Source organism: Corythoichthys intestinalis, chromosome 5 (genome assembly GCF_030265065.1).
Source record: "Corythoichthys intestinalis isolate RoL2023-P3 chromosome 5, ASM3026506v1, whole genome shotgun sequence".
Taxonomy (NCBI): Eukaryota; Metazoa; Chordata; class Actinopteri; order Syngnathiformes; family Syngnathidae; genus Corythoichthys; species Corythoichthys intestinalis.
The window spans coordinates 57,606,879-57,751,057 of record NC_080399.1 but is presented as its reverse complement, the minus strand read 5'-3'; the positions used below and the strand labels follow the sequence as shown (position 1 = coordinate 57,751,057).

Sequence of the window (144,179 nt, the reverse complement as noted above, 5' to 3'; positions counted from 1 at the left end):
TTGTGCGTTATTGTTGACAGGCCTAATATATATCTCCCCACTGTAAAAAAAAAAAAAATATATATATATATATATATATACAGGGGTGCACATAAGTGGTCCGCATGCGCGCATGCGTACCGGACGTAGACAAACGCGCTGGCCCTCAACGACTTCCATACGCTTTTGCGTACCGATGGCTGACCACCGTATTTGCGGCGGACACAAGAAAATAACTTCTCAAAATGTCAAAGAGGCAGGCCACACTGAGTAATTACTTCCGTGTTCACCCACCCCCGTCAAAAGACAGATAGACGACAGAGACGTCACTGGAGCTACCGAAAAAAAGGACTTTTGCTGAAAAGTGGCTACAGGATGTACCATGGCTAGAAGCAAATGATGCTCGCACGGAAATACGGTACAAAATGTGCCGTGAGAATCCCAATGTCACCGACAAAAGCAGCGCATTTTATGTAGGGTCAAAGAATTTAAGCCATCCAAACTTTGAAAAGCACGAAAAAAACAGAGAGCATGTGGCAATTAAGCAAACTATCGATGTCAAACAGGAGCCCGCTCGCCCTATGGACAAGTGGCGGAATAAAGGTAATGAACAGCGACATGCACTGACAAACGTGTTTTTGCTCGGATTTTACAAAGCTAAACATGCACGTTCAATGAGGTCTTATGAGGAGGACATCCCACTTTTAAAAAGGCTTGGAGTTAATGTGGGAGCCGCATAATGCCCTTTATTTTGAATTGGTGCTTTTTCTTTCTTTACATTTCACTTCAAAGTAATGGCAATTTTGTTGTGCCAGTTGATGTTAATCAAGCATTAATTGTTAATAGGCATGTGCCGGTATGAGATTTTGACGGTACGATAACCGTGAGCAAAAATACCGCGGTTTCACGGTATCACGGTATCACGGTATTGCAATTATAGCTACAAAATGTGTTATTTTGAGATGTATGGGTTAAAAAAAATAACTTTTTTCCATTGAACAGGATTTTTTTTTGTTTTTCAGAACATAGTTGCAAATTGGAACATGAATATATTGTTAAAATAAATACATTATCAATTAAAAAAAAAACATTTTAAATAAAAATTAAAATATAACTAATAGACTATACCCACAGCCACAGCTCAAGTTGCTTAAGATTAGTGCAAGAACAAAATAATTTCTGTAAAAAAGTAAAAACACTTTTGAATAAAATTTTTAAAAATGTATACTGCATGACTTTTTTTTTTTTTTTTTTTTTTTTTTTTTTTGAGGGTGGAAAAGCTCAAGTGAAGTTTTGCCATTTTCAGCCACTGTGTCAAATCTGGTCATGCCTTTGTGTTAAAAAGAACATAAAGAATTCATAAGTTAATAAGTTAGTTAAAAATGTACAAGTTAGTATAAGTTAGTTAACAATGTAAAAGTTAGTTAAAATGTAAATATTGTTGTGGAAAGGTTTCATCTAAAAAAAAAAAAAAAAACATTGGGAGTGAGACCTCTTCTTGAGCTAACAAACGTGGATTTGTGCTTAGGGCAAGATCATCTTTCGTCAATTAACGATCTTTGATGCTATGCCTTTCCCCCCCCCCTTCATTCAAGCAAATCAAGCTTGTTTTCTCACTCTGCGGCTGTAACACTCGACGAAGTTGCTCTTCCAGCTAAGCCTAGGCTAACATTCATCTTTGTAAGCTTTTAGTTAGTGCGTATATCGAATTTGAAAGGAAAATGTGTGTTTTGTTTTTAGCGAACTTTTCCATGGTGCTAATCTGTTGAAGCTACTCACGTCTCACACATGGAAAAATACAATTGTACAACGTTTTAAATGTATTTATTTTGTATATTACACTTACCACGATTTGAGAGCTCAATAAATTGAAGAAAAGAACGACTTATGATTGGAGTATTTGTTTTTGGGTTTGCTTGCTGTTTAGCGTCACTTTCACACAGAAACAAACGGGAGGGGGTGAGCGCTGCCGTGCCACGACACTTCTGGCTGCATTTTTGACACATGAAAAATGGCGAATACCGTACTACGGTCTGACGGAAAATTTTAGTGGTTTTGAAACCGCAACGTTTTCACACCGCGGTAAACCGTGAAACCGGTAACCGGCACATGCCTAATTGTTAATATAATTAATTAAAGTTAATTGGCTCTAAGTAAAACTTGTCATAAATTTATTGCATCAGGCGGGTCGGCTCTCAAGCTCAATGAGGACCAAGTCACATCTCCAGGAAAGAAAAGTGGAAATAGAATTTAAAAGTTGTAACCACAAACCCAAACTTTTTGGGAAACGAGTTTTTTTACAAAACAAACTTGGACCTACCACTTAGAACTAGGGAACAAAATATGTTATACATGGGGTCATCTTTAATATATTACCACAGGTAGGTGAATCAAGGAAATCTAGACATTCTCTGGAAAAACAGTATTCTAGTTGTGATAAAGAAAAACCTAAATCATCTTGCATTTCAATGTAAAAGTCGGTTTCCAGTGCTCATGCTAACGGAAGCATGATACGTTCACTCCATAACATGAAAAAGTTCCCTTCTGCGTTAGTTTGCAGTTTTCAGTTGTCGCCTGACCACTCCAAATGTAAAACTAGCACTTACATATATGTTAATATGCAATGACATTATCTAAGCCTGTCGCAATATGCAATAATTCCATTTATCGCGCGATATATAAAAAAGAAGGCGGTAATTTTTCCGCTGCGATTTATCGCCTCACGTGCACGTGCATGCGCGCGTGCGGCAGACGTGCTGTTAAAAGTTCGGATTCCTCGTTACCAACTACGCAAAATGCATCTTCGTTCCAGGTCCGGCAAAAACTAGCGCCGGAGCCAATCGTTCCCATTATATCCTATTGTTCAACGTATACCGGCCACGTCAGTGCTCCGGAGTGACTGAGGACCATCTACGGCGCGCCGGTGTTGTTGACGTGTGGCCGCTCCCGTCAGGAGTGACATTTCACGCGGGGCGGCTATTTTTCAGCACAACGCCGGATATTTACAACAAAGTCCGCCAAAACATTGTTACCGACTTGGCTGCGACGAACAACATCGCTTTGACAACGAACAGCTGAATGAAATTAAGAGCGCTGTGCTTCAAACGCGTCCTGTTTATGAAAGTCGATTGTCAAATGCTGGTTTTGTGTAGTAATGAGCAGAGGTGACTTCAGCGGCGCTTGCTAACTTTTTCAATGCGCCCACACTAGATATCATGAAATGGCAAACTAGATGTGCTACGTCCCATGCCATTGGCTACGTGAGCCCAGAGTGATTATGGGACACGTAGTCCATATACTACATCGATGAATTCTAAACTGTCATGACTGAATGGAAGTTAAGAAGGCCAAATCAATCCATACCATTGACTATAGATAATGTTGCAAATATTGTTAATTCAGTACGTGACACAGATGGATTCGGACCACAAATAGGATGTCTTGCTCATGTAGTAAACCTAGCTGCTAAGAGAGCTGTAGCAATCAACAGTGTGCCCTGCCTCACTTTACAAACAGTAAAGATTGTTCTCAGCACTTTTAGATAAAATTTTTTCATATCAGTAAGAAGCACAGTAATATTATGCACTAAAATGCATGTTTATATGATGGCAATTTAATTTTTGCTCGTTAGCAAAAAAAAAAAAAAAAAAAAAAAAAAAAAAAAAAAAAAAAAAAAAAAAAACGAAACAAAAAATATAATTGTTATTTTTTTACAGACCATTAAATGTATTGAATCGGATCCAAAATCGTGTCCCCCGTATCAAAAATCATACCGAACCTTGACTTAACTGTATCGTTGCATCCCTATGGAACACCATTGCAGAAGCTATGACGGGAAAAGTTTTCATTTGCCTAAATGCTTAAGTTATTAAGTGCAATTTTTTTTTTTTTTTAAAACACATTTTATTTATTCTGTGTTTCTGTGTGGTATCAATATTGTTGATTTTTACTTAAGAGGGATGGTCTATTGTTTTAGTTGTGATTTCTTTAAGAGTATTTTTGAATTTGAGAGTAAATATTTATCGCATTTAAATTGGTGTACTTAATCTATTAATATATACTGTATTCTCACTGTGTTATTGTAAATTGGTTAAAAAAAATATTGGGGGGGGCGCAATAATATCGCATATCGCAATAATTTATGAGAATAATTATCGCACACTAAAATTTGTTATCGCGACAGGCCTAACATTATCAAGCAAGTACTTAGATACGTGATTTTATCCATTTTTCCATAAATGTCACAATTACCGCTGTCAGTTCCATTGCAAACCACGACAGTGCTGCTTGTGCTTGGAACTACTCACGCACTACATGAACTACGTGACCACCTACGGCGAGAACAAAGAGTGTTGCGACTCTCTTTATATGGCTCTGGTAGCAAGTAGCTCTACCGACTTCACCAATGAGACGTCGCAACAATAATCACATGACTCCATTATACCAATCAGACACAAGCTTGCTTTCTATCTTCGTGCCAGCCTGTTCAATCATGTGGTGTGTTTCAATCACCGTAAAAAATGAAGTATTCGATATAGAGCGCTGCCCTCAACATGACTCGAAAGTGCGGGTTTTAACCTCTCTCCCAGTTTTCATTTGGCACCAATTGACCACGAAAAACCGGAGATATGATCCTTTAAATTTCAAATTAGTATTTATGAAGGAACTCTTCATTATTCAAACTGTGAAGTATTTTCTCCACCAGAGGGCACTCATGCTCTTTGGGCTAATAATGCGAGGTTCTGGAGATTTCATTTTACCCAGATTTCGAACAACTCGCAAACGTTTTTGTGTGTCTGTATGTGGAGTGAAACTCGAACAATTTAGACAAACATTTCCAGCTCTGTCAAAATATCCCCAAAAATAAATTGTTGTATAAAGATATGGTCTGGTCACAATACAATGACATTTACTGACAATTTTTGTTGCTGTTCTTGTAGAATTGATGTGTATATAATCATTAGTTTTGTTGTTTTCGTCTGTTTTCTTGTTCTGTTTTTTGTTGTTTTTTCTTTTTTCTCTCTCTTTATCTTCTGAACTTAAAGTCGAAGGACACTGCTGGACGATGAGATCAGGGCTGGGATTAAACAGGTTTTTCTTCTTTTCACTCCCTTTCGAGCGCAAATAATTATTGTGAGTTATACTGTATTTCTGTTCTTGTGCATGCTTGAAATAAAAAGCTTTATTCATTAATTCATTCATCGATATAATGTTTTTTCTCTTCAGAATTCAGTTTTGTATTTCTTTGGCTTAATGTGGTTATTGTGGATTATTGTACAGTATCGTTATAACAGCAGTTCATATAAATAACTTTGTGCTAAAAAAAAAATACCATTGTTTAAAAAAAATCCAACGAAAATATTGGCAGTTACTCACAATGTTACTCATTACTTGAGTATTCTTTTCAACAAATATTTTTTTACTTTTACTTGAGTACATTTTTTGGACGACTACTTTTACTTAACTAATATTATTTTGAAGTAATGCTGCTCTTACTTGAGTACAATTTTTGGCTACTCTACACACTTCCGTTAAGACATTATAAATTTGCAGTGTATTCATACTGTATCAATTTAACTCATTCACTCCCTGCCATTTTCACCGGTGCAACCCCCTTCGCTCCCGGCCGTTTTACTGGATTTTGACTGATTGTGCAAGGCCCATTCAATTCTGTTCTATTGCTATATAAACATGGAACCCACCAAAAAAAGAGACTAGACTCTCTTCTTTCAGCAGGAAAAAAAGTTAGTTTATATCTTTTTCCATTCTTTAGAAATCTGCATTAGAAAATAGCTTAGTTTGAGCAATTTCCCCATTTCTGATGAAAAAACAGAAATTGAGCTTGTTGTGAAAGCATAAATTTCAAACATATCTTTGACTTTAACACAGCTATTTTTTGCTTTAGTTACATCCCAAACATCTGAATAATGTTTTCCTTTTACAAAATACCACGAACAGCCAGACAAATAGAGCTTTGGATAGCAAAGTAACAATTTATATGACTACTGAGAGATGACGCTTTGTCGCCAAGATGACGCCGTTGTCGCCACGTCAGCCGTGTAAACTTTTCCCCCACCGTTGAGGTTCCACCTGCGCCCCGGCCGTGCGGCACGGTCGTTCGTTCCGTTGAATTGGGTTGCGGGTCTTACCAAATGCGCTACTGCCCTGCAGTGGCCAATTTTATTGCTTTAAAATGGATTTTCAGCATTGTACTTTGGAGCTAAGGTGAATCACAACCCAGAGATGTCTCTTGTGAAAAAAATTATAAATAGAACGTATTTATACGTTTTTGGGAGCAAATGAGTTAATGGCACTTTAAATGGTGTCAGGTGTAAGCAGACAGACTGACTCATTTATTTAAATATGATTTTGATTTCTTGATTGATTTTATTGTAAACACAGTTTTTTATATCATCTAATATTCCAATTCACCCTTCCGTGATGCACTACAGGGAAAATAAACATTATATCATGAAGGCTCATTATATATTTTTAGCCGACTTAGTCATTTTGATGGTAGGCTAATATATATTATCAGATACATACAGCATGAGTTGCCTTCATTTTTAGGCTTATTTAAGGCTTTTAATTTTTTGCGGCTCCAGACATTTTTCAACATTTTGGGTTGTCGACCCATGATCTAGGGGATTGTGGTTTGAACGGAGAAGGATATCGTAGTACCCTGACAAAAGCCTTACCAACATGGGGGATAACGTGCAAAGTTCTGAGTTGAGACTCAAACTGTGGCCTGTGGATCAGACATTCTTACTGTTAGTCCAATGTTTACTGTCTGTCAGAAAATGTTCCTTCTACTTTGCTTTTATCTGAAAATAATCTCTAAACAAATGTTTCAGAGTAACGCTTCAAAAAGCAGAAATGTGCACTGTTTCTTTAATACTCCGAATAAAAAGCAAAAAAAAAAAAAAAAAAAAAAAAAAAAAAAAAAAGCTAAAAAGAAGAGAAGTGCACGTTTTCTGCTTCCTGTGACTGTTTGCTTTCACTTTTTGTTCCTCCACACAGTGTGGTTATTGTATGTGGCTCTGTCGCACACGAGCAGGTAGGATTGTACTCTGTTGGATTTATTTTAGTGCTTGTTTTCATTTCTAACGAAGAGTGGGGGGAAAAAACGTGAAATAGCAGCACTGGCATATTTGCAGTGATATTCTCTATTTTCAAATGGGGCACATGAGGACAAGAACACTGCAAAAACACACCTCCTTAAAACTAGTTAAATCCCCTTGTTTTCAGTGTAAATTTACTAGAAATAAGTGAAATTACGTATCTCCCACTGCTGCAAGTAAATTTTATTCACTTAGATTTCTTGAAAAAAGAAAAATAGCTCTCTGAAAATAAGCTCAACAGACTTATTTTAAGCAATAAATTAGTATAAATAATCTTTGAAAAAAGCTTTGAAGTGTCAGAAATGTTCTTAATACGAGAATAGACATTGTTCAAAACATTATTTGAAAGCAAATTTTTCTTGATATAGGTGAAAGACGACCAACTTTTAGAAGTATGGGCTTAATAAGAAAAAATATTGGAGTTACTATATTCACTTAAAGTAAGTGGAATCATCTGACACATTAATCTGTTTACTAGTCTTTAACACTCAAAACAAGATAGAGAAAATTATTTCACTAGATGTCAGAAAAAAAAATCATCTAGGACCGTATAAATTTGTAGTGTATTACTTGAGCGTTCCATCCATTAAAATGCACATTTCTTTTGTAAGACAAAGAATCACAAATAGGGATGGCTACTTGTATCACCTTCAATCCCCTGAAAATATCACAACGACTGCCCTAATATTTGGGATTTTATGGGCCATTGTTCTGAGCACTTTGGTGCCACTCGCTTGAACTGAGTGCTGCCTTAAAGGGGTATATAGTGTAAATTCCATCACTCATTAAACACAATTGTAATAAAATAATATAAAAAAGTGTATATATCTTTGGAAAACCTAATAAAACACAAGCTACTATTCATGTAATACTATACTTTATTAACCCCCCTTCGTTGTGTCAAGTTACCAAAATAAGTATTGCATATAGAAACAGTAAAAACATAAATGTTACTTTTTACTTCTGTAGTTCCAGGGCTTTGCTGTTTCGAGCCCCACTTCACAAACAAAACATAAAGCTAGAGATTTGCCAAGCAACAAAAACAAAAAGATAAAGCAGTTGGGGTACTCATAAGTCATAGTACAACTGTATCCACTATTTCATCATCTTACGTACATGCACTAATGAAAATTGAACTTGTACTGTTGTGCATTATATCTGTGATCTCGCCATAGAAGATGGATGAGAAGAGCTCTGATGCAGGCAGTGTTGCTGTGCATCCCGCCAATGTTCCTCCGCCTTTGAGGCCAGGCGAGACTTTCCACGTCTTCATCAGCTACAGCAGCACCGACTACCAGTGGACGCATGCTCTCATAGAGCAGCTGGAAGCTCACGGCCTTCACATCTGCTACCATGAGCGTGACTTCACGGCGGGCCGAACAGTGCTGGAGAACATATCCGAGGGCATCCAGGAGAGCCAGAAAGTCTTGCTGGTCCTCAGCTCGGATTTCGTGAGGAGCCGCTGGTGTCTCCTGGAGGCCAACATGTCTCTGTTCAGAGACTGCCTGGAGAGAAAGCCTCTTGTCCCTGTGCTTTTGGAGCCAGGGGTCACCGTCCCGCTCCATCTGTGCCACCTCACCTACTTGGAGGCTCGCGACCCGGAGTTTGTGGCCAAGTTGCTGAAGGTGCTCTGCACCCCTAACCGGCAGCTCCAAGGCTCCAAGTTGGTTCCCAACCAACCTCCGTCCATCTACAACGGGATGGCACTGCAGCCTTTAACTGCTGCTAACGTGGAAAGTCTTGACAAGTGGGATGCGGGGCAATTCAGTAACATGGACCTACCGGACCAACTGCGCTTGATCATTGTGAACCAAGAGAAGTACAGGGAGGCCATTGACATCATCAACAGTGTGTCTTTAGATAAAGTATGGCTGCGTCCACTCTGGATTAGAGCTATTCTCGATATTTATGGTTTATTAGCAATGATTTTACTTATTGCAATTTCTGTGTTAATATATGGAAAAGTAGAAAACTCAATTTTACCCGATACACCTGAAGGCAGTCCCATACTTATTGTAATCTTGCTATGTTTGCTCTCCGTTCCATTTGGCTTTGTCATTCAACTTGGTCTTTGGAGGAAGGACGACGAAAAGTATGTCGTGAGGGAGATGCAAAAAGCTGCGGGTCAGGCCAATAGAATTCTCTGTGACGAAAAGCTTGTGATGGGCTTTCGGTGCAATTCCATTATGTATCTGGTTTATGTTTCTCTGGAAGGTTGCAAAGGGGAGTTTGCGGTGACATTCAAGCATTCAGCCAGCACGGAGGCGCTCTTTAAAAAAGCTCTATTTTGGTTCTCGTCGGAGTACGCTTGCTGCCTTGCGAAAAAGCACTTCCCCTTTGCTCAGTCGTGCCCCCACCCAGGTCACCTGGAGGGAGGCGTGTGTTTTTGCCAGTATGTCTGCCAGCAACTGAGCAAAGGGGAGTGGAAGTGAGAAGACTGCACACTTTGAAGCATCATTTTCATTGCTTCTTCTGAACTCGTTCGCTGCTATTGACAGTGATAGACATCACATCAAAAAATAGAAATGGATGTAGATTATGGCGCAAGTACAGCTGTAAAGCCAGAGTTATGCTTCTGCGTTGCGGTGACGGCGAAGCTACTACGGCATCAATGAACATTCGATAGTTCTGCGTGTAACACCTTAGAAGTGATTACTGTCAAATTAATTATGGACTAGTGCTAAATTCGGTTACTGAAACAGTAATTTGCATAAACGAAATAAATGACTCAGACAAATAATGGTTTTGAACTGCCGACCTATTTTATATACAGAGTGACCCAAAAAAAAGTTTACACTGCCATAATACAACTTAAATGCCATGTTTATTCATCTTAGAATTAGAATTTAATCACAAATTATACATTATTGTAAAGAACATGTACAGTACACTCTATTTTTCAATGTGTCCTCCCTTAAGTGTCACAACAGCCTCCAGGCGCCTGCAGAACGCTTGACAGGTCTTCTTTATTTAGGATGCTGTCATCTTTTCCCAAGATCTAATAATGGACCTCTCCAAGGCTGCCACAGAAGTTTGTGGCTTCTCACAGGCACTGTCCTCCACAGTTGCCCATATGCTATAATCCAGGGGATTGAGATCTGGACTCCGGGGTGGCCACATATCACCTTGTCAATCAACTTTTTGGTCCGCACAGATCGGCACTTCCAGACCCAGGTTTTCGTGAGGCTGTTCCAGTATCTTTCAGCTTCTTTTTAACGTTGCAGACTGCACATCTGGATATTCTCAGATTTGCTGCAATCTCAGTAGGTGTCAGACCGGCACGCAGCAATTCAGGTACAGCTAAAGTTTTCTTCATTTTCAGCAGAAGCACAGGAATTGTAGAGACGAGAGATTACCAGCTGCATTGAGTGACCTTAATGAATCACTTAAGCATGACAACCTATTTAGATATGTTTCAATGGCTTTTAAACAAGCAGTCAACTGAGTGTAAACTTTTTTTTTGGGTCACCCTGTATGGCGGAACACACAGACAAGACTGAAAAAGCAGTTTCTGCTCTTGCACACCTCTTTAAAAGAAACTGCTGTATTTTAAGCCAAAACAACTGTTGTGTTCGATAGAACAATATGTCTATATGCTGCCATAGCAGATTAATGGCGCATTAAGCCCCCAAACTATATTTAATATGTCCGTTATACCCTGAAAACCCCTGTTTACAGACATCGCGCAACAGCTTTTGTTTCAACCCAGCCATAAAACGAAGGTAATTAATCATATTTATTATTCAAAATGTCTGTAATTTTTTGCTTAGAATCATTAACTGATGTCTAATATTTCGTGTTTTTTTTCAGATTTCTAATTTTTCAGATTTCTAATTTTCTTTTTCATCAATTGATTTCTTCAACTTCCTCAGTTTTATAGACGTTTAGTTTCTATTTTGAGTTTCAATATTCAAATTTCCCCATCAAATGTTTTGCTTTTGTTGATCAACAAAATTTCTATGTCAATAACACTTAAAGAGCATATGACACCAGAAAAAAGTCTTAAATGGCATTATTATGTGAATTAGAATCATATTTTGAGACGATTCGACTATATACAACAATTTAGCAAAGCGCAGATGACGAGAAATTAGTCTTTTAATCTGCCGGTTAGCCACGCCTACCATTATAGGGCTTTAGCGTCCCCAACAGGTGGATGACGTCAGCGGTAGACTAGGCTCATCGGTTTTACTATTCAGCCCATTGAGGGGGAATTGTTCAGAACGAGGAAAACGCGACGAAGAGAGCTGCAAAATGTCATTGTTTCAGTCTCTCTACTCCCAATATTTTTACAGGATATTCTTTTTATCCAAGTATTTTTCCCCAATAGCTATATAAATGGCTTGAGAAGGACCAGTCAGCCCGTCGAGGGGGAACTATTCACAATGAGGAAAACGCGACGAAGAGAGCGGCAAAATGTCATTGTTTCTGTCTCTTTACTTCAATATTTTTACAGGATATTCTTTTTACCCAAGTACTTTCCCCAAATGCTAAATAAATGGCATGGTCATGACAAATAACAATCTTGTGCTAAATGGAATATAAAATAATAAAAATCCATTTATTCAAGACGAAATGGCAAAATTACTCCATAATGGTCAAAACAGTCGACTTCACCTTTACTGTTACACCTCCCGAACGATATTTTATGACACCTAAATCGGACATATGTAATTTCCCTTCCCCGGCTTCGGAGAATGTAAACAGACCAGAAGGAGTGACAGCTAGCCGACATGCTAACCCGAACCGAGGGATGTTTCAAAGTCTTCGAAGTGGAAAATCACACATAACTAGCCTGGATTATTTGACATGACGACCCGGTTGTCGAGTTTCTTTGCGGATCGGCAAACCGCCCGGCGGAGAGCAATTTACAGTTCGTTCCCTGGAGGAGGGTGGCTGGAGTTGTTGTGTAGCTAACGCGCTAACAGCTAACTGCTAATGAGCATGAGGATAGCTTTTTACATGCCTATCAATGATCAAACGTAAGTAGTCCTTTAATTAAAGGAATTTTATAGTGTTTACTTTGTAATCACTGTATTCGTATTTGACATAATACAAAACAAGATGTTTACTCACTTCCTTGTAAGTCCAATGGTCCCACAGTAAATATCCACGGTGAATGGGAACCTTTTGAAACTCCAAAAAGGCGCATACGCCTCTCCCGCATACAGAATGATTTTTCTGCAGCCGTTTGGCTGGCGTGATGCAAAAAATAAAAGTATTAATCCGCAAAATCAGCTGAATCCTTCGTCCTCATACACAACAGTACACTGTATAGTGAAGAGAACGTCTTCTACCGTACACGTCACAGCGCCCTCCTCCTCAATGCAAGACCGAAGCCGGAAGTCACTCATTTTCATGGCGCGGGATTCAAAAAACTAAATAAATATAGCGATCGCTTCCACACACATCCAAGCGGTCCATATCATTCAGGGGCATAAAATACCGCGTGTATTATGAAATAAACATGCTTTTTCGTGTCACAGGCACTTTAAAGTTTTTAAGACAGATTCATAAAAAATAAAATTGACAAAAAATAGTAAACTCAAAACAATTCAGCATAAGGCTGAACGGCACCAGTAGAAAGGAGTCTATTTGGTCGCTGTCTTTCTGGCTGTATACAGTAATTTCTGGCTGTTTTCTATTGATCCAGAGAGGGGAAAAAATCCTCCGCTGGGCAACATAAAAATATGGTGAATCCTACCAGGTTAAAGGATGTAAAACTAACGTCGTGCGTGCGTTTCGCTCCTGCGTGAGGCACAGTTCAATGGATCGGCTTTGGTTAGCTCGCCATCTTGTCTCTCGGTTGGAATCTTTCTCTCCAACAATTGTTCAGTCACTTCTGAATCAAGCTTTAATAGCCAATCAAATTTACAAAAATACATAAATAAATAAAGTAATTCGCACGCGAAAGATCTCTAAGTACGGTTAAAATTAAAGTTATCGTCGAGTGAAGTCAAAAATAGTGCATTGACGCACGTTAAAAACCAAAAGCGCAGGTGGCTAGGCTAGACAAAAAGGCGACGTCATACATTCAATTAAACACCAATTCTCGGTTTATCGTGCGACATTTATATCATGAATCAAACACTTTTAACATACACTGACTAGTATAATATGAACTAAATATTCACCAAATATAATAAAGTAAAATTTCGAACTCACCAAGTCCCTTTCAGCAAGCAGTTTTGTCACGAAGATGAACATTGCTTGTGAATAACCCAAAAATACACCTTTCACAGTTAAAAGTAACGTTTTAGTGTCCTAATTTCTATCAGATTTTAAAACTTTACAGCAGTAACACTAAATAGACTCACCGCTTTCCTTCCTCAGTCAAGAATGAGCAACAGCGATGAAGTGCACATTCTACGAGTTAGTGCATTTCGCCAATTGAGATTTTCAAAATGGAAAATTTTAACTTTTTATTTCTTTTCAACTAAATAATTCATTGCATGCTGATTATATAATGTTTTAAATCTTTTGTTGTTGTTGTTTTAACCAAAGAATTATTTTTACATTTTTTATTTTAATGTTTAAACAATGTAATCTTTTAATGGTTGTCTTTCACTTGCTCTTATTTGGTGAGACAATGTTAACCTGGGTTACATGCGACAAGGAAATGCGTTGATCTGTAATTCACCGCCAAGCCACTAGAGGGGTGTGGCGTTGTGTTTGTACCGTTTGGGGGGACTCTTGTCGACTTCTTCTAGTTTTGGTCCAGTTACACAATAATGCCAACTTTAATGGAACGCTTGAATGTGGATCCTCAGCTCATCAACATTGAACAACAAATGTTGATCATACTGTAATGTCTGTAACTATGCGGGGGTCCTTAAAGAGGCGATCAGACAGGGGAGCGGTGACGTGGCGGGAAGTGAAAAGAACGGGAGGAAGTGAAAGTTAGCGGTCGCATGTTGCGGCAGAGCGCTATTATTTTGTTATTTATTTTATTGTTACCACAATAAAGTGGGGAAAGCCATCAGTCTCCTCTCCTTCTTCCCCCCATCTGTTAGGCACTCTCAATCAGCGATGATGTATCAAGTGTGTGAACTGTTGTTGAAAATTAAACATCAAAACAACTCTTTTGACACCAAACCTGTGCTTTATTCTTCATTGACTTGAAGTGTGAAATGTAAATAAGTCACAGACTCACAGCAAACATATGTACACAATAAATGATGAAAAGCACCAACCAAAAATACGACAAAGTGATAAAAAGCTGGCAGTGTTTGGCCGACTTCAGGTGGCCATTCGCTTCCGAACACACATACTTGTCTCGGTGGTTCTTCTTTTTATGCAACCCTTTGGTTTGGTTTGTGACTTTGCCCTTTGGCAATCTTTATAATGTCTTGACGAGACATTGTAGAAGTTGTCGTACTTACTCTTCGATGATACTCTCATCGGCTTGGTCCATTTTTGCGTGTAGCAAAACAATGTTTGAAAATGACGGGGATTTCGCGCTGAACCGTAAACAACAGTCTGAGCGGTCCAATCACAGTCCATTTGCGCCACGTCACCAAGCGTTGACACGTCGACCAGTCAGAAAATTGTGGAGATGCACGTCAGGCTACGACGAAGGGTTGTAAATTGGGTCTGCCTTAGCAGTGTAGGTCTGCCGCAGAAACATAAGTCAGCCTTAACTAGAGTCACTTGGGTCAAATTTTAGTGCACCAGGGAAACAAAAATCCAAAATCTGGACCATGTTGGGGTTTTTTACAAGACAGACAACTCAATTGTGCATAGTAGCTATTGATTTTATCATACTGCTTCCAAAAGTAATCAATTTACAATCGAACCAATATGATTTCAAGATATCACCTTTGTATCAAATTGCAATCCTTCAATCTAGAAAGATTCGCAAACCTAACTACAGTACAATACAGTGATTCCTTTCGGGTTGAAGGATTGTTACTACTATTCGTATAGTAAACAGGTCATTAGTCCTAATTCCTGACTGCACAAGGACTGCTTGAACCCTCACTGTGCCCTGTCAAACTCATTATGTCCTGTTTTGCCTTTTATTATACTGTCATGATGTGAATTTGTTTATTTTTTATTACAATGTTCAAAGATGCACAGCCTCTCTAAATATTAAAATAGGACATGCAAATTGTTGTTGTTCTTTTATGGCTCAGCATGATGGATTTAACACACCTGTTGCAACAGCTGAAATTTACACAGCAAAAACACCTTTCTAAAAACTAGTTAAATTCCCTTGTTTTCAGTGTAAATCTGCTAGAAATAAGTTAACTTATCTGTCAGAGCTTCAAGTAAATTTTACTCAGTTTTCTTAGAAAATCAAACAATGTGATTTTCTGGGGGGTTTTCCACATTCTGTCTCTCATGGTTGAAGTTTACCCATGTTGACAATTACAATTTTCATGTGGGAGAACTTGCACAATTAGTGGTTGACTAAATACTTATTTGCCCCACTGTATGCCTATATAGATATATAGGGTTTGTTAACTTAAGCATTTATAATTTCTTAGTTAAGGGACACATGTGCTACTCTTTACAATAAGGGTCCTAAAAGCATTTGATGTCCGGAGACAGATGGAGTAGCTGCACGGCGCGTGCTCGCCGGTTAATTTTTCGTTTTATCAACAACATCGCCCAACTTAAATCACTCGTCTATTTGGTTGATAACGCTCTAAAGGTAAAACCAATTCTCCTAATGGCTTCTAAAGGCAGTAAGTCGAGCAAGAAAGAAGAAGCTAACACTAGCTTAACACTTGATGCGATCTCGACGCTACTCGAAAACCACCGCGAGGACATCGCGGCTGAGTTCAAAAGTTCTTTCAGTCAACTGGACTCAAAGCTGGACACGCTGAGACAGACTGTGGATGACCACGACCAGCGGGTGTCCTCATTGGAACTCGCCGCGGACGACCTGAGCCAGCGATTTAGCGACCTGGAGGAAAGGTGCGCCGCGCTGACCATCGACAACGCCAAGTTAAAAGCCAAAGTGACTGACTTAGAGGGATGAAGCCGCAGGCAAAACATCCGTATTCTGGGGATCCCTGAGTCTACCGGCCGACCCTCCGAGTTCTTCGCGGACCTGCTGATGGAGGTTTTCGGCTCCGAAACGCTGCCTTCCAAGCCGGACATCGACAGAGCCCACCGAACCCTGGCGGCTAAACCGGCTCCCGGACAGCGGCCGCGACCGGTAATTGTACGCCTCCACCGCTACCAGACCAAGGACCTACTCATCAGGGAGTCGCGTCGGAGAGGGATGCTCAACTATCGCGGCCACACGATCCGAGTGGTGGAGGATTACAGTCCCGAGGTGGCCAGCAAGCACGTGGAATACCGAGACATCATGGCGGAGCTGTACAAGCGGGGTCTGAAACCCCCGCTGCTATACCCAGCCCGGCTGCGGCTCACGCTGGCCAGGGGAGTCAAGAAATGGATCAGCTCAGTTGAAGAGGCACAGAAGTACATCGACACCCTTCCCACATCACGTTCATAACTTCATAACACACTTTCAACCTGACTGGATGAGAGGTAACTCTGCCGTAGTTCCAGATGGCCACGGAGTACCGACATGCTGGTTCGTTTACAAATTTACTGTAATTAGCTACTTTATTACAGCAGCGCGACTGAGCCATGCAGAACACGCTAGGAACGCGCTTATCGCAGTACTTCTCAAATGGTGGGGCGCGCCCCCCCAGGGGGGCGCAGAGCGATGCCAGGGGGGGCGCGAGTGACCTCGGGGAACATGCTTTTTTTTTTTTTTTTTTTTTTTGCCGTACTAGAATAAAGTGTACTTGCACATCCACTCCGTGGGTGGCAGTGGCGCTCTCATTTTCAAAGTGCGTGCAGTATTTTTGAAGTAAGCAAGAGCACACGGAAGAGACTCATGCAGAGCTGGACTCACGCAGCGACCCACTGTCTTAGTGTCTTCTTCGGTTCTCACGTGTCCGGCCGAGAAGTGCCGTTTTCGGCTTGGGATCGTCACGACCACCGCCCTCACCTACGGTTCTCCCTCGGCCGCCGAGAATGCGCTTTTTTCGGGCCGTTTGTCTTTGACTTTCAATATAGTGGAAAATGAGGAAAGACCACTGTTTACTGAGTCTAAAAATGATTATAGCGGAGAAGCCAAATCAGTTAAGACGCCACTTAAAGACATTAGACCTCAATCTCATTGATAAGCCGCTTGACTATTTTTCAGCGAAAATGTGCCGAATACTGCCAATTTTCACAATCGTCCCGCTTTGTCAGTGTTATATCAGTAAACCAGTGAGCACTGTGGTGAATCAGCGAAAATAAAAACTTTCCTTCTGTCCAAAGACACCCCCCCCCCTTCTATTCAGTTTTGTTTTTTTTTCGGTCAAAGTTTTTGGCATGTTGTCCTGAAGAGTAAATGTTTCTAATCAATTTGAATTTGTCATTATTTACTGATTTTATTACATTTTATTTTTCAGTATCAAATGGTCAAAAATGTACCTTGAGTGTATTTTTACAGTTTGGATGTGACTTTTTTTTTTTTTTTTTTTTTAACTTCAGGCAAATTGATGCGCGTTAAGTCTTTTCTGTTACAAGCAACACAATGTTAAAAAAGTTATACTTTATTATAAGTTGATCTATGTTACTTTTTTTTTTTTTAATAGAAAAAAAAGGACACAATGTTAGGCTGAGGCGTACTTATAATAGTAATATAGACGAATTATACTATTTACAGTGGCGGCAGAGAGTTGGGGGGGGCGCGAAACATTTACGTCTTCCTTGGGGGGGCGTAACAGAAAATAATTGAGAAGCACTGGCTTATCGTAACCAGTGTTGTTAATCTTTCTGAAAAAAAGTAATTCATTATAGTTACAAATTACTTCTCCCAAAAAGTAATTGCGTTAGTAACTCAATTACCTGAATGTAAGAGTAATTAGTTACTTGGCAAAGTAATTGGTGATAATTACTTTTTTTTTTTTTTTTCCCCTCAAAAAAAAAAAAAAAAAAAAACATTGGCCACACTATGTGAAGTTTTTTGTGAAGGTTTTTGGTACAATTGGCCCGAGCCCAATTCTTTACCCTAATTTACCCTTTACCCTGGATCAACTGTTAAAAGTTGTTAAAATTGCTCCCATTATTGCATTTTGGAAGGTTCTCTACAACAGAGCAGTCCTAAAAAGTCTACTGCTTTAAGATGGCGGCTGTCTACTAACGCATTTAGTGCCATGCAGTGTTGTTAATTTTACTTTAAAAAAGTAATTAATTACAGTTACAAATTACTTCTCCCAAAAAGTAAGTGCGTTAGTAACTCAGTTACCTGAATGTAAGAGTAATTAGTTACTTGGCAAAGTAACTAGTGATATTTTTTTTTTCCTCAAAAAAAAAAAAAAAAAAAAAAAAAAAAAAAAAAAACCACACAGGTCACACAATGTGAAGCTTAAAGTGTTTGGGGGACAATTGGCCCTAGCCCAATTCTTTACCCTCCACTTAACTAGACACAAGGGTATTGCGATAACTAGCTAGTAACCTTTGCTATGTGTGGAAGTCATTTAAAGTTGTGAATCAATCGTTGAAGTTGTTAAAATTTCTCCCGTTATTGCATTAGTTGCCTTCTGTCTACTTTAAACATGTGTAAGTTTTAAAACTGTTTCATCATTTAAAGATAGATTTAAGTTAAGATTTTGCCGATTTAGGAGCATTTCAGATTTTAAAAAATTACTTAGGTTCGCTAGGAAGGATCTCTACATCAGGGCCTTCCTGAGAGGTCTACTGCTTTAAGATGGCGGCTGTTTACAAACGCATGTAGTCCTTAAAACATGTTGGCAGTGCAGCAGTGTCTGTCATTTGCATCTAGTTCTATAATATGATATCTACCGTGTCATGTGGGCGTAGTTTGTCGGCTATGGCTGCAGTCAGGTATTATTGGAGCCACCTAGCATCGCGGTTGGAACGGCGTCTTCCCCACTCCTGCTCTGCTCTCGTCCCCGTGAGTCCGTTTCTCTCAGACTTTTTTTTATTCAACCAACTTAGTAACGCATAGTAACGCACGCCTTTCCCGCCTCAGTAACGGTAACGGCGTTGCCAAGATGAGAAAAGTAATTAATTAGATTACTCATTACTGAAAAAAATAACGCCGTTAGTAACGCCGTTATTAACAACACTGATCGTAACTGCTCTATTAAAATAAATAAATAAATTATTTAAAGGGAAAGAAAGAGAAGAGGAAAAAAAAATAAAATAATCTAATCTGTGTGTGTGCGTACGTGCGCCATACATATGGTTTTTTCCTTTGTATGTTTGTAGTCTGAGTGACAGTTATAGTGGAGCCAGCACATTTGAAACTTTAAGACTACTGACATGTCAGTATGCACTGCTTTATACTCAACCCTTTTTTTTTTTTACTGGTCCCGAATTCAGTTCAACTCGATTGAATCTAATTTAAATAGAATCTGACAAGTCTTTCAGGACTGATCTTTGTTTCAATGTTGTCTATGGGGATGTTTGACTTTTACTATTATAATGCTCGATACCGGAGGAGCAGCTTAGTTGAGACAGGAAGATTTAGTTAGATGTTTGGGTTTAAGAGCTTGCTGCTTTCTTTTCTTGGGAGGGGTGGGGGGGTGGTCACTGCCAACAGCTGGGGAATCAAATGTACACGTATATATCTATTTTTCTTTGACCGGCCATTTAGTTAATTTCACACTCTTCACTTTCTCTAAATGCTTGTGGATAGTTGTGTGAATTTTGTCAGTTGGAATGTCAGGGTCTTGAACCACCCAGTGAAGAGGAGAAAGATTTTTTCACATTTAAGACAGCTCAAAGCAGATATTGCTTTTCTGCAAGAAACACACATTCGCACCTCAGACAGCGGGCGTCTCCTGACGGGTCGGGGGGGAGGGGCGTTCCACTCCTCCTTTCAGGCCAAGGCCAGAGGAGTTTTGATCTTAATCTCTCCAAATATTACCTTTGAGCCTCATAATGTGACCTCTGATAAATTTGGCCAATATGTTATTGTGACTGGGAAATTACACAACACAATGGTGGTCCTCGTTAATGTTTATGCCCCCAATGTGGATGAACCAAGCTTTTTTGAGCGCCTATTTTCATTACTCCCAGACCTTAATACATACTCTCTTGTCTTGGGAGGTGATTTGAATTGCTGGCTGGATCCACTCTTAGACCGGTCTTCCATCAACCCCGGCACGCCGAGTAAATCAGCCGTTCTCATTCAGGCCTTCCTCATGCAATATGGTGTTTGCGATGTGTGGCGCTCTTTACATCCCCAGGAAAAAGAATACTCCTTCTTTTCCTATGTCCACCATACATATTCACGCATAGACTATTTTTTACTAGACCATGGTCTCCTGCCCCTTATCCGCTCCTGTGATTACCATAGTATTGTCATTTCAGACCACGCGCCTGTTTCCATGGCCATCTCCCTCCCAAATCTCCCCCGGAGGAGCAGACAGTGGCGCTTCAACTCCACTCTTCTGTCAGATGACAAATTTGTGGAGTTCATAAAAAATGAAATAACCTTTTTCTTATCGACTAACATATCCCCCGAGGTCTCTAGTTTGATTGTATGGGATGCCCTTAAGGCCTACCTTAGGGGACAAATTATATCTTACACAGCTCAAATGAAAAGTAAAGGTAACAAAGAGCGTTCGGATCTGGCTCATCAAATTGGGGAAATTGACAAACAGTATGCGCAAACTAAAAATCAAAATCTTTATAAAGAACGATTAGAGCTCCAAACTAAATTTGACCTACTTACTACCCATTCAGTCGAACATTTGCTCCTCAAAAATAAAGCCACATTCTATGCCCACGGAGACAAGGCCGACAAACTGCTTACAAACCAGCTGAGGGGTTCTTCTGCGAAACAAAACATAACTAAAATTCATACACAAAATGGTGAAATTACCACGGACCACACTCAAATTAATGATGCTTTCAGGGATTTTTATTCAAACCTCTACTCCTCAGAATCTCCACCCGATCCTAATGACATTTGCAACTTTCTAAGCAGTCTCAATGTTTCCAAACTCCAACCAGACCATGGTAAGAGACTGGATGAGCCTATAACACAGGATGAAATAGCCTCAGCTATTTTTTCAATGCAGTCAGGCAGCAGTCCAGGCCCCGATGGTTTTCCAGCTGAGTTCTTTAAAAAGTTCTCTTTACTTTTGACTCCACAACTTTATTCTGTGCTCTGCGAATCATTTAGGCAAGGTTCCCTTCCTAAATCATTTTCTGAAGCCTATATTACCCTTATCCCCAAAACAGGCAAAGATCACACGCATTGCGCCTCGTATAGGCCCATCTCTCTTATTAACACCGATGCAAAAATTCTACCTAAAGTTCTCGCTCGCAGACTAGAAACCATCCTTCCAGCTATCATATCTGAGGACCAAACCGGTTTTATAAAAGGTAGGCACTCGTTCTTTAATGTACGCCGACTATTAAACATTATCTATTCTACTCCTGATGACATCCCTGAGTGTATAGTTTCCATTGATGCTGGAAAAGCATTCGATCGCGTGGAGTGGGTCTACCTGTGGGCAGTGCTGGAGAAATTTGGTTTTGGGCCAAATTTCATTGCGTGGATTAAATTGCTTTACTCTCATCCTACAGCCTCTATCCGAACCAACTCCCAGCTGTCTAATCCTTTCAGACTGCATCGTGGTACTCGCCAGGGGTGTCCTCTCAGCCCCATGCTATTCGACCTGGTTATCGAACCTCTTGCAATCGCCATCCGTAGCCGGGATGACATCACGGGTATATGGAGAGGCGGCATTGAACATAAGGCCTCGATTTATGCGGACGACCTTATGCTCCTTGTCTCAAACCCGATTACTTCTCTCCATTCGGCTCTATCACTACTTAATAACTTCAGTCAACTATCTGGGTATAAAATTAACTTTGAAAAAAGTGAGCTGTTTCCAATTGGCAATATTATGTCTGCTTTAGACTTTACCAACTTTCAACACCATTTACCATTTAAAATTGAAACTGACAAAGTTTCTTATTTAGGCATCACGATGACCCGGAAGCACAAAGACCTTTTTAAAGAGAACTTTTTAAACCTAGTAACTCAAACCAAACAAACACTCACACAATGGTCACCACTCTCCATGTCTCTCATTGGGCGATTAAATTCCATTAAAATGACAATTTTACCAAAATTCTTGTACTTATTTCAGGCGCTACCAATTTTTATTCCCAAAACCTTTTTCGACCATCTTGACTCGATTATCTCATCTTATATTTGGAAAGGAAAAAGGACTTGTCTTAATAAAACCCACTTACAAAAGACGAGGGCTGCCGGTGGCTTGGCTTTGCCTAATTTCCGTTTTTATTATTGGGCGGCCAACCTGCGGTGTCTTACATTCTGGTCTCACTTTCATTGTCGTCCAGATCCTCCTGACTGGGTGGCAATGGAGTTGAGATCAGAGGATGATGTATCCTTGGCTGCATTGATTGGCTCCTCTCTTCCACTCTCAACCAGATCTTTAAAGAACCCAGTGGTTAAACACTCAGTGAGGATCTGGTCTCAGTTCCGAAAACTTTTCATTTTACATGACTTCTCACCATCAAGCCCAATACTACATAATCATTTTTTCAAACCTTCACTCAATGACCCCGCCTTCAAAGAGTGGAGTCAGAGGGGAATAGAACACTTCAGAGATTTATTTATTGATGATAATTTGGCATCATTTCAACAATTACGTAACAAGTTTGCACTTCCACAGTCAAATTTCTTCCGTTATCTGCAAATTCGACATTTTATACTTTGTAATCTGCCCGCCACGCTAAACTCCGACAGGACTATTGTTGACATGGTTCTTTCCTCAAAACCAAACCAGAAGAGGCCTATCTCTGTGTTTTACACGATGTTGGCTCTGAAGTCTGCATCTATGGATAGAGTCAGGGCGGAATGGGAGGAGGACCTTGGTACCCCCTTCTCTGAGGAAATATGGTTATCTATCATAAAACAAGTCAATTCCTCATCTCTGTGCGCTCGCCATAATCTAATCCAATTCAAAGTGGTCCACAGAGTTCACATCTCCAAAACCAAACTGGCCACTTTTTACCCTGACATCAGCCCACTCTGTTCCAAATGCAACATCTCAGATGGCTCACTCTTTCATATGTTTTGGACTTGTACTAAACTCAGCAAATTCTGGACAGAGGTTTTTCATTCCCTCTCACAGATCTTAACAGTGAGGGTGGAACCGAACCCTCTTATTGGTTTATTCGGAGTTACAGAGGACTCTCGACTGTCTTCTGATCAGCGCCGCACTCTAGCCTTTGCCTCCCTCCTGGCCCGTAGGTCTGTCCTCCTCAGGTGGGTGGACCCCCTCCCTCCCACACACACCAAATGGCTGACGGCCTTAATGACATGTTTGAAAATTGAAAAGATCAGATACTCTATTATTCTAATGGGAGATTCCTACGTGCCTGGGGACCTTTTTTAAACATGTGTTAGTCCTCTTAAACCCTTGGCATTCCATAATCTGACATATCTTTATTGTATTGATACTTACGATCCAAAACAATTACTAAAACTCAATGTGCAATGGTCATGAAACTCACTGGCAGTGAAAGGGATTAATTTCGTGGTTTATTTTTGGTTTATTTCGGTTATTATTATTTTTTTTTTTCTTCCTATTTTTATTATCATTACTTCTCTATTGTATGTGTGTTGGATGTCAGTCCCATTTCTCATCCCACTTTGTTTTTTTTTCTAACTGGAAACCAACGCACTACTATTGTGAAAAATAAGAGATTTTGATTTAAAAAAAAAAAAAAAAAAAAAGCATTTGATAATGGTTAATAAATGTTGGGGGGGGGACTCAAGCATTTATTAGAGATGTCCCGATCATCGATCGGGTCTGATCACGTCATTTTCAAAGTATCGGAATCGGCAAAAAAATATCGGACATGCCTTTTTTTAACATGCCTATATTTTTTAATTAAATCGTTTTCTAATTGTATTTAACGTCACAGACATAATATGTTACACTCATCCAGAGTCTTTAGTTTTGGTTTAAGGTCGGGTTATCAAATTTATCCCGATAATGGCGGTAATTATTTTTTTAAAAAATGTATTACGTTAAAATATTTAACGCAATTAATGCATGCGCTGCACGACCCACTCACGCATTGTTGCGCTCCATTTGTAATGGCGCCGTTTTACCTATATAGAGAGCTAAAAGGCAGCTTATAATGAGTAGAGTGAATTTTGGAAGCCTTCAGAGCCTTCTTTTAATAGGCTAAAGCCTTACAATTCCTCTCCCTACGATTAGAAATATCGTGGGAAGCAATGTGGGGAAGCACAGTCATGGTTCCACTTCCCATCATGCATTTGGGCATGGCTACAGTATCATTTACTGAAAGCTCAACAAATACACTAGATGGCAATATTTAGTCACAATATACAAAGTCACATTTGTCCTTTAAGAATTACAAGTCTTTCTATCCGTGGATCCCTCTCACAGAAAGAATGTTAATAATGTAAATGCCATCTTGAGGATTTATTGTCATAATAAACAAATACAGTACTTATGTACTGTATGTTGAATGTATATATTCGTCCGAGTTTTATTCATTTTTTTCTTGACGCATTGCCAAAATGTATATGATCGGGAAAAATTATCGGGAATGATTGGAATTGAATCTGGAGCAAAAAAAAGCAATCGGATCGGGAAATGTCGGGATCGGTAGATACTCAAACTAGAACGATCGGGATTGGATCGGGAGCAAAAAAAACATGATCGGAACAACCCTAGCATTTATATTTTTTTAGTTAAGGGACACGTGCTACGCTTTAAAATTAGGATCCAAAAAACATTCAGTAGGTGTTAATTAAGGTTAAGTAATACTTATGAGGTACGTTCACGTGATATAATACCATACTTAAGGTTAGGTTAGCAGCACCCAAGGACTCGCAGAGCAATGTTTTTCATTTTAAAGTAACAATCACTTACTAGTACCGGCATACATTAATAACTATTTATTAATGCACTAATGTATATGTGAATTAAGGTTAAGTATTATATATATTTTTTTAATTTTACCAAACTATTAGTTACTGTCTGGTTATGCATTAACTAATGCATTAACTAATGTTAATTAATATATTACTAAATGAAATAAGGGATTATATGAATTATTGTAATGTTACTTAAACATTAGTTATTGTCTTAAAATACAGTAACTAATGCATTAACTTAATGCCTTAACTCATGTTAATTAATATATTAATAAATGTTGGATAAGGGATGAAATGAATTATTGTCATGTTACTTAAACATTAGTGATTGTCTAAAAGTGCCTTAACTAATGTTAATTAAGGGACCCTTATTGTAAAGTGTTACCCAATTTGCCTGCAACTATTGCTGATCACTTCTCAGAATTAGCAAAAGAAATGTTCCCTGACTCAAAGATTGCATCGGTAAGTTCATTTTATCAATTGACCTTTTTAATTTATAATTGGACACACTAGCGAACTACCTTCAAGTCAAACCGAATTGCGAGCTGAAGTGCCATGAAGTGCAGCCATCAAAAGACATAATAGAAACTGCCAAAAGTGCTACATAAAATTCTAACAAAAGTCACTGTTAAATTTTAGTAATCATGATGTAGCTGAAGATATTGATTGTTCTTTAATTGCACCAGGTTATATGTGACAATATTACCAATAAATTTATATTATTTTAAATATTTTTGTTTCATATTGCACGTTATATAAAACGTTGTAAGGTTAGTCACCAATCTGTAAGGGCATTAATCACTATTTGTAAGATTGCCAGCGGTTGACAGGGATGTAAACATGAGGCAGCATCGTACAGCAGAGTCGTCACATGGTGCGTCATTCTCTATAGGATGCACTGCAGGGAAAATAAACATTTAATCGTGAAGGCTCATTATGTATTTGTAGCGAACTTAGTCATTTTGATAGTAGGCTAAAATAGCTAATATAGAGACATACAGCATGTGTTGCCTTCATTATAAGGCCTATATAAGGCTTTTAATATTTTGCGGCTCCAGACATACCAGTATTAGTTTTTTTGGTCTAATATGGCTCTTTCAACATTTTGAGTTGCCGACTCCTGATCTAGGTGAATTTGGTTTGCATGCAGGAAGTTATCGTAGTACCCTGACATAGCTGTACTAACATGGGGGATAACGTGCAAAGTTCTGAGTTGAGACTCAAAATTCTGGCCTGTGGATCAGACATGCTTACTGCTAGTCCAATATTTACTGTGTGCCAGAAAATGTTTACTGTACTTCTTTTGAATCTGAAAATAATCTCTAAAGAAATGTTTCAGAGCAACACCTCAAAAAGAGGAAACGTGCACTGTTTCTTTAATACTCTCAAAAAAAAAAGAAGACGGAAAAAAAGCTAAAAAAAAAAGAAAAGTGTGCATGGTTTCCGCTTCCTGTGACTGTTTGTTTTCACTTTTTGCTTCTCCACACAGTGTGATTACTGTGTGTGGCTCTGTTGCGCATGAGCAGGTAGGAATGTACTATGTCGGATTTATTTTAGTGCTTGTTTTCATTTCTGAGTAACTGAGAGTGAGAAAAAAAAAACTTTAAATCGCAGCACTGGCATATTTGCAGTGATACTCCCTAATTTAAAACACAGCACATGAGGACAAGTACACTGCAAAAACACACTTCCTTAAAACTAGTTAAATTCCCTTGTTTTCAGTGAGAACTTACAAAAAATAAGTGAAATTATCTGCCAGTGCTTCAAGTTAATTTTACTCACTTAGATTTCTTTAAAAATAAGAAAAATGGCTAGCTGAAAATAAGCTTAACAGACTTATTTTAAGCAATAAATTAGTATAATTAATCTTTGAAAAAAAACTTTGAAATGTCAGAAATGTTACAATACAAGAATAGACATTGTTCAAAACAATATTTGAAAGCAAATTCTTCTTGATTTTGGTGAAAAATGACCAACTTTTAGAAATACGGGCTTATTAAGAACAAATACTGTATTCACTTAAAGAAAGTGGAAGAATCTGACATAATCTGTTTACTGTCTTTAACACTAAAAATAAGATGGAAATTTTTTTGGACTAGATTTAAGAAAAATCATCGGAGTAAGATGTTATTAATTTGCAGTGTATTACTTGAGTTCCCCTTTTTTGAAGTCATCCATTCATCAATTTTAGCATTCAAATTGTACATAATCATAATATACTCTTACCTTCAAAAACTAACCCTAATGTAAACACAGGTGTAGCAAAAAGTTCAGTCAATATATTCGTTTATCCTCTCCTCATTAAGATGAATGTAATGATCAACCGTAATGTCATCCATTAAAATGCACATTTCTTTTGTAAGACAAATTATCACAAATAGGGGAGGCATACGTACAGTGGTATCAAAAAGTATCTAAGCCAGGGGTGTTTGCAAAGGGGGCCAGATTTGGTGTGGTAAAAATGTGGGGGGCTGACCTTGGCTGACGTCCTTTACGTAGAACAATATATTTAAGCAAATGTTAGCAAGCCATTCTGTGTGTGACATTTGCTTTTTTATAGGGCTGTCAAACGATTAAATTTTTAATTGAGTTAATTACAGCTTTAAAATTAATTAATCGCAATTCAAACCATCTATAAAATATGCCATATTTTTCTGCAAATTATTGTTAGAATGGAAAGATGAGACAAGACGGATACAGTGCCTTGCAAAAGTATTCGGCCCCCTTGAATCTTGCAACCTTTCGCCACATTTCAGGCTTTAAACATAAAGATATGAAATTTATTTTTTTTGTCAAGAATCAACAACAAGTGGGACACAATCGTGAAGTGGAACAACATTTATTGGATAATTTAAACTTTTTTAACAAATAAAAAACTGAAAAGTGGGGCGTGCAATATTATTCGGCCCCTTTACTTTCAGTGCAGCAAACTCACTCCAGAAGTTCAGTGAGGATCTCTGAATGATCCAATGTTGTCCTAAATGACCGATGATGATAAATAGAATCCACCTGTGTGTAATCAAGTCTCCGTATAAATGCACCTGCTCTGTGATAGTCTCAGGGTTCTGTTTAAAGTGCAGAGAGCATTATGAAAACCAAGGAACACACCAGGCAGGTCCGAGATACTGTTGTGGAGAAGTTTAAGCCGGATTTGGATACAGAAAGATTTCCCAAGCTTTAAACATCTCAAGGAGCACTGTGCAAGTCATCATATTGAAATGGAAGGAGCATCAGACCACTGCAAATCTACCAAGACCCGGCCGTCCTTCCAAACTTTCTTCTCAAACAAGGAGAAAACTGATCAGAGATGCAGCCAAGAGGCCCATGATCACTCTGGATGAACTGCAGAGATCTACAGCTTAGGTGGGAGAGTCTGTCCATAGGACAACAATCAGTCGTACACTGCACAAATCTGGCCTTTATGAAAGAGTGGAAAGAAGAAAGCCATTTCTCAAAGATATCCATAAAAAGTCTCGTTTAAAGTTTGCCACAAGCCACCTGGGAGACACACCAAACATGTGGAAGAAGGTGCTCTGGTCAGATGAAACCAAAATTGAACTTTTTGGCCACAATGCAAAACGATATGTTTGGCGTAAAAGCAACACAGCTCATCACCCTGAACACACCATCCCCACTGTCAAACATGGTGGTGGCAGCATCATGGTTTGGGCCCGCTTTTCTTCAGCAGAGACAGGGAAGATGGTTAAAATTGACGGGAAGATGGATGCAGCCAAATACAGGAACATTCTGGAAGAAAACCTGTTGGTATCTGCACAAGACCTGAAACTGGGACGGAGATTTATCTTCCAACAGGACAATGATCCAAAACATAAAGCCAAATCTACAATGGAATGGTTAAAAAATGAACGTATCCAGGTGTTAGAATGGCCAAGTCGAAGTCCAGACCTGAATCCAATCGAGAATCTGTGGAAAGAGCTGAAGACTGCTGTTCACAAACACTCTCCATCCAACCTCACTGAGCTCGAGCTGTTTTGCAAGGAAGAATGGGCAAGAATGTCAGTCTCTCGATGTGCAAAACTGATAGAAACATACCCCAAGCGACTTGCAGCTGTAATTGGAGCAAAAGGTGGCGCTACAAAGTATAAACGCAAGGGGGCCGAATAATATTGCACGCCCCACTTTTCAGTTTTTTATTTGTTAAAAAAGTTTAAATTATCCAATAAATTTTGTTCCACTTCACGATTGTGTCCCACTTGTTGTTGATTCTTGACAAAAAATTAAAATTTTATATCTTTATGTTTGAAGCCTGAAATGTGGCGAAAGGTTGCAAGGTTCAAGGGGGCTGAATACTTTTGCAAGGCACTGTATATACATTCAACATACGGTACATAAGTACTGTATTTGTTTATTACAACAATCAATCAACAAGATGGCATTAACATTATTAACATTCTCTTAAAGCGATCCATGGATAGATAGCCTTGTAGTTCTTAAAAGATAACTGTTAGTACAAGTTATAGAAATTTTATATTAAAACCCCTCTTAATGTTCTTGTTTTATTAAAATTTGTAAAATTTTCAATCCAAAAATAAACTAGTAGCTCGCAACTGTTGATGTCAGTAATTACACCATGCTCACTCATGGTACTAACCCATAAAATCAGTTGGACCCAAGCGCCAGCATAGGACGCCAAACACCAAAAATCAAGTAACAAGTGGACATTACACTGTACTGTCATTTTAATCTGTTTGAGCGGGGCATGTGCGTTAATTGCGTCAAATATTTAAATGTGATTAATTTAAAAAATTTATTACCGCCCGTCAACGCGATATCTTTGACAGCCCTACTTTATTATTTTTTAAAATGAATAATTTCAACAATCTCGTTGCCTTTGTGGCGTACACTTTCGAATCTCAGGCTCTTGCGAAATACTGCTGCTGTGAAATTAAACTAGCCTCAAGTTGTTTCAATTTATCGCTACATATATTCCCTGTAATCTTGTCGTTCATGTCAGCGTGTCTTGTTTGGTAATATCGCCTCACATTGAACTCTTTAAAAGCAGCAACTGTCTCTTTGCAAATGAGGCAGACACAGTTGTTGCTTATTTTAGTGAAGAAATAGTCCAATTTCCACCTTTCCTTGAAGCGTCGGCCATCGCAGTCAATGTTCTTTTTTTTTTTTTTTTTTTTTTTTTTTTTTGTCGATTGTCGCCATTTTAGAAAATTGGGAGTAAAGGGTCAAGCACGGGGTAATGTTGCTTAGAGTGCTGCTGCCTTTTAGTGGGTAAATGAGGAGCAACATTTAGTGTGTAAGCTACTTAATATGCTGATAGCAGTACTGTTGACCAATTTATTAAGTCTGTGTGTGGGCCACGCGTTATTGATTTTATGACAGAGGCTGGGGGCGGGATGAAATTTGTCCGCGGGCTGCATTTGGTCCCCGAGCCGGACTTTGGATATGTCTGATCTAAACCTTTTGGAATTTCTCACATTTCTGCATAAAATCACCATCAAATGTGATCTGATCTTTGTCAAAATCACACAAATGTAAAAACAGTGTCTGCTTTAACTAAAACCACCCAAACATTCATAGGTTTTCATATTTTAATGAGGTTAGCATGCAAACAATGACAAAAGGGAAAAAAATAAGTGAGTAAACCCTCTGCTTAAGGAAACTTAAAGAACAATTGGAACCAATTTTTACCAAACATTTTAAGTCAGGTGTGTGCCCAATCACTGATGAGTGGTTTAAAACTGCCCTGCCCGCTATAAAACACACACCTGGTAAGAAATGTCTTGATGAGAAGCATTGTCTGATGTGCATCATCGGTCAAAAGAGCTGTCTGAAGACCTGCGATCAAGGATTGTTGATTTGTACAAAACTGAGAAAGGATACAAAACCATCTCTAAAAGTCTGGATGTTCATCGATCGACAGTCAGAGAAGTCGTCGACAAATGGAGAGTTTGTCACTGTTGCTTCTCTCCCAAGGAGTGGCCGTCCACCAAAGATAGCGCCGAGTTCAGCGCAGAATACTCAGAGAGGTAAAAACGAACCCCAGAGCAGGGGTGTCAAACCAATTCCACAAAGGGCCAAGAGGGTCCTGGATTTCATTTCAACCAAGACTGCGCAAACAGATTAACCAATTAATTTTCTGATGAAACAAGCAGCACCTTAATGCAATCAACTGATTACACTTGTAGGCAATCAGATTGGTGAAAAGATGACCTCTTCATTGGTTGGAACGAAGTCCAGGACCCTCTTGGCCCTTTGTGATATTGGTTTGACGCCCCTGCCATATAGTGTCTGCTAAAGTCTGACAGAAATCACTGGCACAGTCCAATATATCTCTGTGCGCACATCAACTATATGTAAAACTTTGGGCCGTAATGGTGTTCATGGGAGGACTCCACAGAGGAAGCCACTGCTGTCTAAAAAAAACATTGTTGCTCGTTTAATGTTCGCAAAAAGGCACTTGGACATTCCACAGAAGTTTTGGCAAAATATTTTGTGGACTGATGAAACCAAAGTTGAATTGACGGATGCCAAGGCAGATCATCAACAAACTGAAAGCATTGAAAAAAACATATCTCTCCGTAAAGGACAACAATAAACGGAGTGGAATGGGTCGTCGTGACTGGCCATTTTACGAGCTGTGCAACAGCATTTACGGCACTTGTGCTTTGGCTAACCCCGTGAAGCTATCTGGCTCCATGGCCGCGTCCGGTGCACCTGCACCGTCTGCCCCACCGTCCCCGTCCCTATCCAGCTCGTCCACCGCTTTGTCAAGCACTGTAGGACCACAACGTGGCGAGGGAAAACAGAGAGGACAGAGACTGCACCGCAAGCCAAGCTGAAGCTAGGACCGAGGAAGAGGAAAAAAGACCCAAGGACTCCAGCCAGCCCGAAAGAGGTGAGTGGTGATTTTTTGTTTCTCGATATGGATTTATTTCTGCATTAGATAACTGTTCCACCGATCATCAGGTTTTTTTTTTGCGTATGTGCGTGTTTGTCCCTGTGTGGCCTGCCACCTCATGTTGTAATTCCCCGAAATTTTGTTCCCAGGCAGCAACCGTCCTCCGAGAAAGAAAAGGACAAGACTTGACCAGACATCCACCATCTTAGCTGCTACGCTGAAGGAACTCAAGAGAAATGGACAGAGAGGCAGAGGTACGGGAGGATGCTCGGTTTCAATTATTTTTGGAGCAGGACAGAAAGTTATTAGAGAGCCTGAAAAGACAACACAAGGAGGCTAGGGCAGATCAGAGGATGCTGTTTGAAATGCTGCTTTCTAGGACTGCACCAGCACCACAGATTCAACCACGGCAGCCATTTTGAGGGCAGTAAAAAGCATGAAAACGGAAAGGCGGGTTCCATGTTGTTCTGCATTGTTTACTTCCTTGAACTGAATGAATTCGGTCGCACTTGTCAAGGCGCATCTTAGCGTGGTGACATCACGTAACCTTACGCACGGCTGAGGAGGGGTGGGGATTAGACGGGAATGGGAAAGGTGCCAAATAACAATTGCTAATGGGTTGCATCGGCTAACGTGCATTTACCCAATAGTTTCAGTGGAAAGGGGCAAAAGAGGATGGATGCTGCAACAAGACTATGATCCAAAACACAGACATAAATTCACTTCAGAATGGTTTCAGAAGAACAAATTACACATTCTGGAGTGGCCAAGTCACCGTCCAGACTTGAACCCCCTTGAAATGCTATAGCATGACCTAAAGACAGCGATTCATGACGGACGTCCCAGGAATCTGACTGAACTAACAGCAGTTTTGTAGAGAAGAATGGGCCAAGATTAGTCCTGATCGATGTGCCAGACTGATTTGCAGCTACATGAAGCATCTGGTTGAAGTTATTGCTGCCAGAGGGGGCGCTACAAAATATTAAATGTGATGGTTCACGTACTTATTTTTCCCCCTTCTGTCGTTGTTTGCATACTATCCTCATTAGAATATGGAAAACCAATAAATGCTTGGGTGATATTAGTTAAAGCAGACACTGTTTTTTCATCTGTATGATTTTGACAAAGATCAGATCACATTTGATGGTGACTTTATGTAGAAATGTGGGAAATTCCAAAAGGTTCCTATACTTTTTCATACCAACGTATGTGTGTTCATATTTGCTGTCATAATGTAAGAGCTTGATGTTCAAAATGATAATCAATTAGGGGTGTAACGGTACACAAAAATCTCGGTTCGGTACGTACCTCGGTTTTGAGGTCACGGTTCGGTTCATTTTCGGTAAGAGTAAGAAAAAAACATGCAAAATATAAATGTGCTAGTTGTTTATTACACACTTTTGTGCTTCCGACAATAGGAACATTAGCCTATACAAAGCTAGAATTCTGCTCAAAAAGTAACGGATATTTAAAGATAATAATGCAACAACAATTTGCCTTTCAGACCCCGCGTATTGGTCAGCTTTCTTTCTGAAAGAAAGAAGAAAAAAAAAGTTCTGTGCTAAACAGAAAAGCAATCCCAATGGCAAAGATTTTCACATGTATTTTACAAATGAAATGCCTCAATGAATCTTTTTTTTTCTTCTTATGAATGGTTTTCAAAAGCTTTACTGGTGGCTTTTCTCAAATTTAAGCGCCAAACAGAAATTAATAATTTAATTATGTAAGCAGGATCTGTGTATTATTCTTATTATTTAATTTGTGGTGTTTTAGCTCATTTCGATTTACTTTATTTAGATGGGCTATTATTTATTTTATTGTGTTAATATTTTCAAATGTGATGTAGTGTTCATTTATATTGTATTTTTTATGTTGTATAACTTTAGTTCCTATGTGAATATTAGTTCCTACTTGTTTTGTTGTGGTAGGAGGATTTTGTATTGAACACGGGGCCGTGTTGGTTATTATTATAGCAGAGAAGGCAGCAGTTAATCAACAAAGACAAGTCAACTGTGCCCCGATCTACCACTCAAGAGATCTGATGGACTCAAAAAGTGGGTTTCGATTGCATATTAGTTTGAAAATCGACCGGATCCACTGTATTTTTATACGAGTGACTTCCGGTCTGCCCGATCCTAGCTAGTAGTATTGACGCAGGAGGGCCGCGTCTCGCGTCAAATAATAAACTCTGCCGTTCTTTTCGCGTACGTCGCATTGCGCCGCTTCTGGGACGTGTCTAACACGCGGCCACACAGCGATTGGTGTGCATTGGCTGATTGACTTTAATGGTCGCGTTTCACTGCGTTCTCGCGGCAGCCACGTTGTCGTGCCGTTGACGTTTCTGGGTTATATACTGTCCTACTGTGTTGGTCTTCGTTATCGTAGAGAAGACGGAGTTAATATAATCTACATAAAGAAACTGTAACCCGATCGACTCACAGCCTCAAAAAGTAAGGGTTACATTACGTCACAAACTCGTTCGGTACGTCTCCATTCCGAACCAAGCACCCCGTACCGAAACGGTTCAATACAAATACATGTCCCGTTACACCAGAGGTGGGCAAACCGGTCCTCGAGGGCCGCAGTGGGTCCTGGTCTTTGTTCCAACTGACCCAGCACAGATAGTTTAACCAATGCGGTTTCAGCAGAAATGCGAAGCACCTGACAGCAATCGACTGATTGCACTTGAAAAACAGCAGATTGGTGAAAAGGTGTCCTCTTAATGGGTTGCAACCAAAACCTGCACCCACTGCGGCCCTTTGTGGAATAGTTTGCCCACCCCTGCGTTACAACCTTATAATCAATCGTCACAAAAATGTATATGGATATATGTAAGATGTATCAACCTGAACCCCCTGAAGATATCATAACGACTGTCCCAATATTTGGGATTTTATGATGCAATCTTCTAAGCACTTTGGTGCCACTCGCTTGAACTGAGTTCTTCCTTAAAGGGGTATGTAGTGTAAATTGCATCACTCATGAAACGCAATTGTAAAATAAATAAATAAAAAGTTTTTAAATCTTTGGAAAACCTAATTAAACACAAGGTACTATGCATGTAATGCTGTAGCCCCCCCCCCCCCCCCCCCCCCGCATTGTGTTAAGTTACCAAAATGAGTATTGTATATAGAGACGGTATAAATTATTACTTTTTACTTCTGTAGTTCAAGGACTTTGCCGTTTTGACCTCCACTTCACTAACAAAACAGAAAGCTAGAGATTTAAAAAGAAAAAAAACAAAAAAAAAAAACAATCATAAGTCATGGTAAAACTACTGTATATCCAATATTTAATCATCATACATGCACTGATGAAAATTGAACTTGTTACGTTGTGTGTTATACTCTGTGATCTCGCCATAGAAGATGGATGAGATGAGCTCTGATGCAGGCAGTGTTGCGGTGCCTCCCGCTGATGTTCCTCCGCCTTTGATGCAAGGCGAGACTTTCCACGTCTTCATCAGCTACAGCAGCACCGACTACCAGTGGACGCATGCTCTCATAGAGCAGCTGGAAGCCCACGGCCTTCACGTCTGCTACCACGAGCGTGACTTCACGGCGGGCCGAACCGTGTTGGAGAACATGTCCGAGTGCATCCAGGAGAGCCAGAAAGTCTTGCTGGTCCTCAGCTCAGAGTTCGTGAGGAGCCGCTGGTGTCTCCTGGAGGCCAACATGTCTCTGTTCAGAGACTGCCTGGAAAGAAAGCCCCTTGTCCCTGTGCTTTTGGAGCCAGGGGTCTGCGTCCCGCTCCATCTGTGCCACCTCACCTACTTGGAGGCTCGCGACCCAGAGTTTGTGGCCAAGTTGCTGAAGGTGCTCTGTACCCCTAACCGGCAGCTCCAAGGCTCCACGGTGGTTCCCTACCAGCCTCCGTCCATCTACAACGGGAAGGCCCTTCAGCCTTTAACTGCTGCTAACGTGGAAAGTCTTTACGCCTGGGATGCGGGACAATTTAGTGACATGGACCTACCAGACCAACTGCGCTTGATCATTGTGGATCAAGAGAAGTACAGGGAGGCCATCGGCATCATCAACAGTGTGTCTAAAAATCAAGTGTGGCTGCCTTCACTCTGTAACAGGGTTATTGTTTATTTTTATGGGGTGATATTTTTTCTCGCATTAACTGGATCTTTCATCTACCTCTCTGCTACTTTAGTAGTTGATCATTTACCTGTGGGTATCAACAACAGTCCCGCCGGTGAATGGTTTATCTGCTTCCTATGTTTTTTCTCCGTTCCAATTGGCTTACTCATTCAACTTTGTCTTTGGAAGAACGACGACGAAAAGTATGTCGTGAGGGAGATGCAAAAAGCAGCTGGTCAGGCCAATATGATTCTCTGTGACGAAAAGCTGCTGATGGGCTTTCGGTCCAATTCCATTATGTATCTTGTGTATGTTTCTCTGGAAGGTTGCAAAGGGGAGTTCGCAGCAACTATTGAGCATCTCGCCAGCACAAAGGAGCTTTTTAAATTAGCTCTACTCTGGTTTTCGTCAGAGTACGCCTGCTGCCTTGCGAAAAGGCACTTCCCTTTTCCTCAGACGTGCCCCCCGCCAGGTCACCTGGAGGGAGGAGTGTGTTTTTGCCAGTATGTCTCCCAGCAGCTAAGCCGAGGGGAGTGGAAGTAAGACTACTGCGCAATCCGAGGCATCGTTTTCATGATCTCTTCATCTTAACTCAGGGGCAGTTTACATGGCGACTCTTCGACAATAAGACGCAATGACTGTGTTGCAGAATACCATTGTTTTTATACGGTGTCGGCGAAAACGGAAGGCAAAGACGCAAACCTTTGAATACGTGGTCCAAAGTGGAAGGATTCGATTGAGGGAGCTCGAGGGGGCTTGCTCCGCATCCATACCAATGGAAAGCTTCAGCGCCGATAACGTCAGCACTCGCAACCGTCACATTGGGTGTGCGTGGCAGTGTTACTAAACATTAAAAACAGCAAATATGGCGAAACATCGGCTTTAATTTACTGTTTTTGTAAACTTTTTAATTTAAATATGTTGAATGTTTCCATTTTTGTGCCTTTTGGAGCAAAAGAAAAATGCCATTGCATGTTGTCTTCCGAGCTGAGGAGGTTGTTGGTGTCAAAGTTTATCATTGGCTGTTGCCTTGTAAATCTGTACTGCCCCCTAGGGCCTGGCATGAATACTACATCGTTTTCACGCGGAATTGTGATATTGTTTGAATGGAGACGTAACTATATACTGTAAATGCAAATTTGAAATTTGTCGTATTCTCTGACCGTCACCATTTAAACTGCCCCTCATTCACTGCTATACACAGTGATATCTATCAAACCCATTTGAACTGGGAATTTTCGCCAGTCACAAGAGATTGAACGTCTCTTACCATCAATGCTAGCCAATTAGTTAATGAAGGTACCTATCTGGAATCGAACGATCGCTGCTAGCCCTCCCATCAATGGCAGCCAACGAGTTCATGAAGGAAACAAATGCTGATTACATTTCCTGTAAAGTTTAAGTATTTATACACAAACAAATACTGATAGTATTATATAAGCTTTTATATTGTAGTACAGCTTTCTCTATATGTTTTAAGTCTAAATCTTTATCATAATTTCAATTTGTCTTAACTTTTACCAGAGGTGGGTTGCCAATTTTTTTTACTGAAGAGTACCATTACTTCAAGCTAATATTACAAAAGCAAAAGGAGTATATACTCAAGTACAAGTAAAAAAGTATCCAGTGAAAAGAATACTCAAGTAATAAGTCACATTGAGAATATCTGCTTATTTTTGAATGATTTTTTTGTAAACAAAGGTATTGTACTCTCTCAGCACACGCATATCTATATGACCTGTTGTCATAATGATACTGTACAATAACCCATTACATAACCACATTAAGTTAAAGTTAAAAAAAACAAAAAAACAAATTCATTGAATTCCGTCAAGAGGAACAAAAGAAAGAAAGAAATGAAGCATTGTTTGTGATTAGTGTTGCGACTTATCATTAGTGAAATTAATAGACCTGCTTTTGGCGTCACTGGCAAAAAAATAATAAATCTAATATGTAGAATAAGGATGAAAAATGTAACGACTCTTGTGTTGCCCAATGTAGCGGAGTAAGAGTAGCATTTTTGATTCACAAATCTACTCATGTAAAAGTAAAAAAGTACAGCTTAGTAAAACTACTCCTAGAAGTAAATTTTTCTCCAAAAATTACTCAAGTAAATATAATGGAGTACATGCAAAGCGTCTGTACCCACCTCTGAATTTTACGAACATTATATTATTTCATTAAAAAAATTGTGACCAGACTCTTCTTGACTTCAAGTTATAAAAAGTAGAGTTGTCAGTCAAAAGCATTTTAAAATGATATCGGATAATATCGACATCGGTTGTGGGCCAATATGCATATGGCAGTGCTATCATATCCACTTATTGCCTGCCTTTGTTTCTGGTGTTTTGTCTGCCCCTGCTGGCGCTGAGGTGTAATTATTTTTGATAAGTTCTCTCTGCTGACATGTCATACTATGTCAACGTGCAGTGTTGCCAACTTGGCGACTTTATCGCTAAATGTGGCGACTTTCCAAAGCCTCTTGGCGACTTTTTTGTCAAGAACGACTAGTAACAAATCTGGCAACTTTTTGCCGGTGTTTTTTTAATCACTTTTTGCTTCTTCTATGACATTATCCCTCTCTCCTACAGCGTCCATTAGAATGACATTTAGTCCCCAGGTTACGAACGAGATCCGTTTCCACGCTGGCGACGTGATCCAAATTTAAAATTTGTAAAGCGGAATTAACCTTTTAAATACCTCTAAATACCCCCAAATCTCAAATTAACTATCCAAAAACATGTATCATACATCATTGTACTGTCCTCGCCAAGACGTTGGAGCTAAGTCCAAGCTAAACTGCGAGTTAACCTCTGAAATGACAGACGTCCGTTTGGTTTGCCAACTATTTTGAGCTGCTCATGACATCAACACTTGCAGAATGAAACTAAAATAAAAATTAAATCAGTTTCATCTGCGTCAGAATTCAAATTTGAGTTCATAACCGATACACCGATAGCAAACCAAACAAATGATTTGCATGTATAAGTTAGTGTCCGCACATCATCAAAAACAATCACATAAACTGGCCCCAAGAATTTGACCACAATTGAAAACGCACCATAAACAGTACAAAAGGTGTTATTTACAGGTGTTGCCTCTGTGGATGCTTCACAAGCAACAAAGGCTTGCAGCTTTGATCTTTCCCCTCTCACACTCGGCTGCGCAACTTCTTCGTGGAAGCAAATGCGCTCTTCCTCCTGTGTGCGCGTGCTCTTCTTCGCGTGTGTAAACAGGTTTTTTCTCGTGTTTTCAAGCGCTCTTACTCGAGTGTGGAAGTGCTACTTGCTCTATGCTTCCTGTGCCAAAATACTGCATGTATCACAAAACAAAGCAACTACAAAACGAGTCAACATTATTTACAAAAAAAAAAAGAACGACTGGTGCCAAAATGGCGGACGAGACTCCAGTGTCATAAAGTCAAAATCACGTAAGACGTGTACGTTGTAACACGGTGACTCCCTGTACATGCAAATGGATAATTATGCAAATTAGATGATGATGTCATCTAGCGACATCTAGCTTTAGTATTTTATAAGACAGCCAATAGTTACTTTCCTTACTGGGGAGTTGGCAACACCGTCGACGCGAGCTCATTGTGAATAGAGAGAGCTAAATGGACGACCTAACATCTGCAGCCAATGTACCATAGCAGTTCTTGCCATCTCACCACGTTTTCTGTGCCTTACACAAGCATTGCTTGTAAGTTATGTTCTTCCTTTGTTTTATATTCACGAGCGTTTACTGAAGATGTGTATATTTCATTTTGTTTGCATTTGTGGTAAAATGTGGTTACATTTCAGTACTTGTAAGCTGTACTACCAGTTCCTATTCAAAATGACACACAGTGTATACTTTGCTTTACTTTGATATTTTATTTCACACTAATGACACAATCTTTTGTTTTTTGCAGTTTTACAAAATAATAACAGTGCTCTTGTCAAGAGACAGATGACCACAGTGAAGCCAATTAGACTTTAGTCCAGCGTCTGATGTCTCTTTAAAACCTGATTTGTTCCCTATTTGTCGATTTGTGTACCAACACACATTAAGGACAGAATAAGTCACTTTGCACTTGTACTTGCACTTGATTAAAAAAACTGATGTTTGCAGTATTTTGATTTTAACATTAAATATAGTGGTGCAATATAGGCACTTTTTTTCCAAAACTTCACTTGAAGTCGTTCTATTTCACAGAATTTTTATTTGGAAAACCTTGAAGTTGTTACATTTATCATTATTAAACCATCCAGTGGGGTATTACAATACTATTAGCCATAATATGTTAAGTCCATGACCTCATATATCAGTATCGGTTTGATGTTGGTATTGAATTTTTGGAGTTGAACAATATCGTGTTATCGGTTAAAAAGTAATGGACATCTCTGACAAAAAATGTTTTCCATCTATTTGTTGTGTATATACGATGGGTGACTTAAGATGTTTAAAATTTTCGGTGTACCTACTGGCATCTTGTACTGTACACTGCAAATTTATAATGTCTTAATAAGAATATTTCTTTTAAATCTAGTCAAATAATTTTGCCATTGTGTTTTGAGTGTTAAAGACTAGTTAACAGATTAATGTGTCCGATTATTCCACCAATCCATTTAAAATTGGCGTGGTGACGGAATGAACATTTTTTCATTGCTAACCCTCCCATTTCAAATGGATTTGATGTCTAGCATCGTCAATGGCAGCCAGCGAGTTAATTGCTAATTACTTTGAAACGTTTCTGGGAAACCAATGTTTCTCAGACAAAACGGGATACAACAAACATTGCAAACACATTAAAAACACCCAATCCTAGTGAATTCTGAATTCCAAAGTCCATGTTTTACTTTAAAGGGGAAATGTGAACTAAGGTTGGCCAACCATGTTTTTGAATAATATCAATGGCTAAACAATTATAAGCATATTTTCATTATTTTTTTTAACGCAACCCTTCCAGATTCTTTAACCCATAGCAACGCCCTTGACAACGAAAATGCTTTTCTTCGGCAATCTTCGGAAATTACGTCACACCGGGAAGAAGTCCGCCATAGAACAGTATTGTTTGTTGCTTTGCTTCTCGGTAAGATGCCACGGCGGTGTGTGGCGATGTTTTGTTCTCACTCAAACGAAAAGTTGTATGAGTGGCCAAAGGATAGCAGGGCATGTAAATGGACATCTTTCGTTCGCACGAAGCGAATGAATTTCACGCCATCATCGAGTAGTCTTCTCTGCTGCAAACACTTCGAAGATGCCTGCTTCCTTAACCGGTCTGCTTATGATCAAGTATTTGCCAAAAAGTAAGTGTGATTTTTGGATAGATGACTGATGACTTTGTCAAAGCAGACCTGCCAACTGTTGTGGAATGTACAGTAGAAGCTAGCGACGTTAGCCAAAAGCCAACACGTGGCAATAGTCGTGGCACAGTTGTTGTTGTGTTGATGTCTTACGTCCCAAGGACGGCTCGCGAAGGGCGTAACATAAAATGAGCCTCACAATTTCACAAGTGGCACAAATTTATTTACACAACAATCAAACTCACAATGAATATGTACAAAATGTGGATGAAGCGCGGCTTCAGGGTAAGTCCAGGCCAAAACAACAAAAAAAAGGAATCTACACTTGAATCCCACCCGCTAACTAAACCCTGACAATGCATGATCCGTTTAAGAGTCGCTGGGACTGGAAGTAGTAGTAGCTGGTAGTACGAGGCGAGGCGGAGATGAGCGAAAAGCAAAACATCGCGGTCGAACGTGGCGGCAGTCCGCTATTATTTTGTGTTCTTATTGTTGCCACAATAAAGTGGAGAAAGCCATCAACGACTCATCTCCTTCTCCCCCCCCAACGTTTTTATATTATTATTTTATATGCATGAGCACTACCGGATCTGCCAAAATGAACATGCAGTCTGATTATTATTTTTTTAAACAATGTCATCAGATAGACAAAAACATAAAATTATGTGCAAATGCCGGCATCTTCAAATCATGAAAATAATAACAGCCTGTATCTTACCAACCTTGTAATCTCGATGGGTCTTGTCTCATTCCATGTCAAGTAGTCTGTGCACATTGTTTGCATCCTGATTAGCTTCTTGCTAATATCCCATGTACGGTCCAACATAAAATTCCAACCTCCTCCTCTTCCTCCAACTCTTCAAAAACTTGGATCTCCTCCCTTGCGCTCGATCTATCGCTTATATCGCTTTTTGAATCATTGTTTGAAGGGCTTTGTATGCCGGCCGTATGGAGCGCCGCCATCGCAGTTCTCGGTGTGACGTATCACTTCCGGGTTCGTCCCCTTTCAGGCTCGAACTTCGGAAACGCGATTATTTTGTCAACTATACAACATATAAATTATTTTTTCATGCTTTATTTGTTGGACAATGTTTAATTACTTTAATTGTGACCCTATTTGGCATGTTATTAAATTACTTCACATTACAGCCTTAAGACTCTATATGTGTCTAAAAAAAAAGGTTTCAACGTCTTGGCAGAAGTGTTGGTAAGTGGGAACGGTGAGTCTGTCTAGTGATGGGTCCAGTGATACTAATGCGCCGGCGCGCGCGCCGAGCTCATGGAGCAACCCCTGCATCGGTGCGCGTATCGCTACAAGAAAATCACGTGACCGATGCATGAACTCATTGAACTGTGTCGACACAGTCATGACGCGGCAAACTGCTTCAAAAGGAAGCGCGTCTGTCAACGCGATGGAGCTGCTGAAACAATCCACATCTCACGGTTACTTCCTCGTTGTCTACATGCTGTGGAAATGGACGTAAGACTAGGAAAATGCAGTTGTCATCTTCCATTCAAAATAAAATTAATTTTAATGTAAATCTGAGTTTATTAGTGTGACAGGTACACGCGGGTCCGTCATTTGTGGAGCCTTGCCTACACCTTTACATGCATTTGACATGTTAGCTTAGTGGTCAGAGCGAACGCCACTCGTCCCCGACGCGTAGTGCCCGCGGGTTCGAGTCCTGATCAGAACGTATCGCAGCGCAAGACCAAAATTTTCGGTTTTACTATTAAAGTTATTTTTTTTTTGCAGGTGAAATGTTGCATTTGTACTTTGTATATGACTAACCTGCCATATACAAACAGTTGCCACCTCCTCAATGCTGAAGCATTACTGGCCCAAGCATGAGAATGAAGTTTCTGATAATCCCAAAATAAACACAGGTATAGAGCCATTCCTTTACTTTCCCACAGTCACTTTTTTGGTAATTTATTAGAAATCTGTAATTAAGCTATAATTTATTTTTTGTCCACTTCAGTTTCTTTCTGGTGGGTTATGGTAGCACTTAGATCACGAAGTGGGGAGTCAAGAAGGCAATGCAACTGTAGATGAAATTGCAAAAGTGCAACGATGCATGGCTGAGCCGAACATGAACCGAAGCCAAACTGAGCCAATGGACATCTTATCCAAACCTCTTTCAACTGGAAATTCTTGTGCATGCTGGCATCATTGGTTCCATGCGAGTGTGTTGTCCACAGCAGGCTTGTTTGATTTTAAAAAGGTAACCAACTAAATTTTAAACATTAAAAAAAAAAAACTATGTTTTTGAATAAAATTTTATCAGAACAAAAAGTCCACAGGCATTCCTCACTCACCCATTCATTATTATTTACATTTTCACATTATAATATATGTTCACATAATTTAAAGATATGGAATAATGCAATATGAATGCAAAGACTTAAATTATTTGATTTTACATGCTATGTCATCAATTCAGTGTCAGTCTGTCAAGTGGGTTGCCTGTAGGGATTTTTTATGTCCAGCAGGTGTCAGTATTCAATGACACAGTATCCACACTGTGTCAACACAGTGTGTCACTGTGTCGACACGCTTCATGAGGTCTCACGGACCCATCACTAAGTCTGTCAAGAACTGCGTGGAAGTGGTGTCATGCCGGCTGGTGGAAATGCTGCTCACCCTGTAGTGAACATCAGAATTTCTAGGAAAACGGCTGCAACTTTCTCTGAAATAAGAATGGGAATAATGCAGCAGATCGTTTGACTGGCATGCATTGCAAATTGCTTTCATTCCCTAATAAGAACTGTAGAATTAGGACTCGGCATGTGCTGGTATGAAATTTTGACGGTATGATAACCTTAAACAAAATACCGCTGTTTCACGGTATCGCGATTATAGCCCTAAAATGTGTTATTTTGAGATGTATGGGTAATTTTTTGTTGTTGTTGTTGAACCGGATTTTTAAATTTTTCTCAACATATTTCCAAAAAGGATCAACATGAATATAATGTTAAAATACAGTGCCTTGCAAAAGTATTCGGCCCCCTTGAACCTTGCAACCTTTCGCCACATTTCAGGCTTCAAACATAAAGATATAAAATTTTAATTTTTTGTCAAGAATCAACAACAAGTGGGACACAATCGTGAAGTGGAACAAAATTTATTGGATAATTTAAACTTTTTTAACAAATAAAAAACTGAAAAGTGGGGCGTGCAATATTATTCGGCCCCCTTGCGTTAATACTTTGTAGCGCCACCTTTTGCTCCAATTACAGCTGCAAGTCGCTTGGGGTATGTTTCTATCAGTTTTGCACATCGAGAGACTGACATTCTTGCCCATTCTTCCTTGCAAAACAGCTCGAGCTCAGTGAGGTTGGATGGAGAGTGTTTGTGAACAGCAGTCTTCAGCTCTTTCCACAGATTCTCGATTGGATTCAGGTCTGGACTTTGACTTGGCCATTCTAACACCTGGATACGTTTATTTTTGAACCATTTCATTGTAGATTTGGCTTTATGTTTTGGATCATTGTCCTGTTGGAAGATAAATCTCCGTCCCAGTCTCAGGTCTTGTGCAGATACCAACAGGTTTTCTTCCAGAATGTTCCTGTATTTGGCTGCATCCATCTTCCCGTCAATTTTAACCATCTTCCCTGTCCCTGCTGAAGAAAAGCAGGCCCAAACCATGATGCTGCCACCACCATGTTTGACAGTGGGGATGGTGTGTTCAGGGTGATGAGCTGTGTTGCTTTTACGCCAAACATATCGTTTTGCATTGTGGCCAAAAAGTTCAATTTTGGTTTCATCTGACCAGAGCACCTTCTTCCACATGTTTGGTGTGTCTCCCAGGTGGCTTGTGGCAAACTTTAAACGAGACTTTTTATGGATATCTTTGAGAAATGGCTTTCTTCTTGCCACTCTTCCATAAAGGCCAGATTTGTGCAGTGTACGACTGATTGTTGTCCTATGGACAGACTCTCCCACCTCAGCTGTAGATCTCTGCAGTTCATCCAGAGTGATCATGGGCCTCTTGGCTGCATCTCTGATCAGTTTTCTCCTTGTTTGAGAAGAAAGTTTGGAAGGAAGGCCGGGTCTTGGTAGATTGGCAGTGGTCTGATGCTCCTTCCATTTCAATATGATGGCTTGCACAGTGCTCCTTGAGATGTTTAAAGCTTGGGAAATCTTTTTGTATCCAAATCCAGCTTTAAACTTCTCCACAACAGTATCTCGGACCTGCCTGGTGTGTTCCTTGGTTTTCATAATGCTCTCTGCACTTTAAACAGAACCCTGAGACTATCACAGAGCAGGTACATTTATACGGAGACTTGATTACACACAGGTGGATTCTATTTATCATCATCGGTCATTTAGGACAACATTGGATCATTCAGAGATCCTCACTGAACTTCTGGAGTGAGTTTGCTGCACTGAAAGTAAAGGGGCCGAATAATATTGCACGCCGCACTTTTCAGTTTATTATTTGTTAAAAAAGTTTAAATTATCCAATAAATATTGTTCCACTTCACGATTGTGTCCCACTTGTTGTTGATTCTTGACAAAAAAATTAAATTTCATATCTTTATGTTTGAAGCCTGAAATGTGGCGAAAGGTTGCAAGATTCAAGGGGGCCGAATACTTTTGCAAGGCACTGTAAATAAAATAACAAAAAAATAAATAACAAATATTTTAAATAAAATTCAAATAAAAAGAACTTATAGACTAAACCCACAGCCACAGGTCAAGTTGCTCAACATTAGAACAAGAACAAAAGAAAAGGAACTGGACGGAAACAATATATGATCGAATTGATTTTTATGTAAAACAAATGCCTCTACTATTAATATTAATTAGTTGAATATTAATGGTCAGTGAGAGCAAGAGACAGCGCATGTGTGTATGACTCGTATCATGATTTACACATTATACACACACGCACACCCCCACCAATGCACACAGCCTTGTTTTTCTGTCATTGTAGGGACACCCGACAAGACCGTGCATTATGGGTACCACCCTTTCTGAATGTCGTAGAGCAATGAAAAAAATCAGGGAGCATCCCCGAAAATTGCACAATGCAAAAATCACTTTAAATTTCCATTTAGACAAAGTATAGAGGCATCGACCTGACTACAGACCGACTTGTGGGGACATTTTTTCGTTTTCGTCAATTATGGGGTCAATAACTATACACAATACCTGATTTTTATCCCTTCCTGGGTACCGCATACACAAACCTCAGATCATACCTACTTCTGGGGTCAGTAACTTTACACACTGACCGTTTTTTCCAGTCTTCTTGGTACCACTGACACAAACGTCAGATCATACCTTCTTCTGGGGTCAGTAACTATGCACACTATCTGTTTTTCTCCCTTCCTGGGTACCAGTTAGAAAAACGTCAGATCATACCTACTTCTGGGGACAGTAATAATGCCCACCACCCACACAAATGTCAGATCATTGCGACTTTGTGGAACCACTCTATGTCACCCGAAGAACATGCCGTAAAACTACTAATTGACCAAGTAGTATTTGGTTTAAGTTTCTTTTATATGTGCATTTTCTTCAGTGACCATTGATGTGTCAGAACTGACACATAATAATATTTTAATGGAATGTGCCTTAAAACATATTTTTTTCCTTTTGGCATTAAGTTATTCTTTGTCTTGGACTTCTGATATTCAATTTTTGTAGTAACTTTGCACAGGTTGTTCTAGTATTGCTCAAATAAATCACTGCATAGCCATATAAGAACTACAGTGATCCCTCGCTACATCGCGCTCTCAGTCCATCACTGATATTTTTTTTCAATTTGGAAAAAAAATAAAAAATGTAGGATTATATACAGATGTGCCATCCGATCATGCACAGCCTCTCACACTCCCTCCTGAAGCTTTTTCTCACCAGGCAGCTGCAGCTTGTTAAAATTAACGATGAGTGACATGGGAGCTGCTTTGAAGTGCCCAGACAACTACCTTTCAAAGGCCGCCGCCTCGTTTAAATTTTTTAAACACTGGCTGTAGTCGCTATGGCAACTCATTGTGTTGTGTGCGGTTCTAAACAGCAAGTTGATTTGAGAGGACTCAGTCAATGAAGAATTTAAAGAATTATACTGTTATAGTTAATTATACTCTTTCCAATGCTAAATCTGAGAAATCATTGAACACACACAAAAAAAAATATATGTATTTTTTTGTATGTAAATAAGCTACACATCTACTTTGCGGATTTCGATTATCGGGGGGGGGGGCTCCCCATGGGGGGGGCTCCCCATTAACCACGAAAAACGAGGGATCATTGGATATCACTGCATTAATTACGATACATTTACAGTTTAAATTCTACCTTATGTTGGATAAAAATTTACTGGAATTTCAGACTGTACACTACGGTTCAGAAGTTTGGGGTTCAAACTATTGTAGTGTAAACCTCACCTAACTAAGATTCAATCACCAAATTTTACAAGTAATTGGTTGTTTACATAGGCCGCACTCGACTGTTAGCCGCAGGAGTGCACTTTAGGTTGTAACACTTGACCGTAAACCGCAAGTCGAGGGGGGGGGGGTTATAGTTCGAAAAGTTTTAGTCAGTAACAGTGAAGTGCAACATGCACAAGGTAAGTCATCGTCTTTATTCTCTCTTAACTGCTGTATCGCTTCAAAACAAGTGCAAACAGTTATAAACAAAATTATCAATGGCATATCTACCATGGCCGAGAGGTGTGAGGCAAAATCCAAAAGTCCAAACACTTTGCAATTGGGGTTCGTGCTTTTTTTGTATTTGCAAACGCTTTGCAAAAGAAAAGAAGCACGAATGCAACCTGCCACAACACGATCCCCAATTTCTAAAGCGCAATTGCAAACTGGTAAAAGCACGAACCCCAATTGCCACAGCACAACTTCAAAAGGATGACACAGAAGTTAAAAAATTAAAAAAAAAAAAAAAAAAAAAAAAGGACGACACTTCGTATATTGCTATATGTGCTTTGTGACCATCTCTACAGACCTCCGTGAAGCCGCCCCCATCAGTCGCAAATTTATATGAAAATGTCAATCATTTGAGCTGTAAATTTTTATATATATTTAGATATTAATTTCCAGTGAGAATGTCATAACTCCCATGGCTCACGGAGCGTATCAAGTCTCTCAATAACGGGGGTGTCAATAACGAGCAGAAACGAATTCGGGTCCATTTTGTAGTGAATGGGGGGGGCTTGAGATTTGAATTTCAAGTGATGACGTCACTCTCACCTCCTCATTTACCGCAAAATGGACCAGAAGTGCCATTCGTTCCTGATACGTTCGTGCTAGTTGTTTCGACAGCCCTCTGTTATTGAGAGAGTTGCTGAGCTCCGTCAGCCATGGGAGTTATGACGTCCTCACTCGAAATTAATATCTCAATATCTATAAAACGATTGCAGCACAAACGACAATTTTTTACAGCACAAACAATTGACACAATTTTTTAAATCAAAATGGGAGGTTGATTGACCTCAAACCTATAATAGAGTTATAAATATCGCAACAATAGCAGGACAAAAAAAAAAACGTAGCACAAACTATTGCCATCATTCTTATATAAATTTTCGTCTGGTGGGGGGGGTAACTTCACGGAGGTCTGTAGAGATGGTCACAAAGCACATATAGCAATATAAAAAGGGTCACCGTATATATCCCCGACATCCCCCTAAACTCTCCTTTTGAGAGCTGTGATCCTGTTTTTAATGTAAAATTTTACTGCTGACCAATTCCTGTTTTTGAGTGCTACTTTTTCCTTTTTAAGGCAGTCCTCGCAGTCGCTCTTCCGTGGAACACGGCAGGTAGTGATGAATGACATCATATGCTTCTCAACAGCCAGGACCTCCTCTTTCTTCCATGGCTTCTTTTTAACCGGTTGTCGACCTTACAAAAACAAACATTCATCATTAAATTTGTTTCAAATTAGTCAAGTCATTTAGTCCATGATACCCTGTTCTAAATATGGCGGTTGCGTAGTGCACTAGTGTTGTATCGGTCGCGAACGATTCGTTCTTTTTGAACGAATTGTTTTGGTGAACGAGACCGAACTAATCATCATCTGCACTGATTCGTTCTATGAAGGTGGTGCTTGTTCGCTGCGTGGGAGGGCGTTGAGCAAGCGGCAGCGTCTTCTGACATCGCACACAACCAATCAGACGCCAGCCTCATCGCGGGCAGGGGAGGGAGCGGAAACAGAATCAGGGCGTTTGTCACTCACGTCCACGTGTGGCCAATAAGCAGCCAGCGTGCAGGCAGGGGGGCAAGACTGAGTTTTGTCACTTCCCGTTCAGTGACTCGGTCCTCCGGTTCCTGACCTAGCTTGCTGCTAACTTGATTTTCCAGTAATGACTATGCGGTGAACGAATCAGAAAATGAAAGGAAATGACTTTGTCACATATTTGTTAACGTGGAGCCTATCAAATGCTGCTCAAACAGACAAAAACACCACACAAATCTAGCGAGCATTGTTTAGAGTAGTACTTTTCTCAACAAACTCGTGACTGCCTATGACGACATACTATCAAATTTACAGTAATTTAAAACACGGGTAGCTACGAGGCAAGCAAAAGCTGAGCTGCGGTTGCGTGACGGCAGTGAAGCGGGCAGAGAACTGTCACTATATGGAGGCTTCATGGCAGCGATATTTACCTCATATGTGCACAGAAAAAAAATAATATTTAGTATGATCACCATGATACTGATTTGCAATGAAACTCTATATACATGTCAATTTTCTCCCGAGTGTTTTATTTTTTTTTCGTGTCAGCGTGTCGGGTGTTGGTTGGTTTGACAAATTATGTCAATCCGTCCATGTGACGGCCCTGGCCGTTTGATGGTTAATTTTCTGAGGTTCTTCCAGTCAGCTGATCGTCGCCTCCACCAGCTGGCTGCTTCCCCTCCCACTGTGACGACAGCTGATCGATGCAGGACGGACCGAGGACGTCACCGCTGCTGATTGGCCAGGGAAAAAGGCGCCAAGCTTCATAAACCTGCCGCTGTCAACGTTCTAGGAGGTCGCAATTTGGCAGTATTCTGTCGCGTTCCTCCTCGCTAGCTGTTTGCTCGCCATTCACGCTCGTGTGCACTTTGATCGCTAGTTTGATACACTCCCGCTTTTTCGGTGAGATCTTTTGTGTTTATTCGTTATTGGATCGTTTTTGTTCACCACTGTAAATGAGAGCACTGAAGCAAGTAAGGGTAAGTCGCCATTTCTGTTCAACCCGTTTTCTCCTGTTTTGTATAGAGTAGGCAGTTAGGTTAGACGCTGTCTTTTCTTTGTTCCTTTTACATGACCAGGGTTTAGTTAGCGGGTGGGGTTTAAGTGTAGTTCCTTCTGTTTGTTGTTTTGGCCTGGGCTTACCCTGAAGTCACGCTTCCTCGGCATTTTGTACATATTCATTGCAAGTTTGATTATTGTGTAAATAAATTTGTGTCCACTTGTACAGTTGTGTGGCTTGTTTTATGTTACGCCTTTCGCGAGCCATCTTTGGCACGTAACAGTCCATCATGTGCTACTCAAGCGCCCAAAACAACGCACGCAGACACTAGAGATGTCGCAATATGTCTACATTTTTCTTAACAGACTAATGAGAGTAGAAAGGCAACATCGTAAAGAGCTAACAATTATTTCTCGTCAGCATTTGACGATCTGAGATGCGGGGACGACAGGGGAGCTGACCGGATTATTTTATTTATTAATACCAGTGCAAAAAAACAATATGATCACCATAATACTGATTTGCAATGAAACTGTATATACATGTAATTTTTTTCCGAGTGTTTTTTTTTTTTTTCGTGTCAGGTGTTGGTTGGTTTAACAAATTATGTCAATCCGTCTATCATGTGCTACTCAAGCGCCCAAGAACAAAGCACGCGGACACGGGAGATGTCGCAATATGTCTACATTTTTCTTAACAGACTTATGAGAGTAGAAAGGCGACATCGTAAAGAGCAAACAATTATTTCTCGTCAGCATTTGACGATCTGAGATGCGGGGACGACAGGGGAGCTGACCGGATTATTTTATTTATTAATACCAGTGCAAAAATTCAACACGATCATCTTAATACTAAAAAACAAAAATACAACAGAGCGAGATGTAAATATGATGTGTTGGTCGTTCCATATTCAGAAATTAAACTTTCGATGTATTTTTATTTTCGTGACAGCAAACATGCTGTATATGTGATTGTATGTGTGATCAAGAACCTGCTAAAGAAAGTCCGTGCGCCCCCGCCCCCTACTCCCCTCACAAAAGGAAAATGTTTAACCGTGTCCTAAATCGAAATGCAAGCACGAGCCATGACTTTGAGCCCATAGAACTAGGACAGACGATGCGGAAGTTCTCCCTCGCTTTTGCAGCAGCAGGAGGGAGACGAGGCTGTCTGTGAAAGCAGAATGATACCGCCTGTCACTCATTTCTGAAACTACGACGAGTGGTCAATGTGGAAGAGAGGGAGGGACCAAGCAATGTCACTTCCCGTTCAGTTATACTGCGAAGCGGTCTTTGGTGATTCGTTCGGCAACGTCACTTCCCGTTCAATAACTGAACGACTCGTTTGGGCGGGGAGGGAGATGAGGGGGGCGAACGATTCGTTGAACGATTTGTTTGAACGAATCTTTTTACTGAACGAACTGGAATGGATTCGTTTACTCAAGTGAACGACAAATCTCGTCACTATAGTGCACAGTCAACTAGCACATCACAATATCATTTCCAAAATGAATTTTTAAAAAATATATATATATAACTGAAAAGTTAGAGAAATAAACATTAAAATCAACATTTTAAAAAAATCTCATGAAACTTGCTTACCTTTTCCTTTTTTGGGTGACTTTTGTTTCCGTTTGGTGGACTGAGGTTTGGGTATCTGCTGAGGAGATGGTCCATCAACGTGCAATTCTGATGGTTCATCTCTTTCATTAGGGGTCACGTTACTCTCTACAACATAAAAGATATTATATTATATGTAAAACAAAGCAACACACAACCTACTGCTAGTGTTTGATAAGCTGAACGAGTTGGCACTTTGAAGGCAGCGCTCCCAAGCTTCTTTGGCAAGATCAAAGACACAACGCCTTCCAAACATCCTTAACTTTAACAAGCAAACGCCAGCTGCACTGTCTGACCAAGAAATGTAGCAGGAGGGAGATTGAGAGGCTGTACGCGCATGAAGCAGAAAAAGCGGATCCTGTTCACCTGATTCTTTTTTTTTTTTTTTTTTTTTTTTTTTTAAAACCTGTCCTGTTCAGCTGTTTGACACAGAGAATGGAAGTCTAAGTGCCCGGATTCTGAACAGTTTTAATGTTTCACATTGAGAGTCTGACATACTCCCATTGTGATGATTCAAAATACCTTTTTATTATGACAAAGCAGCGAACAGGAAGGGATTATGGGGGGACAGAAGAAAAGAAATACAAGAGAAGAAAGAAAAGAAACACATACACAAACAACAACAAGAAATACATTGAACATCTAAACTAGTTACTAATATGCTGGTGCTATCGTCAGCGAGATGTATTTCCGGTTTACACCATGTGGGGGCCTATTGGCCAGTGAAAGAGGAGAATGGGGGTGGGGGTGTCTATAAGACTATAAACTAAGTGATTGAAAGGGGTAGAGTGTACACAAATCAGTTCTGTGATCTAGAACCCAGTAATCGTGTGAATCTCTTATGAGTGAAAGCCCGTTGGCGACCAACCCTACGCCGCCGCATCGCCAATCCCGGCACCGGAACCCCCAACCCGAGCATGCCCTACCACATCCAGCAGCACGCAAGCCCCACCGGGCGCGCGACAGCCACGCAGACGGGCGGAGAGACCGCGCGGGCACCAACCCAGGGCCACGGCCCACACCCAGCCAGCCCGGGGAGGGAGGGCGGGCGGGGGGGCGGGGGGATCCACGCGCAGCCCATCCCTCCTCCAACCGCCCAGCAAAGGAGCCACCGTCACCCCCCCCCGGGACCCAGGGTGGTCCCCCGGGCCACCCGCGCGCCCATCAACCGGCCTTCAGGGATGGCAGGAGGGGACGCATCACCAACCCCACGCCTACACCCACCCCCGCCCGCCCACCCGGACCACGAGCCACAGCCACAGCCCCCCAACCGGCACGGCACGCCACGGGGCCCCCAGCGGCCCACCAAGCCCCAGGCAAGGCAGGGTCCCCCGCCGGTGCAGGCGACACCCAGCTGATACACCGGCGCCCAGCCAGCGACCCGCGACGGAGCGCAGGGCGGACGCCCAGCCAGAGAAGAGAGGGGAAGGCGGAGGCAGGAGAACGCCCAGGGACACCTGATTCTGATCCTCTGAAAATGGCGCGATCGGATTGGGACATCCCTAGTTTCAAATTGATTTGTTTGATATCGACCGGTCGGATTTAAAAAAGGCAGATACCGATATACGTCAAATTTTCAAATATCAGCGCCGATAATTGGTAGGGAGATGGATAGCTGTTCTGTGGATTTATTATAAATTTGTACAGCATACATTGAGTTTTATAACAATACCAAACATGCTCCGACTGATGTAGACAGGTATTCATATCATGTAGTGCCACTAATTCAGGTTTTAGCTGAATGCAAACATCCTCAAATATCAAGATGTCTTATGTCAAATCCTACCTTCAGTCGTTGACCTGCACGCTTCGTCAGGTTCGCTTTCAGGGTCACTGTTAGAATCACTATCAGTGTGCACATTCTCTGTATGGGAATGAACGAGAATGTCCATTGCTTTTAGATTTTAAATGGTGCAGAAATGCTCGAAAATAATGAAACAGTGCATTCTCTTTCAACAGTAGACGATAGATGAAAAAATAATTTTTTATAAATATATATTACCCTCAGGATCAATGCTTATGTCATCCAAGGACTTGCCCTTGAAATCCTTCAGACGTCCTTTTTCCAGGGCCAGAAGTACTTTGCTTATTTTAGCAAGCTGGAGAGTACCCTCAGGAAGCCTGTAAAACTGCCGATGTACTCTTATATCGTGACCAAGGAAACCAGCTAGCTAAGGTTCAGAACTTGTGAGAGAGTTCCTGTTTGTTTGCGAAGCTTTGTTGAGGCGAGACTTTCGGAACTTTTTGCGCCACAGGCCTGGGCATAATATCTTAGAGAGTCAGAACCTCTGTAGCATGTCAAAGCAAATGGTCTTGCAAACAGGTATCCATTTTCCTGAGGAACCCCACATTCTTGCCGTTTGCTGGTAAGTGAGTCCAAGGTGTGCTGCATTGCTGGGGTTAGAAGCACAGGAACCTTTCTTCCTCTTTTCCCCCTGATCTCGATCCGTCTGAAATGTTGGCATAGTTTCTTTTCAAGAGATGTCAGGGCTTCCAAAATGTCATCCTGAAGGTCTGTAGTATTGTTAGACAAGTATGCAGTCATTGGCATCTTAGACACCTCTCCAGCTCTTCGTCGGTTAAAAAGAATGACCTGCGTCAATGTGACCTTGGCCAGCTGTGACCACGACTGAGCGGAGATCTCGGTTGATAGTTTAGCGCTGAAATGCTTCTGTTTCTCATCCAAATAACAGTGGAGGGTTTGGACATCCTTGGTGAAAGGAAGTAGTTGAGGCTGGTTCCACCTGGATTCGTGCAGTGTCCTCAGCGATGCAGCTGAAATATTTTCGTTCCAGCGTGTTTCATACACTTTGCGAAATGTGCGAGCTTCTTTGGCAGCACTGTAGTCTTTTTGTAAATTGGCACGACTTTCAACAAGCATTGATATCTTCGTAAGGCTGTATCCAATTTTGAGAGCAAGACTTGGACGCTTGTAAGCACCGGTTCTGCCATCATAGCCTGCCAGCTCTTTTACAGCCTGGACAACATTCATGAAATTGGATGGTTGAATGTGTTCTTGTATTGTCTTCATTGAAGTCGTTTTTCTAGAACAAAGCAGAAGTCGTCCAAGTTCTCTTAATTTCTGCCTAATATATTCATGTTTGTCTGGATCATGCCCCAGTCGGTTGTAAAGATGGTCACCGTACTCCAAGATACAGATGTCTTTTTTAACTGCTGATGAAACATCATCTTGGACCATGTTGCTTAACAGTTTCCATAAGTCCTGCTTGACATCAGGTGGAGCAAGCGTACTAAATGCACACAGGGCCTGGACACGGGTTTTACCTGGCCTGTGAGGTTCACAGGGCCTCAGCTTGCAAATTGCCATGTGTTTCCAAAGGAGTTTTCTGGCGAAAAATCCTTGACAATAGGCACAATGTAAGAAATCCTGTGCATTTGAATCATGTCTTGGCTGCTTGCGAGGAACAAGGTTACCCACCCCAGAATTTAGGACATCAACATTGTGGGCAAAGTTACCCCTGTTTCTCAGCTGTTCCAGATGGAGCCGCCTTTCTTTGGAGCCTTTATTGAAAGCAAAAGCCTGTGCAACCTCTGACTCATCTGAATGTGCCCGCTTTAGATGCCTCGCAAATTTTACAACTCCCAGCTTGCAGTACAAACAGTACTGTTTCTTATTGTAACATCTTGACCCGTTGTTTTTTTTGCTTGCAGCAAGTACGCAAAGTCGACCACCAGAATTTGTATTTGTAAGAAGAGAAGAGGAACTATCAGGAGAAATTTGGTCCTGGTCAAAACCCATCGTTGAATTCTTTAAAGGAGAAGCAACATCACCTACTCCACTCTGGTTTATTGAGTCAGCCTGACTGGATGGTGGGGAGTGATGATGCACACTTTTCAAACATTTCCTTTCACGCATCGAACCAGAGCTACTCCTCCTAACAGGTGGACGCCCTCTTTTAACAGATGGCATCGAGGAGGCTTTTGATGTATTTGTAAGGTGAGACAAATCTTTGATTATATCCTTCTTAAAGAGAGAGTCGACACATTGCAAACCTTCACTCGCATCTGATTCCTCACTTGTGTCTGGAATATATTTATCTCCACTGTCCTCTGAGGTGGAGTAAAGAAGCTCTCCATTACCATCAACTTCATTTTCCACCTAGAAAAAAAAATGTATTAATGAAAGAAGGCAGACGACCAATGAAAAGACAACACAATTCCTAATACATACCTGATATCGGCTAAGTGTGCTGTTGACCTGCATACATTTAGTTCTCCTGAGCTTTGGGATAGTACTTTGGTAAAGATTTATGGATAGCTCTTGGGATTCATCAGAATCGGAATCTGTGTAGTTAACCAAACCCATATTATGCAGGGTTTTTTTGTCCATGGGAAAAGAATGGTTTGAATCCAAGTTCTAAAGAACAAAGAAACCGTGATTTGCTGAATACTGTCACAGAGGTAAGCGGTCTACACACAAATATCAAAAACGGTATATATCAAACACTGAAAAACGACAATAGTACCTTCATTTCTGACTTCGCAGGTCCTAGAGAGGAATGCTCAGTGGTGCTTGAGATCTAAAATTCAGGAGATTCACTTAAATTCAACTGTACGTCCTGTCAACAAGTTGAGATTTAGGTTGACAATATTTACAGTGAGGAGCAGAAGTATTTGCACCCCTTGTGATTTTGCAAGTTCATCCACTTACAAAATAGGTAGAGGTCTGATATTTCAATCATAGATGCATTTCCACTTATACAGACAATCTAAAAAAATCCGGAACTCACTTTGTATCATTTTTAAATTTATTTGTAATTTATTGGGGTTCATAAGTATTTGTACCCCTGAGAATCATCAACATTTCTGACTAGAGCAGTCCCGACTAGTCGACGTTGTCAACGTCATCGATGACGTAAATGCGTCGACGGGCAAAACACACCGTCGACGGGTAATGACGGGTTAAAAAAAATTACATACGAATAAAGTTTAGAATGGCGGGCGCTCGCGATGCAAGCGGTTGTTACTGGCACCTCCAAGGGGGCCGCTGTTATTTCAATGTGACCGGCATTGTCAGATTGAGCAAATAGGAAGAAAGTGGGCGAGCGAAAGAGAGGGAGCGCGATCTGTGAGTTGGAAAAGTTCGCGGGTAGCGCAGAGTTGAGTGGCTGCATCCCCCACGTTTTTTTTTTTTTTGGTCAATAAAAGTATCTATAAAGAGCCATCCGACGCCTCTCAGTGTTTTTATGCACGCCGCCGCCTTCCTGAGGAGTAAATCGGACGAACCGACGGCAACGAGCCAAGTGAATCGCTGGTTCACTCGTCATTGCTGCGAGGAGTTAAAAACACCGCCAATTACCAAAAAGGGCAGAATTGGTAACACGTGAAAGCGGCATAAAGCCAAATAAGCGGACCAGAATAGCCAGAGCCTGAAACTATTTCAAGGAAAATATGGAGGGTGATACCGTGTGTACTCTTTGCTAAGCTGAGCTTGCATACCACGGTAGCACGTCGGCTATGAACGAACACTTGAAGCGCCGTCACCCAAGTGTAATTTTAAGAAACTACAAGCTAGCAGATTGTAAGTCCATACAATTTAACAATTTTTTTAATGGAAGTTGCCTTTATGTGCGTTCTATCAACGTGCATTTTATTTAATAAAATAATATATGCGTATATAATGTATAATATTTTTTTAAATTATTATTAAATTTATTAGGATCATGGAAGCTCCCATTTGGGAAAATATATACATATATCCTGTATATACATAATATAATAAAAATATATATGGAAACAGCACTGGCCTGCTTACTGTAATCCATGACTGCACTAATGTTAGTTACTTTATATTATAAAGTATTATTGTGTATATACATACAGTATAGTAGTATACTATAAAATTAATACTATACATTTAATTTTTGTTACTGTGAGTATGTGTGCCTTTCATTCAAAATAATTGTGGTAATATTTCAGTGTGCCCTCTACTTTATTGATTTTCAGGTTAAAACCAAGTTGACCAGTTTTTCCCCTCCCTTAAAAATGCAGAATGCACACCAGAAAAAGCGTCTGAACTCACACAATGTATTCTGAAAATGGTTGTCCGGGACATTGCAATTCATTTTAACATTTAGAACACTATAGACAATGGCATACCACAAAAAGAGTAAGAATTGTTTTGACTCCTGTTAAAGAGGTGAAATCACAGTGTTTCTGTTTGCTTTTTTTTTTTTTTTTTTGCACTAGACTCCTGTTAAAGAGGTGAAATCACAGTGTTTCTGTTTGCATTTTTTTTGCACTAGTTAATTCTAGCAGCATTTGACCTCATTGTTTGTGATTTATTATTGATATTTATGTTATGTATTTATACGTTAATAAAGAATTTAGGTGTTCCAAAATGTTTTTTGTGGATTAATAAGCTTCTACAAAAAATTCATTAATAAAGTAGTAAAATATATATATATATATTGTAGTGAAGTTGGGGTTAATAAGCCTATGGTAACCTTCTGTTATTGTTTTGATTTTTACGAGCCGCTTATGGTCATTGAACGCAGCCTCGGTATATAACTGGCTGGCATCGCGAGACTCGTCGTTCGTTTTTTCTGTTGTTGCACGGTTTTCACGGCTCGCTGCCCGGATACGCTAAAACGCTGTCCGTGCCTGAGCTAGAAGCCAGCACAACTCATACGAGAACCATCAGTGACGTTGTACGTGACTAACCTGTGCTGAAGAGGAATAAAAGTCGCAAGTGAGATCCCTTTGTTGTGCGAATCTGTTCACCCACGCCGCGCACATCCGCCATCACGGAAGGCGGCAGCACGACTGTCATTACCCGATCGTGACGGGTGCATCGATTGTGACGGTTTGCTACTGCGCACGCGCAGATCAACGCCATTTTCTCCCGAGGGATGACGGGAGATATAGATTTATGCGTTAGGCTCGGACATTGAGGGTTTTTTATGCGTGTGTGTACGCCGCTATCTTCGAGTAGCATGAAATGCTTGAAAATGTCTTAATAGATACTTCGAGTGATCCGAGAAGATGAATGTGGATACCTAGCATCTTCCAAGGTACCTGGTCGACGGAACGCTTCCAACTACTCAAGTGGGCGCCGTAAGATTCGACGAATGGTGCGTGATTTCATTGTTAAAGGTAAGTAAAACTGATGTTATACTGGCAATTTGTGTTATAGGTCTGAAAAGAGGGTCATGAATATATGAGCCTCTACGTTTTTTTAATCCTTTATAGGCCAAGTAACTATTTTTTATGCCATTTAAAAAACGCAGCTCCATAAACTATTTATAAAGATATTGAAATCATTGAAAAAAAGAGGCACTTTTTCTATTTTTGTTTTTTAAGTAGAAAATGAGAAAGATATGAGATGTTATAATAAAAATAAGTGAAACTGTTGTGAATGTCAGGTGGGAGAAGGTCCAGAGCTGAGTTTTATTTATTTATTATTATTGATCTCTGTCAGGTGGTGGTCATTTTAATCTACTGAATTTTAAGAATCTCTTTGCTTTTTTAATTTTCGTCCAACAGATAAAAGACCCCCCCAATGAAATATATGCGCCTGGTCATCAAGTCAAAGGGGAAGCAGACTATCCTCATGGAGTGTCAAAATAACTCTGGGAACTAGAGCGGCGTCGAGGCCATTTCTAGCTTCTATTGGCCAACAATGATTCAGGACATCAATGAATGGGTAAATGCCTTAATTGAGCAACTAAGTTAAATCAGAAGCGTTACATGAAATTTATTTCATCTAAAGTAATGATTTATATTGAAGCACAAATGGATTGTTTTCACTTCTCAACAGACATTACGATATTAGACCATCCTCCTTTTCAGAATTGTAGAAATATTGTAAATAATTTTTTTTTTTTTTTTTAATTTCTGAAAAATTATCAAATATTGTCACATTTTTAAAGCCTTTTTGGTGGTCTGTTTTTCATTTTGTGACACTTATGTCAAAGAACATTGGGAGGTATTGGGCATGGATTTATTTGCATTTCTTTTTAAAGGCATGGGCACAGATTTGCCTTCTGGACAGAGAAAGCGTCCCCTCTTCTTCAGGGATCTCTACAGCCTGTCTTCAGGGTTCCAAAGGCAACCCCCTCTATATCTTACTAAACTTCAATCAGACAGGTAAAAGAAAACTACAAGATAATCAATCAATGTTGATAAGGGGAATGGTCATCACTGCAATTGATTGCTTACCTGGTCATAACGTTCACCTGCATGTCATGTGTAAATTATGTCTTCTTTGAAAGGTTGAGGATGACACTGACAGCTGCCTAATCCTGGACATAATTTCCTTTGATCTAAATTGAGGACATAACTGCTATACTAGTAATTATAATTAGAGACAGGGCCCAATGAGGCAGTATTGCGCAGGGAGTTTAGTAATTGTCATGAGAAGCCAATTACATTTTAAACGTTTGTTTTTTAATAAATTTGATACTTTTTCATTGTCGGCTCACCTATATTACAGTTGCCAGAAGTATTGACTGCCAACATACATGAAAAAGTTGTCCTTCGGGAAGGTGACCGTGCTATATGCACATTGGCGCTTGTGTGGTCCAGAATCAGAGACCTTGGTTCTCCAGACTCCTTCAGAAGACGGCCACATTTTAAATGGCTTAACAGTAAGTACTTCAGTAAAATGCAATGACATGTACTTTTTTTGTGCTGTTGTCACATTTGTCTACAAGCTATATATGTAAATGTGATTTTTTTTTTATCCCACAGGTGTCTGGACATGGAGCAGGTTCTGTGCAGAATTCAGGAGAGAGTATTACAACATGTACACCATTGAGATCTGCCATGGGTATGGGGAGCAGTTCAAACAATCCCCACGAGGTGAGTTGCACTGTGTAAGCTTATCTTGGTGTCATTAGAGACACTTAATATCTCAACAAAGCATAGACATGGTGGAAAAGCCACAGTGCTTGGAAACGGTATTTCTCAGTGTTTTTATGTTCTTTTATAGGATTTGTTGGAGAGGAGAAAAGGGGTAAAGTAACGGCGTTTTACTGCGAGGAGGAAACACCTACAGGATACTGCAGTTGTTCCTGCTGTCCAATGCATTAAACTGTAATGTTTTTGTTTGAGTTTGTTCTACACATGCACATTAAAACTGTTTCAGCTTAAGGCATTTTGTTTTCTTCAATCTACGGCATAATCATTGGATGCTTTCCTATGAAACTTTTTTTTTCCCCCTAAATTTAATACAGCAATAAATGTCACCTTACAGCTTTTATTTGTTTATTCACCTTCTCTACTGTTTATCCTCAAGAGTATTTCTAATTATATTTATGCATTTGTAGGTTTGTATTATGTATTTTGGACTAAAGAATGACTGCCACATAGTTTTCAGTGTTGTCATAAATTTTCTGTTGTTCTTCCCTAAAGCTGTCAGACTGTTGAACTCTTGCCATGCTCCGTAGACCCCCAATATTACTGGACTACTATGATCATGTCTATATACCTCACGCACATCTTAGCCCCTAACAAGCTCAAGTCAGCCAACTGCTAAATTGTTTTAGTAGTTACATATTTTTATACTTCTATCCAGCGTTTTTGTCTTTCTTGCTTGTTATTTTTGTATGCACCTTACAATTTTGCTCTTTTATACTCACTCTGCATTTATATTTGCTTTTAAAACGGGACCTGAGTTCTAATTTCTCACCATTAACATGTAAATGTGAACTGATGAGACAATAAAAATCCTTGAATCCTTATAAAATGGTCGAAATATTACAACAATAAATTTGACAGTGATAATGTTTTGTTTTTTATAATCACAGCAAATTACATGAAACTACGAATATACCAAAATATATACAAAACAAAAACATTTTATTGTTGGATTTAGCTGCAGAATTAAATCAAAGCATGGGCTTTAACAAAATTTTGTATATATACTAAATATAAAAAAGTCAAAATAGAGGCTCTTTTTAATTGTTACTGTTAAGGACTAAACTATACTCACCATATAAATCTAGGACTCTGAAGCCTTCGTACATTATTACAATAACAATTTCTATTTGTAATACCATTGAGAAACGTATGTTATAACAAAGTCCGTAAGGTTTAAAGTTTTTCTTTTAAATTTAACCAGCGTGAATGGTCTCTGAAGGGGTTACTGTGGGTGAGGGGAGGGGAGGGGAAGACATTTAAGTATGTAAGGGAAGCACTTTTTCAATTCTTTTAAAGAATTATTATTACTATATTGATACACAGATAAGGGTGGAGGCAAACTGTAGATGATGTACATTTTTATACAGTAGATGGCAGTATGCACTAAAATTCGCGATTAATAAAAAAAAAAAAAAAACGAAGAACTTTAACGCGCATGCGCAGATAGCTACCCGATCGCGACCGTCTCTCACGTGACTGCATCACGTCACTTCCTTCAAAGGCTTTACGCTTATAAACGCAAGAGATTCAGACATAAAAATTCACTATTCTTCGATGTCTTTAGGTTGATTAATATTTTTTTATGTCAGAATCTACCACATAAATCACTCTTGCGGCATCGTGACTCAAGTGGGGGCGGTGCTCTACGCGCATGCGCAGAACCAATCGCGGCTTGCCTAAGATTTATTCATGATTAAATAAAGTCTTAAGGTTTTCTTTTTGTGTACACATGAATTGCTTGGATCAGGGTGTACCTCAGATGCCCTACCGATTAAAAAAAATACATTTTAAATGTATTTCGATCATTGAGTCTCTCACATATATGTCTATATCTCCCGTCATCGCTCGGGAGAAAATGGCGTCGATCTGGGCGTGCGCAGTAGCAACCGTCACAATCGATGCACCCGTCACGATCGGGTAATGACAACAACAACTGGTGTCAGAAGTGGGATAAACAGCAAACTTCAGTGAGTAAATCCGGCCAAGGGAAAATTAATCTGGCGAATCCTGACCCAATCAAAAGCATCGGAAAAAAAAAAAAAAAAAAAAAAAAAGAAGCTATAACTCGTCTGTGGCATTGGCGGAGCTAACGCTAATACGCTAACGTCAAGTGATCGCCGCACACACTAGTGCAACTTCCGGTCCGCTCCTTCAAAATAAGAGCGAAACCGGAAGTACATCACAAAATAGACATTTGAAAGTGAAATCAATAAAAAACGAAGAAAGATCGTCATAAAAATGACTGAGGAATTTGGAGGTGCTACAGCAAGCAATCCAGAGGCAGATACAGCTCCAAAATGGTTACAAGCTTTGTTGGAGAATCAAAATCAACAAACAAGGGATTTTCAAATGATGTTGGCCCCCGTCCTGTCTCACATAGCCAACACATCATCTGCTCAACAACCTGCAGCAGAACTCAGGAGTGCTAGTGGGGAGGAGAGCAACGCCTTAATGACCTCTACTAGGGAGAGACGCCCACCTGAACCGAGCACATCTTCTGGCCAAACGACTCGACCAAAACATCGTGCTCCCTTTGCAGCCGAATTGGAGGTGATTGATCAAAGAGCCCGGAGTTCAGGCCCCTCCAGACGGAATGCAGCTCTTGAAACTGATAGCGGGCGCAGAGAAAATAGAGAGACTGAGCGTGAAACTCAACACACGCTAGGCTATCGTGATGAAAGCAGACAAAATAATTATGGAGTTCATGCTAACACCTTGCCAGAAGTGCAACGGGCAAAATTAGCCACATTTGATGGAAATGAGGACTGGGAGTCGTTTCTGATGCCATTCGAACGTCAAGCCAGGAAATATGGATGGAGTGCCATGGAACGAGTGGACAGATTACATGAGTGTTTGAGAGGAGCTGCAGTGCGCTATGTTTGCTCACTACCAGAGCGTACGAGGGAAGATTATGTACTTCTGGTCGAGCAACTCACTCAACGCTTTGGGAAAATAGATCCTCCGACAACAATAAGGAGGAAGCTTGGAGAGCTCCGACAAGGCAGAGAGACGTCAGCTGAATTTGCTGAAGAGGTGCGACGGCTCATCACACTCGCCTACCCAGGGGTCGATCTGCAGCTGCAGGACCAGTTGGCCACTGATGTTTTCCTCAAGGGCTTACGCAACCAAAAAGTTGCTTATGAAGTAATGAATCGTGATCCGGGTTCCCTTGTGGAAGCCCAGAAATTTGTGGAGGCCCACGAACATAACTTCAAAGCTACTGTGGGCCGCGACCCCGAAATAAAGAACCGAGCAAGACGCGTTTCATGGGTCGATGAAGAAGATACATGTGAAGATGTATCAACAATGTCCCGCCGAATTCAAACCCCGCAGTATGTTACCGTTGACCAGTTCACTGCTCTAATGGACCAAATGAAAGCCCTTGTTAACAAAGTGGATCATCTCCAGCTTCAAGTGGAAAATCTCTCATCTACAACTACAGGGCTTCAACAACCAAAAGCATCCCAACAACCCATATCTGGAATAAAACCGAACTACCAACTGCTGCAATCCAATAGAGGACGCTCTCAAACACCAAGCCCAAATCGTGGATCAGCAGGCCCATGTTTCAGGTGTGGGGAAGCTGGACATTTCAGAAAAGACTGTGTTAGGCCATCCAGCCCAGCCCGTAACCACGGTGACAAACACCAAGACTTCCAGGTGCAGTCAGGTGACAGCTCAGTTGTGGACGACGATTTCCAGCTACAAGGCCGGCAGATTGGATGCACCAAGAGGAGAGGTGAGAGTTTACAAATTCCTCTAACCGTGAATGGCATTCCAACGCAAGCTGTGGCAGACACTGGTGCACAAACAACTGTGATATCAGAGGAGTTGTACCAAAGAATACTGGAAAACAACACAACACCTGTCGATCTACCTCAGACATACCTACTGAGCGCAGGAGTCGGGGATGGAATGGAAGCTAAGCACGGACTCACAGTAACCTTTAAAATTGGGTCCAAGTCTATTGCCTGGGAGGTGCATGTTGCTTCAATAAGAGACTGCGTACTCCTTGGGTTGGATCTGATGAAAGCACATGACGTTGTCATCTATACCCGTGGCAAAGTTTTCATTGGTGGTGAACTTGTACCTTCAAAAATTGTGCGTGATGATGGTACAGACTATTGTATGACCAGAGTGATGCTTGGAAAAGCCACAACCATTCCAGCGGCATCTGAATGCATTGTGTGGGGTGAAGTGGAAGACCCGAAATCAGGAATTACAGCTGTGTTAGAACCTTTCCACATCACAGATAACTTAACTTCTGGGAGTGTTCTGGTCACCATGGCAGAAAAAGTTCCAGTTAGAGTGTGCAATTTCTCCACTGAAAAAACAGCACTATCAAGAGGAGTTTGCCTGGGGGTTCTCATAGAAGCTTGTCCTGAAATCCACCATAGGCCAAAACAGGATGCCGGAGAGGACGCACCATCACTGGTGGTCGGAAGAGTGGCAACCATCCCTGAAATTCCAAGACATCTTCAGAACCTAGTTGCTGCTACAAGTGAAGCTCTCAGTGAAGATCAGCAACAACGCTTCACCCAATTGCTGCTCACTTACCAATCCATCTTTGCCAAAAATGATTCCGAACTTGGCTACCTGTCTGCCGTCACACACAAGATAGACACCGGATTAGCCAGACCTGTACGCCAGCCAGTGAGGAGAACCCCTCTTGGATTTCAAGGTGAGGAGGAAAAACATCTGAAGGCCATGCTGGAAGCAGGTGTGATCACGGCATCAGCTTCTGAATGGGCCTCCCCAGTAGTCTTGGTGCGTAAAAAAGATGGAGGGGTGAGGTGGTGTGTGGACTACCGTGCCTTGAACAATCTGACAGTCAAGGACGCTTATCCACTTCCCCAGATTGAGGAATGTCTCGATGTCGTCGGTGGAGCTACTATGTTCTCAACCCTTGACCTTCAGTCTGGCTACTGGCAGATCTCGGTGGATAGCAAAGACCGTGAAAAGACTGCATTCATAACCAAATGGGGTCTCTATGAATATACTCGTATGCCATTCGGATTGTGTAATGCGCCAAGTACATTTCAGAGGGCAATGGAATATGTCCTTAGAGGCCTTCAGTGGGAAACTCTTCTCATTTATCTGGATGATGTCATTATTATTGGAAATGGTGTTGAACAAAGTTTAGACCGGCTCGAGCAGGTTTTTCAGAGGTTCCAAAGCCATGGGCTGAAACTGAAGCCATCAAAATGCCATCTGCTTCAAGAAGAAGTTCTCTTCTTGGGTCACGTCGTGAGTGGAGGAGGAGTCCGACCAAACCCAGCTCTCATCAAAGATGTTCAACAATGGAACCCTCCCAACAACGTTAAAGAGTTGCAAGTTTTTCTCGGACTATGCAACTACTATCGCAAGTTTGTTCCAAATTTTGCAGAACTGGCAAGCCCCCTCCATAACCTTCTCAAAAAAGAGACTGTGTTCCTATGGACGGATAAGCATCAGTTTGCTTTCACACTGCTCAAACAAAGACTCACAACTGCACCCGTGTTAGGGTATCCTCATCCTGACGGCAAGTTTATTCTTGATACTGATGCATCCAGCAACAGTGTAGGAGCAGTCTTGTCTCAAATCCAATCGGGGGAGGAGCGAGTTTTGACTTACGCTAGTAGCCACCTTTCTCCAGCTCAACAACGGTACTGTGTTACTCGCCGCGAGTTACTTGCAGTTGTTCGTTTCACTCGTCAATTTCGCCACTATCTACTTGGAAGAAAATTCCTACTTAGGACCGATCATGGTAGTCTCACTTGGCTTTTCCGTTTCAAATGCCCGGAAGGACAACTGGCCCGTTGGCTTGAAGAGTTGAGCCAATATGACTTCCACATTGAACACCGAGCTGGTAAACGCCATGCTAATGCAGACGCCATGTTAAGGTTGCCAAGAGAAGAGGTGGACAATTGTGACTGCTACCAGGCTGGAACAAACCTATCAGATCTGCCATGCAAAGGATGTGTATACTGCCAAAGAATTCACAAACAATGGGCCAAATTTGAAGAAGACGTTGATTATGTTGTTCCACTAGCTGTCAGGTGCATTGAACCACAAAGTGACACAATCAGCCAGGAGGCATCAATAGAAGACCAACTATCTGAAACAAGCCCAGTGGCCAACTGGCTCGAGTCGTTTACTCCGGAGCAACTCGCAGCACTTCAGAAAGCAGACCCTGTGCTTAACATCCTTTACAATTGGAAGCAAACTGGGACACTGCCTTCTAAAGACGAGGTAATGCTTGAGTGTCCTGCGGTGAGAAAGTTTTGGCTTTGTTGGCCCCAGGTCACACTGAGACAAGGAGTCCTTCACTATTCCTGGGAGAGGATTGGAGAACAGCAACCAGCCTATCTACTCTTGGTTCCCGCATCCATGCAGAAAGAAATCCTGCAGTTCTGCCACAATCCTCCATATTCCGGTCACCTAGGAGAAGCCAAAACTCTTGAGCGTGTGCGTCAAAATTATCACTGGTATGGCTTGAGTGGGGATGTTCATCTGTTTGTCAAGAGGTGTCTCCATTGCAGTGCATGCAAGAATGCCGGACCAGCAAACAGAGCAAAGATTCAAAGTTACCAATGTGGAGCACCCCTAGATCGGTTGCACCTTGACATTCTCGGGCCATTCCCTGTGTCAAACTCTGGTAACAGATACATTCTTGTCATTATCGATCAGTTTACCAGATGGGTCGAAGCCTTCCCTGTCCCTGACCAAGGTGCTGAAACGACAGCCAAGAAGCTTGTCTACGAGTTTATTGCAAGGTTTGGAGCTCCACTTGAGCTACACACAGATCAAGGTCGTAACTTCGAAAGTGCGCTGTTTCAAAATGTGTGTAGACTTCTCCAGATTACCAAAACCAGGAGCACACCGTATCACCCATCTTCTAACGGGCAAGTAGAACGCTTCAATAGGACCTTGCTACAAATGCTTCGGTGTTATGTGAACCAGAGCCAGAAAAACTGGGATGAGCATTTGCCACTTCTCGCTGCAGCATACCGCAGTTCCCGACACTCAGTGACTGGATACACTCCCAATAGACTAATGCTTGGCAGGGAAACCCACCAACCCCAAGATATCCAATCTGGTACTGCGAAGCTGAACACCGGTCCCATGGAAGTGTCAGATTTCCTGTACAATCTGGAAGAAGGTTTGAATGAAGTGCACAGCTTGGCGAGAGAGCACCTCCGCACTGCACAAGCACGGCAGAAAAAGATGCATGATCTTAGAGCAAGAGAGCATTCATACAATGTTGGAGACCTGGTATTCCTTAAGGATGACACCAAGAAGAAAAGAATGAGCCCAAAACTTCAACCAATTTGGAAAGGTCCCCTTATTGTTGCTGCACGGCGAGGTCCTGTCCTGTATGAGATTCAAGGTCCCAAGCGGAGCATCATAATACACCATGACAGACTCAAGCCTTACAACAGTGACGTGATACCAGTCTGGGTGTCGCGCCAAAGAAGCTTACTGCTGCAACGTCAAGATACAGACAACCAGACGAGTGAAGAGGACGTTCCCCTGGTGCCGGAAATACTGATGCAAGACAACTCAAACAAAGCGGCTGAGGACTCGAGTGAGCTGTCCAAAGGTTCGTGTGACGCATCTACTCCCAGCGACCCAGCATGCCAGATGACAAGACGAGGTGATATAGACTCATTAGAAAAGACTGTTAGAACATCCAGTGGTCGCGTTGTTAATAGACCAAAAAGATTCAAGTATTAGCAATGCATAGCACTACGCTAATGGTTCTATTTGTTTCAGTTAATGTTATTCCACTGTTGATAATGTTGCAATTTCATAGTCCTTAGTTATTCCTCTATACACTGCCTGCGATACTGAAGGGACTCAGTATTCCTAGAGGGGGGGGTAGTGTAGTGAAGTTGGGGTTAATAAGCCTATGGTAACCTTCTGTTATTGTTTTGATTTTTACGAGCCGCTTATGGTCATTGAACGCAGCCTCGGTATATAACTGGCTGGCATCGCGAGACTCGTCGTTCGTTTTTTCTGTTGTTGCACGGTTTTCACGGCTCGCTGCCCGGATACGCTAAAACGCTGTCCGTGCCTGAGCTAGAAGCCAGCACAACTCATACGAGAACCATCAGTGACGTTGTACGTGACTAACCTGTGCTGAAGAGGAATAAAAGTCGCAAGTGAGATCCCTTTGTTGTGCGAATCTGTTCACCCACGCCGCGCACATCCGCCATCACGGAAGGCGGCAGCACGACAATATATTATTAGATTAGTCGACTAATCGTAAAAATAGTCGGCTGACTAATCAAGAGGAAATTAGTCATTTGGGACAGCCCTAGTTATGACACTTAAAGAGTTGTCAGTCTACCTTAAAAAAAAAAAAAGTCCACATTAACCCCATGAGAAACCACCCACGCACCACCTGATCTTCCAACATGACAATGATCCAAAACCCACAGCCAAGCTGACCGAGGAATGGCTGGGTAAAGAGCATATCAAGGTTCTGGAGTGGCCTAGCCAGTCTCCATATCTCAACCTAATAGAAAATCTTTGGATGGAGCTGAAACTTAAAACCTATCAGATCTAGAGAAGATTTGTGTGGAGGAATGGGCCAAAATCCATGTTTCCATATGTGAAAGCATCTAGCCTCTGTAATTGCTTCTGCACTATACATTAGCACTGATTTTCTCAGGGGTACAAATACTTAACCCCAGTAAATTACAATTGAATTATTGAAAAATCATACAATGTCAGTTGCGTTTTTTAAATTTATTTATTTTTTAAATTATATCTCCATAAGTGGAAATGCATCTATGATTGACATTTCAATCCTCTACCTATTTTCTTAAGGGGTGAACTTGCAAAATCACAAGGAGTGCAAATACTTCTGCACCTCACTGTATTTGCTACAGATTTTCTACCAATTTTTAAGCATTAGCAATCCATGAGAACATTTTTTTTAATCAGTTTGACTGTCTCAGTATAGCTGATGCCAAGTCACTTTATCTTGAAGTATTTTATCCGTTTTGTTTGCAAACAACATAGTGTGCAACAGACCCCAGGAGAGCCAGGAAGTACTAAAAGTCCCCCAAATAAACAGCTGCAGCGGCTGGTAATGTTCTAGATTATTTTGAAATAAGGCTATATACAGTTTCTGTTAGTATTTCAATAAACTCATGATGAAAAAGGTTATTAAATAGTCATTTCAAACACAAAATAAATACCTTTACGGGGTCCCCACAAATATTGTAAAACCTGACACACACACACTAAGCTGGGCTTGGGTGTACTGTATTTCAAGACTCGAACAATTGGCTGAAGTCAGACAAACTGCAGCTTTAAAGCACTAGTAATGCATACCTCCATTGCAGCATCTGTAGATTTCGGAGACTGTTGCTCTCTGGTACTGGAGATCCCAACCTCAGTCACAGTGGAATGGCTTCCTCCAACCTGTTCAACAAGTTCAGAATATAATTCATGAACAAACATCAAATGTATATCTCTACACATTTCAAGATTCAGCCATTTACAACAACAAAAATCCATAACTCAGTTGAATCCACTCACTATGGCCGATTCAAAAGCACTTTTACCGTGATGCATTTGATCTTTTTTTGACTACTATTTCATTCATTTCAGGTTTAATGAAAACAAAAATGTGTTAGGGACCACATCAATGCCCGACATGTCCCAAACGTCTCCCAAATTAAAAGTTGCAGCGGCTGGTATCATTGTAGATTATTTCAAACTAAGAGTTAATACAACTTCTCTTTGTATTTCAATAAACACATGATGAAAAAGGTTATTAAATAGTATTTTCAACCACATAATAAATAACTTTACGTGGTCCCCACAAATATTGTAAAACCTGACACACACCCACTAAGCTGGGCTTGGGTGTACTATAATTCAAGACTCGAACAATTGGCTGAAGTCAGACAAACTGCTGCTTTAAAGCACAAGCGATGCATACCTCCATTGCAGCGTTTGTAGATTTCGGAGACTTTTGCTCTCTGGTTCTGGAGATCCCAACCTCAGAATATTCAGTCACAGTGGAATGGCTTGCCCCATCCTGATCAACAAGTTGAGAATATAATTCATTAACATCAAATGCATATCTTTATGCATTTTAGTATTTAGCCACATAGAACAAAGAAAATCCATAACTCCACTCACTATGGCCGATTCAAAAGCACTTTTACCGTGATACATTTGTTCTTTTTTTTGACTAGCATTTTATTCATTTGAGGTTTAATGAAAACAATAATGTGTTAGGGACCCCATTAGTGCCCGACATGTCCTAAACGTCTCCCAAATTAACAGCTGCAGCGGCTGGTAATGTTGTAGATTATTTCAGACTAAGGGTATATACAACTTCTGTTAGTATTTCAATAAAGACATGATGAAAAAGGTTATTAAATAGTCATTTCAAACACAAAATAAATGCCTTTACGTGGTCCCCACAAATATTGTAAAACCTGACACACACCCACTAAGCTGGGCTTGGGTGTACTATATTTCAAGACTCAAACAATTGGCTGAAGTCAGACAAACTGCTGCTTTAAAGCACAAGCGATGCATACCTCCATTGCAGCGTTTGTAGATTTCGGAGACTTTTGCTCTCTGGTTCTGGAGATCCCAACCTCAGAATATTCAGTCACAGTGGAATGGCTTGCCCCATCCTGATCAACAAGTTGAGAATATAATTCATTAACATCAAATGCATATCTTTATGCATTTTAGTATTTAGCCACATAGAACAAAGAAAATCCATAACTCCACTCACTATGGCCGATTCAAAAGCACTTTTACCGTGATACATTTGTTCTTTTTTTTGACTAGCATTTTATTCATTTGAGGTTTAATGAAAACAATAATGTGTTAGGGACCCCATTAGTGCCCGACATGTCCTAAACGTCTCCCAAATTAACAGCTGCAGCGGCTGGTAATGTTGTAGATTATTTCAGACTAAGGGTATATACAACTTCTGTTAGTATTTCAATAAAGACATGAAGAAAAAGGTTATTAAATAGTATTTTTAAAAACAAAATAAATAACTTTACAGGGTCCCCACAAATATTGTAAAACCTGACACACACCCACTAAGCTGGGCTTGGGTGTACTATATTTCAAGACTCGAAAAATTGGCTGAAGTCAGACAAACTGCAGCTTTAAAGCACAAGCGATGCATACCTCCATTGCAGCATCTGTAGATTTCGGAGACTGTTGCTCTCTGGTTCTGGAGATCCCAACCTCAGAATATTCAGTCACAGAGGAATGGCTTGCTCCATCCTGATCAACAAGTTGAGAATATAATTCATTAACCAACATCAAATGCATATCTCTCTGCATTTTAGGATTTAGCCACATAGAAAAACATAAATCCATAACTCAGTTGAATCCACTCACGATGGCCGATTCAAAAGCACTTTTACCGTGATGCATTTGTTCTTTTTTTGACTAGCATTTTATTCATTTGAGGTTTAATGAAAACAATAATGTGTTAGGGACCACATCAGTGCCCGACATGTCCTAAACGTCTCCCATATTAACAGCTGCAGCGGCTGGTAATGTTGTAGATTATTCCAGACGAAGGGTATATACAACTTCTGTTAGTATTTCAATAAACTCATGATGAAAAAGGTTATTAAATAGTATTTTTAAAAACAAAATAAATAACTTTTACGGGGTCCCCACAAATATTGTAAAACCTGACACACGCCCACTAAGCTGGGCTGGGCTGTACTGTATAATTGCCTGAAGTCTGATAAACTGCACCTTTAAAGCACAAGCGATGCATACCTCCATTGCAGCGTCTGTAGATTTCGGAGACTGTTGCTCTCTGGTTCTGGAGATCCCAACCTCAGAATATTCAGTCACAGTGGAATGGCTTACGCCATCCTGATCAACAAGTTGAGAATATAATTCATTAACAAACATCGAATGTATATCTCTATGCATTTTAAGATTTAGCCACATACAACAACAAAAATCCATAACTCAGTTGAATCCACTCACTATGGCCGATTCAAAATCACATATCGTGATGCATTTGTTCTTTTTTTGATTTGTATTTCATTCATTTGAGGTTTAATGAAAACAAAAATGTGTTAGGGACCACATCAGTGCCCGACACGTCCTAAACGTCTCCCAAATCAACAGCTGCAGTGCCTGGTAATGTTGTAGATTATTTCAGACTAAGGGTATATACAACTTCTGTTAGTATTTCAATAAACTCATGATGAAAAAGGTTATTAAATAGTCATTTCAAACACAAAATAAATAACTTTACGGGGTCCCCACAAATATTGTAAAACCTGACACACACCCACTAAGCTGGGCTGGGCTGTACTGTATTTCAAGACTCGAAAAATTGGCTGAAGTCAGACAAACTGCTGCTTTAAAGCACAAGCGATGCATACCTCCATTGCAGCGTCTGTAGATTTCGGAGACTGTTGCTCTCTGGTTCTGGAGATCCCAACCTCAGAATATTCAGTCACAGTGGAATGGCTTGCTCCATCCTGATCAACAAGTTGAGAATATAATTCATTAACAAACATCAAATGTATATCTCTATGCATTTTAAGATTTAGCCACATACAACAACAAAAATCCATAACTCAGTTGAATCCACTCACTATGGCCGATTCAAAATCACTTATCGTGATGCGTTTGTTCTTTTTTTGATTACTTTTTCATTCATTTGAGGTTTAATGAAAACAAAAATGCGTTAGGGACCACATCAGTGCCCGACACGTCCTAAACGTCTCCCAAATCAACAGCTGCAGCGCCTGGTAATGTTGTAGATTATTTCAGACTAAGGGTATATACAACTTCTGTTAGTATTTCAATAAACTCATGATGAAAAGGTTGTTAAATAGTCATTTCAAACACAAAATAAATAACTTTACGGGGTCCCCACAAATATTGTAAAACCTGACACACACCCACTAAGCTGGGCTTGGGTGTACTATATTTCAAGACTCAAACAATTGGCTGAAGTCAGACAAACTGCTGCTTTAAAGCACAAGCGATGCATACCTCCATTGCAGCATCTGTAGATTTCGGAGACTGTTGCTCTCTGGTTCTGGAGTTCCCAACCTCAGAATATTCAGTCACGGTGGAATGGCTTCCTCCATCCTGATCAACAAGTGGAGAAGTAATATAAACCATTAACCAATATGAGACGAACTGCAGCTTTAAAGCACATGCGATGCATACCTCCATATCAGAGTCTTTAGATCTTGGAGGCTGCTCTCTGGTCCTGGAGATTTCACGCTCAGCAGTTTTCGTCACAGTTGATTGTCCTTTGTCCTGATCCGCAAATGGAGACATACAACTTCTATTGATGTGATCATGCGATAAGAAGGAAAACAACTTTTAAATTAGTTTGTGGTTAGCCTACAGTCAACCTGTTTACCATAAAATGAAATCAAACTGGAAACCCCAACATTTGAAGCTCTGTTGCAAGTTATTTTTATGTCTGATACTTATTTGACAAACCTTTTTCCTCCAAGGCCAGTCCGCTGGTCCATAGTCATAAGTTATCTCTTCACCAACATCAAGGTCTCTTAGTGCAAATAAACACAGGTGAGGCTTGCCCTCTGTCACAATCATCTTCATTTTACAATTTGGGTGCTTGTGGTCATCATTGACCAGTCTTCCGAGACTGTCATCTTCTTTGGCAGCATCAACGCTTAAAAGACAATATGAAATAAAAAAATATATAAAATATATAGAATATACAGTATATACACATTTAAAAGGGGGAAGGAAATGCACAATTGGGTCATATTAAAACATATATAATAACATATATCCTCAGAGATCTCAAGTGATTTTTCTCAAGACAATTTATGTCTTATGGCATTGATTTTCACCTGAAAAGTTAAAACACTGAATGCATGACAAAATAAAAATCTGTAAATTGCAATCTTAGCCTCACCACCAAGTTTTTTCTTGCCAGCGGAAATCAAAGACAAAGACTCTTCCTGTTCCATAATCCATCTTTCTCTTTTGGGATTCATCCCAATCTATCAATTCTCCTCTGTACTCCACAACAAAATCTTTTTTCCTGAAAGGGGCTTTGGTAAATACTCCTCGACCTTGTATGAACAAAAACAAAGGTTTGTAGCTTTATCTTCATAATTTTGACACAATTACAATGAAAAAAGAGTAGCAAGATCATCATTTGTACCACCATTTACTCGGAATGTCCTGATCACATTTTTGCACCTAAATCGGAGTCACCCCGTTTTTAGGATTTGCAGATTCCTGGTCACGATACAATAACAGGGCAATGTATTAAGATTAAGCCTGAACGATAAATATTTTAAACATCTCCATCGCGAAGTGCATATGCGCGATAGTCCCATCGCAAGGACGTGCGAGTTTTATTTTTTTTTAATCCACAAATTTATGTTGCTTCATGCTTTCTCTATCCCGAGCTGATCGCTTTAGTGTCACTCGCGCTCCCTCCCTCCCTCTCCCAGCTCTATGTTCCTCTGCACACTTGCTTATTAAAGTTAACGATGGTTGTGTTTGATCTTGCCACTGAAGTGGACTTCAAATGCACCGCATGTTTCAATCATCGTTGAACTTGTTAAGCACTTGTTGCATGAAGGAAGCGTGCGCTGGAATGAATGTGTGTGTGTGGAAACGTTCGAGGTAGCCGGTGTTCTGACTAAGGGGTTTTCTTTGTACATCTGTTGTGTCTTGGAAATAAACGCCATTAGTGATTCTGCAGCCAAGGTAGATAAACAGAAGCATTTAATAAAGCAAAGCATTTGCCTACTACAGTACTTTATTCGTGTTTAAAAATGATTCGGTGGGACAGTTATGTTTAAAACTGATCATCATTATTACATTTGAAATGCTTAAAACCCATTTTTTAATATATATATATATATATATATATATATAGATAGATATATACATTTTTTTAAAGCATACTCTTGGGGGAAAAAAGTGAAAAAAACCTGTGTAATATGCATCTCTTTCCAATGCTAAAATATGTATAAATATGTATTTTTAATATCGCAATGTAATATTGCAATATATTGCAATCCCCCCCAAAAAAAATCGCAGCAATTTTTTCCAAAATCTTTCAGGCCTTATTAAGATTTAAAAAATAGAACTAGTTAATGTAAAATATTTTCATATTCCAGATATCACTCTTGTATGATGATCTTATCAACGTCCTGCAACAGCTAGCAGAACGTTCTATTTGTGGTACATATGCTTCTGCTGTTTCTGGATTTGTTGAAATATATACTTTTGTTTTTGTAATATCTGTGTAAAACTGGATTGGTTTGGTATCAAGTTGTTAAGAGCAAAGTGTTGGTTGGAAAATTAGTGAAAAAATAATTTGTGTACCTGTATAGCCTGGTGTTTGAAAAAAAATAGAATTAAGATAGAACATCTGACGATACATCGCAGTATAGGAGATAAATGTGGACAAAATTGTTACTACCCTTTATATAACATTTTTTTTAAAAAACACATATATTCAGACATGGGCTGATAACTAGTTTCAAAGGATACCAAGGTTTTAAAATGTCTAATTATCCGATTGTTAGATGAGCTATTTCAATATTATTGGCTGCTTTTAAACCCTAACAAACGTTCTCGCTGAGCTTATGGTGTTGACAGTCCGCAGGAATCAAATCAGCTTCTAAAAGCCGAAGGACATGCTGTTTTGTTAATACGAATCTTAGGCACACAACACAGTTGTTCAATGTAATTGCGTATAGAGCCGTACCAAGTAGTCGATGACATCGATGACGTACTGTAAATGGGTCGGTTAGCACAACATACTGTTGAATGTTGATAATGTGAATACATCGACACGAGCATACAGTCAATTGTTAACAAATATGCACTGCTAAAATGGCATAAGCTTGGGATCCCAGTGTTTCGGGCAGGGAATAAGAGTTACGTTTGTTATAGTGGTTTTTAGTTTTTATGTTTGTAGAACAGCGGTAACCAATATGGTGCCCGTTGTCATCAGGTGCCCTGCCCCCCAAAAAACAAATAAGTAGTCGACAGTTTTAAAAATAGCTCACCAGTGATGCAATATTGTTAGTTCTCGATTCAACAATTTAAACTTGGTATGAGCATTTTTTTCAGTACAAAATATTCTACATATTGTTTGAGAAAACATGAATAATGTAAACAAATTATCAAAATAATGCATTTTAGATTTCTATTTTGATACCGTAATATTTGTACTCAAGGTTATCATACGGTAAGAAACTGATTTTGGCCCATGCCTGTACCCAATGGTCATTTAAAGTTAACCATATACGGATTTCCAATTTTTGGCACTGTTACATGCATAGGGTTAGCCAGCAATACCGTCAGCCACAATGAGAATTTGGCTGTTTTCAGGAGCATGAAGTTACTACATAAAGTTGCTTGAAAAGGTCAATTTTAAGCAATTTCCACAAAAATTGCCTTGCGCACCTCATAAAATGACATAAGGCAGGGGTTGGCAACCCAAAATGTTGACTCATGAAGACTCATATTGAACCAAAAAAAAAAAAAAACGTCTGGAGCCGCAAAAAATTACATATTAGCCTTATAATGAAGGCAACACATGCTGTACGAATCTATATTAGATATGTTAGCCAATGACCAAAATGACTAAGTTGGCTACAAATAGATCATGAGCCTTCATCATGAAATGTTTATTTTTCCTGCAGTGCATCCTATTGAGAATGACGCACCACGTGACTACTCTGTTGTACGATGCTACCTCAACTTTTAACTTCATCACAATATTAATGAATTGAATAAATGTTTGTGTCATGATTGTCCTACTACAGAAACCATATTAAAACAAAAAATATATTTAACTCCCCCGTCTTTTTCAGACATTTTTCAAGAAGCTCCACGGAGCCACTAGGACAGTGCTAAAGAACCGCATGCAGCTCTAGAGCCGCGGGTTGCCGACCGCTGACATAAGGCGATTAAAAAATATATATATCACCGAAAAAAATAATGCAAGGCCACATTTAAATAATTTGAAAAAAATCTAAATAAATACTCTTTGAGATTTAGACACGTCTGACTTGAACTAAAACGCTAAGAAGTCAACTCGGATACAGTAAAACAAAAACAACAATAACTTACAGTATATCTCAGTGAACATTTTAATACCATACAGTACCTTTAAAAGAACTGATGTACTTCTTCTCCAACTCGAGAGTCTTATCCAGACCCATTAAAGCATGTTCAATGGCATCCTGTTTTGGTGATTTCCTGCTTCTCAGGGAAGGCATTGCCAATTCTAAAAAATAAAATATAATGATTTTACACATTATTGGTATTATAGGCTAAATTTCTGCCTGCTGCCACACCAATTTGTAATTTTCTTTAAACAATGTAGCTGCATTACATAGCTTTCTTAGCGCTTTTATAAAAGATGTACACTATAATGCAAAACTATCTTGTTAAATTTGTCCATGCAAGAGGGTATACGTTAATGTCCTACATAGCATATTGCTAGTTTGCATAGAGGTGCTTCAATAAAAACGTTTTGGCTACTATGCTAAGTTAGCTCACTAAAGTAAGTCCTTGCAGGCCATACATACTGGCACTGAATTTCTGCACTAACTGCATAGCATAGTTGTCTTACATGCTTATATAAATCGTTATCGCTACAATGCTAAATTAGTTGGTTAAATTACGTGCGCCTCAGAGCAAGGCCAATTATGTGCTAAATGCTACCATCACAACGAAGCTGCTTATTTTAAACGTTTTATTTTTAACTATACCATCAGTCCAATCAAGGAGAGTGTATATTGGGTCAAAATAACACCTCTGCGTTAAAACAGGTAGTATATGTACTTTAATCAGGGTGACTTTCCAAAAGTTGCACTTCCTCCTCTCATTCAATTGTTCTCATCTGCAATGCATTGGGCGGTGCTTAATCAGTCTTCCCGCGCCAGCTGTGAATGTCAATATGTTTTAACCCCTTCAGACTTGCTGCGGGAGGACATGATGCGTGCGCATCTCTAAACCAATAAATACAGTGAATTCAGTTGCAATTGTCACTTCTGGGAGATGATTGTATGAAACTTTACCCATTGAAATCAAATCATGAGTAGTGAGAAGCCCTCTTTGCTATTTTTGGCTCTTTCAAAACGAATAACGTAAAGTGCCCGTTTGTCATCAAAAACACATTAACATAAAAAATGACCAATAAAAACTTTAAATAACCAAACCAAAAAATTGCACTTTGTTGTGGTGTTTGAGTAAAAATCAGGGCAGATTGTATTTTTTTTTTCCCATCAGTAAAACTGCGGGTCTGAAGGGGTCTCACTGTAACTTTAATTAATGTGTGGTTGTTAATAATTATATTTGAGTGACCTTTTTCAGGAAACACAATTTACATAAGAAAAGTTCATTTCCAAAAGCACGTCTTAAAATACACACACATATATATTATATATATATATATATATGTATATATAAATTCAAAAAATTGTTTGCTTTTACTCAAATTTCTGGTAAAACCTGTAATAACACTGAATAAAAAAGGGTATGTTGGGTAAAGCACAAAAATCAAGGTTATCACTCATAGCAGTCGCATGCAAGGAGTTAATTGCAATAAGTCGTGACAGACAGACAGACAGACAGACAGACAGTGTGGTGACCCTTTGTTGTTTGACATAATTCACCCATCGTACTGGTGTGTCCATTTGGCCGAGCGCGTTACCGGCTACGTCACAGTCACGTGACAGATACTTTAGAGCTGCGCGCGTTCTGGCTGAGTTCAGAGTTCACAGAAAGCAGCAGAGTTCCTAGCGAGTTACAAGAGACACATGAGCCGCCGAGCACGGCAAATAAGACTCCATCCAACGTCTTACCACTTACCCTGGTGACCCCGACGAGCCTCGCTGAAGTCTCAGAGGCATTTTTGAACACTTTAAGCAATGGCGGACGCTAGCTTTTTCGAGCTGGCGACGTTTAATGAGTCTGCTGCGGCCGCGTTGTTCGCGTTCGCGGAGGAGCAGTTCGTCCTCCGTGGTATTTCCAACGACACCATCCGCTTCTACCACGTGGTAGCCGCGCTCGGGTACTCGACGGCGGTCAGAGAACAGCGCTTCATAGTCTTTCCGCCGAGACGTCGCACGTCTCGAACTCTTCCTCGACCGCAGCTGAGCAACGCGTGCCGCCTCTCTTGGCGTCCGCTTCTCCGGCCTCGCCTGGGCGGAGCTGCGCGACGCGCTCCTCGTCCTGGACAGGCGCCCGATCGTCCTGCTCGGTCGTCCACCGCCTTGCATCCTGGTCGTCGCTTTCGGTCGCCCGCCGCCTGGCATCCTGGGCGTCCTCCAGACTGTTCTGCTCAGACTTCCCGCATCTGGCGTCCTGGACGGCCGCCTGACCGTCCGTTCGGTCGTTTTCCACTGACGCCCCGGCAGCGCAACTCATGCGTTCCGTTCTTTTGATTCGGGTTGCGCCTGGCGTCCTGTGTGGGTGAATTCTGGGGGGACCTGTGGGGTGACCCTTTGTTGTTTGACATAATTCACCCATCGTACTTGTGTGTCCATTTGGCCAAGCGCGTTACCGGCTACGTCACAGTCACGTGACAGACACTTCAGAGCCGCGCGCGTTCCGGCTGAGTTCAGAGTTCACAGAGAGCAGCAGAGTTCCTAGCGAGTTACAAGAAACACATGAGCCGCCGAGCACGGGAAATAAGACTCCATCCAACGTCTTACCGCTACGATAGATAGATAGATAGATAGATAGATAGATAGATAGATAGATAGATAGATAGATAGATAGATAGATAGATAGATAGATAGATAGATAGATAGATAGATAGATAGATAGATAGATAGATAGATAGATAGATAGATAGATAGATAGATAGATAGATAGATAGATAGATAGATAGATAGATAGATAGAGATGTGTTTTTTCCCGTCAACATAGTATACATACATAACATACTGCCCGATTAAGATTACTTTAAGATTTTTTTTCAAAAGCAGTTCTATTCTTTCTCCACATGGTTATTCTGGTTGACTTGGCAAGGTAGGCAGACTTTTGTGGAGGGTATGAAAACCATATAGTGTTTATCTGAATGTTGTGGGGGAAAACAGCCACTTTCCCATTCATCTTCACTGTAGTTCAAATAAATACAACAACTCATTTGGCAATTAGCCCCAGAAATTGGACTGAACTCTGTGGCTGCCATTGATAAGAAAAATAAATTATTATTTTTAACTGTAAGGGTGAGAAGCAAACGATCATGTTTCTGTGCCATTAACAGCAGCAGATGTCCAATCAGTTTTGACAGGCAGGGCAATCATTGGCTGCTAACTCACTCAATCAAATATATATGTATATATATAACACCATTATAACACCATGGTGTTAAATACAAATCATATTAGCCATCCATCGGTCTTCTTTGAGGTCGGGTCACAGGGACAGCAGCTTCAGCATCCCATACCATACTGTTTCCTCTGCTAGTTTGTCGGTCATCCCAAGGCCAGCTACAGTAGATCCACCTGCAATTCACACCCACATCTTTTGTTTTCTCACTAGTAAAGGAGACCTAGTTTTAGACTGGCGGTCCAATCGGGCTGGAAGGGCTGTGGCGGGCCCTGCCACCGGAGCCTCGGGGAGTGGGGTTTGCACCCCCACCCTATTAAATTCTCGCCGCAAAGCCTTTCGGACCCCCGCCGGCTGATGAGGGGGCCAGTAACCAGGTTGGTGAGGGCACGCCTCGCGTCGCAGTGGCGCTGAGGAGTCATCCACTGGACCTGGACGCTCTCGGCTGATTCTGAGGCGTTCGGTACGGGTGGATGCTGGATGGACGCCTGGAACAAGCTCTCACTCCAAGATGATGCCAGCGTGTCTGCCTTGTCTTTTGAGCTTGCCAGGTTGGGCATCGCTGTAGTCGCCTTCATCGACCAGGCAGTGGCCAGATCAAGGTAGGTGGTTACACCTATGACTGGTCGGGTCGAGCCGAAGGTCGGCGCACCGAGGGTTTGGCCATTGTGGTGGCCAACGGGGGGCTTCGCAGGTCAGGGAGGTCATGCTGGTCTCAGAGCGTACCATGAGGGTGCGACCCGCTCACTCGGTGGGCGTTATGTCGTTTGTTGCAGTGTACGCTCCAACCAGGGAAAGTGAGCTTCCAAAGAAGGGAGCCTTCTACACTGAGCTTGAATCGGCGATGGATGCTGTTCCAAAGAGAGACACAAGGATCGTGCTTGGCGACTTCAACACTGTCACTCGTACGTCATGGGACGGCTAGGAGTCATGTCTCGGTCCTCACAGCTCTGGAACGTGTCCCCAAGGGAATCTGTGACGACAACTCCGAGAGGCTGCTCGACTTTGCAGTAAGTCGCGGTCTTCGGGTTGGAGGGTCGTGGTTCACGAGGCCGAATTTATGGACCTGGTATTCTAATACTGGCCGAACTGCGAAGGAGCTCGATCATGTACTCGTGGACGGAACTGTCGTGTCTTCCAGAGTGGCCAGTTCTTCAGCACTGACCATCAGTTGCTGGTAGCGACACTGAAGCTACAGCTAGGGGCATGCCGCATTGTGCGACGGCCAGCCAAATTCGGCTGGATGTCGGAAGCCTGCGGGACCCCAGGGTGGCAGACGCGCACTCCAAAAACCTGACAGAATGGCTTGGGCGACTGGGCGTTGTGGGGGAGGCGCAGGATATGTGGACTGGCTTCAGGGACTGTGTCCGGGCGACAGCTAGTGACAGCATCCCAAAGTTGCCCGGGGCCATCGGAGTGGGCTTTCGGAAGCGACGTTAAACATCATCAACGAGAGCCGCATGGCAAGACTTGACCGCAATTCCGAGCCCTACAGGCAGCTGAGGAGAAAGCCCATCTGCACAGTTCATGGGGAGCAGGAGGACACACATTCCGGCGACGCTCGTCTGGTTTTCTAAGTCATCCGCGAGCTGCGTTCCTCTGCCTCCCGTCCAAGCTGCACGGTGGTTCTAGCTGCTGATGGCACAGTCCTGTCAGAAGAGGACGCCCCGTGGCGCTGGGTTTAGTACTTTGAGGAGCTGCGTGGGGCCGAGCCTCCCAGCTGAGAGCTCCCCGCCAAGGGCATTGCATGCCTGACGCCTGACCCACTGGTCAACATTGTTGTGCCAACCCTTGAGGATGTCCGAAAGGCTGTTGGCCAGTTGGGGGATGGGAGTGCACCAGGCAACTGCGGTGTCTACGGATAGACGCTTAAAGCTGGTCCGACGCCGCCCTGCGGGAGTTGCAGGCACTCATCTGCTCCGTTTGGAGCTCGGGTGACATTCGAGAGTGCAGCAACCACCACAGGGTCACCCGCCTCTCAGTGCCCCCCAAAGCCTTCACACATGTACTTCTGAACAGGATACGTCAGCAGCTACTCGATCACCAGCGTCCTGAATAGTCTGGGCTCACACCAAAGAAGTCCACTGTCGACCGCATCCTAGCGCTTCGTGTTTTTTCAGAGCGACTTCTTGAATATGAGAAGGAAGTATTAGCTGCCTATGTCGATTTCAGGAAGGCGTTGGAGTCAGTGAGTAGAGACGCTTTGTGGAGACTTTTGGAGCTCCGCAGCATTCCACTGCACCTTGTTCTCATCTCGGCTCTGTACTCTGGAACAGAGGGTGCTGTGTAGTAAGGCACAGTGACATCCGACTTCTTCCCGGTCAATGAGGCAAAGATGTTTGCTGGCGCCGTCACCTTTCTGCCCTTGTATGGACTGTATTATGGACCGAGTAGTGGACCAGTTGGGCTGCGGCGTGTCATTTGGCAACGTCTGGATCACAGATCTGGGCTTCGCTGACAATCCAGTGATCTTCACGGAGACTCTAGGCGTCTTGACAGTGTCTCTTGAAAGAAAGAGTGAGAAGGCGGAGCCACTGGGCTTACGTGTATCCTGGGCCAAGACAAAGATCCAGGCCTTTGGTGATGCTTTGGACGCTGCCGTAAAGTCCTGTCAAGTGACTGGTGAGAAGGTTGATGTCGTCGAGAGGTTCACTTACCTCGGCAGTGAGGTTCATGACTCCATGTCCTGCGAAGCAGAGGTCGGTCGCAGACTTGGCCTCGCATATGGAACCATGAGCTCACTGAACAAGACTCCATGGCGTTCCCGGTATCTGAACAGAAAGACTAAGGTTCGCGTCTTCAGCTCCCTAGTCGTGCCTGTCCGTATTTACTCTTGTGAAACTTGGGCACTGACTGTGGGGCTGAGGAGGCGACTTAACACGTTTGTGTGCAACTCTCTCTGCAAGATCTTGGGCATCCGATGACGAGACCGCGTGTCGAACCAGAGGGTGCTGGAGATGGCAGGTGAGAGTTGTGTCGTCTGCCAGATTCGGCTTCGACAGCTGCGCTCGTTCGGCCATGCACCTCGGATCCCGCCCCGCCAACAGAATATCGTCGGCCAGGGAACCCAAGGGATGGAAACGTCCGAGGAAGCATCTGCGGAAACGTATGCTAGAGCAGCTGGAAGAGAATCTTGCGAATGTAAGGGTACCGGGCCGGGAAGGCGCCCGGACCTACACTAGGAGATCAGCCGCTGAGTGGAGCGCGAAGGTGAACGCAGCGAAGCGTCTTCCTTGCACGTGTCCCCACACCTGACCTCACCTGAATGACAGCAAGACCCGGAGGCGCATGATTGAGAGTAACCCCAAACACCCCCAGATCAGCTCCTGAGTGGTTTTTAATGCCTGGAAATCTGCGCTCATTGCATATCAATATTTATACAATGTCTAAGCATAAAGAAGTCCATATGTCCATTTGGCACCTGGACACCTTAGACCGCAGCTCAATTAATGACTTTGTAGTCGTGTCATTAGGCCTGCGGCTGAATGTCATGAACGCTCGGGTGAAGAGAGAGGTGGAGCTGTCAACTGATCACATTATGAGTTGGCTCCAGTGGTAGGAAAAGATGCCAGTCTGGAAAATCTGAATGTTTTGTGAGGCAGGGCTCCACACGTTTTGCATTGCTTGCATTGGTGTGCCTAACTTTTTTTTTGGATGCACCAGCATAAAATCTAGGACCCATATTTTTCATTGCATCGCATTTGATGCCATACGTTGTAGAAATTGCTTGTCTTAATGAAGTGCTTCAGAGAGTTTAGATTGAACATTTTAATTTAAGACATTGAAAAACAACAAAATCCAAATAAGTGCTTCTGCTTAAAGTCCGTCACTGAACAGAATTTGAGAATTTCAAACTTCCTAAAACTTCTAAAATCCTAGATGGTTAGCAAATTTAGGATAAAGGAAACATTGTTTTTCCGATTGTTTACGCTTTCAGTTTCCAAAAAGGATCAGTTTTCATTCAGAATTAAAGGTAAACTCCAAACATGGTAAAACTGACTAGTTATTTGAATAAACGTTGAGATGTGCATGAAACATTTTCGAGATATCATCTCGTGTATTCATGAGCATAAAATGATAATGAACCACCTACACCTTTCACCCATGGCTTGAAAAATTGGATCATTTTACGCTTTCATCTGTTGGGAAAGATCTGCAAAAGTTTGATAAAAAATCGCGAAGGTGTCTTGTGAATGAATGTATAAGTTTTAATACACATAATTTATACAACTCAAAGCATTGCATATATTAAAGCTTTTACCTGAGAGGGATTTTTGTATTATTGTAGTTGCGCAATGTGTCCCCACAACAGATCAAAAACTGGGTGATCTGTGTGTGCCCACAATGACATAAAAACAAGACAAGTTTGTTCTGTGTATGTCCACACAATGGCATAAAAACAAGACAAGTGTGTGAAAGTGTGCGTAACTGTGTGTAGATGCAGTACCATTTTCTGTCTACAGGGGCAGCACTGAGCACACACACTTCACACAAAAAAGTTGGTTTTCGTGTATTGTGGGTAAAGCGCTGAAATTTTGACAGAACGTCTATCTAGTCATTTTATCACTATATCAATGATAAAAAGTGTGGGGTCCAGGGTTTTGGTCCCCACAAGTTTTTTGGTCCCCACACTATGACTGGGCTGTCAGGTGTTGGTCCCCACGATGTAGCAAAGACAAACACACACCCACACACACGCATTCGGGTTTTTATTACTTGGTGGGGACCATTATTTTTTCCTGATATGGAGAGTCCATGTGGGACCCACTCTTTCTGAGTGGTTTAAAAATCTGGTTTTAATTGCTAAATTCATAAGATTGTTTTCTCCAGGTAAAAAACACTTCAAAATATGAATACACTCAACATAAATATTTTTTCCTGAAATTTGGATCACAATGGGGACCGTCACCGTGGGGGCCGGCCACAGAAAGTCTATTACACTTTGCAGTAACACTTTCGACATAAACACTTTTTCCTGAAATTTTGATCACCATGGGGACCGGCTACAGAAAGTCTATGTTACAAGCCGCCGTCAGCGGCATTGATTTAGTCTTTCCATATCCTGTTTTATTTTGGTAGGTTACTTTGTGTTCACTTAAGTCAGCTTTGTCTTCCTCCCCTAATCACCTGAGTGCCAACACCTGTTCTCCATTAGCTGTACTCCTTAAATACTCCTCTTGTTTGTTGCCATTTGCCAGTGCGTTTTCAATGTTTTGGAGATCAGTAGGCCATCACGTCACCACCATCATTCAAGATAAGTTTTTGCCATTGCCTGTTTTGTGTTGTACTTTGAAGCCTGTTTTACATTTCCTTTTGTGAATTAAATACTTTTTGGACATTGCAATCCTCTCTGCTCGTGCATTTGAGTTCAGCCGTGTGTGCCCCGCCGTGACAGAACGCACTGGCCAACATGGACTCAGCTGAGAACGAGAGGCTAAGGGCCGCTGTGGGCGCCCAAGGAGTCAGACTCAAAAAGCAAGAAGAACACCTTCATGCACTCAGTCAGGCGGTTGAGCAGCTTTCCCGGGAACAGCGCGGAGGGCAAGAAAACGTGGCTCTTCAGATCCAGCAGCTGGCTCAATCCCTGCAGCTGACACTGAGTCGCCTTGAACCAGCATCGGCCAACACCACGTCTGCCGCTGCTTCACCACCTGCCCCTCCTGTACCTCCTTTGCTGGATCCTGGGAACAGTCACGCTTCGCTCCCCCACCTAGCAGCACCTGACAAGTTCTCGGGGGAAAAGGGTGACTGCCGCACCTTTCTTTTTCAATGTGACCTTCACTTTAGACTCATGCCTCATGTTTATGAAACTGACGCTGCCAAGTTAGCTTTTATGTTCTCTCATCTATCGGGCCAAGCAGCTGAATGGGCGACCACGGAGTGGGACAGACATTCACCAGCATGCTCCTCGGTAGAGAACTTCACTTTGGCACTCCGAAGAGTGTTCGATCGGGCAGCCCCAACAAGGGAGGCAGTGTGGGCTCTGGAGAATCTGCAACAGGGTAGGCTCAGCGTGGCTGATTACGCCATCAAGTTTCGGGCTGCCGCGGCAGGTAGTGATTGGAACGACGCAGCGTTGCGTGACTCGTTCCGTCGAGGCCTTTCTGAGACCATAAAGGACCATCTGGCACCGTATGAGAACCCAGCAGACCTAGATTCCATGGTGGATTTGGCCTCAAGAATGGACTTTCGTCTTCGAGAACGAGAGAAGGAGAGGCGTCACACAACGCTCACACGCCAGGACCCATGCCCCCAAAAGCTAGAGGCCAAACCAGCCTCTACTGCAGCCGAGGAGCCCATGCAGATTGGCCGCACCAGACTTACCCAGGAGGAGAGACAGCGGCGCCTGCGAGCGAGGCTTTGTTTTTATTGTGGACAGGAGGGACATCAGCGTCCGTCATGCCCGGTAATAATGTCACGTTTGTTTAGGTCTCCTCCAATCAGAGTCCTAACCCACAACACAACTAATTATCCGCAGCGAACCCCCACAGTCGTCACATTAACGTTTCGAGCATACAGACACGAATTCAACGCACTCATAGATTCGGGCGCAGATGAGAACTTGATAGACCGTTCGCTCGTCAACACCTTACACCTGACAACGGTCCCCCTTGCCACCCCAGTCATGACGCGCGCCCTGACAGGGAGGGACCTGGTACGAATCACCCATAGAACAGAGACCATAACCATGATCATAGGCAACCATGTGGAAAGGTTGGCGTTTCATGTAATCAGTTCACCAATGCACCCATTAGTCCTCGGCTTCCCCTGGTTAAGTGTGAACTGTGAACTGGTCTACGGGGCAGGTTACTGCATGGGGAAGGGAGTGTAATAAGGGGTGTCTGATCAATGTGGTTCGTCCTGAATCCGGTTCTGAGACACTGGACGGCCGAAGTAAAGGTGAAAGCTTGCACAATGTTCCCTCGTGCTACCATCACTTGCGTGAAGTATTTAGTAAGGCTAAAGCTATGTCGCTTCCGCCTCACCGTGAGTTCGACCGCCCGATTGACCTTGTCCCTGGGTCACCCATACCAAGGGGGCGTATGTATTCACTTTCCCACAAAGAAACAACAGACATGGACACTTACATTAAAGACTCGTTAAAATCCGGGATAATTAGGCCGTCATCTTCGCCAGCAGGTGCGGGGTTTTTCTTTGTTGACAAGAAAGATGGTTCTCTGCGTCCATGTATCGACTACAGTCCACTGAATGCTATAACAATTAAGAACCGCTACCCTCTCCCTTTAATGTCAACTGCGTTTGAACACCTCCAGGGGGCGCGAATTTTCACAAAGCTCGACCTGCGAAACGCATACCATCTGGTCAGAATCCGAGAGGGCGACGAGTGGAAGACAGGGTTCAACACACCATCCGGTCATTTCGAATACCTTGTAATGCCATTCGGGCTTGCTAATGCTCCAGCGGTTTTTCAGAACATGATAAACACTGTATTACGAGATTACCTAAACCGCTTTGTTTTCGTATATTTGGATGACATCTTGATATATTCCCAGTCTCTCGACGAACACATTCACCATGTCACGCAAGTTCTCCGAACCCTGTTAGAAAACAAGCTGTATGTAAAGGCAGAAAAGAGCGAGTTCCATGTACACACAGTCAGTTTTCTTGGTCACATAATATCACCTGGCAAGATGGAAATGGACCCCTCTAAAGTGAGCGCAGTTCAGGATTGGCCCGTGCCCACCAATAGGAGGAAGGTGCAGCAATTCCTGGGTTTTGCTAATTTTTATAGAAAGTTTATCCGTAATTTCAGCACCGTAGCAGCCCCGCTGCATGCGCTCACGTCACTAACTACGCCATTCAGATGGATGCCCCCGGCCGCCGAGGCTTTCCGCCGTCTGAAAGAGGCATTCGTCTCAGCGCCAGTGCTCACCATACCAGACCCGCAACGACAATTCGTGGTGGAGGTTGATGCCTCAAACGTGGGTCTTGGTGCAATCCTCTCGCAGCGGTCCGGGAAGGACAACCGCCTCCACCCGTGTGCCTTCCTATCCCGGAAAATGACACCAGCTGAGCAAAACTACAATGTCGGTGACAAGGAGTTGCTTGCGGTCAAAGTGGCACTGGAGGAATGGAGGCACTGGCTGGAGGGGGCTCCTGTTCCCTTCATCGTGTGGACTGACCACAAGAACCTGGAGTACATCCGTACAGCCAAAAGACTCAATCCCAGGCAGGCCAGGTGGTCATTGTTTTTTAGTCGTTTCAACTTTGTTCTGTCTTACAGGCCCGGCTCTAAGAATGGGAAGCCGGATGCCCTCTCACGCCTCCATGACCCGACACCTATGGCCAAAGACCCCGAACCCATCCTTCCACCTTCCCGTGTGGTCGGAGCGGTGTCTTGGCCTATAGAAGACCAGGTAAAACGCGAACTCAGTGCGAGCCCGGTACCCAGGGGTTGCCCCCCTGGACGACTGTATGTACCCAATGGTATGAGGTCGCAGGTCATTCATTGGGCTCACACCTCGCTGCTTACTTGTCATCCTGGTTCCCAAAGAACTGCTTATTTTCTGGAGCAGCGTTTTTGGTGGCCTGGCCTGCGGCGTGATGTCAAGGAGTATGTTGCAGCCTGCACAGTGTGTGCTCGCAACAAAACATCGACAAAGCGAGCCTACGGACTACTCCAACCTCTTCCAGTTCCCAGCAGGCCATGGTCACACATCTCTGTTGACTTTGTCACAGGTTTGCCCCCTTCCAAGGGGAATACCGTAATCATGACTATCGTAGACCGGTTTTCAAAAATGGTCCATTTTGTCCCCCTGTCTAAGTTACCTTCGGCCAAAGAGACAGCTCAGGTGGTTCTCAGTCATGTGGTGCGGATCCATGGAATACCAACGGACATCGTCTCGGACAGAGGCCCCCAATTCACATCCAAGTTCTGGAAGGAGTTCTGTTCCCTCCTGGGGGCCTCGGTCAGCCTAACATCTGGCTACCACCCGGAGTCGAACGGTCAGACAGAGCGTATCAACCAGGACCTGGAAACCAGCCTCCGCTGCCTGGTGTCACAGAACCCCACCTCATGGAGTGGACACTTGTTGTGGGTGGAGTATGCCCACAATTCTCTGCCTACAGCCGCCACTGGTCTTTCCCCTTTCCATTGCGTCCTGGGCTTCCAGCCTCCCACGTTCCCCAGCTGCGAGAGGGAGGTGCGGGTGCCATCTGCGCATGCTATGGTCAGGAGATGCCGGCGGGTGTGGGCGGCTGCTTCCAAGGTCTTGATGCAGGGGGTCGCCCGCATGAAGGCTGCAGCGGATCGCCGGCGACGTCTGGCACCGGGATACAAACCAGGGCAGCGTGTATGGCTCTCCACCAAGGATCTACCTTTGCGAGTAGATTCCAAAAAGCTTGCGCCGAGGTTTGTGGGACCCTTCCCCATTTCAAAGGTCATTAACCCTGTCTCTGTCCGCCTTCGCCTGCCCAGGTCTCTCCGCGTTCACCCAACTTTCCACGTTAGCCGACTCAAGCCCGTGTGTGAGAGCTCCTTGGTGCCGCCTGTCACGCCCCCTCCACCGCCGAGGATGGTGGACGGCGGCCCGGTCTACACCGTCCGAAAGCTCTTGGCTGCCCGCAACCGCGGCAGGGGCCGTCAGTTCTTGGTCGACTGGGAGGGATATGGGCCTGAGGAGAGGTCGTGGGTACCGGCCAGCTACATCGTGGACAAGACCCTCATCAAGGATTTTGACCGTGCTGCCTCTTCTCGGCATGGTCCGTCAGGAGCCGGACCTGGTGGGGGGGGGTACTGTTACAAGCCGCCGTCAGCGGCATTGATTTAGTCTTTCCATATCCTGTTTTATTTTGGTAGGTTACTTTGTGTTCACTTAAGTCAGCTTTGTCTTCCTCCCCTAATCACCTGAGTGCCAACACCTGTTCTCCATTAGCTGTACTCCTTAAATACTCCTCTTGTTTGTTGCCATTTGCCAGTGCGTTTTCAATGTTTTGGAGATCAGTAGGCCATCACGTCACCACCGTCATTCAAGATAAGTTTTTGCCATTGCCTGTTTTGTGTTGTACTTTGAAGCCTGTTTTACATTTCCTTTTGTGAATTAAATACTTTTTGGACATTGCAATCCTCTCTGCTCGTGCATTTGAGTTCAGCCGTGTGTGCCCCGCCGTGACAGTCTATTACACTATGTAAATACACTTTTCCAATTGTTTTTCCATGCATGAGATAGTAACATCTACTTACATAAGCATTAAATCATTCACAGGGCAAATTGGTGTTCAACAGACAGCAACTTCATATTCAGTATATTTTTATATACAGTAAACTCATTTAACATATATATATTAGAAAATCTGGGTCTACCTGAATAAGAGATGTCAGCCCAGAACATTACAGTATACTTTGTTCAGCAGGATGGTTGTCATACACCTTCTGCAGACACCTGTTCAGTGGTAGTTTGGTGGCAGATTTCTTTTCTTGAGTTTTGATTTCATTGGTTTCAGCAACACAAAAACAATTTAACTTGTCTATTTTAACAAAGAGAACAATGCAAACAGGAATAGTTGATCTTTGTGGAATATTCACAGCACACCTTAATCACGTCAAAACCAGGAATACTGTATGAGAAAAAATGTTCACTGTAAAAATAAAAAGAGCAGATGAGGAAGACGATTGTGTCTACGAGTCAATATAGTACTTGTATTTGCAAACATTTACACGAGTGAGGTACCATCGTATTGATACAGTTGATGTTATGATAGTTATCCCAGCGCAAATGGCAGTGAGTTGAGCAGCGGGACAGGCTCACTATTAAAAAGACCAGTCGAGTCTTTAAGTGTGCTGACCAACTATGGACTCAACAGCTCAAATCACTTCAAAAACACAGTTTTATATATATAACTTGTATAAATAGATTAATAATGTTTTTACCTTGACCTTTTACCAGCTGTAATGATCTAAACCACAAGGCAACAGAGATTTCAAAAACCAGATTAGGTATATTTATACAATACTGCTGTTAGTAAGGAAAAAATAAAAGCCTGTAGACTTAATAAATTATTATTTTCCATGAAACATTTATTTTAAACATTTTCTATACAGCCCAATATTAGGAAATTTGGCTGAAAATATTGTGACAAGGATGATTTAAAAAAAGAGTACTATGAATGCCAATAATAAACTATTAGAACTTTAAGATTGTACACCAACAAAACAAATAATGCATACTGGCATTAATAAGAACAAACACTAAGGAATCTTAACTCTTAACTTATCTCTTCCTACTCTCCCGCTGAATAGTGTTGTATCGGTCGCGAATGATTCGTTCTTTTTGAACGAATTGTTTGGGTGAACGAGACCGAACTAATCACCATCTGCACTGATTCGTTCTATGAAGTTGGGGCTTGTTCGCTGCGTGGGAGGGCGTTGAGCAAGCGGCAGCGTCTTCTGACATCGCACACGACCAATCAGACGCCAGCCTCATCGCGGGCAGGGGAGGGAGCGGAAACAGAATCAGGGCGTCTGTCACTCACTTCCACGTGTAGCCAATAAGCAGCCAGCATGCAGGCAGGAGGGCAAGACTGAGTTATGTCACTTCCCGTTCAGTGACTCGGTCCTCCGGTTCCTGACCTAGCTTGCTGCTAACTTGACTTTGCAGTAATGCGGTGAACGAGTCAAAAAATGAAAGGAAATGACTTTGTCATATATTTGTTAATGTGGAGCCTATCAAATACTGCTCAAACAGACAAAAACACCACACAAACCTAGCGAGCATGGTTTAGTGTACTACTTTTCTCAACAGACTCGGGACACATATAATGACATACTATCAAATTTACAGTAGTTTAAAACCCTTTCGCGGGTAGCTACGAGGCAAGCAAAAGCTGAGCTGCGGTCGCATGACGGCAGGGCGGGGGGAGAGAACTGTCATTGTATGGAGGCTTCATGGCAGCGATATTTACCTCAAATGTGCACAGAAAAAAAGAATATTTAGTATGATCACCATAATACTTATTTGCAATGAAACTGTATATACATGTCAATTTTTTCCGACTGTTTTATTTTTTTTCGTGTCAGAGCGTGCCGGGTGTTGGTTGGTTTGACAAATTATGTCCATCTGTCCATCATGTGCTACTCAAGCGCCCAAAAAGAACACACGCGGACACGGGAGATGTCGCAATATGTCTACATTTTTCTTAACAGACTAATGAGAGTAGAAAGGCAACTTCGTAAAGAGCAAACAATTATTTCTCGTCAGCATTTGACGATCTGAGATGAGGGGACGACAGGGGAGCTGACCGGATTATTTTATTCGTTAATACCAGTGCAAAAATTCAATACGATCATCTTAATACTGATTTGCAATTAAACTGTCAAATATCAAAATGTAATATTGTTTTTATTTCAGAGCAGCACATTTGACAACTAGCGATTTACACTTTAGTTTTAACAATAGTGACCAAAAATAATAGTGATGAGCATAAAAACAAAATCACAACAGAGCGTGAGGTAAATATGATGTGTTGGTTGTTCCATATTTAGAAATAAAACTTTCGATTTATTTTTATTTTTGTGACAGCAAGCATGCCGCGTTGGCTGGTAGCAGCAGCATTGTATATGTGATCAAGATCATGCTAAAGAAAGTCCATGCGCCCCCGACCCCAAACCCCCACTCTCCCCACAAAAGGAAAATGTTTAACCGTGTCCTAAATCGAAATGCAAGCACGAGCCATGACTTTGAGCCCATTGAACTAGGACAGACGACCCGGAAGTTCTCCCTCGCTTTTGCAGCAGCGGGAGGGAGATGAGGCTGTCTGTGAAAGCAGAATGATATCGCCTGTCACTCATTTCTGAAACTACGACGAGTGGTCAATGAGGAGCCTGTGTGCAAGAGAGGGAGGGACCAAGCAATGTCACTTCCCGTTCAGTTATACTGCGAAGCGGTCTTTGGTGATTCGTTCGGCAACGTCACTTCCCGTTCACTAACCGAACGATTCATTTGGGCGGGGAGGGATATGAAGGGGGCGAACGATTCGTTGAATGATTTGTTTGAACATATCTTTTTACTGAACGAACCAGAATGGATTCGTTTACTCAAGTGAACGACAGATTCCATCACTACCGCTGAATGGCAGTTATTCGATTTTTAACATAAAACTTAACTGCGGTCCAACTCAGAGTCTTCAGGGCCTCCGGTGACGCAGAAATGCTGGCTTCACAGGCAGTCTTACCAGGTACTCTCCCTGTTTCTATGAAGTCGTTAACGTTTTTTCCACTGCACGAACTTCAGTGACAGTCCACGGCCTTTTATTTGTGATTTCTGATGACAGAAGAAAAAAAAAAAGATTTTAATGAAATTGTAGATGTTCTCACAGTCCAGATAATGTTCAATCTCAGTCACAGTATGTTTTGACAGTTTAATCAATTGAAAACATAAATTGCATACCTCTTTTCTGTGACTGTTGAATCTGCACTTTCCTTCTTTTAATGGATGATTCTGCAAGGGAAAACAAAAAAAAAAATGAATTTGGCAGCTGACAGTGGTTCTCAAATGGGGGTACGCATACCCCTGAGGGTACCTGAAGAAACTCCAGGGGGTACTCAAGATTTTTTAATAAAACAAACACGCAAAAATCCTTTAAAAAGAATTATTAAATGTTTCAGGAAAATATTAGTTCACAAAACCAATATTATGTTCAATATGTTATTTAAATTTCTTTTTTTTCAATTCGGGTTTCATGTTGAAGATTAGGTTTTATTTGGATTTACACACACAAGATGCAACTCACCCAAAACTTGATAACAGTTGCGTGAAGCTAGCGCATCTGCAGCACCAGCTTCAGACGAAACACGGATGTCACGTTGGTAAGCAGCCTGACTCTTTGAATTCAAATCTTCTCAAGATATGATGCAGAAGGCCAACAGTTTCAATTATTAAGTTCAATAGACATTTTAAGGTTCAATTCAATTCAATTTTATTGGTATAGCCCTCAATCACAACAGAAGTCTCAAAGGGCTTTACAGAGGCAATATGATACACAATTAGAAATGAAGCAACAAAGATGAATAGATGCAGTTCAAGTCCTGGGTATCCCCTATCCTTAAGACCCTCCATGCCGGCAAGGAAAAACTCCAAAAACTCCAGAGTCAATTGGGAGAAAAATGAGAAACCTTGGGGAGTACCACAGTCAGGAGAGATCCACTCCCAGGACGGATAGACAGGAACCCCAGAACGGCTAATGGGAATTAGCAAGCGAAATTATAGTCCGTGAAAATACAGTGGAGTAAAGGAGCAAGAAGAAGTCCCTCTAGTCAGATGAGACGGGGGTAGCAGCGAGGACGTCTATCCAGCCAGGGGTCCGGACAGTCAGGGGGCTGCAGCTGAAAAATAGCCCCTCCCCAGAGGGGAGGGGGGAAAGGGGACACCGGGTGACTAGTGATGAAGAGACTAGACAACTAGATATTAACATTGGAAAATAGAAATAAAGTAAGACAAGTGGTAGGTAGAGTAAGAAAAGGAGATAGAGCTCAGCGGCTGTACTGCCCCCAGCATTATAGCTTCTAGTGCAGCTTAGACTAAACTGTGAGTCTACTCCGACTTCAACTAGCCTAACCATAAGCTTTGTCGAATAGCAACGTTTTTAATCTAATCTTAAATGTGCAGACTGTCTCGGCTTCTTTAATACTAGCTGGAAGCTGATTCCATAAAACAGGGGCTTGGTGGCTAAAGGCTCTAGCTCCGACAGTACTTTTATAAACCCTGGGAACTACCAGTAGACCTGCATTCTGAGATCGGAGTGTTCTGTTGCGGCGGTAAGGAACCAGAGCATCGGTGAGATAAGGTGGCCCCAACCCATTAATGGTCTTAAATGTAAGAAGGAGTATTTTAAATTTAATTCTAAACTCGACTGGAAGCCAGTGAAGTGCCTGGAGCACAGGGGTGATGTGCTCTCTTCTATTGGTTCCTGTTAAAAGTCTTGCTGCTGCGTTTTGGACTAGCTGAAGACCTTTTAGAGAGCTTTTAGGACAAGCTGCAAGTAGGGAGTTACAGTAAGGTGAACATTTTAAGTTGTTTTCTGCCGTTATTTAATAATTAAGTTAATTTTGTGACGCACAGTGCGGCTATTTTGTGTCAGCGCAGCCATTTATGAGAGGCAGATCAGTCTCAGCTCCTCATTATATTCTGCACAGAATCTACATTTTTTTGCATGCATTTGGAAAGTCACTCCAACCAAACTTTCCCTGTGTATGAGTGTTCCATTAAATGCCAAATAAAAATTCTGAGTCTATGAACCATTTTGGTGTACCAGAGAACGCTCAGAGTGAATTTCTGAACACAACCTATCTTTTCCATGGGTGAGGGTAATTTCAAGTCTTTCATTATTGATAAAGCAAGACATCTACTAGTACATGCTAACATGATGTCTACAGAAGAGCATATGATTTGCAGACTTTTCAGTTTGCAAACCCTGATCAGGAATCAATTAAGTGCATAAGTCGGCATTCTGCTGTACTACAATTTTCACAATATTGCGAATAGATGGACAGCAGAGAAACATTTAGGTTAAGACCAAGATCATTGTTGAATACCTCTCATATAGTCCTCACTACCAGAATCGGTCAAAGTCTCCTTTGGTCGTTTAGTTGTTGAGGAAACTCGTGGAATAAAGAATAAGTCACAATTATTACAGATGATCATAAAACCATTAATAGAAACAGTAGTATGGATACCTGTGACTTTAAGTCACAAAACAAGTGTCTTGACATTTTAGGCATGGTATAGAGCAGTACAAGCAATAATGTTTTTTGCTGTAAAGTCTACCACTAGCTTTTTTTTTTTTTTTTTTCCAAATTTCATTACTGCTACATCCTTTATTACTGCTCCATCCTCTGGGTTCTTCTGAGAGTTTTGAGTGCCTTTAATTTCTGCTGTCCTAATGGCGTACCGCAAGCAACACGTCACTTCCGATCATTAATATTCATGACATTAGCTACTGTTGCTAAGTAGGGACAACCCACCGTTTGTCCCTAATAGGAAATGAATGGAAATCGTGACACGAAGGAGATGTTTAAAGAGATAAACCTACCAATTCTCTCCGAAAATGATGTGCCTGGATCCAAATTCACTGGCAAAGATGTGGAAGAACATAAAAATGATCAGTTATAGAGATGGCTTGAGTGTCGAAGGCTGGAAAAGACGGGAAAAAAACCAGCCGACCTAAGCATAGCCTTAGCTTTTTTATCGACGCGACTGACAAAGGACATTCTCCCGTTTCAACAAGCTATCCTTTACCATCAGCCCTGTCTTTCTTATATATCCTCTGGTTGTCCTACGTCTCTGACCGTTCTTGGGGGTAATTTAGTTAGCTTTGTGTAGCAATCGCAAATGCTACTCAGTGGCAGCCAACGAACACTTTTCATTTTTTCATTGATAACAAATCTTAATTCCATAATTTATTTACACTTCCCTCCTTACTAAAGTTGTTTATATAACAGAAACGGTAACAGTGGCAGTTTGATACCATTGTAATTCTTTTCAGGTCATTCATTGTCAGACAGAAGCAGTACGGCACAACGTTACGCTAAAAAAATTAATTAAAAATATAAAAATGGCTTACCTCTTTTTTCTCTTTATTGGTACTTTTGTAGTATCGGAGTCCCATTCCTCCGAACTGCTTTCTTGCGCTGAGCACTTCGATGGTATGTACTCATCGCCACTAGGTTCAGAGTAGCTTTCTTCAAAGTTTTCTTTGGTAGGCTGGGAAAAAAATGTTAACATTCGGTTAATTATCTAGGTACTGTGTAGTAACTCAATGATATACCATTTTATTTAAAGCTGCTGCGATTGATTGACGACTAATCAACTACCAAATTAATCTACTGTTTTGTTATTCGATTAATCGAGACAATGTTGACCAAAAAAAAATTTGTCTACTCATTTTTTGCAACTCCTAACTCATTGGCTGCTATTGACAATGATAAACATCCAATCTATTTGAGCTGGGATGGGCTGGAAGCGATCGAATGATCACACATTGTTTTACTTTAATGTATACAGACAGAAAAATACCTAATCATGCTTACACGTCATTGTGCTTGCCTAAAAGAGATTTGACTGTTAATTGAATTTCAAATTTCTTTTTAATTTACTTTAATTAACAAAAAATTGAGTGTTCAGAAATGTTTTTGTGAATTAATAACCATTAACCAAAAACATAATGGCTATATTTGTAACAAAAATCCTCATTAGACAAATTGTCTAATCCAGGGGTCTGCAACCTGCGGCTCCAGAGCCGCGTGTGGCTCTTTCATCCTTCTGCTGTGGATCTTTGTGACTTTGGAAGTTGACTCTATCAGTGCCATTGATGATGGAATACGTCCAATCGTGTATCGTCCAATCATCCTTCTGCAGTGAATTGAAATTAGTTTATCACAAGTAAATGTCCAATCGATGTGAAGTGGGAGGGCGACATGTTCATTTGCTGTTACACCTCCCACTTCACATCGATTGGACGTCTATCGCCATCAATGGCAACAAATGAGTTAACTAGTATTTTATTTGAATGTAGACTGTAAAGTTTTTCAAATGTAATTATACATTTTAAAATGATGAACAGAACAACAGATGTAGTCCAGGATATCCCCATTTTAGTGGGTGGGAAAGTTGATAAACTTCGGTAATCCAAAACTCTACAGGCAAGGTATGAAGTCTTTGGTGAAGCCGTTATTAGTATTGTCCATCAGGGCAGAGCTGCCAAACAATTAATGGGGCTGCCGAGTTGAGGCAAAGTTTCAAGAGCTCAGCAGCCAGTTATTGGACCAGGGATGTTGAGAGGTTGGTTTGAAAGAGCAGGACAACCCAGAAGAATAGTGACCACACAGCCAACAGTTGATTCACATACCGGCTCAGAAATGGGTTCCAAAGAACAGTCAGCCAGGTCATGGCATGAAAGCCGCAGCATCACAGGTCGGCAAAAAAAAAAAAAAAGCCAGACAAATGTGAAAAACATGATGATGTGCTGCCAGTGTAAAATACCCAGAGAGCAGCAACAATTGGGCAGAATGATCGTCACAAAAGTCTATATTTGAGTTACAAATTCCATTAGATATCAGGGAAGCAGCGGCACTCACTCACGCCAGCATTAACTCAAACCAGGGACTATTCTGCTCGCCGACAATCCAAGGCTCTTTCAGTATATAAGGTTGCAGACCCCTGGTCTAATCTTTACAATAGTCGATAGATTAATTGGGAGACAAATAATCGTTTCAGACAGCCCTAGTTCTTTTAGCCAGGTTTACAAAAAGATTGCCTTGCGATTTAAGTGAATGAGTGTAGTGTTATGCGACTTGGTAGAATTATGCCAATTTACATAAACACTGTCGGGAATATCGAAAGGTGTCACAGCAACATCAGGCTGGGTTGCTAGAGTGATTTTTCCAGTGCCTTCTTCAGTAATTCCCACAGACTCCATGATGTTCTTTGTGGGGAAAAAAACAAAAGATACCTACATAAATCTTGATTTATTATATGTTAAGTGTTGGGGAAAAACTAACTTAATTTCTCTTCCTTTGCTATCACTGTGTTCCTCCCAAAAACATATCTCTACCTGAAACCTCCCACTTATATGTGGCCTGATCCCGTAAGACCCCAGAAGCTAAGCAGTTTTGGACCTGGTCAGTATCTGAATGGGCGATCACCAGCGAATGTGATCTTTTGGAAACTTAAAAAGGCTTACCCTACTCTCCCTGGTGTTAGAACACAAGCCTGCATCAAATCGGGCTGGTACGACGTGAAAAGGAAGGATGTAGGATTTGTGAGTCGTTTGCTGATATCTGGGTGCCTTTTTGATATATAACTTTTTGTAAATGCTGGTGACTGTTGCTCATGACCTATGACTTTACTGCTGATTGTAATGATCATATTGAGAGTCTTAATTACTGAAATATAGTGAACCAAACCAGGTGAGTACGTGGACTGTGAGGACTGATTCGAAGAAACATATTTAGAAAGCACTGACAACCTGAAGTTTGCAGAGCTTACAGAGAGAGATTAGACTTGTCATTTTGAGGAAATGTTCGGTGTTCAGTTGTAATGAGATGGTCAATTACAGAGCCAATATATTTTTATTAGGGAACTTTGTTTATTATTTTATTGTTGACTGAGTGAGAGTGTGGTAAAACGGCCATGATGGAAATAAATGCTCATTTCCAGTGGGCCCACATCAGTCATTAAGGGGAAACTATCTGAACACCAGTTGTATTTGGGTGATAAACCCATACCAACAGTGTCACAAAAGCCAAGAGCCTTGGACGCTGGTACGATGCTACCCTCAGGGACACGGAACAAGTGGACCAGCTTAGGCTAGACAGCCTTATGTGGCCTCTTACAATCTATGAGGTCCCAACCTCAAAATTTGAAAAAAAAACTGGAGCGATTGGTCAGCTCTTTTGCCAAGAAGTGGCTGGGACTCCCCAGATGCTTTAGTAGCATGAGCTCTCTGGAAGAGGCATTCTGGAGCTTCCAATTTCCAGCCTTGTTGAGGAATTTTAATGTTTCAAAGTAAGGTTAGAATTGACTTTGACGGAAACCCATGACTCTTGCATGGCCCAAACGGCTCCTTCCCTGGTGACCGGAAGGAAAAGGGTGCCAACTGCAGCTGTTCGGCAGGCGAAGTCAGACCTTAGGCATAGAGACATACTGTAGTTGGCCTTGTGCAACAAGGGAGAGGAGGCCTTGGAGAGTGCAGGCTATATTGGCAGAAGGGTGCATCGGCAAGAACAGGCAATGTGGTACGCTAAGGCTGTCTCACAAGCCAAACATGGACACTGGATGAAATGGGAGGAAGTTGAGAGGAGAAAGTTCTCAGGGAGAGAACAGTATGGAATGGAAGCATCTCACATCAGCTTTATCTTACGTGTTATGTATGATGTGTTACCCTCCCCCTCAAACCTCAACCAGTGGTACGGAGAGGACCCTACATGCCCTCTCTGTCTATCCCCTGCAAACTTGAAGCACATTATAGTAGGCTGTAAGACAAGCTTGTCACAAGGCCGTTACACATGGCGGCACAACCACGTCCTCAAGTGCCTGGCAGCTACTGTGGAGACTCAGCAGACAAGTAACAATGCCCTCGCCCATCCATCAGCCCAGCCTACACCTGCAGGACAGTTTATTGCAGAAGTAACAAAGCCAACCAAAAGCCAAAAACCGGACATTGGCCAACTTAGAGGGGCAAGAGACTGGAAGAGCAGATCTGAACCACAGGCTATGCTTCCCATCGGAGAGCGCTGCAACAAACCTCAGGCCGGACGTTGTGCTCTCCTCCTCCTCACTTAAAAACTGTTTATATCATAGAGCTCACCCTTCCCTGGGAGACTGTTGTTGAGGAGGCCTTCGAAAGCAATAGCCTTAAGAGTGCCGAGCTGGCAGCTGATGCGAAGCAACGTGGATGGAAAGCCAATGTTTGCCTGCCAGATATTGCCAATGAGCCCCCTGGAGGCGTTGTGGGCCTATCATTAAAACACTGAGTAAGGAGGGTGCCCACCTGATGACCTCAATGATGCTTACCGCCCCCCCACCACCACCCTCCCACCGTCGACATACACCACAGCAACCTTGATCTAGTTATTGTAACCACTCATGCCTCAGGTATTATGTTCACTCAAGGGATTGTTTCATCTAGTCTTAAAACAGAACTGAGGGTCAATAACATAGCCAATATACACTCTCCGGCCACTTTATTAGGTACACCTTGCTAGTAACGGGTTGGACCCCCTTTTGCCTTCAGAACTGCCTCAATTCTTCGTGGCATAGATTCAACAAGGTGCTGGAAGCATTCCTCAGAGAGTTTGGTCCATATTGACATGATGGCATCACATAGTTGGTGCAGATTTGTCGGCTGCACATCCATGATGCGAATCTCCATTCCACCACATCCCAAAGATGCTCTATTGGATTGAGATCTGGTGACTGTGGAGGCCGTTTGAGTACAGTGAACTCATTGTCATGTTCAAGAAACCAGTCTGAGATGATTCCAACTTTATGACATGGCGCATTATCCTGCTGAAAGTAGCCATCGGAAGTTGGGTACATTATGGTCATAAAGGGATGGACATGGTCAGCAACAATACTCAGGTAGGCTGTAGCGTTCCAACGATGCTCAATTGGTACTTAGGGGCCCAAAGAGTGCCAAGAAAATATTCCCCACACCATTACACCACCACCAGCCTGAACCGTTGATACAAGGCAGGATGGATCCATGCTTTCATGTTGTTGATGCCAAATTCTGACCCTACCATCTGAATGTCGCAGCAGAAATTGAGACTCATCAGACCAGGCAACGTTTTTCCAATCTTTTATTGTCCAATTTCGATGAGCTTGTGCAAATTGTAGCCTCAGTTTCCTGTTCTTAGCTGAAAGGAGTGACACCCGGCGTTGTCTTCTGCTGCTGTAGCCCATCTGCCTCAAAGTTCGACGTACTGTGCGTTCAGAGATGCTCTTCTGCCTACCTTGGTTGTAACGGGTGGTTATTTGGGTCACGGTTGCCTTTCTATCAGCTCAAACCAGTCTGGCCATTCTCCTCTGACCTCTGGCATCAACTAGGCATTTCCGCCCACAGAACTGCCCCTCACTGGATATTTTTCTTTTTCGGACCATTCTCTGTAAACCCTAGAGATGGTTGTGCATGAAAATCCCGTAGATCAGCAGTTTCTGAAATACTCAGACCAGCCCTTCTGGCACCAACAACCATGCCACGTTCAAAGTCACTGAAATCACCTTTCTTCCCCATACTGATGCTCGGTTTGAACTGCAGGAAATTGTCTTAAACCATGTCTACATGCCTAAATACACTGAGTTGCCGCCATGTAATTGGCTCATTAGAAATTAAGTGTTAATGAGCAGTTGGACAGGTGTACCTAATAAAGTGGCTGGTGAGTGTATATTTATTAGATAACTTTTTCAGTTATTTTATTGTTGACTTTAAGCGAGGGTGTGGTGAAAGGGCCATGATGAAAATAAATGACCATTTATTTGGTCTTGAATCCAGGCAATTGTTCATAAAACCACAATGAAAAGTAATACCCCCTTTAGAATCACCAAAAGATACTATTACACTTTAATAGTGACATTCTAGGATTTCTTAATAATTTCAACCAACTTTATTTGATAAAAACATAAAACATGAAATTAAGATCACATTCACACTAACATATTTCCAGTTTTTCAAATAAAAATCACTATTACTATGTTATTACTTATGACTATACTTTCGGATACACATACCTGAAAAAATGGTCCCCACGGTGCAAATACATACACTTGCAGTAGTGACTTGGGCCTCTCGGGGCGCTGTGTTACACACGCAGTGTGTGAAAAAGTGTGAACATTGACCTCATGGGGTCCATTTTTTTTGCACCAAATTGGTCTACTGGTCATTTTCTATTGATTTTAAAGGCTTGTACCCCGTGGGGACCAAATTTCCACGGTCCACACGGGATGAGTCATATTTCAGGTTGTGGACCCCACCAGGATATAAAAACGAGAAAACACACACACACACCCTCTTCTAACTCAGAAAATTGCCAGAGAGAAAAAACACCACAGGCTGTATTATGAAATTGTTATTTTGAACAGATGTTTACAATGGCGGAAGACTTTACAAAAGTAGGTTAATGGTAGCGAGGAAATAGTTAGCCCTCTTGGCATGCTAACTAGCCACGTTATCTGCTTCGTTAACAATGGGACATAAAAATCGCTAATACCGTACTACGGTATGACTGAAAATTTTAATGGTTTTGAAACCGTGACGTTTTCATACGGCGGTAAACCTTGAAACCGTTAACCGCCACATGCCTAAATAAAACATGTCAAGGAAAATGAGTCATAACTAACCTTTCACAATTAATTACATAATCTGCCCAAAAAGATGTCTGGCATTCCTGCATCTGCCTGTTGCTTCCTTCGGGACTGAGATCAGGTTTGAAGCTCATTTCAATCTCTGCAGCAGTCAAGGACGTGTGGGAGTGATACAGGACTGGGGCCAGTACTAGAGAATGGTCCTTGCCAGGCCATCAAGGATGAAAATATGTTCAAATAAAGCTTAATTATTTTGCCTTTATGAACAACAAATTTAGATGCATTGACATGTAAATCCTAGGTTAAATAAATGTTAGCACTGTATTGCAATACAGGTACATACACATTGTTAAAATTGTTTGTACTCCTCTGTTAATGAAATAAATACCAACAACCGCCACTGAAATCACTCGAAACCTAAAATTCTGTCCGTGTGTGTACTGTATTTGAGAATTACTAGTAAAAAAGTTAATACAATATTGTTGAATGGGAAGGTGATTTCTGTCTAAAATGTACCATCTAAAGATACGCATCCACAAGAGCTTGTCAGAGGCAACCATCAGTTTCGAAAATGGAGCTGTTTTGTAAAAGGGTTATATCTTGTAGAAATTCCTCTGATTCGGCATCTAGGATCTAAATACACGATAAAATAAATATTTTGCAACTTTTCTACTTGACAGAATAATCTCAAATTTAAATTTAAGGGCTTTTAAAAATCTGAAGTTGAGGCTCTGTCGTGGGTTCTATATTCATATTTACTCCTTGAGTGTATGCCTTTAACTACCTGACATAGAGCTTTGCCTATATCATTGCCCTGTAAATCTTCCACTATGTCATTGAAATTGTGATTCCCTGTCAGATGGTTTACCAGGTCCTTGGACAGGTGGTGCCGGTCCTCCATGTACAATTAATTCAGCAATCATTTTTTTCTGCCAGAAAATACTCATCTTCTCTGACAGAGAGAAATATTATTGTTAGTTCATACCTACATCCATTAATAAATATAAATAATTGCAAGTAACAAACATGAACTATTAACTATAAAACAAACAAATTAAATTCTCACCTCTGGAATCATACTCCAGGTAACGACTTTCTGGAGGTCCACTGAAGATAGGGTGGGTTCTGTGCTGGCTAATTAGTAGGGTGAGGACCTCGCGCCTTGGGCCACCTGTATCCAATCCCTCTTCAAAGCATCATTATCAGAAAACTTGATGAACAAGTCTGTTTCGTCAGAGGAGGAAGTTCGTCAAAATCCTCTAACCGCTCCATCCCATACATTGAATGCTGTTATAGTGAATCGACTGACTTTCTTTCGGTCAATTGCTAGTGCCAACATTGCTATTATTTCAGATGCATTGAGACTTTCAACACAAAAAAATACAGGAGAACTATACTTATGACTTGTGTGACCACAAATTTCTCAACTAACTGCTGGTGGTCTACATCAGTGTTTTTCAACCTTTTTAAAGTCACGGCACGTTTTTACATTGGAAAAAATCTTGCGGCACACCACAAAAAAAATGCTCCAAAATTATTTTCTCTACAGTATATTTAATTATAAAATAATTTATCAGTAAAAGTGAAACTTGAGCCTGTTTAGATTAAGACAAAGCCGATATCCTTATTCTTCAACAGCTCTCAGTTTTTGTCTGTTATATATGTATATATATATATATATACAGTATATATATTTATGGCGGAAAACACAGACAAGACTGAAAAAGCAGTTTCTGCTCTTGCACCCCTCTTTAAAAAAAACTGCTGTATTTTAAACCAAAACAACTGTTGTGTTTGATAGAACAATACGTCTATATGCTGCCATAGCAGATTCATGGAGCATTAAGCCCCCAAACTATTTTTAATTTGTCTGTTTTACCCTGAAAACCCCCTTTTACAGACGTCGCGCAACCGCTTTTGTTTCAACCCAGCCATAAAACGAAGCTAATTAATTATTTTGATTTTTCAAAATGTCTGTCGTTTTTAGCTTAAAATCATTACCAAAAAAATGACTTTAAAAAATTATTCATTCACATATTTTAAACTTAGAACAACAACTTAAACAAATTATTTCACAGTGAAAAAAATGGCGCCTGTAAAAAAGTCACGGATATATACCTCATAACTATTGTTTAATTGTATTTTTTTTGTAACTGTCGCATTTTCTCCGATATGTTAGATTAGGGGTCCCCAAACTGCCCGCGGGCCGGATACAGCCAGCCTCCACATTTGGTCCGGCCCCCTGAACAATACCAGAGAGCATTTTGATCCCCCCCCCCAATAGCGTTATTTATTTCCTGGCTTTTTTCTGTGAAGAACCCAGAGAGGGTTATTTGGTTATCATCTATTTAATTAATAGTGTGATTGTAGGAAAGCCCCATTGCATGTTTGTGCTTTAGTTTAATTGTACTACACTGGCCCTTTAAGAAAAGCGACGCGCGCAAGAGTCACTTTCATTCCTTCATTGGCGCGCACGAGTTACTGTCTCTCCTCCCTTCACTGCCGGTGTACACGAGTCACTTTTTCCTCCTTTCACTGCCTGCGGTTCGTTCCTCAAGCTGCCGTCCTGTTTAGTGGCAATCCAAGTGTTGTGTGAATGAGAGAGGTGGGTATATTGCATAAGTGTGCCTTGGCAGTGCATAAATACGTTTGGCAGATGAGTTACCTGCTTAGGGTCTCTTGTATTCGTTAGCCACCGTGTGCTAACCGTTAGCCGCTAGCTCTAATGCTAATCGTTGGCCCCTTTGGCTTCATGGTGGAGGCTGAATTTTGTTTGTTGCCAATTCACTTGTCTAAATTGTTATTTTCCTGCTTAAGGTGTATGCTCATTATTGTGAATGATTAGCGTTGTATACATTATGTAAGCAGTGTATTTCATCTATATTGTATTTAATGTTGTTCCTGTTAATTTAGATATGTTTATAATACAGTATATGTTTACAGGTTATATATATTGTATTACTGACATGTTATATGGTTATCTTGTATTCACAGAAACCACAATACAACAAAATAAATCTCATACTCCTTTCATCATCATTAAAGGAAACAAATAAATCCTGAACGTCCCCTGTTGATTCTCTGATCGGAGTTACAACTCCATAGCATCGCCGGCCACACACCCACAGAGGGATCCCCAGTCAAATTAACACTCTTTTTCAGTTATTATTATTATTATTAAATAATATATTATTATTTTATTTACTTTTGTTCCGTGAAGAATCCAAAAATGGTTATTTGATTGTGGCTTTCTGAAAAACAATACATTTTTACATTAAGGCACTCCTGCAATCGTCAAACTTTTTCTGTTATAAACTGACCCCGGCCCCTCATCAGAGAAGGGAAAAGTTATGTGGCCCCCACAGGAAAAAGTTTGGGGACTCCTGTGTTAGATGATAAATAATCGATCCAAACAAAGAAAAATTGGGAAAAAAAAAACTTTTAAAAGGGTAACTATATGAAAAAGAAAATCTCGACCACTCCTTGATGTCTGCGATTTCTGCATCCCGACCCTTGTTATATGACTATGTTTCACCCATAAAATCCCCAAAAAATCCAGCTGTGGCCATTCACAGCTGTATCTTGACACTCAGTGATACATGCAACATGGAGTTTTTGCATCGAAACAAGGTAAGTACGCGATAATATCTGATTAAAGTCATGCCGTCTGTAATTCTGTTGTCACGTGCGCTCACCTCCAGAAAGGGTTCTGCTATTTAAAAAAATATATATATTATTGCCAACAAAGTGTACATAACACAGTATTGAGATGAACTTTTGGTATTGACCAAATATTTATTTTCCACCGTGATTTGCAAATAAATTCTTTAAAAATCAAACAATGTGCCCCACTGTATAAATGCGACATTGGATATGCGACATCCTTTTTGACTGAATATTACTGCCAGGAATATTTATAATCATAGATTGAAAATGAGTTTTTTTGTTTGTTTGTTTCCCATCGTTTTTGAGGGGAATTCTAAATCGGGCTGCTTAGGACAGCTATGCTTTTGGCCAAGGACATCGTCCAATGAATAAAGTGCGCCCAATTGTGGCTGTGTCGTACAATTACCGTCTTTAGCGGGACAAACTGAAACTCCGCTCACCATTTTGCGGGAGCTCTCCAGCGTTTCATGGTCCACATCTTCAATCCTTTGTTCTCCCTCAGTAGTTGTTGTCGCTTTTGAAAGCTTAGGTTTGAAAAAAATTACATATATCCATCTTGTTTCTTCTATCCTGAGGTGGTTTTGGCTAAACAAAGCAAACGACCGTCTCTAAGGTGTTTGTCACATGATCTGTTCGAAAATTAGTTTTGACCCATCAAAAAATATATAGTTTTTGTTCATTTCATTCATTTTTGTTGTTTGTTTTATTGCTTTACAACTTTTATCGACATAATTTTACCAGCAAAATCCATTTTAAATTCATATACTGTATTGGAAAGTCAATTACATGCAATGACATTTTCAGCTACCGCGGGGGATATGCCCCCCGGATCTCCCTTAAACTCCGCGTATGGTAAGGTGTGCCTTGGTTTGGGGAAAATACAGTACTCTATATACAAAATGGGCTCCTGGTCCAATAAAAATAAATGCCTAAATTACTTAGAGAGTCTTCTGGGGGCAGATCTTTGGTGTTTGTTAGAATGAGGTGTTCATTGTCATCCTCAATAGAAATTGGTTCAAAGAGGTTTTTATAATTCCTGCATAATGGAAAGATCATAAACACAAAATACAAATGCAATACAATTAAAATAATAAAAATACAAATTAATTCATTAATATGCAGTGGATAAACTAAATTTTGCCAGGTCAACCTTACGGAATAATTAGAGAACAAAAAAAATAATACACTGTAAAAATACCAAATTATCAAACAAAAATAATAAATACACACAAACACACTGGTAACAGGCCTCTCCACAGCAAGGCATCCTGCGGTAGTTTAATTACCACCCTTTATATCCAAATCTGTAACCTGAAATTAAATGAAATTAAACCTGATAGAATGTCGTCATAGAAATCCATTGGACTGCTAGCAGTACTTTTTTTTTTTTAAATCTATGTGCACTTGTCCTCGATAATAACGTAGCACGTAGGGCGGGCACATCACATTTATTCCCAGAAATTATTAGTCCCTACACTAGCAAAGATGACTGAAAAACAGACGTCTTTGGACAAGTTTTTTACGGGGAAAAGGGCACCTGACAAGCCAGAAGATGAGCCTCCAACCTTGAAGAAAACAGAGAAGTAAGATGGCCATCTAGAGGGAGATCATTGGCCAGAGTGTTTGAGTTACGTGAGTCGCTGCAGATAGTTCTCTCCGAAAAGAACTCGCCACTGGCAGCTCATTTCAGCAACAAGGACTGGGTCATCAAACTCGCTTACCTGTGCGACATATTTAATCTGCTCAATGAATTCAATTTGTCACTTCAAGGGAAAATGACAACAGTGTTTAAGTTGGCAGATAAAATAGCTGGATTTAAAGCCAAATTAGAATTGTGCAAGTGGCGAATGAACGGAGGGGTATTTGACATGTTTCAGACATTAGCAGGAATTTTGAAAGACACATCACCTAAACGTATGTTCTCTCAGCTGGTTAGCAAACACCTGTCTACACTTTTACACAGTAGCGCCACCAGGGGGTGGCCAGGGGAGGCCACGGCCACCCCTGTAAATTGGTTGGCCACCCCGCTTGCCAGTATATCGTTAGATTGTTGTAGCATCAGTTATGCATTTCCTCCCAAATGAATGCATTTATTTTGTTTTGTTAAATGTAGGGCTGTCAAATTTATCACGTTAACGGGCGCTAATTAATTTTTAAAAATTAATCACATGAAAGATTTTATCGCAATTAACGTATTTGCGGTACGACTCATTCACGCATTGCCGCAAACAGCCTACAATGGCACCGTTTTACTTATATACAGAGTTAAGAGGCACAGTGGAGTAGATACAAGCATTCATTGGGGCCGTGCTTTTAATTGGCTAAAGCTTTGTCATCGCTCCCACAGCAACTGTAAATATTGTGGGAAGCGAGGTGGGGAAGAATGACAAGAGTTGATCTTTTTCTTTACACCCTGTAGTGTACCCAACTCAGAGAAGATGTAGCATTTGCAGCCACCACACACAGCCATGGTTGCACCACTTCCCGTCATGCATTTGGGTAGAACAGTTAGGTCGCGACGGTATCTTTTACTGAAAGCTCAACAAATACACTACATGGCAATATTTAGTCACAATATACAAACTCACATTTATCCTTTAAGAATTACAAGTCTTTCTATCCGTGGATCCCTTTCACAGAAAGAATTTTAATTAAGTTAATGCCATCTTGTGGATTTATTGTTATAATAAACAAATACAGTACTTATGTACAGTATGTTGAATGTATATATCCGTCTTGTGTTGTCTTTCCATTCCAACAATAATTTACAGAAAAATATGGCATATTTTAGAGATGGTTTGAATTGCGATTAATTACGATTAATTAATTTTTAAGCTGTGATTAACTCGATTAAACATTTTAATCGTTTGACAGCCCTAGTTAAATGTACACCTGATGCCTAATATATACATAACACAAAAAACAGAATTGTTGTGGAACTCAAAATGTTGACTAGACAGTTATGGACTATGCACATTAAATCATTAGTAACATCAAATATTACACAATACACCAAAGTATATCAGTAGCTGTGTCCTTAAGTCTTTCTGATAGTTTTCCCCTGACCTTTTTACTGCAATAATGTAATGAAAACCTGAAATTATGGCTTTTAGTTTTGGCCACCCCAAGATTTTAAGTGGCCCCATCTGGCCACCCCTATGAAAACTTTCTGGAGGCGCCACTGCTTTTACAAGAGTTTGAGCGCTACTTCCCAATCACTAAAGACCCATGAACTGCGAAGGAGTGCATTCGTGATCCGTTTGTGAATAAACCGAGTGATTCGAGCATGTCTGTGCAACAGGAGGTCGCAAATGGCGGCGACCTTAAACGTACACTTGAGACAACAACTCTGCAGAGGTTTGGGATTAAAGTCATTCCGGAATATCCTGACATCGCTACGAGAGCACTGAAAACCTTGCTACAATTTCCAACATCGTATCTTTGTGAAGCGGGCTTCTCTGCAATGACGGCAACCTAGACAAAAAAACAAAACTAAGAAACTAACAAAACTAAGGCTTAATTGTATTTTTTTTGTTACTGTTGCATTTTCCCCAATATTTTAGATGATAAATAATGAATGAATGAATGAATTTTATTGTCATTGTCATCATTATCAAAATCATAGACAGTTTCAGAGTGTGGAATTTTGCCCGAAAGAAAGACGATGGCAGACAAGGAAAGACGGGAAAAGCAAATGCTTATCGATACCTGTCCTCCAACAGCCAGGGACGCACAGACAGCATATTTATGTTAAGGTCCAGTTATAATCTTTTTTTTTTTCTTTTCTTTTTTTTCGTTTTTTGGTTTTCACATATCGTTCAAAAGTCATTGATTACCATGGAATTTCACATATTGTCAATTTGAGTGGGTTCATTGTATCAGTTGATGTCCAAGATAGGAGCGTGCCCTTCAGGAGCTCAGAATGTGCGTCTGCACAATCTATCCAAACAAAGAAACAAAAAAACGTTGAAAAGGGTACTGGTAAATATATGAAAATGAAAATCTCAACCATTCCTTGATATCTGCGATTACTGCATCGTGACCCTTTTTATATTACAATGTTTAACCCGTAAAATCCCCCAAAAATCTGGCTGTGGCCATTCACAGCTGTGTCTTGACACTCGGTGAGACATGCTGGCATGCATGCAGTTTATGGATTGAAAAGAGGAGTGTACGCGATAATATCTCGTTAGAATCATGGCGTCTTTAATTATGCTCTCTTATGCTCTCACCTCCAGTTAGGCTTTTTGTCTTTAAATTTATTATTTTTATTTTTTTTAATGCCGTGCTGTTGAAATTTTTCTTCCTCCAGAAAATAGAGATTTTAAGCTTTTCACTGATGGATCACACATGCATATGAAACAATTTTGAAATTTGGCCATATTGAGGGTCTCAGAGCGGAACTTCAAGTCACCTGAGTGTTTTCCGCCATATATATACATGGTGGTAAACACAGACAAGAGTGGAAAAGCAGTTTCTGCCCTTGCACCCCACTTTAAAGTAAACTGCTGTATTTTAAGCCAAAAGAACTGTTGTGTTTGATAGACAAATGTCTATATGGCTGCCATAGCAGATTCATGGCGTATTAAGCCCCCAAACCATTTTTAATTTGTCCGTTTTACCCTTAAAAATCCCTGTTTACAGACGTTGCGCAACCGCTTTTGTTTCACCCCAGCCATAAAACAGAGGTAATTCATTATATTTATTATTCAAAATGGCTGTCATTTTTATCTTAGAATCATTAATTGATTAATTTTCTTTAAGAGTGACAGGTGGAATTCTGGCAGCGTGGCCCTGTGACGTCACCGCCCTGCGACATCAACAGCAATGGCGACCTACTAGTAAAAATAATTTTACAAGTTGTATAAAAACGAAAACATCAAGAGGGGTTTCAATATCAAATTATAATAACTTGTACTAACATTTATCTTTTAAGAACTACAAGTCTTTCTATCCGTGGATCCCTTTAACAATAAGTAGCACACTGCATTGTAAAGAAAGTGTAAGCAGGATTTGTATATAATTATTATTACTGGTGTTTTGGCTCATTTAAATTTATTTTGATTATACAGGCTAGTATTTATTTTGTTATGCATTTATGTTTTCAGTTGTGATGCAGTGTTCATTTATATTCAATATTTTATGTTGTATAAGTTTAGTTACAATTTCAATATTAGTTCCTCCCTATTTGTGTTGTGGTAGGAAGTTTTTAAGTTGAACACCGAGTTCTGGTGCGCAATGCGCTGAGGGTTATACTGTCCTGCCAAGTAGGTCATCCTTGTAGCAGAGAAGACAGAGTAAATAAACAACGAGGAAACTATAACCCGATCCACCCACAGCCTCACAGCTTCGAAAAGTAAGGGTTACAAAAACGTTATTCTGTATTGAGTAGAGATTAATCAGAAGATATGCAACCTTTTTTTAGGTCAAGTTTTTATTCTGGTGTGAAACGAGATCGAAGACCAGTCAACGAATCAAGATAATTCGGATGGCAAACTAACCCAAGGACCTTTGAGGTAGGACTGGTAGGACAAACAATTCCATAATTCTGGAATAAAATTGAACAGTAATTCAAGGATCTAAAACGATTTGCAAGCACCACAAAAAAGGCCCCAAAGAAAAAGTCTAAAAGACCAATTTATTTTATTTTTTCTTTTGCGCACTTTTGTTATTTATTTTCTATACTACTTTTTAGGGCTGCAAATAGCAATTTTTTTTTTTTTTTTTATAATCAAATAATCGGGCGATTAATTAAATGATTAAATGGATAAATGTTAGTGATGGACGATAATACATTTTTCAACCAGTACCGATAATGTCAAGCCGATAATTCTATTAAAATATTTATGTAAAATTTTAAAGTATACACAAGAGAAAATATTACTGTGCAAAAATATAATTTATAGCTCTTTTTTTCAACATCAAATGTGAACAAATAGTAAATTCCAACATCTAAATAATGGCAGATAGTCTGACATTGGGTAATGGTCAACTTTTGGCAACAATTACTTACAGAGTAAATACCTAAGTTGCACAAAAATGCCTTTAAAAGTAAGCCATTCCTAACATATAACATTACTACACTGCAAAAACACACCTCTTAAAACTAGTTAAATTCTCTTGTATTCAGTGTAAATCTATTGGAAATACCGTATTTTTCGGACTACAAGTCGCACCTGAGTATAAGTCGATCCAGCCATAAAATGCCCAACGAAGAGAAAAAAAACATATACAAGTCGCACCGGAGTATAAGTCGAATTTTGAGGGGAAATTTACTTGATAAAATCCAACACATAGAACAGACATGTCATCTTGAAAGGCAATTTAATATAAAAATACAATAGAGAACAACATGCTAAATAAATGTACAGCGTACAGTGCATGAACAACGAAATGTGGATATACTGTCCTACGCTACGGCTCGGTCCTGGCTATCCAGCGAACTCCCAAAAGACAATGCTGGACGCCCGTATAATTTGCTGAATCAATTTGGTCCTCGATAGCAAACAGGTTCGCATCAACGTAAATAAATGATTATTAGGTACTATTACAGTCATAAGTAACAGGTTAGCATGCGTTCGCTATCATTAGCACATCGTTCAACAACCACACAACTGGCTCTAAGTGTCCGATCGCGGGTGGAAAACACACAACAACAACAGAAAAGATGACACACGCAGGCGTTGCCTCTGTAGAGATCATTTAAAAGCATAAACAATGAAAGTAGGTTCGCAGCCGTCTTTTCTCTCTCGCTAGCTCGCCCACTCACTCACTGTCCGTCTTCTTCTGGCGTGTGAGCACTCTTCTTCACGTAAACAAGTGCGAGTGCGCCCTCACGTGGGCGTGAAAGCGCCACAAACTAAATGCATCCATTTCAAGATAAAAAAGTCAATAATACAATTGAACATGCACTGCCAAAGGCAGAACGCGAACGTGGCCATAGCTATAAAGAGTTATTCAGATTACAAAACCATCAGTGTCACTGCAAAACACCAAAATAACATGTGAAATTATATCATAATGTGTTAATAATTCCACACATAAGTCGCAGCCCCAGCCAAAATATGAAAAAAACAGCGACTTATAGTCCGAAAAATACGGTAAGTGAAATTATCTGCCAGCGCTTCAAGTGTTTTTCACTCAGATTTCTTCAAGAAAAACAGCTAGCTGAAAATAAGCTTAACAGCCTTATTTTAAGCAATAAAATATACTTAATCCTAAAAAAATTTATGTATCAGGATTGTTTTTTATTCTAGAATAGGTATGGTTCAAAACATTATTTGAAAGCATTTTTTTCTTGATTTAGGTGAAAAATGACCTTTTATTTTTTTCGATGTATGGACTTAATAAGAACAAATAGCAATATTTATGTACTTGGAAGTGGAATAATCTGGCAGATTCATCTGTTAACGAGTCTTTAACACTCAAAACAAGAAGGGGAAAATTATTTGACCAGATTTAAGAAGAATGATCTGATTAAGACGTTATAAATTACAGCGTACTGAATGTATTACTGACTGTCTGACTTATTGTGAATGTGGTTTGGTGCATGTTGAAATTATTATCTAACCACTGTGCCGTCATGATAAGCATGCTCACATGACATCACTTGTCCAAATGTCCGTGGTGAAACGGATGTTATCGGCATGTTTTTCACGTATAATGGTGGTCATATAAAGTGCATTATTTCTTTATCTGGGGTTTTGGTTCTCGGGTCGTTTTGGTAAAAAAAAAAAATCTCTCATCCGGCATTTCCTGTGCCCGTTATTCCGTCAGGCCGCCAAATTAGCACCTGCGCCAGGCTTCTTTCTGGCCGTGGTGCTCGATGAGTTGAACCAGAGATGAGTGGCGGCAGCAACTATGTTTGTACAGGATATCTGCCTGCTCCGGCCGGCTCGGCGTATTCGGGGCCGTGGGGGAATGCTCCAGAAACGGGTGTTTGCCAGAAGTCCCTGCCGGACCGGCAGCCTCCGTCAGAAGACTTGTCGACTGTCGGTCTCGTGCCGGTGTTTAGCCTTGGAGTTTACCACCCGCTTTGAGCTGCATTCCCAAACAACCGAACTCCGGGAAAGCCACATCGTCACAAGCCCTGCAGCTTAGTTTACTTAAGTTTATGTGTGTGTTCACTTTAGCTTTAGCATTTGCGCAAGCAGCAACCTCATATTCGTTCCAAAAATCTTTGTAATGTAGCTTTAAATGGCTGATCGGGTTAGTGGTGTTAAACGAGGACGTTTTTTTTCCCTCCTCTGCAGTGAATGTTTTGCAGATGGCGAGAGCGTTGTTTTTTGTTTTGTTTTACACGCGGATGAATCCAGCCACGCTGGTGACAGAGCCGTCATAATCTCCAACTGCCTCTGTTGTGTACCTCCACCTCCTCCCTCAGGGGCTTCAGAGGGGGGAGGGGTTGAGGAGGCGGCGGTGCTGAATTGGACAAAACTGCTTCAGTTGCGCACATTTGGAGGCTAAATCAAGTATATAATTATCGGATTGCATTATCGGTTTAATTTTTTAAAATCTGGATTATCTGTGTGACGTCATAATTGCCATTATCGGCCGATAATTATCGGTAACCAATATTATCGTGCATCTTTAATAAATGTAACTTTTCTTTTAAATTACTTTCACAATTTAACTTGAAGTTCTTATTGGCACGTTGTAAGTAGAGGTCGACCGATATATTGGCCAGCCGATTTATTGTGCCGATATATGGACTTTTTTCCAACATCAGCCATCGGCCGATTATCTGAAGAAATTAAGCCGATTAAAAAAGGATCTTGATCAGGCATCTGTGTTGGCAACTGTGGCCGCCACCGCCTGACGGTTGGACCCTGCAGCAGCTTGAAGGAAGGTAAATATTGTAAATATTATATTATAACAATACCGTAAGATTTTTGTTTTTATCATGCATGAGAGAATATGCAATGTTGCTTTAGCCTTGTACGGTGTTGTTGCCTGAGTAGTCCTTACACTCTAAATGTAGCTCATAGCATTCACGTTAGCATTAACTTTAGCATGTCGAGCATCTTCTTAAACGCTCACTTGTTTACATTTTCTCATGATGTTGTGGTGGGTCTAATAATTTGAAAATAAAGGACAGTTCTGCTGAGTTTGTATAATCATAAAAAAAAGACCTGCGTTCGTTGGTTGAGTAGTACTAGACCGAAATAATTGTTTTAAGTCTAAGGGCATTGTAATTTTGAAGCTGTTGAAGCATTTCTTTTTTAAATTGCTCTCATAATCTACATGGTTTGAAAAAAAGTAAATCAGCCGAAAATGTTTTTAGATATCTGTAGCGGCGTTTGAAAATCCCATATCGGTCAACCTCTAGTTGTAAGTAACAGTGAAGACAAGATGGATGACTACTTCCTTCAAACATTATATTTTATTACACCGTCCTGATTGAACTGGAGTGTAAAACTACTGTTTTAACTACATAAAACTTGGCAAAGTTTTTAATAAAGGTTCTGAGAATAAAACATAAAAATAATTTCTCAGTACACAAATCAGACAAAGTCCTGTTCACTAAATAAAAAAAGTGCTGCTGCAGTGACGTGCGGTGAGGTTCATGGTTGGTGAGGCATTGACTCCTTTAGTGTCAGATTTCCAAATATATAAACCAAAAAGGTAGCTTATTGTAACCCAGTACAGAAAATATAAAGCCATTTTATTTTGAAAGTGCAATTATTTTGTAAAAGGAAATAGTTGTTGTTTTACGCTTGACTTCCTCCTGTGAGTTCACATGTGAGGATAATAGTATTTTAATTGGTCCGATTAACATGATCCCGCCCTCTCGAGACATCGTCTCGAAGGTTCTTTATTTTACGTTCTTTTCCGCTTGGATGCCAAAGAGGAAGGACGTAGTGAACTTCCTCAGCGCTTGGAGCCAATAAGTCAGCCTTCTAGAAATAAAATAATTGACTCAACGCTGAAATAAGGCCGTTTGAACAAATAATAAGAAGGAAATTACATTTCCTCGGTGAGTGTTGACAAAATGAAGGAAAATAGTGCAGACATTCATCATTGCTAATTTGATGCTAATTTGAAAATATTATTTTGAACTTATAGTGTATGTGAACCGGAGGATTGGAGCCTGCATCCACTCAAGTTCACATTAAAAGAAAAACTTCGTCTTGGTGAGTTGTTTTGTTCTTGCCAAGTTGGCTAAATGCTAGGCGCGAAGCTAGCGAAATGCTAATCGCGACGCTAACACGAAGCTAGCGAAATGCTAATGCTAAGCTAGCGCGACTCCAACGTTAGCAATGAGTGAAAAACAGTTAAAATTCAATGAAGAATTGTTTGTTGTGTTATGTTATAGCACCGAATGATGTAACCATTGTATTGTATTGATTAAGATGATGATGTTATTTTGCATTTGAATGGCAGATGCATAAGCATTAACTTTGATTTGGATATTTTTGAAATATGTGAATATTACTGGTACAATGTAATATTTAGACAAAGGAAAAAAAAGCTATAGCTATGGAAAAGATTCAATTATTGATAAAAGGCTGTATACAGTAATTTAATTATTGTTATGCAGGCTGGGTTTTTTGTTTCCTCCTTTCATTCCATTCATTGGACGTGGATGAAGAATTCGAAACTGGATAAAGACACTGGATAAAGACTTTTCCAACAGATGAAGATGGCGAGCTAATGCCCGGAAACCAACTGAATTGAATTTAGACGGACTGTCTGGTTTGAATTTTTGTTATTTTATTGTATATATTTGTGTATATATCGCCGGCTTAAATTGTAAATAGTTTTTGTATTAATACAATTATTTTGTTACTCATCTCGACTCCAGTTATTTCAGTTACTAAACATTATTTTCCTTATTGTAATCTCCGAGAACCTAGTTTTCTGCCCAAATACAATTGCATTAATAACAGAACCCCGTCATCTCGAACCGGGGGTTACATTATTCAATTGGCTACTGGTTATTTCATATCTCATCAGCATTCTTCACAAAACACGCACACACGGTACATATTATCGATACGTAAAAGTAAGAAAATAACATGCATTTGCTCTACACACTCAATGTGTTGGCCGTCGTAATTCTATAATTCATGCAACATAAATGAGAGTAAAGAGTGGTGTACAAAACCACAGAATTCAATTCTGACCTTTAGTGAAATATTCAGTTGTTTTTAAAACTTTTAATTCTGATACTTTAATCAATTTATTACAGATTGCTAAACAAAAAGTGTGAAAAGAAAAACAAAGAATATGTTATTTAAGGCCAAAATTTAGTTTTTAAATATTCTATTGTATTTTTCTTAGTCTAAGCTCTTTTTTTTTATTTTTATTTTTTTTTATAAGATCGAAATTAAAACTGTTTGTGGTCTTGGGCCTGTCCTTCACCACAAAAACCGGCGTTACTTTGGAAGGGCATAGGTTTGGTCTCAACATTCGTAGGGACGATATAACAGCATAACCTGCCTATAGGTACACTTTTTGCTGGGGACGGGACATTAATAAGACCAAACAGATTGGATGAAGGGGGCAAAGGGCCACATTTCTCATGTATATGAACTTAATTAATTAATAGGCAAAATGATCAATGCAAAATAAATCCTTATCTACTGATAATAACTTTTACGTGCATTGGTTCAGAAGATACACTGTTCGATTCAAACCTTTGTTTTCAAAAAATACTAAAGAAACATTTTGAAAACTTCCTGAAAAAATGTCTGGTTTTTATTAGCAAACATAAACATAATGAAAATAATTCACTTAATAATGGTAGGGTCAATTCTATCCTTACAACATATGGAACTATTGAAAGATCTAAATTCTCTATATAACTGAACATTATATCATGCAATAAAGGTAAGGTTGCTTAAAAGTTGGTGGGGACAATTTTAGCATCCTGAAAAGTTGGTAGTGTTATGTCCCTACCGTCCCTATGCAAACCTACGCCCTTTTTGTAAAAGTCCTCCTTATTTTCCTTTACTTTAAAACATCTCTCCGCCTCAATGGAGAGGATTGCTTCAATTAGATCGTTCTGTGTTCTATTTGACAAGCCAGAAAACACAGTGGATGTGTCCAAATGTCTAGCTAACCTTTCATCTTTCTCAGCAAAACCATGTAATCGTACTACATATATGCCACGTTTAGAAGAGCTTACACGCTCATCGTTACTACGAAATGTTAACTCCTGTTTAACTAGGATACAGGATGCATTAATGAGGTCTTTCAAACTCTTTCGGTTTTCTTTTACCTTAGCATTGTAGCTGCTACCGTTGAGCTTCCGCTGTTCGTCAAAGCCAAATCGATCCTTGAGCTTCCAAAAGTTTTTAAAGTAATCAGGCTTTGAATGTGAGTGGTCGAGCTCTCATGTTTGCTGAGGCTTCGTGGTAGTTTTTTAATGTCACAATATCTCGTGTTAGTCCAGACATTGGCACAAGTTGAGAAGAAAAGGCAGGGAAAGCAGCAAAGGCGATTTTTCGAAGGACAGCCACATAGCCAGTCTTTTCGGGTGTACCAGTCCGTTTGAAAAGTGCTAGTTATCTTCTGTCCCGCAGTTTGAAGCAAACCTTTTAGCTCCGGTGTGGTGTTAATCGCGTCCACTTTTGACGGAAAATCCAGTTTCACGTACGCCCCCTTTCAGTGCGGCAGAGTACTATCTGCCGCAACCTGTGCCTTTTCACTGTGGTTTTATTTACCATCAGCAAAACTAAATATGTCACTAACAAACATTAAAGTTTAAGGGTTAAAGACATTAGCCAGACTGTGGAAAATCAGGTCAAATAAACGTATCTGGAAACATTATAATGGCGACATGCAGATGTACGGCAACCAGCACGCTCCAATTCCATGTATCAACCTAGTTTGTTATGGATTGCGCAATCAGAGGTGGGGCTTTACTCGTTGCTGCCGCACCTCTCGTTTCATTTCTTTATTTGAACAGGAAATTGGCAAATTCAGCGATTTTGACTATAAAAAATGTTTGAAATGAGTCATACATAAAAAGCAATGGACAAATATTAATATAAATTTGATGCTATAATTATTTTTTGTCATGATGACAGGTGAAGCTCTGCCTCCCCTGACCGCACGTCACTGTGCTGCTGAATGTCTTTTTTCTCATGGGCAAGGCACTGATATACAGGGTGATTCAAAAACAATGTGCCAAAATCATCACACTTTTATTCATTTAAAAATAATTGAAATAGACTGAATTGGTGCTCGTTTGATTCAGGAAGCGTGTCAATTTCAATTTGTCTTTGTCGGAAAATCACACGTTTATTTACGCTCAAAATGGCTACACCTCAGCAGAAGGCGTTTCGTGTGCTTGAGGTTGCGAAAACAAATGCCATTGTCACAGTGCAACGTGCTTTCAGTTTTTGCCGCTGGCGGTGGTCACATTGAGCACTTGTAAACCATTAAATAAAAACTTGAAGTTATATTCAATACTTGTATAGAGCTAGTTTTTTTTTTGTTTTTTTTTTAATACACCGCAACAAAAAGCACTTAATGCTCCATGAACACGAGTTAGTGCTTAGGTTTGAGCAATTTTGCCGACAGGCTAGCAAGTTCAGCCTTTGTTCCAGTGTTTCACCAACAAGTCATCCAAGTAGAAAGGAGAAGTGTCACAATCTCAACAGATTTTGTGGATTTTCTGTTTTCATGGGATTGGCCATTGAACGTCACTGTACATATACAGAAAGTTGACTGTGTCCGCATGACTGCCCCAACAGAGAGCACTTACTGTTGCATATCATCAAGCCAGTGCTCAGGTTGGGTCAATGAAACTGACTCGGTGAATTGTATCAGTACCCCTCGCCTGTCCGTCTTATGGAGCGAGGTATTAGAAGAGCAACACTACCCCAAAAAGTAGCTCTTACTACTTTATGAAACACAAGTCAGTGCATTTGTTTGGGTTGTCTTGCTGTCACCACATTTGGCAAGGCTGGTTCAATTGAGTGCTTTTGGACGAATGAATGAAAATGCATTCTCTGGTCGAGGACATATTGAATTGATATCAACTATGAACCAAGGTAGTATTCAATGTCACCAAAACTACCCCCCAAAAAAAGCACTTACTGCTTGATGAACACGAGTTAGTGCTTAGGTTTGAGTAATTTTGCTGACAAGCTAGCAAGTTCAACCTTGTTCCTGTAACACGTCTGAAATGAGAGACTTCCAATGAGACTAAAACAGATTGTGACTCTGTACACACAGAGCAAGTTGATCAAGTCCGTATCATTGCCCCAACAGGTAGCACTTACTGTTGCAGATAATCAAGCCAATGCTCAAGTTGGGTCAGTAATACTGACTATTTAAGTGGTCACGAGAATAGACGTTACTGCATTACTTCTGGCTTGTCAGTCAAAGCTCCCTCTGCTGCATAGTGTGGTTTGTTGAGCAATGCGCAGTGAGGACCCATTTAAATACAAACGTGAGCCATTGAAACCCAACTCCGCCCCCCGTGCCATTGACTGGACACGTTGTTTTGATCACAGGCATGTAATACAGTCCCTAAAAAATGAATGGGCAATCGTCATCAATTGAACAAGATCGTTAACGCTATGATCAATGGTCGTCCAAGTAGGACACATGAGACACGAGCCCTACAGGAGGCACTTTTGAACAGGGGACAAAAAACATTGGTGAAGCCATTCAAAGTCCATGCAATGTTTTTTTCCAAAGCAGCAAGCTCCTAATTCAACGATTGATGATGTGAGGAAAATAACCACTTCAATTACACCCCTTGTAAAATGACATTTTATTTGGGGTTGCGACCAAATTTTCAAGGGCCAGAGCAAGGTCAGCAAGACGACCCCAACAAGTAGCACTTACTACATTACCAAAACACAAGTCAGTGCTTTTGTTTGAGTAACCTTGCTGACAACATATTTGGTACAAACCTTGAACGGCAGTGAAAATATACCCCTAAAGCAAAAATTGTCCAAGTTTTTGCGGGATAAGCAGTCAAAATGAAACTTCTGGGTCATCTTGAATTGGGATCAACAACTAACGCAGGGAGTGTTCAATGTTGCTAAAACTACCCCAACAAAAAGCACTTACTGCTCCATGAACACGAGTTAGTGCTTAGGTTTGAGCAATTTTGCCGACAGGCTAGCAAGTTAAGGCTTTGTTCCAGTGTTTCGCCAACAAGTCATCCAAGTAGAAAGAAGTGTCACAATCTCAACAGATTTTGTGGATTTTCTGTTTTCATGGGATTGGCCACTGTACATATACAGAAAGTTGACTGTGTCCGCATGACTGCCCCAACAGAGAGCACTTACTGTTGCATATCATCAAGCCAGTGCTCAGGTTGGGTCAATGAAACTGACTCGGTGAATTGTATCAGTACCCCTCGCCTGTCCGTCTTATGGAGCGAGGTATTAGAAGAGCAACACTACCCCAAAAAGTAGCTCTTACTACTTTATGAAACACAAGTCAGTGCATTTGTTTGGGTTGTCTTGCTGTCACCACATTTGGCAAGGCTGGTTCAATTGAGTGCTTTTGGACGAATGAATGAAAATGCATTCTCTGGTCGAGGACATCTTGAATTGATATCAACTATGAACCAAGGTAGTATTCAATGTCACCAAAACTACCCCCCAAAAAAAGCACTTACTGCTTGATGAACACGAGTTAGTGCTTAGGTTTGAGTAATTTTGCTGACAAGCCAGCAAGTTCAACCTTGTTCCTGTAACACGTCTGAAATGAGAGACTTCAAATGAGACTAAAACAGATTGTGACTCTGTACATACAGAGCAAGTTGATCAAGTCTGTATCACTGCCCCAACAAGTAGCACTTACTGTTGCAGATAATCAAGCCAATGCTCAAGTTGGGTCAATAATACTGACTAGGTAAGCGGTCACGCGAATAGACGTTACTGCATTACTTCTGGCTTGTCAGTCGAAGCTCCCTCTGCTGCATAGTGTGGTTTGGTTGGGCAATACGCAGTGAGGACCCCTTTAAATACAAACGTGAGCCATTGAAACCCAACCCCGCCCCCCGTGCCATTGACTGGACAATTTGTTTTCATCACAGGAATGTAATTGATCCCCAACCTAACAAATGAATGGGCAATCGTCATCAATTGAACAAGATCGTTAACGCTATGATCAATGGTCGTCCAAGTAGGACACATGAGAGACAAGCCCTACAGGAGGCACTTTTGAACGGGGGACAAAAAACATTGGCGTATGCATTCAAAGTCGATGCAATGTATTTTTCAAAGCAGCAAGCTCCTAATTCAACGATTGATGATGTGAGGAAAATAACCACTTCAATTACACCCCTTGTAAAATGAAATTTCATTCGGGTTGCGACCAAATTTTCAAGGGCCGGAGCAAGGTCAGCAAGACGACCCCAACAAGTAGCACTTACTATATTACCAAAACACAAATCAGTGCTTTTGTTTGAGTAACCTTGCTGACAACCCATTTGGTACAAACCTTGAACGGCAGTGAAAATATTCCCCAGAGCAAAAATTTTGGAATGGCAAAATTGTACAAGTTTTTGCGATATAAGCAGTCAAAATGAAACTTCTGGGTCATCTTGAATTGGGGTCAACAATTAACGCGGGGAGTGTTCAATGTTGCCAAAACTACCCCAACAAAAAGCACTTACTGCTCCATGAACACGAGTTAGTGCTTAGGTTTGAGCAATTTTGCCGACAGGCTAGCAAGTTCAGCCTTTGTTCCAGTGTTTCGCCAACAAGTCATCCAAGTAGAAAGGAGAAGTGTCACAATCTCATTTTCTGCTTTCATGGGATTGGCCATTGAACGTCACTGTACATATACAGAATGTTGACTGTGTCCGCATGACTGCCCCAACAGAGAGCACTTACTGTTGCATATCATCAAGCCAGTGGTGGAAAAAAAAAAAAGACACGGCTTTTTTTGTCAATTGGAAAGGTGCCAAATGCCAATTGCTAGTGGGTTGGAAAAAACGCACGTTGACCCACTAGTTTCAGTGGGAAAGGGGCAATACTGTTATTTCTTCTAAACGTGGGAGAATTAGCAGTTGTGAGACGTTTATGCTATGCTGTATTCACAACGCAATGCAAATTGCTATTTGTGCTCCACACGTTTCGGTAAGTTTTCTTTCTTTTAGTGGCAATTATGTGTCTCTTGTTGTATTTTGGGTAAGATATGTACAGATATATGTTATACAGTAAAGGCGAGTGGACACAGGCGTTCTTTGGACCGCGCCGTTTATTGGCATAAGCTTCTCCTTCACAACAAACATAAGTATCGTTTAGTGAAAGCACAACAAAAATAATATTCCTATCTTTTCAAAAAAAATAATGTTTACAAAAATAAAAGCACTTCAATCTATAGTAATGAGGGCCTATTCTGACACACAGTTAAACAACAATGCAAAATGAACTGGCATTCCATATCAAAATAGCTATGCAAATTACACGTAAAATTTAGACTTTGGTCACCCTATTTTTATTATTGTTACTTTTATTCCTAATATTATTATATTAACTCTACTTTTGATTGAAAATTTTACACATTTTATTAAAATGAAAACATGAAGAGGGGTTTTAATTAGGGCTGTCAAACGATTAAAATTTTTAATCGAGTTAATTACAGCTTAAAAATTAATTGCAATTAATCGCAATTAATCGCAATTCAAACCATCTATAAAATATGCCATATTTTTCTGTAAATTATATATATATTCTGTAAAATAAATTGTTGGAATGGAAAGATAAGACACAAGATGGATATATACATTCAACATACGGTACATAAGGACTGTAGTGGGCATTTCACTCTACTGTAATTTAAATCTGTCTATGCTGTCCTCATTCCTCATTTCCAAAGCTAGACAGCTAGTGAACGACGCCTTAATAATCAGACTTCTTCCTTTTTCATCTGATTTATTAATAAAATGGCCTCAAACCACTGTCCTCTTTAGACCGTAGTGAAACAACAACAAAAAAGTACACAGCATTGCATTAGCAACAACGTTAGCTTAGCACGCTATACAGGTTCAGTAAACATAAACAAAAAGCGTCTCATACAAAAAATATAACATTTCGCTTATGTACATTCTTTACAACAACCATACTTACGGACAAATCTTGTCCAAGGATCATATAAGCACAACATTATCAGCCCGAGACGTCGTGCAGCCATAATGAAGAAAGAAAAGAAGAAAATAATAAACCATGTCGCAAAGCGACCACAAGAGTTCGCTGTTGGACAGCGCAAAAAGCCTTGCTGTAAACCTTACCAAAAGGCAGGATACTTTCTGAGCGGGACATGTGCGTTAATTGCGTCAAATATTTTAACGTGATTAATTAAAAAAAATAATTACCGCGCGTTAACGCGATAATTTTGACAGCCCTAGTTTTAATATAAAATTACTATAACTTGTAACTATAACAATGATCTTTTAAGAACTACAAGTCTTTCTATTTGTGGATCACTTTAACAGAAAGAATGTTGATGGCATTTGTGGATTTATTGTTACAATAAACAAACACACTACTTATGTACAGTATGTTGTATGTATATATCCGTCGTGTGTCTTATCTTTCCATTCCAACAATAATTTACAGAAAAATATGGCATATTTTAGAGATGGTTTGAATTGTGATTAATTACGATTAATTAATTTTTAAACTGTAATTAACTCTATTAAAAATTTTAATCGTTTGACAGCCCTAACAAATAATATATATATATATATATATATATATATATTTTTTTTTTTTTTTAATATCATACCTTGGGGGGAAAAGTGAGAAAAAACATGTCTTATATGTATCTCTTTCCAGTGCTAGATATGAATAAATACATTGAGCACACACACACACACACAAAAAAAAGAAGTGGGGGGGGGGGGGGATGTATGCACTATTTCGCATTTTTTCATTTATCGCGACGGGTTCTGGTCCCTATAACAGCGAAAAACGATACCAATACCTTTGTCAACAAAAAGCTCAAAACGACACTATGCACAGTCCGTTTAAGAGATGCTGGGACTGGAGAGCTGTGAGTAGTAGGAAGCAGGGGGGAGACGGGCGAGAAGCAAAAGTTCGTGGTCGAATATGGCGGAAGTACACTGTTATTTTATTTGTTTCCTTGTTGTTGCCACGATAAAGTTGAGAAAGCCATCAACGTCTCCTCTCCTTCTTTCCCCCCAACGTTTTTATATTATTATTATTATTATTTATGCACGAGAGATGCCGGATCTGCCCAAATAAGTCCCGGAACACAGGGAGGCCAAAAATCAAGAGGTGCCGGATCTTGTTCCGGCAAGATCCGGCTCAAATTAACCCCTGGGTGACTCCCTCTTGAAGCTCTTTAATAAATGGTGAGAGTATGCAAAAAAGTAGCGCAAAGGGTAGCTACTTTGAAGATACTGTACTATACATGTTTCGTTGTTTCACTTTTTTTTTGCTAAGTACAAAATTACACACATGTTCATTCATAGTTTTGTTACATTCAGTGAGAATTTACAATGTAAATAGTCATGACAATAAAGAAAACACACGAATGAGAGGACGTGTCCAAACCTTTGTCCTGTACTGTATGTATGCCTGTCTTGGGTTGAACCGACATTACCCAGAGCCAGCATTACCTAGTAGATCACTTCACTTGTATGTCGATCGACCAATGGGTGAATAGTTCAACACACTTCGGACCACCCTTCCTCAGTTGAATAATTAATTCTTTCACCATTTTTAAGCTGACAATGAAATAAATATAAGAGCAAAGCATTTTTATTTATTGACATTAAATTTCATTTATATATTTTGTATTTTTAACTTTTGAATCTTACTTTTGTTTTTATATTTTTTATTTCCATATTTTTGTATTTAAAATGTTTGTATCTAATTTCATATTTACCTGTATAGTTTTTATTTTGCGTTTATTTATTTATTTTTTAAATTTTGGCAGCTGTGGTCCTCCATAAAGAGTGGCCACATGGTGCTACCATGACAAAAGAAGACTAGATGAAGAACAACTGCTTAAACATTGCCATTGTACAACCTTTGCATAAGTGTTTTGTTTTGATTGTTTTTTTTGTGTTTTTTTTTTTTTTTTTTTTTTGCAGGTACTACATCTAATAGCAGGGGAAAAAATGGAAATAGCACTTGAAGTGTTCACTGAGAAGATCAACAGTACCCTCTGCTCTAAAGACTCAGATTTGCTGTTGAAAACTCAAGGTGCTCAACATGCTCATGAGTTGAAGATATTGTCCATGTTCACGGGACTCCTTGAACGGTCTGGGTACCCACAGCGTCCACCTTCTTACTTACAGGGTGCAACATGCACTTATGATGGTGGTGACAGCGCAGATGTCCACATCCATGCGTTTGCCATGGCACCTCCTTCTCCTCTTTCGTTGTAGTATTTCTGCTCAGCTGTCAGATTTCCCAAATCACTGTACCTTTTGAGGAACCAGCTTCGCAAGGGGTAAGCAGGGTCTCCTAGCAGTAGGATTGGAACTTGGACCCCGTTTATATCTTTAATGTCCTTAGATTAAAGGAATATTATTCCAAGAAATGTTTTATACACTTACAGGTGGAAAAAGATCACCTCGCTCTGCCGGGACAAATATGTTAGAATTTTTAAGCACCCTTGCATCATGGACAGTCCCTGGCCATCCAGCATAAATGTTGGTGAAACTGTTGAAGAGACATGTCAATGTCATTAAGTTATGAAATGATACCAACAAAATTTTGACATTTTCTTCAACCGCTTGGAGAATAACGGAGTGCCAGCCTTTGCGACTGAACTATTCGGCGTGATTATCCTCAGGGGCAATGATGGAAATATGAGTTCCGTCAATTGCACCAGCGCACTGTGGGAATCCTCATCGTGTTCGGAACCCTTGTACTACTGCCTGGAGGTCACTTCCTTGAGGTGGCTTTATGAATTGTGGCATTAAAACATCCCGGACAGCCTCACAGAAATCTTGGATGAGCCCGCACGCGGTTGAATTTCCAATGCCAAATAAATTGGATGTCGTCTGGTAACAGCTCCCTGTTGTCAGCCAATATAAAGCAACTGCCACTTGTTTTTTTCACAGGTTTTGGTCGCCGGAGGACAGTATCCTCCCGTGACAATGCGGCCGTAAGATGCCATATATAATGAAAAGTCACCCTTGACATTCCGAATTTTTTTTAATGAAATCCTTTTCAGTGAGTCCAAAGACGTCGTAAACCCATCGCTCTCGACTTCACCAACAACTTCACCAACAACAACTTCTCTTCACCAACAAACACCTTCTTCTCGACGTAGCTGCCAATGCTCCACAAAACATTAAAAAAAGTTTGTCTTTTTCTCCTCATCCTCCATCTCCTTGACGTCTGTTGAAGCATTCAGTTGCTTCCATAGCGCAAAAGTTTCAAAAGAAATCCATGGACAGTAAAGGAAAAAAAAGTCGATTTTTCCATTTTACAGGTTCTTTAATTCTCTTAACGAACAGGACATGACGCGACACAATTCATGAGCAAAAATAAAGCATTAATCACCTAAGATATATACATTCATATAGGAAAAAGTAATTTAAAGCCGGTTGTCCAGGAAACATCTCTCCCAGAGCACAATGAGATGCTTCCCAGAGAAAAAGTCTCCCATCCTTCAACTTTTAGCCAATTTAAATACAGTGCAACAGGGCTGGGAGCAGTATCTCGCTCCCCTTATCTACTATAACAGAAAGCTACTCCTTGACCTGGACTTCACAAAATAGACAAAACATAGTACTATGGGATAATAAATGATTATGAGTGACGATGTGAAATGACCAGATATATATTTCCATTTATTCACACAAATATACTGTATATCTACAACAGCGATGTCACTGACCTCCATGTTAATTATGCTACCATATTTTGGTACTTCTGTGTTGACGCATTTTTCTACATCTGCGCATGCAGGTCATGTTACTCCGTGCGCCTTTGTGATGTGTCTATTATTGGTCTTCTACGCATGATTGACACTTTTTGGGCCGTTATCGCAAATGGTAGTCTAAACGGTCATGCAAAAAGACCAGATATGAAAAAAAAATGTACGGTATGAACCGCCTGTTCTTACTGCATCCCAAGCACCCCTTGCTCCTCTGTCTATTCCTCTCAAGTTTGCCCCGTCTCGCCCAAGAAGGAAGCAGGATCAATCAGAGGAATGGCGAATAAGGCATACGACAAACCTGGCGGAACAGAGACTGGAGCTCCAGCAGAGGAGTATGCAGGGAATGGATGAGTCCTCCAGGTTTGAGCAAACTGTGGCAGACCTTCTATGGCGAGTGCCAGAGGACCGGAGGACTGATGCAATGTTCAGAGTTTACAGTCTAATTCAAGAGTAGCCAAGCTTTGGACTTTCAGTTGTATTTCTGGTTGGGTGCACTTTACCATATATTTTGTACATATGTTTGCTGTGACATTTACATTTCCACTTCAAGTATATGAACAATAAAGCACAAGTTTGGTGTCAAAAGCGTTTTAATGTTTAATTTTCAACAAAAGAGTTAAAAACTTGATACATCATCATTGATTGAAATGGCGTGCTGAGACACTCTCATTTTGCCATGGCACAGTTCCTTGAGGTGACTGAAAGAAAGCCATGAGGTCATTTCGAACAGCCAAGGCAGATCTGGTGGAACTTGCCCTGGACAACTGAGCCGGAGCCACATGTAGGATAAGATTGGAGTCATTGGCCACCACTTTTCTCCACTCACCAGGCTGCAATGACCCAGATTCATCTGAGTCAACAAAATCTGGCGGGATGTATCTGCTGTCAGGAGTGCTAATTTCATCATTGTAGGTGAGGTAGTAGTGTAGGACCACAAAGGTTTTGATAACATCAACAGCTTTTTCAGGATGAAAATCTATTCTCCCAAGAATTCTCCACCGTGCAGCCAAGATCCCAAATGTGTTCTCAATAACCTGCCTGGCCCTGGAGTGACGGTAGTTGTAGACCTTTTTCTCCAAGCTCAGTCCACCTCCTGTAAAGGAAAACAATTCATTTCTATACAATAACAAGTCTATATTAAACATACAGTATGTGTTTTGGGTGTGTGTGTGTGTATATACACCAGTACTTCTCAAATAGTGGGGCGCGCCCCCCTGGGGGGGCGCAGAGCAATGCCAGGGGGGGCGCATGTGTCCTCGGGGAACATGCTTTTTTCTTTTTCTTTTTTTTTGCCGTACTGGAATAAAGTGTAGTTGCACATCCACTCAGTGGGTGGCAGTGGCGCTCTCATTTTCAGAGTGCGTGCAGTATTTTTGAACTAAGGAAGAGCACTCAGCACACAGAAAACAGATATGAAGAGCAGTGCGCTGCCGCCGTTTTCGAAAGCCGTTTTCTGACCTGACTCACTCACGCAGCGACCCACTGTCTTGTCCGGTTCTCACGTCGCCGCCCGAGAAGTTCCATTTTCGGCTTGGGATCGTCACGACAACCGCCCTCACCGACGGTTCTACCTCGGCCGCCGAGAATGCGCTTTTTTCGTGCTGTTTGCCTTTTAGCTTTGACTTTTAATACAGTGGGTTATGAGGAAAGACCACTGTTTACTGTGTCTAAAAATAATTATAGCGGACTGCCAGAAGCCAAATCAATTAAGACGCCACTTAAAGACATTCCACCCCAATCTCATTGATAAGCCGCTTGATTGTTTTTCAGCAAAAACGTGCCGAATGTTGCCAACAATCGTCCTGCTTTGTCAGTGTTATATCAGTAAACCAGTGAGCATTGCTAGCATGCTCATTGCAAAATGACTCCACACCATTGCAGAGGAGGTAATACTGAGTGTGATTTTTTTTTCGGTCAAATTTTTTGGCATATTGTCTTCATGAGTGAATGTTTCTAATCAATTTGAATTTGTTATTATTTACTGATTTTATTACATTTTATTTTTCTGTATCAAATGGTCAAAAATGTACCTTGAGTGTATTTTTACAGTTTGTGACTTTTTTTTTTTTAATTCAGGCAAATTGATGCACGTCAAGTCTTCTCTGTTCCAAACAAAACAATGTTAATAAAGTTATACTTTATTATTATAGGTTGATCTATGTTACTTTTTTTCTTTATTAGAAAAAAAGGACACAATGTTAGACAGATGCGTATTTATAATAGTAATTTTATACACAAATAATACTATTTACAGTGGCGGCAGAGAGTTTGGGGGGGCGCGAAACATTTACATCTTGCATGGGGGGGGGGGGCGTAACAGAAAATAATTGAGAAGCACTGATATACACATACCAGGAAAGGGACGCATCATGTTGCAGTGCAGGGGAAAGGCTCCATTAGCAACAATCACATGAGGGATCAGGTCCGCAGTCCCTGGAAGTTTGGCTGGTGGTGGTAGATTGAGTTTATGGTCGAGCAACATTGACCCAAACTTGCTCTCTTTGAATATGCTACCATCGCTCTCTTTTCCATATCCTCCCACGTCCACCATTGTGAAACGGTATCTGTAAAACACATTCATTGCATATTGTTAGTGTGATTACCTTAAAACATGGACTCAAACACATTTCAGATTATATGGTTCTCTTACCTGCCGTCACATGTTGCCATCAGCACAACTGAGTGAGTCCCCTTGTAGTTGAAGTAATCGTTTCCTGAATGTGACGGTGCTTTTATGGTAATGTGTTTAACATCAAGGCTTACAACGCAGTTTGGGAAGTTCCAAAGCTGCCAGAAATCTGCTGCTATGGCTTCCCACTGGCTGGTTGTAGGACACGGCAAAATATCAGGCTGGAGGACTGTCCACAATGCTTTGCAGACCTCGGACAGTGCACGATGCTAGTTTAAAGTTAGCCGCCACAGCTGCCTGGCTTTCACCCGAGGTTAGAATTCGTAATGTGACTGCCAGTCTCTGTGCGGCATCAACAGGCATGCTGTGCGTTGTCTGGTGCGATAGCAAGGGCTGTATACGGTGAAGTAGGTCATCAAACCGGTCCGATGACATGCGAAAGTAGCGAAAGTGCATTCCCGCATCAAGGCGCAGTGAGCAAACCAGTGTTGTAAATTCACTGGTTCTCAACCTCGACTGGTTTTGTGGTCGGACAGACCACCTCCGCAACCGCCTTCTGCATCGCCTACGCCTCAACAAATGTATAATCAACATTTGATGTTCAATGTTGATGAGCTCAAGATCAATCTCTGTTTCCATTGTTGTCAAACCGGAAGAAAAATAAAGGAATTTGACAAGAGTCCCCCAAAACCATACAAACACAACACCACACCCCTCTAATGGCTTGGTGATGAATTACAGAGAAACGCGTTCCCTTGAGGCAGAACTTCGAATGCTCTTTGGCAACAATAAATTAGGCTTTACTTCTCGCTCAGTGCTCCTTCTGCTGCATAGTGTGCTTTAACACTAGAAAACCCAGTAGAGGCCGACTCGGCCCTTCCCCAAGACAAATATTCCTAATATTCCCAAGCAATGGCCGATTTGGCCTCTCTTCCTAAAAGACCCAGAGGTGGCCCAGATGACCCAAGTGCTTTTGAATTAGCAAGTCGTTGTCCGACAGACACCAACCATTCATATGTAAATGCAACCACTAGACATACATTGTGTTAGAATGCGGCCCAAACGGAGGGGAACGCACCACGGTTGCACACTTCATGTGATAGTTTTTGTCAGTTCAAGTCAAGCTACATTTATTAATTTACATTAATTTATGGAGTTTTACGCTTTTTACAAACTTTTAACTTACTTCTCCTATACTCCACACAGAAAAACAGAAAAAAAATGGCCCAATGTGTACATTGTTTTTGCAAAAAAAAAAAAAACGTTTTAGAACTGCAATTTGAGTTTAAAGCAAGATCATGTATATAGTTAAGAATGACTGGATCTAATGGAGCAGGAATTGTGGCCATTTTGTCTGAAGTTAGTACGAGAAAATGTGTGAAAACCTTTGAAAAAAACAGAAACAGAATTTGTGTCAAGAGAAGGTGGAAGGGAGCGGCCCTGAACGGTTTTTTGAACACACTGAAACAATGACTGAATGTCCTAATAGCCCTAACCCTCCTAATTATTATGAAGGGAATATGTACTGCACAGTGTTGTCAATCTTACTTCAAAAAGTAATTAGTTACAAGTTACTAACTAAATTACTTTTTGGGAGAAGTAACTCAGTTACCTCATTGTAAGAGTAATTTGTTACTCAGCAAAGTAACTCATGTTACTTTTCATGTTCTACATGTTATTACAAATATACATTATAAAACATTTCACATCAAAGATGTTTATGATAACTGATTGAATTGATTTTTTTCATTCCTCCCCAAAAAACGTAGGTCAGATTTTTTACATTTTTTTTTTTAATTCACCTAAATGAGAGTTAGCGGTATACAATCTCATTGGGCTGTCATGATAAATGGCTAAAAAAAAAAATCACAGCGACCTTGATTACTTGCCATTGAAAATAAATGGGAAATTTGTTTTTATATGTATTTGTTTAAATTCCGATACAGGACATACCATCTTCATAAGTAGGACTGATAATTCAACTTCAGACACTTATTTCTTACTTGCCTACTGTAGGTTGATAAATTTGTAGGTAGATTTGTGTATGTCTTAGTCAATCCAAAAAAAAGGTTCCTTCAATCAAAGTATATATTTTCAATCGAAAACAAAAGCCACTTGAATGAAAGCAAAATGTGTTTGAATGTAAAGGTTGCCTGAATGATAGCTTGTATCTGAACCAAGAGTGGTATTTACTAGTCTTGCATATTTTTTCCCCAGCCATTTCATGTGAGGTGCTTTTCTTGTTACCACTGTTGCTTGGTATGCTTAGTTGTAGTGTTTCTGAATATGTATGTATCTCAATCTATATCGACAGCAAATTGTTAACTGATCTTTTCAAAAATGTTTTTTTTTAACATGTAGAGGGTATTCAAACAAATACATCCGAATAAATTAGAATTATTAAAATACTGTCAAAATATCCTCAAAAGTTTAGCAGTTTATTGTCAAGTAAAAAGTGTCTGAAAGTAGCCTGACGCCCAACCCCCTTCCACAGCTAATGGCTGAAAATTTTCCCCCAACGTCCCTTCCACAGCTAATGGCTGGCTGCAAGTAAAGAAACAGCAGCCTGACTTGTTTACGTTTGCATTCAAACACATTTTGCTTTCATTCAAGTGACTTTTTTTTCTCGATTGAAAATATATTTTTTTATTGAAAGAACTTTTTTTGGCTTGACCAAGAAATAAACAAATCTAGCTACAAATCTATCAACCTACAGTAGGCTCTCAAAGCTGTGATTGATTCTCATTAAATTTTTGCATTCAAACACATTTTGCTTTCATTCAAGTGACTTTTGTTTTCGATTGAAAATATATACTTTGATTGAAGGAACCTTTTTTTTTGATTGACTAAGATATACACAAATCTACCTACAAATTTGACAACCTACAGTAGGCTTTCAAAGCTGTGATTGATTCTAATAAAATATAAGAACATATCAAAAGCAAAATAAATATACCAACACAAGAATTTTTTTGTCTGTCTTTATTTTGAGGCAACTTTTACATTCAAACACATTTTGCTTTCATTCAAGTGACTTTTGTTTTTGATTGAAAATATATACTTTGATTGAAGGAACCTTTTTTTTTTTTTTTGACTGACTAAGACATACACAAATCTACCTACAAATTTATCAACCTGCAGTAGGCAAGTAAGAAATAAGTGTTAGCTGAGGAGGGGATTGGGCGAAAAAGGCTCAAGTCAGGCTACTTTAGCTGAGGAGGGGGTTGGGCGAAAGAGAAAGCAGCCTCACTCTTTGAGTGACATAATTATTGCTGATTCTCAGGTGCACAAATACTTGAACTGAATCCCAGTAGATAACAAATTTTAAAAATCAAAAAATGTGATTTCTGGATTTTTTTAGATTGTCTCTATGAGTGGAAATGCATCTATGATTGAAATTTCAGACCTCCACCTCTTTTCAAAGTGGGTGGACTTGCAAAATCACAAGGAGTGCAAATAATTGCTCCTCATTGTATACCAAGTAGTTGTGGGACAAACGGTATTCAGTTAATGTGATAATAATTGTAAAACACCACCCATTAGATTTTTTGTTAGTTATATTGAATGTACAATTGGCCATGTGTAAGGACAAGAGTTAATAAATAGCATTTTTAGTCAGGAGATATAAGGGCAACTCACGCAGGCAGGTGCAGGCATTTCGGGAGGGGCTTCGTTTGGGTCCTAATTGGGAAATGTCTCAAGGTGATGTGGCGTGATGGAGTTGTGGCTCTTGTCATTTCAGGTGGGAAAATGTTATTTATATACATTTCACATGTAAACAGCTCATTGTTGGGTCCTAATTGGGAAATGTCTCAAGGTGATGTGGCGTGATGGAGTTGTGGCTCTTGTCATTTCAGGCCAATAAATGAAGCACAAACATCACTCTCTGTCAAGTCTTTTTAATCCGACCACAAGTGCGACATAATTTGGGGGCTCGTCCGGGATCGGCAGCGAAGGTTTCGGGGGGAGAGTGTAACGGGTACACAGAAAGTGTATCCGTTGTAGCACGTGGAAACCTCCCCGCCGATTCCTTCATGTAAGGTCGCTAACGGCTGCGCCGTTGGCTCGAGCTTTATTGGCGCAGTGGTTACCGAGCTTGCCTGCCGACTAGAATCGTCGCGGCGCGCGGGTTCGCGTCCCAGCCTAGTCAGAGGTGGGAGCGGAACGCGGGGCGGCACAGAACAGACTCGGGTTACAAATGGGGGCTCGTCCGGGATGGATTAAGGCTTGTGAGAATATTTCCCGCCGACCAAAGTGACGCTGAGAGTATTTTCCGCCGAAGAAAGTGACGAACAACTTCAAAGCGGCCGCCGACGGTCACGCGCATTAAGGAGGGAGGCGCGGCACCGCAGCACATGACAGGATGAGTCTCGAGGAGCACGCAGAGCAACTCGCGCAGCAGTTGTGGACGCTGAGGTTTGATGAGCTCAAAGAGGTGTGTGTGCGTGCTAAAGTTGACTATGGAAATGCAGCGACCAGGCGGGCCGCTATAAACGCGATTATGGAGTCAACAGACAGCGTTATTGAAGAGGAAGAAGATGAAGTAGCAAAAGAGTATTTGGACACTTTGCTAACACTAACTCATCAACGGTCGGTTGACACAACTGCTGCTGAAATTACAAAACACAGGCTGAGCGACAGGATAGCCAGTACTTCGTCACAAAATGTGCCATTAACTTACACAAGTCCCAGTCTAACCCCACAAAGGCTACAAAAAGTCACAATTAGAAGAGAATTCAAAGTAAGTGGACAGATTGGGGAAAAAGGACAGAAAGACAAGCTCTCATTTACAAATCTAATGCACCAAATTGAGAGAGGTGTAATGAAAGGGCACAGTGAAGATGAAGTTGTTGAAGCTGTCGTAAAAGCCATCAGCCCAGGCTTAAGTTTGAGGGACATGCTTGAAGTGAAGAGTGACCTCACTTTAGCCCAATTAAAAACAATATTAAAGGGGCATTTTAAAGAAGATAGCTCCATGGACTTGTATCACAAATTAGTTAACGTTACTCAGGACTGCCGTGAATCTCCACAAAACTTCTTATTCAGAGCCATAGAATTGAAAGAAAGATTGCTTCTCTCTGCAAAAGAATCTGGCTCGGATGACCAATACAGTCCTGATGTGATACAAAAGAAATTCTTAAGGTCCGTCAGCACGGGACTTATAAGTGACCATATCAAGTTCCAGCTAAAACCTTATTTAGATGATCACACTGTGACAGATGACCATCTTATTGCTAAGATGAATGAGGCTGCAAGTGTCGAGTCCGAGCGCCAGACAAAACAACGGAAAAATGCGGTTAGCCGAACTCCAAAAGTTACTGAGATACAAACAGAAACACAAGCAAGCTCAATTCAGAGCAACTCCATTTTGGAAATGAAAGAGGGGTCACATGACCGGATGGACTCGGTTAAACCCAAATTGCGCAAAACGCCAGTATCTCACAGTTCAAGAGAACTTGAATTGTATGAAACAGTAAATTTGCTCAGAGAGGAAATGGCTGAAATGAAGAAAACTTTTGAGGGCTGCCAACAACGTGCCACTCCCAATGTAAAACGCATCCAACGCCGAGCATGCCCAATTTGTGAAAAAAATGGGCGAAGTGATCAATGTGACCACTGTTTTAAATGTGGATCAACTGGACACTTCTCAAGGGGGTGCCGAGGAACGCGGGGAGCAAGCAACAGGCCCGAGACTGTAAACATCAAAAAGGTGGCGCCGTCCCCATACACGCCCAAAACATCAACAGAAACAGACAGTAAGGTACAAGAGCTGCTATTAGCGAGAATAAAACAACTCGAAGCTCAGCTACAAAATAATACCAGTACACACCACGGAGTGAATGCCACTTTTATCAACCCAATTTCACACCGCCAAGCCAAACTGCGTGCGCTTATTGGAAAAAAATGTATGGTGAGTTGCTGTTTTGATGGTGTACCAACAGAAGCATTATGGGATACCGGTTCGCAAGTAACTATTGTCAATGAAAGCTGGCGTAGTACTTACCTCCCACATGTACTACCGCGCAGCCTTGAAGAGCTTCTGGAGGGGGACGAGACACTAATCGGTAAGGCAGCTAACCAAACAGCCATTCCTTTCTCAGGTTGGGTGGAGGTGAAGTTCAAGCTCAATACTTCAAACCAATGCTCACCAGAACTGCTAGCCCCGGTACTCATCTCAAATGAGCCAGGTGTTGCTGAGCCACCCATCATTGGCTATAATGTTATTGAGCAGTTAATCAAAAATGGCATGGATCAATACCCGAATTTCATGACAGAGTCAGTACAAAAGGCATTTTCACTTGACTGCAAAAAGACAGAAATGTTCATCAAGCTAGTCAAGAAAAGTGATGACATGAGGGAGGGGGTAGTTAGAGTAGGGCAACCCAGTGTCACTATTGCCCCTGGTCAAACGCAGCTGGTGAAATGTGGTGTACGCAGCTATTCATGTGCAGAAGGGCAAGATGCTTTGTTTGAACCAGTAGATAGCTCAAAGTGGCCAGACGGACTGACTTTAACTGAAGCTGTAATAAATTGGCATAAAGGAGGCTGGTCAAAAGTTTCAGTACCCGTTACAAATGACAGTAGTCATAGTATTACCCTAACACCACGTACAGTAATTGGCCAGCTCCAACAAGTTAAAGCGGTCTATCCAGCAAGTGTGCAACCTCGACAGTCAGAACTGGGAGATGATTGTCACTCACCTATCGCTGTAAACAACAATGACAAGATCACTCCCAAAGCAAATGAAGATGTTGAAAATGGAGAAAACCAAAAAGAATGGTGGGATCCACCTGTGGCTATTGACCATTTGACACCAGAACAGCAGAACAAAGTACGGACAGTTTTAAGAGAAGAGTGCAACGCCTTTTCTAAAGGAGACCATGATGTTGGTTGTATTCCATCATTAAAACTAAAAATTAGGCTCAAAGACAATATACCAGTCACCCGTACATACACGTCAGTACCAAAGCCACTTCACAGGGAGGTGAAGGAATATTTGGAGGATCTTCTAAACAGAGGATGGATACAAAAGTCTCGCTCTCCTTACTCTTCACCACTTGTATGTGTTCGTAAAAAGGATGGGACGCTCCGTCTGTGTGTGGATTATAGGGAATTGAACCTTAAATCCATACCAGATAGACACCCTATTCCTCGTGTGCAGGATATTCTAAACAGTTTGTGTGGCAGCGCGTGGTTCTCGGTCTTAGACCAGGGGAAAGCCTATCACCAAGGGTTCGTGGAAGAAGGAAGCAGGCCGCTCACCGCTTTCATAACACCTTGGGGTCTGTATGAATGGGTGAGAATTCCCTTTGGTCTCTCCTCCGCCCCTGCGGAATTCCAACGCAGCATGGAAGAGTGTCTAGCAGGCTTGAGGGATGAAACATGCCAGCCCTACCTCGACGATAATCTCGTTCACAGCAAAACGTTTGATGACCATGTGGAAGACATGAGAGCTGTACTGCGTCGCTACCAGCAACATGGTGTAAAATTAACCCCAAGAAAATGTGAAATTTTTAAAAACCAAGTCAAGTTCTTGGGAAAGATTGTGTCCAAAGACGGATATACAATGAATCCAACTGAGTTGGCACCCGTCCAAGCCCTGAAGGACCGCAAGCCAACAAACGTCGGGGAACTGAGAAAAATCTTAGGGTTCATTTCTTATTACCGGCCATATATTCAGAATTTCTCCAGAATTGCCAAACCCCTGTACAGTTTGTTATCGACTGAAAGCGCGCTCAAATTTTCCCCAAACAAGCTCGAGATGAAGAGAAGAAGCAAGAAAACTAACAAGACCAATCAGTTATCTTCAAGTCAACCCATCATATGGACTGAGCAACACCAAACTGTGCTTTGTGACCTCATAGACTGCTTACTGCACCCACCTATATTAGGCTACCCTGATTTTGAGAAACCATTTGTGCTGCACTGTGATGCATCTCAAGAGGGTTTGGGGGCAGTACTCTATCAAAGACAGCAAGGAAAATTAGTAGTTATTGGGTACGGCTCTAGAACATTGACGGCACCAGAAAAGAACTACCATTTGCATTCTGGCAAATTGGAGTTTTTAGCATTAAAGTGGGCGATTTGTGAGAGGTTTAGAGAGTATCTTTATTACGCACCATCCTTTGTCGTCTACACCGATAATAATCCGCTAACCTATGTCCTGTCTTCTGCTAAACTCAATGCCACAATGCACAGGTGGGTGGCTGAACTGGCCGATTTTGAATTCACAATTAAATATCGTCCCGGAAGATCAAATGGCGATGCTGATGGGCTGTCTCGAATGCCTCTTGATATGGACCAGTACATCCTTTCATGTTCCAGAGGGGTTGAGCCGGATGTGATAGGTACGATAACCCAAGCTGTACATGTAGAGTCTGTCAAGCACGAACCTTGGATGTGTCCGGTCACGATCTCGACGGCCTGCTCAGTGAATGATTGCATCATGTCGCCTATTGCCACTATTTCAGAGCAAGATGTGAGAAAAGCTCAAGAAGAAGATCCAGTCTTTGGAAAAGTGAAAAAGTTCCTTCTAACAAAGCACTGGCCTCAGAGCCACGGAAGAGGACATCATGATGACATCACAGTACTGAGAAAGGAAAGGAAAAGACTGTATCTTGACAAGAATGGACTCATCTATAGGAAAATCGCCACTTCTTCTCAACTACTGTTACCTAAAGTATTCCACCAAATTGTCTTCAAAGAGCTACATGAAGATATGGGGCATCTTGGAGTAGAGCGAACATTAGCTCTTATTCGCGAGAGATTCTTCTGGCCGCGCATGCAGCGCGACGTGAACCACTATGTGACTAAGGTTTGCAGCTGTCTCAAGCGTAAGCGCCCGAACAAACCCACCAGAGCACCCTTAAACAACATTGTCACCACATACCCATTTGAGCTCGTTTCAATCGACTTTTTACACTTAGAGCCGAGTAAAGGGGGCTATGAGTATGTGTTAGTGGTCATGGATCATTTTACAAGATTTGCTCAGGCATATGCTTGCACCAATAAATCGGCGACAACAGCAGCAAACAAACTGTTTGGTGATTACGTGCTCAAGTTCGGGTTCCCTGCTAAGCTTCATCATGATCAAGGTAGGGAGTTTGAAAATAAGCTGTTTCACAAACTTAAAGAATACTGTGGCATTCGAGGCTCCCATACATCTCCATATCATCCAGCTGGGAATGGCCAGGTTGAGAGGTTTAATCGCACGTTGCTTACCATGCTGCGAAACCTCCCTGAGAAGGCAAAGGCTGACTGGAAAAGCTCGCTGGACAAAGTGGTGCATGCCTACAATTGCACACGAAATGAGGCAACTGGGTTCGCGCCTCATTTTCTTCTATTTGGTAGAAGCCCTAGACTGCCAATTGACATCATGTTTGGTCTGGCCCAAGGTGGTGATGAGGAAGGAAGTACATCCCACTGTGACTATGCAAACAAGTGGCGCGAACGCATGTTAAGGGCATACAAAATAGCTTCAAAAAGTGACGTGAAAGCACAGGCTAGATCAAAAGCATACTATGACAAAAGAGTTTATGGTGCAGAGCTACAAGCAGGAAACAGAGTTCTCGTGCGCAATCTTTCCGAGCGAGGTGGCCCAGGTAAACTCAGGTCTTATTGGGAGGAGAAAGTTCATGTGGTTGTCGAGAAGAAACCGGACATCCCCGTGTATGTGATTAAGCCTGAGACCGGTCCAGGAAAGACACGTGTCATTCACAGAAACTTGTTGCTGCCGTGTGATTATTTGCCAATTGATGAAGATGTTAAGCCAGCACACACAAAATCTGCCAAACCACAGGGAAATGTGAAACAAAGTGAGAACTGTGGCACGGAGGATTCTGACAATGAAGCAGAGTGGCAAGCCATCATTTCAAGATCATCCAGGAGTCAGCTGAGAGCAAATGCTGAGGAATTTCACCCGCAAAAATCCCCTGGACACCACCACGAAACGAGCATCGACGGTGAACTTCCAAGAGGTGACTCCGAGGCTGCATCAGATGGTCCCATGGTCGTTGATGACGTCACAGGGTCCGAGCTGAAGGATGCTACTCTGGAAGCATCCCATGCCAGTCCTGATGACCTGAGCCCATCCACGGGCCTCCTCCCACGTGAAGTGCAATCGAACTCTAGCGACACCTGCGCTCAACGTTGAGGTCCGGGGCCAAACTTTAGAGTCAAGGGTCAAAGGTCGAGCGCGATGCGGCCTCTGTCTTCAAATCGCGAAACGTTGACTGATTTGTATCAATTCTGCCCTACAATTAAATACGCCCTCTCTGATTGGTCATCAGTCCAGACTGTGGGGTGGAACCCCAACCCTGCTCTGATTGGTCAGTACTCCTTCCGGTCTGCAATCTGTGTGTGACCGAACCCACTCCAATTGAACATCCCCTCCAGGGTGGCAGCTGTGAGTTTTTTGTAAAACAGTTTATGAATGAGTTTAAAGTGTATTTAAACAATGAGCACTAATTCCGGTTGCTTACTGCACTTTAGGCCCACATAGTCTAGTCAAATCATTTTCTCCATCATGTTTTGCCCGTTAAAGACTATTTAACAGATGAATGTGAGATTATTCCACTTACTTACTTCAGTAAATATTGCCATTTGTTCTTATTAAGCACATACATCTAAAAGTTGTTCATTTTTTACCTAAATAAAAAAAATGCTTTCAAATAATGTTTTGAACCATATTTATTCTGGAATTAAGAATATTTATGACATTTCAAAGCTTTTTAAAGATTACATATAGGAATTTATTTTAAGGAAGTGTGTTTTTGGCCAATGTAAAAGAATCCTAAATGCCTTGTTTGTTATATAAAATACGTATTCACAGATGAGCTGATTCATTCATATTTTAGGTCAATTTGTGTGTGTTGTCTTTTCTGTGGTAGTTGCAGGCGGTTGAATACGGCTGTTTGAATGTTAGAATAGAATAGGCTTTGTCATTCAAATAGTACAATGACATTAAAAATAGCAACACCCTATCAGTGCATCACACAATAAATTAATGTCAATACATAAATAAATAATATACACTACTACTAAAAATAAATTTAAACTAAGCAGTGTACGAAGGATGATGTTGAAATAAATGATAGCTGACTCCTGAACTACGCCAATAGCAAACTGCAATATGCAAGTGTTAAGAAACTAGTATTCCATTAGAAGTAAGTCACTAGGTTTTAAATTTTCATTCACGAGGTCATTCTGCCCAACAGGTAACAAGTTACCTCTGGGTGGTCTTGGCATCTTTCCATTCCGCAGGGTGGTTGAGCATCTGTTCAGAGGCTGCGGGAGGGCGGGACCAAAGTTTGACATTGTTTCCTTCAAGTGACGTCGTAGTCCGAAGCGCAGCATTATAGATTTCATCATTACTGCGTTTTAGCTGTTGTGTTGTCTTGGCCTATTTTTTCTCCACTTTCAATTAAGGGCATTAGGACTTTTCCCAATCTCTGTATGCTTTAAATGTATTTGTTATAACACTCAAATTCCAGTTTTTTTCTTGTATTTCAATAAAGGAGCTATAGTACACAGTAAAAGTTAAGCAGCCTGTATTGAGTCTTAAATAAGTTTAATGATAAGCAAGTGTTTTGCAGATATTGAAGTGTTGAGAAATAAGGACTAGGTTTTTAATTTTCTGTCTGCACTCATTGGGAAAGTGCACAATATACAGGACTATATGCTATGCCGAACATACTGCATATTTGTGTGTGTAAAAAGTAGCTGAGACATGAAGTACATATCAATGTGTTTTATTTTACAAGGTCATTGACCGCCTCCTTAAAATTTACAAAGTTTTCAAAAGACCTGCCAGAAAGTCCTTTGGACGTGGACGCCTTGACCGTGTAGTTTTTGTTTGTTTGGTTTTTTTTGGAATATTTTTTGTGACCCTGTGCGGATTGGCCACAAAGCGCCCAGGCGCGTAGTATTTT

The 144,179-nt window shown here is 41.0% G+C and overlaps 5 protein-coding genes and 3 long non-coding RNA genes across 10 annotated transcripts in view; 5 read left to right on the top strand and 3 right to left on the bottom strand.

Moving 5' to 3' along the window:
* Positions 1-6,939: 6,939 nt before the first annotated feature.
* On the top strand, positions 6,940-15,126 carry LOC130916529 (uncharacterized). Its single transcript, XM_057837318.1, has 2 exons — positions 6,940-7,036; positions 8,276-15,126. The coding sequence occupies exon 2, from the start codon at positions 8,279-8,281 to the stop codon at positions 9,530-9,532; it is 1,254 nt and encodes a 417-aa protein (XP_057693301.1). The 5' UTR covers positions 6,940-7,036; positions 8,276-8,278; the 3' UTR covers positions 9,533-15,126.
* Positions 15,127-26,470: 11,344 nt separating this feature from the next.
* Positions 26,471-42,394, top strand: LOC130916852 (uncharacterized). Its single transcript, XM_057837904.1, has 2 exons — positions 26,471-26,567; positions 35,281-42,394. The coding sequence occupies exons 1-2, from the start codon at positions 26,478-26,480 to the stop codon at positions 36,541-36,543; spliced, it is 1,353 nt and encodes a 450-aa protein (XP_057693887.1). The 5' UTR covers positions 26,471-26,477; the 3' UTR covers positions 36,544-42,394.
* A 10,077-nt stretch (positions 42,395-52,471) lies between these two features.
* LOC130916631 (uncharacterized) lies at positions 52,472-58,922 on the bottom strand. 2 transcript variants are annotated; one of them, XR_009063319.1, is made up of 5 exons: positions 58,786-58,922; positions 56,589-56,642; positions 56,294-56,479; positions 54,104-56,221; positions 52,472-53,965 (listed from the first exon to the last, which is right to left on the bottom strand). XR_009063319.1 is itself a non-coding variant. In XM_057837505.1 (4 exons), exons 1-4 carry the CDS (start codon positions 58,858-58,860, stop codon positions 54,269-54,271), a joined length of 2,268 nt encoding a protein of 755 aa, XP_057693488.1. In that variant the 5' UTR covers positions 58,861-58,922; the 3' UTR covers positions 52,472-54,268. The 2 variants fall into 2 exon arrangements, 1 of the variants encoding a protein (XP_057693488.1); XM_057837505.1 differs by having other exon boundaries at positions 52,472-56,221.
* On the top strand, positions 58,670-61,215 carry LOC130916632 (uncharacterized). Of its 2 annotated transcripts, XR_009063321.1 has the most exons (7): positions 58,689-58,813; positions 59,085-59,217; positions 59,608-59,767; positions 60,087-60,210; positions 60,557-60,710; positions 60,814-60,924; positions 61,055-61,215. It is a non-coding gene; the product is annotated as an uncharacterized LOC130916632 (long non-coding RNA). The 2 variants fall into 2 exon arrangements; XR_009063320.1 differs by having other exon boundaries at positions 58,670-59,217.
* A 1,085-nt stretch (positions 61,216-62,300) lies between these two features.
* LOC130915727 (uncharacterized) lies at positions 62,301-69,656 on the top strand. The gene has a single exon (XM_057835732.1). The coding sequence runs from the start codon at positions 63,223-63,225 to the stop codon at positions 68,698-68,700; it is 5,478 nt and encodes a 1,825-aa protein (XP_057691715.1). The 5' UTR covers positions 62,301-63,222; the 3' UTR covers positions 68,701-69,656.
* On the bottom strand, positions 69,000-78,865 carry LOC130916656 (N-lysine methyltransferase KMT5A-A-like). The gene is made up of 7 exons (XM_057837531.1): positions 78,770-78,865; positions 78,119-78,238; positions 74,894-75,053; positions 74,452-74,644; positions 74,170-74,262; positions 69,101-69,105; positions 69,000-69,045 (listed from the first exon to the last, which is right to left on the bottom strand). The coding sequence occupies exons 2-7, from the start codon at positions 78,228-78,230 to the stop codon at positions 69,000-69,002; spliced, it is 609 nt and encodes a 202-aa protein (XP_057693514.1). The 5' UTR covers positions 78,231-78,238; positions 78,770-78,865.
* Positions 78,866-117,416: 38,551 nt separating this feature from the next.
* Positions 117,417-118,982, top strand: LOC130916127 (uncharacterized). The gene is made up of 3 exons (XR_009063230.1): positions 117,417-117,753; positions 117,843-117,910; positions 118,318-118,982. It is a non-coding gene; the product is annotated as an uncharacterized LOC130916127 (long non-coding RNA).
* Positions 118,983-143,983: 25,001 nt separating this feature from the next.
* LOC130916128 (uncharacterized) overlaps positions 143,984-144,179 on the bottom strand; it is a 654-nt gene continuing 458 nt past the window's right edge. Inside the window, exon 2 of the long non-coding RNA XR_009063231.1 lies at positions 143,984-144,179. This exon is cut by the window's right edge and continues 171 nt beyond it. This is a non-coding gene — a long non-coding RNA (uncharacterized LOC130916128).

What these genes read in the sequence shown, in the direction of transcription:
- LOC130916656 (XM_057837531.1), bottom strand. Translation starts at nt 78,230, where the DNA reads ATGCCTTCCCTGAGAAGCAGGAAATCACCAAAACAGGATGCCATTGAA. An exon ending in GTACATCAGTTCTTTTAAAG is followed by an intron (nt 75,054 to 78,118) that starts GTACTGTATGGT and finishes TGTTCATACAAG; the next exon opens with GTCGAGGAGTATTTACCAAA. An exon ending in ACTGGCCTTGGAGGAAAAAG is followed by an intron (nt 74,263 to 74,451) that starts GTTTGTCAAATA and finishes TTTGCGGATCAG; the next exon opens with GACAAAGGACAATCAACTGT.
- LOC130916529 (XM_057837318.1), top strand. Translation starts at nt 8,279, where the DNA reads ATGGATGAGAAGAGCTCTGATGCAGGCAGTGTTGCTGTGCATCCCGCC.
- LOC130916852 (XM_057837904.1), top strand. Translation starts at nt 26,478, where the DNA reads ATGGTTTCCGCTTCCTGTGACTGTTTGTTTTCACTTTTTGCTTCTCCA. An exon ending in GCTCTGTTGCGCATGAGCAG is followed by an intron (nt 26,568 to 35,280) that starts GTAGGAATGTAC and finishes ATCTCGCCATAG; the next exon opens with AAGATGGATGAGATGAGCTC.
- LOC130916631 (XM_057837505.1), bottom strand. Translation starts at nt 58,860, where the DNA reads ATGTGCGCGGCGTGGGTGAACAGATTCGCACAACAAAGGGATCTCACT. An exon ending in TTTATTCCTCTTCAGCACAG is followed by an intron (nt 56,643 to 58,785) that starts GTTAGTCACGTA and finishes CCTGAATTTTAG; the next exon opens with ATCTCAAGCACCACTGAGCA. An exon ending in GCACACTTAGCCGATATCAG is followed by an intron (nt 56,222 to 56,293) that starts GTATGTATTAGG and finishes TTTTTTTTCTAG; the next exon opens with GTGGAAAATGAAGTTGATGG.
- LOC130915727 (XM_057835732.1), top strand. Translation starts at nt 63,223, where the DNA reads ATGACTGAGGAATTTGGAGGTGCTACAGCAAGCAATCCAGAGGCAGAT.